The sequence below is a fragment of the Lytechinus pictus genome, chromosome 3 (genome assembly GCF_037042905.1).
Source record: "Lytechinus pictus isolate F3 Inbred chromosome 3, Lp3.0, whole genome shotgun sequence".
Taxonomy (NCBI): Eukaryota; Metazoa; Echinodermata; class Echinoidea; order Temnopleuroida; family Toxopneustidae; genus Lytechinus; species Lytechinus pictus.
This window is the reverse complement of record NC_087247.1, coordinates 17551054-17695232: the sequence shown is the minus strand read 5'-3', so window position 1 is coordinate 17695232 and position 144179 is coordinate 17551054. Positions and strand designations below refer to the sequence as shown.

Genomic DNA, 144179 nt, shown 5'->3' with positions numbered 1-144179 from the left:
CTCCTACTACTCCTACTACTACTACTACTACTACTAATACTACTACTACTACTACTACTACTACTACTACTATACTACTACTACTAGTCCTACTACTCCTACTACTCCTACTACTACTCCTACTATTACTATTACTACTATAGTACTACTACTACTCCTACTACTCCTACTACTACTCCTACTATTACTATTACTACTATAGTACTACTACTACTACTACTGCCACTACTGCCACTACTACCACTACTACCACTACTTCTACTACTACTACTACTACTACTACTACTACTACTACTACTACTACTACTACTATTACTACTATTACTATTACTACTACTACCACTACTACTACTACTTCTACTACTACACTACTACTACTAATTTATGTTATGTCATCCTTTTGCAATGTTTTGTATCCGCGTTGCGCAGCTATCCACGTACTCGAAGCACCAAAATGCCAACCTTTGCTACCGGGGCAACCACTTGCAGAGCTTAAATCCCCTCGTTTCTCATTCATGGCGCAGTCACATTTCCCCTAAAGCGGGTCGTACTGCCAGTCTAAAAACAGCCGTTTAAAGGAGAAGTCCACTCCAACAAAAAGTTGATTTGAATAAAAAGAGAAAAATCCAACAAACATAACACTGAAAATTTCATCAAAATCGGATGTAACATAAGAAAGTTATGACATTTTAAAGTTTCGCTTAATTTCACAAAACAGTTATATGCACATCCTGGTCTGTATGCAAATGAGGAGACTGATGACGTCATCCACTCACTATTTATTTTGTATTTTATTATATGAAACATTTTAATTTTCTCCCCATTGCAAAGTGAAACAACGATTAATTCCTCCCTGAACATGTGGAATTAGCATTGTTTAATACTATATGGTTTAGTCAAGTTGGTCCTTACTGTCAAATTTGTAAAAAAGGAAATATTGTATAATTCAAACAATAAAAAACAAAAGAAATAGTGAGTGAGGGACATCATCGACTATCTCATTTGCATGTAACTCAGTTGTGCATATCACTGTTTTGTGAAAAATAATCGAAACTTTAAAATATCATAACTTTCTTATTTTACATCCGATTTTGATGAAATTTTCAGTGTTGTGCTTGTTTGATTTTTGTCTATTTATTCAAGTCAGCATTTTCCTGGGGTGGACTTGACCTTTAAACATTTTTTTACCAGTTACGTATAGGTGGTTTGAATAAAAATGAATATAACGGCTGTTTTCGACTCGCCGCGCGGCCGTCGTAAAGGAAATGTGACTGCAGCATTAGCTCGTTAATGACGGTGACGTTTATCATTTTTGACTTTGTGATTCGAATCCCATCACTTCCAGATGAGTCTGTGATTTCACCATCGCGGAACAACGCGTCTTCCATGTGGGTATCCAGATTAGATTATTCATTCTAAAAGTTTCTCTGTACACGGATTTTATTGCTACCGATCCCCTCAAAAGATCACTCACAAATGACCACACTCTGTGACTCTGTATAGGATAAGGTCATGGACCTTTCAGCTACAAGATATTGAGGCCGTTTCGAACATCTACCCCATTCAAATGCGTGTTCAATGTGCGAGGTGATTATTTTGTACAAATTGCCTTCGAATGAATGAGTAGCGGACCACAGACTCACCTTTCATCATGTTCATTGTATCTGCATGTAAAGGCATTACGTAACTGCGGACAGACTCTGGAGTTGGCATATGCAGTCTGATAGCATGCTGGACAGCTCTGTAGGCGGCTAATATGAAGTAAGGATGTTAAATAGCAATTCTTCATCTTTCTTATTGATAATGATATTTCATTTGTACCACTGACCATGCATGATTGAATTGATTGATTTTTAATTCAGATCCTGTCCAGATTCCATTTCCCCCCAATTTTGGGTGAAGTAAATGGAAACTGATCAGTCAAGGAGGAACTGCAACTTTTTCAGCTTTGCATTCATTAGCAGATCGAGCCTACAACATTAATTGCTATTCGAAGTGATCCTGACGTTGACTTGATGCAGCTGAGGCATCAGTGCAAGTTTCACCCCAGAGTCATGAGTGTTGTAAGAGTTACCAGTAGGGTATCAATAAAAAGCTGAGGAGTAGTGCTCTTTCACACTAGTAAATTTAATATGTTATAGGCCTATTCACTGAATATTAGCCCCCGAAAGTTTGATTAGTTTTTTCTCCTATTACTTATGGAGGGAGAGATGTATTGGAATTACACAGTAAAAAAAATAAAATAAAAATAGCACGTTGTTTAAGCCTTTCACTCTAACAAAAAGTTGTTTAAATTTTATTGTAATTGTGTAAACTTTTTAAACAACTTATTTAAAAACAGTTGTGACGGGCGCAAACAACGTGCTTAAAATTTTAAACAGCCCTTTTTGCAGTGAAGGGATAAAGAAAGGCTGAGAAGATGTCACATCTCCATCCATTTATCTATAGATCTTAAGTGTATTTTCATAACGTGCTTTTATTTTTGCGCGGAATAGCTTTTTTGAGGCAAGTCATATCGAAATCTGATTTAAAGAGTCAAAATAAAGAATATTTTCAGTTTCCATAAAGAATTGACACCAATGAAGTTTTTGATCAAATCACCATACTTTACAATGAAGCAGTTACACCTGTTTACGGATGAATAAAAGAGATCATGCCCGGCCCCCTCACTCCGGGGTCGGAAGGACCGCATGCGTGTTCCCAAAATGTCCGGTAAAGGGGTACTTTTTCGCAGGACAAGTCCGGCCCGCGAATTGTAAAAATGGGGGGTGTATTTGTATTTTCACCCGGAGATTTCTTTAAGAAGGGGGTGTTTTTTATCTCTATCTTTTGACTCTTGAGAAATTTTAAAAGGGGGTTATAAAATATTTTGAATAACATAGAAAAATTGATCAAATCCCGGGATCAAATTCCTGAAATTCCTGCTAGTTTTGAAAGCTTATTCGAATGAGCCTGAATAATCCTGAATTCAGGATTATTTCATTTTGAAAAGTAAAGTACGGACCTTTTGTTGGAATGAGAGCTCACCTGAGATAGGGGGTACATTGAGCAGTGTTCCGGATTTAGGGGGGTCTCTAAGGCAGAAAAAGCCAGCGAAAAGCCCATGAAAGGAGGGTTCAGAAATTTTGGTATACCTTCGATAGGGGGTGCTTTCAAAGGGAGGGAACGAGCATAGGCGTACCCTAAATAACACTGAGTGGGGGGGGGGGCAGGAGATCATGCAAGGATTTACATTTTTTTTAAAGGTTAAATGAAGCTAGGTATTAAAACTTTTTGAACAATTTCGCAATGATAATGTTTTCAAGATTATCATATCAACTCTTGGAAATATTTCCTAGGTGAAAAAAATTAAATACCAGTGCCCCTCTTTTTCCATGTTTTCCGGCTTTTGTGACCCAAATATGTCAGCAATATCGATTGTTACAATGTTGAGAGTGCTGGGAGTTAAGATTAATTGGGTTTAAGAGCTATCCTTTCATACCTTGACCAAACTGGCATTTTCCGATCTTGAAATTTCCCTCTGCATCACAATTAAAAAAAAAATCATGAGGTTTTTTGTCTATCATCCTAGAAAAAGTTCCACTTTATTTACAATGCATATCCTCTTCCAGTAAAATTTATAGTCTTTCATAAAATTATATGCAAATCGGATTCCAAGTATTGTGTGTGATGTTTTATTTATATGTACGATGTTACTGGAACGCTTGCTATTTTAAATCCCTGAATCTATTTGAGTAGCCTACAAGTGCCATTCATAATGTATGGCATGCACTGGTGGCGTAGTGAGCTAAAAAAAAAAATAAGGGAGGGGGGCTACATATGGCTGATGGAACAAAGTTCTGTAGAGATGCGAGTGTTGTCTAGTGGTTAAGACTCTCATCTATCAAGTAGAGGGACGCGGGTTAGAATCCAAGCCTGGCGTGTTTTCCTTAAGCAAGAAATTTACCCTTTATTGTGCTGCACTCAACCCAAGTGAGGTAAATGGGTACCCAGCAGGATTAATTCCTTGAATTCACCAAGAGTCTTAGCAGCTGGGGCTGAAGCCGGGGTATTATATAGTGTGTCATTGAATAGGCAACTAGCTAACCGGCGCCTCATAAATGCTATACATTATTTCTACAAAAAACTTGTGTATGGTTAGAAGACTTTTATATTACAAAAAAAAAACTTGGGGGTCATGGCTCCAAAGCCCCCCCCCCCCCCCCCCCCATCTGTATATAAGCCAGTGGCATGCATCGCATCAAAGGCAAGAAAGACGTTTGCCGATATTGTGAGAAGTATTTGGTGCGGAATTTTGAATATCTGAACTGAAGCAGGTGATATGCAAACGTAGCTTATGGTTCAGGAATGCAGCGAGCATGGCGAGTGGCAACGGGGTCCGACAACTTGTCAGCCTGGACCATGCATGGCCAGACACAGTCGTTTTTGCAAGGTACGCTTCAAATCACAAAGACGTACACCAACTCAAAAGTGGAGACATCTCTGACAAGAAAATTTCACTATCTGAAAGGTTTTCATATTTCTGAAACATTAAGGCTTCTTTATAACACTGTATAAAAAGAAACAAGTGTTTATTGATTCCAACAAGTCCGGCAAAGGACACATTATTGAACATGAAGATTGGAGACCATGCGGCAGAGAACTGAGAGAAGTCAGTCATCAGGTGAGCGGTATTTTTTCATCACATTTACGTTCTTCTTTGTTTTTGTAATCATGCGAATGAATATTTTCATGGGGGCGTAAAGACGGAGGCCTAAATACCAACAAGCTTATAATTATGATGAAACAAAATATAAAGGCGCGTGATTAAAAAAAAAAATTAATCAAGATTGAATGGTCTTGTGCGTACTTTGGGTATGACTTCACAAAAATACACCATATAAAGAGGGTTTGGAAATAAACTTATATATTCACCTCGAGTATTGTGATTGGATCAAAATAATGTTGAGTCTGTTTTTTAATTTATATTTTGATATAGCTGATTGGCAAAGTGCATGAATATGATTGTCCATCTAACACTGATTCTCTTTTGGATAACTACTGAACTTCCATTTCCCAAATTGGGAAGATTATCACCAACTTTGGAACTATATTTGACTCTCGGAAGAATAAGGGATATTTTACTGTTTCAGGTGGTGAATTTGTTCCCTCAGGTGATGTCTATAAATGCCGATTTATTTTTAAAATGAGCCTGTGGAGTGACCCTTTTCTGGTCAGATATGGATTGTCAGATATATATCCTACCCACAGGTAGTAAACATTATTTTGACCCCCGAATTTCATCCTTATTTTTTGGGGTTTTTTTAAGTGCCACTTTAACACACGAGTCTATGCGAAATTATTTAGGCCTGTGATACCTGGAGTGGTGTTGGGTCGATCAAACAGAAATAATTTGAGGCGAAATAAGAGAGAGAAGGAAGGGGCTGTATGTTGGGGGTGCAGAGGGGGGAGGGGAAGAGAACGTGATTTGAATTAGATGGAAAGAGAGAGGGTGTGATGTGGAGATCACAACAGTTAGATCATACGGGGCGTTAATGAACACTTTTTTCTTCGAACTATAGAAAGTGACATGAAAACACAAAAGAGTTACTTGGTTTTGATTTGTTTTGTTTAAATGATCAGAATCTATTAAACTTGATGTCATTCTTCATCACGGTTGTAGAATATATAATTCATTTTCAGTTTTAAAAAAAATTAATATGAAAATTCAAAAAATGATTTATAGCGATTATTTCTTTATTTCCCCCTTTCATTTCTTCCCTTGTCCTTTTTCCTTTGCTTAAACCTAAAGGCGTTAGGTTGCTTTGGAAGAATTAGGGATACACCACCCCCCCCCCCAAAAAAAAAGACTGTGTACAGCCCAAGTTGCCCAACTCCCGTCATAACCAAAAGTCTGTCGTATAGATAGATAAACAGAAAAAAAAGTATTTAAACAGATATTAGATTGAAAGATAGACAAACAGACATACATATTCAAACAGATACATATAAGAAGATATTTATATATATAAATGGATGGATGAATGAATGGATGGAGTGATGGATGGAGAGATAAATGATAAGTGGTTAAATTGATAAAACATAGATAGACAGACATACATATAGATAGATAGATAGATAGATAGAGAGAGAGAGAGACAGGCAGATATATTGATATAGAAAGATAGACATATTCAAACAGATAGATATATATATTAGAGAAATAGATAGATAGATAGCAAGACAGACATACATATAGATAGATAGATAGATAGATAGATAGATAGATAGATAGATAGATAGATAGATAGAGACGGGCAGATATATTGATAGATAGATAGACATATTTAAACAGATAGATATATATATATTAGACAGGGAGAGAGAGAGAGATAGATAGAAAGATAGATATACAATGTAGGTAGATAGACAGACTGACAGACATATGGATAGATAGATAGATAGAGTGAGAGAGAGAGAGAGAGACATATTCAAACAGATAGATATATATTAGACAGAGAGATAGATAGATAGATATGTCATGTATTGATATGACATTATTCATAATTGTGATATGCGCTATACAAGAACTGTATATTATTATTATTATTATTATGTAGGTAGATAGATATACAGACAGATAGATATATAGATAGATAGATTTATAACATAGATAGCGGATAGATAGACGGATATGATTAGATAGATATAATATGAAAAAAGTAATCATAATCTGTTTTATTTTGCAATATTTCAACTATTATTTATTAGAATTCTTATAATTGATCGTGCGCAAGATAGGAACAAAAATTAATATAAAAAAAAATCATCATTTTCACCCGCGGACTCGAACCCCTGCCCGCATGATTGAATGAGATGCAAGTCTGACGCCTAACCGATTGAGCTATAATATTTCCCATAGACTTTACACGTATGCAAAATACGAGAATCTCAAATCCAATTTTGCAAGTGAAATTCGGGCATGATCCCGGCATCTGATTGGAAAATGAAGGCAACACTCCCGAAAGCTTAGAATCTCAGCTACGACATACTAAAATCTCAGGGATAACTGACAAGAAAAAATTGACATATAGCTCACGAAATAGAGGAATGTAGAATCTAGTTCTGACAAAAAGCCATGTCCCAGAGATTACACGCAAAATGAGTAAAAATGACATGCCGTTATTATTTGCAATTTTTAAGGATGATCCGTTTATCAAAATGAAAAAAAAGGCAATAATTCAGAAATTGTCAGACCTGAGCTACAACATATCCAAAATTGGGCGAAAATTGACCAATATTCACGGAGTTAGAGCCAAATTTGCATAATTGTAATGACGTCATAACACGCAAAACGGATAGTTTGACTTCCGACGCCATTTTGATGACGTCATAATATACGTTAGGGTCCAATGAGACATGAAATCATATGTATGATTCATATTCTATCGAAATATGAAAAAAAAATTGGGGGTCCCCGCTCGTTCTGAAGAGCTACAGTGAATTTTTAATAGGCATGTTTTTGCCCATATAGAGCCTATGGAAAGAGCTCGCGCGCACGCGTGCTGCAAACTTTAATGGGTGCTCATTTCCTCATTAACGATCGTAGAGAGCTGATCGAGGTATCAACTTGATCAGAATTATATCAATAATAGATATGCATAGAAAAAACAGCGAATTTATGCTGCGTAACGCCGTTACACGCGCGCAAAATATTGAAATGCTTAAAATGACCTGAAACGTACCAAAAAAAACTTATAGGCCATTTTGATAATTTTTTTAACCTTTGACGCGCGCGTCATGACCTTTACATGACATTGACAGACGACATTTGACCTAAAGTTTATTAGATGTAAATATGATTGATTATTGATGATCCGTTATGTTGATATGATCAAATTAAGAATTTTACAAAATGGCGCGTAGATGACGTCATCATGATTAGATGACCTTGAAAAGCTTAGTATGCCGTCTCTATGATAGACTCTATTTATGACAGAAAAATCAGCCAAATTGATTCAGCCAATTCGGAGAAAAGTTGGCGACAAAAATAGGTGCTAAAAATAAATAAATAAAGAAAATTCTGACGAAATTAAGAGGTGATCTGTTATAGACGGACCACCTAATAATAACAATAGGGTCCCATGCGAGACCAACTTTATGTTGAATGAGCACCCTGGTAAAATATTTGAATGAATAAATACTTATTCCAACAACAACATTTCTCAAAAAAGGATATCAGCGTCATGGGGAGCGTATCATGACGGGGATTATCAGACATTTTATCCGACAAGTCCTGCTTTATCAGACAGTTACCATAGTAACAGTGTCTCACACCCAATCAGAATCAAGGAAATTCGTCAGATCTGACATCTTGTCGGACGAAAATGTCATGAAACCGTCCCCAGGTTCTAATTCGCTCACACTTCAACCTCTATCCTGCGATTTATGTTTGCCGCCCTCTGTGTTCACACCTATGGTTTACGCCCATACGCACACACGGTCCTTGGAATATTTCACAAGCTTAGACGGCGATTTGCGGTTTAGGTGCAATATGCAGTTTATTAGGGCCCTAACACATGCCCCGTCAAAACCATCCTCTTGCACCACCGGCGCATGGCACCCGATTCTCTCAAAAAAACACTAAGTTACATCGATCAGGACAACACTCGGCCTCAAACGGGACGGACATGCAAAGCTTGATTCTGAAATATCACCCATTTCCACCCCCCCCCCTCATGCCCACCGCCCACCTCTAATGAAATTGAATTAAAGAAGAAAATTAAAGAAAAAGTATCAAAGAAAGTGAAGGGGAAAGTTACACCTTTTTTATAAGTAGGGCACACAACAATTTAAGAGTTGTAAATAAAAAATCTACCTAGACCGACCTAATGAAGAGGGCGCTGTGCATCAATTTAATTGGCATATCTTGTGTAGACATTTTGGAGGGAAAAGTAATCCCATTATTTTTAATAACAAGCGTCCATGCCTTAATAATAAGACCTTTATTTATGTTGAATTATTTCAGAAAGGTATAGTTAAGGTCTCGGATATAATAGTTGGGAGGTAAATTAAGACCAGTTTCATACTGGTATAATCTGAAATTTTCATCTGAAAACTTGCTCAAAGTTCAAAAGATATTTTCAGTAATAACAGAAGAGTGGATACAAAATGATTTTATGTAAATGGATACAGACATTTTTGAAATTCAATTGATGATATGTGGGCATGTTCAGAAATTATGTGATATAAAATCTAGACGAATATATGACCACTTCATTGAAAATTTTCAAATTGATTATGTATTTCATGTTACAGATGGGCAATCCGAATATGATTTGGGAATGGGGGAACTGAAAGAAGTATTTTTGAGACTGAAATGTGCAATGCTATGCAATAAACACAGAGAATTTCAATACAAACAATTACAAGGGGCTGTGTAACCAAAAAGGGAACTTTTTAAATTCGGTTTTGAGACAGATAATTTATGTTCCTTTTGTAGAAAAAAGTTGAGTCTTACCAACATTTATTTTGTTATTGTCCTGAAGTTAAGAGATTATGGGAAGAGATGAGTAAAATATTTCAACTGAATGAACTTGGCAGTGACGTTTGGAAAACAATTTTCATGGGGATATCTGGAAATACTACAAGAGTAGCTTTAATAAACTGTATTATATTCTTAATTAAGTATATCATTTTTAGTTCAAGAAAACAGGGAATATTGCCAACCGTACAGAAAGTGACACATTTGGTTAAAGAGTATAGAGATACGGAATATCAAATAGCGTTTAAAAAGGGGAAGCTAGGGGTGCACTTAAGGAAATGGGAACAAATCAATGCATACCTTTCTTAATACTATGGATGTATTGGTTGCTTCATTTTGTTTCTGTTTTGTTTATTTGTTCAAATACAGATAGTTGTACCAGAGCAGGATGCATTGTGTGTGGGTGTACGTGTGTAGATGGATGTGTGAGTTTTGTGACGGGGAAGAGGGGGGGGGGGAGCTGTGAGTGGTGGTGAGTTGAAGTGAGCTTGTGTGAGTGTCTGGGGAGAGAGATGAGGGGGGAGGGGGTATGGGGGTAAGGTGAGTGTGTAGGGACGTTTTAGGATAACCTTCCTCTAATTAACCTTTAAAATAATCTTTTATCCTTTTTTTATTTCTTGTACAATTAATATGTGCAAAAGAGATTATTTCTATTCTATTCAGGGAAAAAGTAATTTTTTACAAAGTACATTTTTTTTTTGTCGATTGATACGGGTTTTTCCCCTCTGCTTTCACATTGTTATAGAAGATAAATTTGGCAGTTTAATTTCATTTGTAATCATTTAAAAAATATTCGTAATCTCATTGATATTGATATATTTATTTGTTTGATTGTTTATTGATTGTATACATACAAATAATCTTTATTTATATGAATTGTGATTGTAAACTTATTGATTTGAAAGAGGAAGAAAATGAAATATTATTCAAAACAAACAAAAAATATTGTACTTGGTAATTTGGCACTATCGACTGAAAAGGTAACATTGTGCTTTGGAGCAGAATTCCCCCCTCCCCCATTGCAGCGTTTTACGAAAACAAGCGCTATAGATCATGAGTAAAAATCTCGGGAAACTAAACTCAAAATAATTTTGTCCAACAGTATCTTGTTATCATTGCTTATGTAAAGAGGTTTACGATATAGTTTGAGAAGTGTTCATAGAAAATGCTGTCTGGTTCTGGCGGTCCAACATTATTTTCAAATAATGTGTGTGATTTGCTACAAGTCTTTGGCAAATAGCTGATGAGTTTTGTGCCACAGGTACTTTCCTTATTTTGTTAGCTGTCATAGTAATATTGCACCATTTGTTGTAATTGTCCAACATCTTCCGGAATACGACGAGATCCTTGTAAAAGTTTGGCCCAATATCCTTTATCTTTTTCCACAGAGTTCTATTGAAATGGTCATACAAAATCATATCTGCTTTATTCCACTGCTTAATCTTCTCTTTTAGGTCTTCACTTATCAATCCACTTGAATTTGAAGGACGTTGATTCATCTTAACGTACAACAAGTCCTCGAACTCCCAACACAGGAGACGTTTAAGCAGAATCAGCGACTCATCAACGTAGTCGGTGATTAGCACTAAATGTAACTTTTTATCAAGTTCTTTGATTAATTCTCCAACATGAGTCATATTTTCGTTGATGTCCCGTGAACTTCCAATTATATCAACCCACTGACCATTTCGATGTATGCTCTTGAACTTTTTTCCCCAATATGTGACTGGTTTCTTGAAAAAGTTATTGACATATTGAGATGCGTTTTTTCCAGGTATTTTCATTGATTTATATCCTCTGAAGAAAAAGAATGCTGACTCCCATTGTCTGACTGGATTCCGAAGAATAGTGAAAAATCGTGGTTCTGGACTCATTACCTGTTTTAATTTCTCCTCATTTGGTAGGAAAAATATATGGAAAGTCATCAAGTTGTAGTTCTTGTAGTTTACAAAATCATTAATGGCGACCCCTAAGGGCGGCACTATCGTCTTGTTTTTTACCTGAATAGTGCGGAAATGTCCTCTTGTAGGATCCCGTTTGTTAGCAAGAAAGGATAAGTTGTGCCTCTCACCATATCTGTTTAAAACAGTGCTGATGGTAGTGCTCCCTGTTTTATGAGTTTTAATGAACACCGCGCTTCTAACAGGATTGCACTTTCTTTGAAGAACGGGTTGAGGTTGTAGAACGGTTCTTCGGTGTTCTATGGTCGTTCCCACTTCCTGAATTATGGCACGTCTGTATGTATCCACCAAGAAAAAAATATATACCAAGCCAATTAAAAGTACCAGAAATGCCTGTGGAGGGGATGAGAATAATCAAAAGAAACATCCATTAGAGAGCGAAAGGATTAGAAGATCTGGGAATATTTCATCAGGGGACTTGTTTGGTTTTTTTATTGCTTCAATAAAACAACATATGTACAATATTCATCGTGTACACAAGATACATCAATATTCATCGTAATGAAGATAAAGTTGCTTGTTACGATCGTATGCGTTCGCGGAGCGGGGATGGCCGCACCCTTTCGATAAAACCGGGGGAGCCTTTCTCCAAAGGGCAGGTTGAGGGAGGGGAGACAAATCAACGCACACCCCCCCCCCCTCCCGAGATAACCAGGGGAGCCCCTCACGAAAGGCAGTGCTTAGTAGTCTCTTGTACCAGTTGTTTATCTGTGTAAATTTGTGTGAGGGTAAGGAGGCCGCATATGAGGTGAAGTTGTGTGTGGGTGCATGTGTGTCATCTTTGGAACACTTCGACGGACATTTGCATTAAAAAAGGAAGGAAAGAAGGAAAAAACACAAATTTTGTGCATTTTCATGTTTATAGGCTTAATATTTATTTTCGATATAGTCTCGGCGGCGCACGCGTCGACCGTGTTCTACCGTACATGGAAAATATTATATTTGTACTAGCTAGCAGCTTGCGAAGGAAAGCCAGTTTCAAAGTAATTGCTTCAGTGGTGCACAGATGGGGGGGCCTCGGGCGTTTGCCCCCTCCCCCTCCCCAACCAAAAAAAAAACACGACCAAGAAAAAAAGAAAGGGAAAGAGAGAAGAGTGAAGTATACTTTTTTAAATGAATATTATGCCATACATAATTTGATTTTTTCAAAGATAAAAATGCCTAAATTTCTGCTCGCTCACATTTTTTTTTTAATATAATTTTTGCCCAATACGCAACATCCAGCCCCCTCGAATTCCTTGGCTCATTATGCCACTGCATGTTTCATTACAATTCTATGCAAATGCTAATTTATTCAGAATAAAATACGCTATTTCTCCTAATAATTCCATTGTTTTATATGGCTTTATGGAATTGTTGAGGTCGAGAATTACTTCATTAATATGCAATTTTACTCAAAATCTCAAGAAGTTCTCTTAATTATCAGTGGCGTAATGAGCCCAAAATTTTGAGGGGCCAGACATGTCGTAGTTGTGAGCGAGCAAGAAAAATATTTGTACCAGATTTGACATAAACATATTCAGAAAATTATATCATATTCCACCTTTCCCTCATAAATTTGAAAGTTTATGGATCTGACTCATGAAAATTTGACATAAGAGTAATCAAGTACCACTGAAGATCCTATGCGAGTTTCAGGTCACATGATCAAGGTCAAAGGTCATGTAAGGTCAATGAACTTAGGCCATGTATCTAGATCATAAAACGTGGACATAAGAGTAACCAATTATCACTGAACATCTTGTGCGAGTCTTAGGTCACATGACCAAGGTCAAAGGTCAATGGATATTGGCCATGTTGGGGGTATTTGTTGAATTACCATCATAACTCTGTAAATATATTGGTCTAGTTCATAAAACTTGGACATAAGAGTTGTCAAGTATCACTGAATATCTCATGCGAGTTTCAGGTCACATGACCAAAGTCAAAGGTCATTTAAGGTCATTGAACTTTGGCCATTTTAGAGGTAATTATTAAATTGCTGTCATAACTTTCAAAGTTTATAGATATAGTGTATAAAATGTGGATATAGGGGTAATCAAGTATCACTGACAAGTTTTAGGTCACATTATCAAGGTCAAATGTCAATGAACGTAGTATTGTATCATATGAATGGTGTTTTTTGTGAATAATTATTAAAAGGTTGTTTTCCAAAGTCAGCACTGCTGCTATATTGAATCGCGTGATGCAGGTGAGACCGCCAGAGGCATTCCACTTGTTATTGTTTTCTTGTCGTGAATCTAAGAAACTGATTTTTACATTACGAAAGGATTCTTGAATATAATAAGACTTCAAATAATTATGGATTTCAACAATAATTATAATCAACCATACAAAAATGTTAATATCTTAAAATTGATAATCGAGAAATTTGCATTCAAAGAAGAACTTGTAGAGTAGTAGAAAATATGGAGAATTTTGGGGCTCTGTCTGCTGGCAAAGTTACAGTAACCTACTTTCGTATTATACGGCCTAGCTTCCAAAAATGTGTGGGATATCATTATTTTTATATTGATATACTTTAGTTGGCGACCACCATCCATAAAGTTCGATTAAACAAACTATAAAAATAGATACGAAAAAATATCGAATGGATTATGAGTTGTTTCATTACCATGGACCCGTTACACAACGATTAGCAATTAATCGTACACTTGATTTTCATTAAAACCCCTTTCACAATTGACGTACGACCATTTTGCGATATTTTGGTCGCGCAACAGGCATCAATCGCTATTCATCTCATAAGATCGCACGAAGGCTTTCACAAATGTAACAGCTGTCGAACAACAAAAGCAACCCGTAAACCCCGTGCACGAGTAAGTCGCATATGCTCTAGCCTCTTGTCGAGGCCCTGGCGGCGGCTTCCCGAGCGAAGCGAGGGATTTCCTAATTTGTGAAGCGAATTAGGCCTGGCGCTAGCCAGGGCCTCTTGACAGCTGAGCTGAATTATATATTAATGAGGAACGTCTTCCTAATGAATATACATGAGTCATGATATCACCGGTCACCTAGTAAACCAATGAAATGTCAAAGCTGTTTCGACCGGGGATCGGAATACTATAGTAGTCCACTATTCTGCAGGGGATTCATTTAATTGCGGGACACTACAGGGGATATAACCAGCAAAATGCTACAAGTAGTGTTACTACTGCTACTACTAGTACTGGCCGTAACATGCCGACCCATCACCGCCCCGAAACTTCCCGGGAGATACTGGTCAGCCGCTGGTCAGACTCGAGTCAAGGGGAAGCTCTACTCCAGCATTCCCTCACTGCACAGCGGAGATCGATAATCGACGCATAGTGGAATCGCATGAAATATTACATTTTTTCCATATCCTGTGGGTAGATTAACAAAAACATCTCGTCCTTTCAGTGCAGATTTATTTTCATCGACTTGCAAATCCTTAAATCTGTCAATATTCAGCATTTTAGAGGCATATTCAATGCTCTTTGATATTTCGTCGTCACTCTTCGCCAAGAATCCACGGGTCGCCATTCAAGATGAGCTCATGAATATTCAATATGACGTCATAGCGGCCTGCGCTCTCATTGGATGATTTTCACCGACCAGTTCTTGGTCGGAATATTGGTAAAAACAATAAAAAACAAAAAGTCGGTGAAATTTGGCTCAGATGTCAAGAGGCCCTGTCTCGCGGCGCTCTGCTTCGCTCTCTCCCTTGCTTAGCCATGTTCGCTCGGAAAGCAGCCGACAGGGCCTCGACAAGAGGCTACATATGCTCGTATTGTGCTCGTGCGAGTGGTCGTGTGATCACATGCGAGTGGTTTCATATCAGTCTCAATAGTTGCACGACTGATTGCATAGTCGTGAGAGTCGACGTGAATGCGATTGCTAGTCCGTTTGAATGAAACCAGTGTGAGTGTTCGTGTGATTGATGTGAGGTATAGACCAATTCGAACTCAGAGCAATGTAATATAGCAGCCATAGCTTGGGGCTTCCAATGGGCTGTCAGCCAATCTGCAATGAGATACGTGCGCGTATGTACACATTCTTTTGTTTGAATGAGCTAATAAATTAAACCTGCACCATTACAGATTTATGTAACAATTAGCTATCCATAATTAAATCACAAACTTAGAAGAGTTTAATTGAAACCCGAATTCAGTATACGGGCCTATTTGTTGAGGGGGGATGCCCTTTACCCTATTTTCTCTAGGTTTTATTTCGGAAAAGTCTGATTTGTGTTTTAAAAGACAAAAATATAAACTTATCTTGCCCTTTTAATTTCGTGCAGTTTATATTACAATTTTTTTTAATATTTGCTGCCCTCTCTTTTATTTATTCTTAACTCCTATTTTGTAACACCGAGGAACGGTCGCGTACATGCGAATGCAACGGTAGTGCAATTTTGTAAGCCGTGTTGCGATCGGTCTCTATAGGTCGCTAGCACATGTGCAAGTGTTGTACGATCTCCACTCGACTACTAAAGCCCCTTTCACAATTGACGTACGACCATTTGCGACCTTTTGGTGGTGCGACAGGCTGCAACAGGCATCAATCGCTAGTCATCTCATAAGATCGCACAGAGGCTTTCACAGTTGCAACAGCTGTCGTACAACAAAAACAACCAGTAAACCCCGTTGCACGAGTAAGTCGCATATGCTCTTATTGTGCTCGTGCGATCACATGCGAGTGTTGCACGAGGGATTGCGAGTGGAACGGTCGCATACATGCGAATGAAACGGTAGTGCAAGGTTGTAAGCCGTGGCGATCGGTCTTGCAACATTCTTATGGTCCATATTATTATCGCAACCAGTCGCAAGACAGGTCTCTGTACATGTAGGTCGCTTGCACATGTGCAAGTGTTGTACGACATCCAGTCAAGTAAATGCGACTACTTAGTTGTGCCACCTCTCGCACCAAGTCGTACAACGTTGAACAACACTCGCACGACCCTGGGTACGGCCTGATGCGAGTGAATCGATCGTATTTGATCACGTTCGGATTTTGAACATGTTCAAAGTTCAGATGTGACCAGCCACGACCACCTCGAGTTCGTGCGACCGTCTACAACGACTGCAAGTGCTCGCAAGACACCAAGAGATCGATCGTGCAACAACAAGAAAAAAACTGTTGCAGGCGGTCGTAAACTGGTCGGACGTCAATTGTGAAAGGGGCTGAACGGTCGCATACAAGCGAATGCAACGGTAGTGGAATGTTGTAAGCCGTAATTTCGATCGATATTGCAACAGTCTTATATTATCGCACCCAGTCGCAAGACTGGTCTCTGTAGGTCTCCAGCACATGTGCAAGTGTTGTACGACCTCCAGTCGACTAAATGCGACTATACTTAGTTGTGCCACCTCTCGCACCAAGTCGTACAACGTTGAACAACACTAACACGATGGTCGCCCGACCGATGGTACGACCTGTTGCGAGTGAATCAATCGTATTTGATCGCGTTTGGATTTTGAACATGTTCAAAGTTCAGATGCGACCATGCAGTCACGATCACCTCCGACCACCTCGAGTTTGTGCGATCGTCTACAACGACTGCGAGTGCTCGCAAGACACCAAGGGATCGATCGTGCAACAACAAGAAAAAATTGTTGCAGGTGGTCGTAAACAGGTCGTACGTCAATTGTGAAAGGGGCTTAGTTGTGCCACCTCTCGCATCAAGTCGTACAACGTTGATGATCGCCCGACCGATGGTACGATCTGATGCGAGTGAATCGATCGTATTTGATCGCGTTTGGATTTTGAACATGTTCAAAGTTCAGATGCGACCAGTCACGACCACCTCGAGTTCGTGCGATCGTTTACAACGACTGCGAGTGCTCGCAAGACACCAAGAGATCGATTGTGCAACATCAAGAAAAAAACTGTTGCAGGCGGTCGTAAACTGGTCGTACGTCAATTGTGAAAGGGGCTTTAGTCAATGCAATCAATCGTAGAAAAATGTTCTACGATCATTGCTAAGTTTTGTGTTACAGGCCCCATATTATACAACCCAAATTTTTTTTTTTACTCATTACATCACTTTGGGGGTGAGCAAGAACCTGACATATTCCTCCTATAAACTTTGTAAGTCAGCTCTAAATTATTATTTTGTTTTGGCGTATAGTTCATGTTTTCGTATTACCAATGATTTACGTTTATGTGTTGCCAGGTGTACACTAATTTTACAAACACTTTGTATAGGCACACGTCTCACCTATAAAGTGCGCTAAACAAATTACAATAATCATTATTGTTGATACTATTTTTATTACTATATGGGAACAGGATCATAATAATAGGCTAGTCATAATCATGATAATGTGCATATTTTCGTTGAATTCGTGTACATTACTGCAGGTGTAGACTGAGGTGCTACATGTTTACCTTCTTTTGTATATTTATGTAGGTCTGAAATCGATATTATTATAATACAAAAGGCTCAATAGTCATAAAGTTCATGTTTTCTCTTTTTGCTTTTATGTTGCCAAGTCATGCTATATGTCTGCATTTGAACGACAAATAAATATAAACTCGTTCCACCCTCTTGACAAACACTCAGCCTACTTTCAAAGGGCGATAAACGATAGTTTTATATTTAATTGAATTTTTTATTAATCATTTATGTGATGCGCAGTTGTGAGATATGATGTTTCCGTTCTTTGATCATATTTTGCTATAGGTGTGTGCTAAATTACTGTTGGCTGTTTGTATGATAATTTTGTAAGCACTATATAATAAACTAGCCTATTTCTAAAAAGCCTACTTCTAATAAGATCAACAAACAGATATTTCATTAGATCAACAATGTGGATTAATACATGTTTAGATTAAAAAAAAATGCTTGTATTGAGACATGGAATATCTACTTTTTTTATTACTGCGTAATATCCTAAATCATCATACGAATACCAAATCTGTGACTATGCTATTATCCTTGTTAGAATAAAGGCGAATCTGATATTTACTCGTTATGATGTCATAGCAATCGTACGATTGGCTAGGATTTGAAACTACACGTACTTTGGCCTTTGTTCCAAATAAAGGATTGCAATCATAAAAAATAATAAATAAATATTGGTGATAGTTTGATTAAAATCCATTAAAGATTAAGAAAGTTATTAGAATTCAAAGTTTTGGATTTGTGACGTCTTAAACGATCAGCTGTCCCATAATATGTTGTGTAATATAAAATGCATACATTTCAATTGTTTTTAATTTTTGTTTTCTTTTTAAAAACGGGTGTGAAATAATTGGTATACTGAAGGTACGTAAAAGCTATTTTAAATTTTCAAAGAAAATAACATTTCATTGATTTTTTACCATACGATATGTAGGAAAGCTGCTGGCATATATTTTATCATTTTTAATGCTATTTTACGGGTTACATTCGTTATTACAAAGGTTCGTTTATTACGAAGGTTCGTTATTCCGAATTTTCGTTATTCCGAAGGTTCGTTAGTCCGAAAATGAAATAAGGTTCGTTAATCTGAAAATGAAATAAGGTTCGTTAATCCGAAAATGAAATAATCTGTGGCGAAAAAACGGAAAGGGCAAGCGTGGTGGAGGAGGAGGGGGGGGGGTTAGAAACGCAGTTGCTGTCCTATGCTTAGCCACAGATTATTTCATTTATCGGATTAACGAACCTTCGGAATTACGAAACTTATTTCAATTTCGGATTAACGAACCTTCGGAATAACGAACCTCATTTCGTTTTCGGACTAACGAACCTTATTTGTTTTCGGACTAACGAACCTTCGGAATAACGAACCCTATTTTGTTTTCGGATTAACTTTTTGTCAGTGTGAACTTCCCCTTTAAGTCTTGTTTAGGTAGTTAATACAGACATATATTAGTTATATGCATCTAATTGCGATTATTGCATTATTTTAAGAAGAATGGTAAATCAAGAGTTTCTCATATTACTTGGTAGATTGTTCCATAATTGTATAAGAAAAAAGAAAAATGAAAGAAGGGAAAGAAAGAAAAAAGAAAAGAAAGGAGGAAAGAAAGAAAGAAATAAAGAAAAAAAAGAAAGAAAGAGAGAAAGAAAGAAAGGGGCAAAGAGAAAGAGGAAAACAACATGAACATAAAAGGACAACAAATAGGAGAAAACTCAAGAGAGAGAAGGGGACAGAGTAGACGAGGGTTTGATTAGGTAACTAAAGATGAGGAGTCTGAGATGCTGGAAAAATGCTGGGAAAGAAACAAACTGTCGGGTCACGAAAGACTGCTCTAACTGCTCAAAAATTGTTCTTGCTCGGTCTTTATCGTTAAATTGTATCAAAAGCTGTCAGCTTCTCTACCGACAGTGATTATAATGTCCCGGTTTAAGGTCTAAATCTAAAAATAAAATTTCAGCTCTCGCTTCGCGCTCGCATCATAATGAGTGAGATCGATATCCTCTCCACAATTTTCCTTCATATTGGAAAGTGCTTAATATCTCCCTTTCTGATCAGTATGTAAAAAAAAATCAGCTCGCATTCTTGGATCGGTATGATATGTATTCTATTCATGGATCATTGCGAACTGTCTTTAACATGTCTTTTTGCAGGCCATTATATTAAAAATTTCAGCTCGCGCATGGATCCTCTAATTAGATACGCGTCTAGTTCATGATTACAAAAGCTCTTCAAAATGTTCAATTTTTAGGTCTAAAACATCCAAAGATATGAACTTCGCGCTCGCTTGGTATTTTTTTTAAATATTCAGGTCACATGAAATACCTTATCTTGTTTCTAAGAATGAATATTTAGTTTTGACTAACCCCTCAAAAAAAAAATCAGATTTGGGCGGCCGCGACGGGGAAAATGTGAATGAACATATTTTCGCCCCTCCCCATATTGATTAAAGCTGGAACTGCACCTGAGTACGAGTATGACGAAAAAATATGTGACTAGGAGAATGATGAACTCTAGCATGACGTCGGTAATCGGTACCGATATTTGTCGGTAATCAGGACCTCCACCCCCCCCCCCCTGCATGGAAAAGTCCTAGCGACGCCCCTGCACACACGCACACCCATTCATATATAATAGGGGTGTTGTACATTGTTTATAGTGTGAATAAAAGAGACCTTAGAGCAAGTTACCCTGTATTAATACAGAAAATCTAAGAATAAAAACAATAGAAGTTTGCGAACAATTGGACAAACAATTAAGTTATGAGCGTTTGAATTTCAAAACCACTAACTATGGAGATCCTCCTATTGAGTCAAAGATTCGCGACGTCACACAACTGCCACTCTACCCTTTGTACACAGAAAATATTTGACCAAACCATCTTTTTAGCATATCCTAACGATAGTACAAACCCTTTGCCCATGATGAAACCTCTTTTACATTGTCATATCCTCCCATGACACGAAAGAAAGTAAAGTAATACTCTATGGAAAGACTTGATAAAAGTAGGTCCATAATAAAAGTGACAACTTAACTAAATAATGTGGAACAGTAATTGGGGAGTTGTGACATGACGCATGTTGGTCGCATTGCCAATGGGAGGGGTGTCCACCTAATTAGTGATCTGAATATTCAAATACTCTAGTCTTTCTTATTTGTTCATTTTTCTCAAACTTTCATTATTTGTTTCTTTGATTTTTTTTTTTCACACAGGAAAACTTGTTCCCATGGTTCCCATTTTCCTTTAAAGTTTGTGATACATGCATGGATGGGGTTTGTGGTATGTCGTAATAATGGGGTATAATGAGACGATTAATTACGTTACACGGTATTCTGGGAATAATGCCATGTCAGTTGAAGTAAATGATTATGCATAACATTTACATTTACAAGAAAATGAGCTGAACTAATTGTTTCTGAACCATAAATATGTCAAAACATATCTTGTACATAACAGCTCTTGGACCCGAGTTCCTATACAAAGTCATGTCGAGTGTTACGTAAATGATCTGTATTGGTGGAATTTTAGGGGAATAAAATAGGTAGATTAGATAGATAGATAGATAGATAGATAGATACATACATACATACATACACACATACATACATACATACATACACACACGCATACATACATACATACATACATACACACATAGACAGACAGATAGATATATACACTGTTGGTCATAAAGGTGGAATAAAATATTTTTGAATAAAAATCGACAGTTTTGTTGGTATTTGAAAGGCTACGCGTAGACAAAATGGTAATTGAGTGATTACATAATGTTTCCCCATTACACAGGTGACATTATAACATGAGAAATTTGGATTACGTAATAAATTATTTTGTTGTAGACTATAAAAGCCTATGCATATGATATTCTGTCCCTTTCCCTGATTTAGCACTGTGTATAAGAAGGTTGCATTTTTTCGAGTTCCTTGTACCGTTTGAAAAAAAAATCGGTAGAGACGTTCCCTGGACTATGCCTGGTCCAACGGCAACAGCAACACGCGAGAGAGTGGTAGCACTGCGACAGGAGGGTTACAAGCAGACTGATATCGCAGAAGTCCTAGTGATATCACAGAGTGCAGTCTCTAAGATCCTGAAACGTCAACGTGAGGCGGGGAATGTGCGGCCACGGAAATCTCCAGGACGTCCCAGATTGACCACAAGAAGAGATGATCGCCAACTGTTGAATTTCAGCCGCAGAAACCGGAAATTGCCCACGAGCTGTCTTCGTCGCTTGTGGAGGAGATATCATGGGATCAACGTTTCCCGGTCAACCGTTAATTGCAGATTGCTCCAACATGGTTACCTAGCACGACGGTTGACCAAATGTCCACGCCTGTCTGTTCGCCACAGAGTAGCTCGTCTTCTTTGGGCTAGGGAGCACAGAAGGCTTCATCCAGGACATTGGCAACATGTGGTCTTCACGGACGAGAGCCGGTTCATCCTTGACCGAAAGGATGGGAGACAACGAGTTCGTCGATTAACCGTGGAAAACCTTCGCGATGAATGTATCCACGAGACGACTCAAGGCGGAGGCGGCTCAGTGATGATATGGGCCGGCATCCATTATGGAGGGAAAACGCCACTGGTGGTTCCGGACGGAAACGTCAACGTCGCCGCCTACAGGGATATATTGGAGTTCCACTGTCTTCCATATGCAAGACGAATGTATGGCCACAATTTCCGACTGCAGGATGACAACGCTAGACCGCACAGGGCCGCTGCAGTAAGGGAATTCCTGGAGGCAGAGGGCGTCGTACAGTTGCCATGGCCAGCTTGTTCGCCGGCTATGAAGCCCATAGAGCATGCATGAGATGCCCTAGGCCGAGCCATCAACGACAGAGAGGTCATTCCTCAAAATCTGCAGGAGTTGGCAGATGCTCTAAGGGAAGAATGGGACGCTATGCCTGTTGACGTCATCAACAAGCTAGTGGACAGCATGCCACGACGTCTGCATGCACTGGTTCGTGCCAGGGGTGGACATACTCGATACTAGTGACTGAGTAAGAACAATGACTCAAGTTTGATGCAAATTTGTCCATGAAATCACAAAAAGAAGTCATCTGGAAAACTGAGAGAGATTGAAAATAAATATCTCATGATCCTTTAATTTACTGTATATTGTCGTCATTGTTGTTCTATGCTCATGACATCCATCGCTTAGGACATAAACTTGTAAAATATCACTGTCAAACGTGTGTAAAAGGCAGAATAATAAAGTAAAGTGGTTATCATGCACCATAAATGCCATATTCAAATCATGTTGTAATAATTACGCTGTGAAAATTTGGTTAAAAAAAATATTCCACCTTTATGACCAACAGTGTAGATATACAGATAGATAGATGGATATATAGATAGAAAAATGTTTATCAAAAATTATCATAGTGGACAGGCCGAATTATTATCAATGTTTAAAAATCCTTCAATCACAAATACAGTTAATTAATCAATAACAAATCAAAAAATTATAATGTCATTGTGGGATGATGGATAGAAATATTAGCGAAAAAAATATCAGACGTCAGGAGATGGTTTATGGGTTTGCTATTGTAGGGCATAATTATGATCATGTATAGATAAAACGGTACTATTCTCGTTTGACGGATTTTTTTTACATGTAGTCTTTTTTTTGGACGAAAATGTAAAAAAGATAAACAAAGGTGATACAAGTACTTGGCATGTCCAGACAGGCCTATCCCACAAAAATAAAACGTAAAAGATTTAAAGGTGTAGATGAGGTGCTGATAAAATGCCGAAAATATATGTGGTACATCTTCATCCAGTTCACTGTTCCTTTGTTATCTTTTTTGTAAATTATTAATTTCAAATAATTTGATTACGATAACATTTGGTTAACCCAGGAAGTCTGAAAAGACGCTTATCGCCTCCGTCATCGAAGGGATTTATATCCTTCGATTTATCAGTGGAATTTAAAGGATTTTAAAGATAAAAATGGGACATGTAGTACAAAGTATTAATTTTCAAGATGTGAATAAATAATAAAAGTTCAAAGCCTCTTGAAATAAATCTCCAAAATGAAAACACGCATGAATATCCATTGTGTGTGTGTGTGTGCGTGTGCGAGAGGGTTGGATGTGTGTGTCATTCCAATGTAACCTCTTCAAAATTGGCCTATTATTTCTTGTTATGGATTGGATGATGATTGCTAATTATAAATAAGTAAGAAAAGAAATGTTTTCACACAGTCATTGTTTTTTTTTTCATTCATATGGATATAAACAAAAAAACTATTAAAAATACTTAAGAAGATTTTACTCGGATAAAAGAATTTGAAAACTATATATGGATAAGAAAGTTATACTCATTGAATTAATTCAGCTTCTTGATTTACTGTGCGATCATATTCCTTTATGCCAGAACTGAGTGATTCTAAAAGAATGGGCATCCCTTCCAATTATATATTACACATTTTTCGGGAAAAAACACATTAAACTTAATTTTTTGCACATTGCCCCTACAGTACGTGTTCCAACAGCAGGGAACATGTTGTCTGTAGAGAATGAAATGTTGTTCCCGTTTTATAGCATTTGGATTGAAACCAGCTGGGCAAGCTGACTATTTCGATATTGAAAAAACAAAACTATCTTGGAAAATCGACATTTGTGACAAGTGCTAAAATTACGCCCCTTCCAACTCTACATCGGACTCCTTGGCGAGTGACATAATTGTACCCTTCTTTTTGGTTGAACATCAGATGAATATTTTAGCCTATTCTCCTTTTTCCCACATTTTATCATTTTTCAGCTTGTTTGAGTCCCTTGAAATTTCACTTCCAGGTGATACGTCGCGTGCCTAGCTCCTAATACGCACCTTTAGAGAATGTAAAGCTAAAGATCCACCACACGTCTCTTGTTGTTAGAAGCCATTATTTATGAAAATGTGAATATGTGTTATTGTTTTGATTCTTCACTGATTTACAATGAAATATGATAATCATGATTTTTGTCGCACCTGCGAGGCAGAGTGAGACTATAGGCGCCGCTTTTCCGACGGCGGCGTCGACACCAAATCTTATCCGAAGGTTAAGTTTTTGAAATGACAGGATAACTTAGCAAGTATATGGACCTAGTTCATGAAACTTGGACATAAGAGTAATCAAGTATAACTGAACATCTTGTGCGAGATTAAGGTCACATGATAAAGGTCAAAGGTCATTTAAGGCCAACGAACTTTGGCCAAGTTGGGGGTATTTGTTAAATTACCATCATAACTTTGAAAGTTTGTGGATCTTATTCATGAAACTTGGACAAGGGAGTAATCAAATATCACTGAACATCCTGTGTGAGTTTCAGGTCACATGACCAGGGTCAAAGGTCAATAAACTTTGGCCATGTTGGGGGTATGTGTTGAATTACCATCATAACTTTAAATGTTTATGGATCTGAATCATGAAACTTGGACATAAAAGTAATCAAGTATCACTAAACATCCTGTGCGAGTTTCATGTCACATGACTGAGGTCAAGGGTCATTTAAGGTCAATAAACTTTGGCCGTGTTGGGGGTATTTGTTGAATTACCATCATAATTCTGTAAATGTATTGGTCTAGTTCATAAAACTTGGACATAAAAGTAACCAAGTATCACTGAACGTCCTGTGCGAGTTTAAGGTCAAAGTGGCGAACTTTGGCCAAGTTGGGGGTATTTGTTGAATTACCATCATAACTTTGAAAGTTTGTGGATCGAATTCATGAAACTTGGACATAGGAATCAAGTATCACTGAACATCCTGTGTGAGTTTCAGGTCACATGACCAAGGTCAAAGGTCAATGAACTCTGGCCATGTTGGGGGTATCTGTTGAATTACCATCATAACTTTGAATGTTCATGGATCTGAATCATGAAACTTGGACATAAAAGTAATCAAGTATCACTAAACATCCTGTGCGAGTTTAAGGTCACATGACTCTAGGTCAAGGGTCATTTAAGGTTAATAAACTTTGGCCATGTTGGGGGTATCTGTTGAATTACCATCATAACTCTGTAAGTGTATTGGTCTAGTTCTTAAAACTTGGACATAAGAGTAATCAGGTATCACTGAACATCCTGTGTGAGTTTCAGGCCACATGACCAAGGTCAATAGACTTTGGCCATGTTGGGAGTATTTGTTGAATAATCATTATAACTCTGAAAGTGTATGGATCTAGTTCATAAAACTTGGACATAAGAGTAACCAAGTATCACTGAACATCCTGTGCGAGTTTCAGGTCACATGACGAAGGTCAATAGTCTTTGGCCATGTTGGGGGTATTTGTTGAATAATCATCATCACTCTGAAAGTGTATGAATCTAGTTCATAAAACTTGGACATAAGAGTAATCAAGTATCACTGAACATCCTATGCGAGTTTCACGTCACATGACCAAGGTCAATAGTCTCTGGCCATGTTGGGGGGTATTTGTTGAATAATTATCATAACTCGGAAAGCGTATGGAACTAGTTCATAAAACTTGGACATAAGAGTAATCAAGTATCACTTAACATCTCATGCGAGTTTCAGGTCACATGACCAAAGTCAAAGGTCATTTAAGGTCATTGAACTATGGCCATTTTGGAGGTAATTTTTAGTTTATAGATATAGTTTATAAAATGTGGATATAGGGGTAATCAAGTATCACTGACAAGTCTTAGGTTGCATGATCATGGTCAAATGTCATTTCTTGTCAATGAACGTAATATTGTTTCATTATATGAATGGTGATTTTTGTGAATAATTATTTTATAGTAGTTTTCAAAGTCAGCACTGCTGCTATATTGAATCGCGCGATGCAGGTGACACTGCCAGAGGCGCTCCACTTGTTCATGTTTTTTAGGAATCAAACCAAGTTTCTTATCAAGAAAACTTAAATTGTATTTGAAGTTATAAAATACAAAAAGATAGTGATTGTAAGACAAATTTGGCTCCTTCATTTGCACACTTCTCACGATGTACATAATAACTGCCTTGTCAGCTTGTGTTGTGAAAATAAGCAAAAAAAAATAGATTATCAAGTTCTTCTGATATTTGCCATTTGATATTTCAGCGATCTACACGTACTTGATTGATAATTCTCCTTTTATTCAGGAGTTTTGTTTGAACTTGACCTTTGAATAATAGTATAATGTCCATCTTACATGTCTTATGCAAGATTTCTAGTATGCAAAAATGTTTCCAAGGGTCAGTAAACAAATCATACGCAGAAAGTAAACATCTGTAGCAGACCTGGGGCCCGTCTCACAAAGAGCTACGATTGATCCAATCAAGTGTAACTCTATGGAAATCCATCAGTGTCATAAATTTTTCTACAGGAAATTTGCACAATGTCTTTTGTAAACAAAGAGAAGTTCAGTGATTTTTAAAGAAAACAATGCATGAATATACATCATAGCTAGAAAATATTTTGAACAAACATGCATAATACATGTTGACGTTGCTGGCTGTCCATAGTTGCGATTGATCAGATCAATCGCAACTCTTTGTGAGACGGGGCCCCAGATCTAACATATAAATACCTTTTGGGCCATTGTCAAAGTCCAATCAACGCTCACTGATTCTGGCCAATAATTATCAGTCTAATAGCCTTAACTTCTTCAAAATGTTCCTCTTGGTTTCAGGGATATCCCCCGTTGTGCATTGCAGTGCGTGTCTGAATAACTGAGAAAGGAAAATGTAAACACTGATGTGAAAAAACAAAACAAACTAGAACTTTAATTCGTCATGAGGACGAATTAGGTGATCTGTCTCTGATTCTCATGATCACGTATACAATTACCATGTTTATTGAGATCAATACGATGATCATATTGAAAACTGAACTTTTATTACGAAAAAACATGTTGAATACTCTTGAAAAGAGAGAAATGAAAAGCTTTGGGAAATAGGTGTAGGTGATACACATGGTACATGTACATGTTATATTAAAAGGGATTTTAAACTATTTTATTGTGCAATATTTTAATTTATATACCTTGTAATGGTCATAAAGGACCATTTGTGAAATGTTGAAAAGAAACAAAAGAGAATTATTTTTATCATGTTCACCCCTGGGCTCGAACCCTGGACCCTAAGGACACAAGTCTGATGCCTTATCAACTGAGCTACACTATTTCCCATAGACATTACACATAAGCACTATTTCCCATAGACTTTACACATACATTGTAAGCACTATTTCCCATAAACTTTACACATAAGCAAATTGAGAGGATCTCAAATCCAATTTTGCAAGAGAAATACGGGCATGATCCCGGCATCTGATCGGAAAATGAAGACCACATTTGCGATAGCGTAGAATCTCAGCTACAACATACTCCAAGCTCAGAGAAAACCAACAACAAAAAATGGAGATATGGCTCGCGAAATAGAGGAATGTAAAATCCAGTTTTGAGAAAAAGTCATTTCCAATAGAGATTGCACACAAAATGAGCGAAAATGACATGCCTCTATAACTTGCCGTTTTTCAGGATGATCCTTTTTTTTTTAAAGTAAATAAAGCCATCAAATTAGAAAGAATATGTCCTAAGCTACAACATATTGAAAACTGAGCGAAAATTGACCAATATTTACAGAGTTAGCGTCAAATTTGCATAATTATGATGACGGCATAAGTAACAATATGGGAATTTTGAGTTCCGACGCCATTTTCATGACGTCATGATAAAATTTCGGGTCAAATGGGACATGAAATTATATCTCCCATCCATACTCTATTCGAATATGAAAAAAAAATTGGGGGTCAACGGACTTCCTGAAGAGCTATAATGAATTTTGTATAGGCATGTTTTTGCACATATATTGTCTATGGTTAGTGCGCGCGCGCGCGCGTGCTGTAAACTTTGATGGAGGCTAATTCCATTATTACTTGTTGTAAAAGGTTGATCAAGGTATCAAATTGTTCAGAATTATATTATCGGTGCATTGATATTTAAAAAATGGCAATCCTATGCTGTATAGTGCCGTTACGCGCGAGATCTCGCGCGTAACCGTGCGCGCGCGCAAATTTTTGAAATGCTTAAAATGGCCTGATTCATACTCTACTTAAGTCAAAAAGTTATTTTGAGCATTTTAAAATTTTGACGCGCGCGTACGCGCGCGTCGTGACCTTTACATGACCTTTGATGACGTGGACAGTTGACCCTTGACCTGAAGTTGATGTGATGTAAATATTGTTAATTTTTGATAATTGATAATTAAGATATCATTGATTATGTGATTTTACAAAATGGCGTCTAGATGACGTCATGATGACCTTTTGACCTTGAACTTGTTTCATACAGATGACATGATAAGTCCCCATGACTGATGATATTTTGAAAAAAAATTGATGTTGTAGATTTTGAGATTTTACGCTAACAAGAAAAGGGTGGGAAAATAAAAATTAAGAAATAAAGAAAAAAGAAAATTCGTACGAAATTAATAGTTGATCTGTCGATTGACAGATCACCTAATAATACATATTTTGCCATTACCTAAATCTAAATAAGTTTTATGATGTGATAATGATAATCATTTAAGAGACCCAGACCGGACCCAAAATGTATAGACCTAGCATTGTTTGTTGTTGTCTTTTATAATCTTTTCCCTGTTATATAATTTTATTTTGGGGTCCGGTCGGGGTCTTTAACATGGAATAAAACACATAAAGGAGAAAATAAAATGTAATTCAATTCAATGTTTTGTTCATAATTGATCTTTGTCTTGTGAAAGATCCTCTAACGACTGTTTACCCTAAACAAGATTTATATGTAATTATTTTAATGTTATTTATTTATTCATTCATTAATTCATTTATCTATAAAGGGCGCCGCCATATAATATGTTGCCTGGTATTTTGTCTTGCTCTGTGTTTCTGAGCGGTTTTTAAAAATCTCTTTTGTGATGTTTTGCTTGAATGCGTCATTTTTCACATCACTTATCCTTTTAATTTTGGTTTGCTTTACTGCAATATTTTACCAGTTATTTTAGTGTTTGCCTTCCAAAAGTAATACACCAACGGCGGCCGTATGGCGAGTCGAAAACAGCCGTTTTATTCATTATTATTCTAACCACCAGTATCTGGTACAAACAAATGTAAGAACGGCTGTTTTCGACTCACCGTACGGCCGGCGTAGGGGAAATGTGACTGAGGTATTAGTGTCCTCATGGCGCCGTCATACTTGAATGAGGAAATTAGCTGTGGCTGTTGTTGCAACGTTTTCATTAACATTCATAATGTCATAATTATGCTGGGTAATTATGACAATGGCACCCTTGTGCGAACATTCTCTAATCATGCTAAACACGAACTACTGGAATTACATGAACATAATTCTGGCAAAGTTAAGTATTCTAGTCGGAAATGGGGGTTCCCGTTACTATCAGAGAACAAATTTTAATCAATTTTTTGGTATTGCCTGAAGTGTCTATTTAATGAATCTTGATGGTCCCTTTGCCAATGCGTGTCCCATGGGGTTCCAAATCGGCCATTTTGGCGACATTCTAGAATTTTTTCATGAAAATCAATAATTGTCATACTTTCTACCCAGATGACGGGAAAATCTTAGGTGAATATGTTTTTCACTATGATTTTGATAGTAGAAATTGATTGCAATCGTTTTATGGACAGTCCGGGTGGTATAGTATTTGGGGAAAATGAGAATTTGTGCCCAAAGTGCCTTGTTTTTAGTCAATATTTTACACGTGCATTTTTATATACCTATTTTAATAAAAACCTCGGCAACTGATGCATAATGTTAGCGATCGACACAATAGAGGATATATTACCGAATATATTTGTGAATTGATACATGAAAATGGGAGGATGGCCCTACTCAGCTGCATCAATCATGGTGCTGCTGGTCTACCAAGGGGTCCTCATATAGCATAGAAGAAAATTGCACAAATATAAATTATACACAATGTAATATAAAAATAACATACCAAAACAATAAGAAATAAAACTAATCGGTCATAACATCTAGCCCCCACCCCCCCCCCTACGTTAACACACCCTACATTTCAATGCATAGGAATTGAGCGACAGAGAATAATGTACAGTCAGACCCAATTTAAGATGTGGTTATTAAACTACGTTATCAAATGAACTATAAGAAACAGAACATTTAGCATCACGTGGCAATTCATTAAAATATGTCGTACCCCTGTATGAAAACATTCTTCTACAGTATTCAGTCCGTGGTTTCGGGAGAAAAAGATTTTTATCAGAACGAAGAGAATATTTCTGAGTTGAAAACTGAAATATATTATTCAAGTAAGGCGCACTAAGACCATTCAGACTCTTATAAACCATTGAAAGAGTATGCTTAATACGCCTTGATTTTAATGACTCCCAGTTTAAGAGTTGATGAACAGTATGGATAGATATATATTTATACGGATTAATTTTGAGTATTATTCTACAAGCTCTATTTTTTTTTTTTTGCAATTGTTGGGTACATTTCAAATTTGATGAATCAAAGACTACATCAGCATAATCAAACAATGGCAAAACTACTGAATGGTAAATTAATTTCAGACTATCCTCATATAAAAATGAACGAAGCCGACCAAGGAAATTTACTGGTTTTAGCACAAAGTTTATCAATGTGGCAATTCTATTTTAACTCAGGATCGATAAAGACCCCCAAATATTTCACAAAGTCTTTAGACTGAATATATTTTTCTGAAATTCTGACATTAAGAGACTTGTGCACAGACAACATATGACGTGACCCAAATAACATACTTTCAGTTTTGTCGATATTAAATTAATTTACTTAAACACATCCATTCGTATAATCGTTTTAGATCAGCATTTAAATTGCTTTCAATGAGATTTACGTCATTATCAGAAAAATACAAAACAGAATCATCAGCATACACATGGATTTGACAGTGCTTAACTTGTTTAACTATGTCATCTATATATATAGTAAATAAAATAGGGCCCAATATTGAGCCTTGTGGTACTCCATAACTCACAAGCAAAGTATCAGATAACGTAGAGCTAATGAATGTACTGATTTGACGATTTCTCAGATAACTTTCGAACCATATGAGACTATCATTGGATATTCCAATTGATTTAAGTTTCTTCAACAAAGTATGATGTTCGACCGTATCGAACGCCTTTTTCATATCGATAAAAACGGCTCCAGTATATAAACCAGAGTCAGTGGCGCGTAGCCAATCATCCTTAACTCGAATAAGAGACGTTATGGTCGAATGTTTTTTCCTAAAACCAGACTGTTCCATTGAAAGTATATTATTAGTTCTTAGATACTTGGTTAACTGCTTTTGTACTACTTTCTCCATAATTTTGGAAACAGGAGAAATTATAGCGATTGGACGATAATTTGAAGGGGATGAAAAGGACGGAGGAAATTGATTATTAAAATATATGAACATAAAGATGGCTACTTGGATCCTATTGATATCAAAGAAGTTTTTGAGTTTATGAAACAATGGGTCAGAGTGAGCCAACTAATGTGACCCTGTGCACATACAAATTGCTTTTTTTGTGGTTTAAAGATAGAATCGAGTTTAAAAGAACCATAATTTGCCCAGACGACATTACAATATGTTATATAAGGGAGGACTATCGAATTGTATAACAAGAATAAAGTTTTGTCAGGAAGTTAGAGTGAATTCTAACTTGGAAATCATCCAAATACCTTTGGAAACGGACATCGTAACATGGTGTATGTGTTGATTCCAAGTCAAAGATTCAAAAGATCTATGGGTCTTGCTTAAAGGAATGCTTTCAATTCATCCATAATACACCTAAAAATTAAGATTGGGTTTTCTGTTCTAGGGGGGTGCCGTCAATAGTAATGTAAATCGGTGTGTTAATGTTATGGGATTGGTGTCTGAAATACATAGAATGTGTCTTCTTTGTATTAAGGGAGAGCTTATTGGCTTTGAACCAGTTTGATATTTTATCAATTTTACAATTTACGATATTGTTTAGTGAATTGAGGCCTCTATGAGAATGAAACAAAAAAATAGAAGAGGATTTGATAATGTCGTTGATATAGAGTAAAAATAAAAGTGGGCCTAAAATGGAATCTTGAGGGACACCACATAGAAGTAAAAGAGAATCAGAGTCGCAACTGTTAAAATTTACATATAGACCAGTTCGTAGTTACTTCATGGACAATTTTGGTCAAATGACCTTTCATTTCTTTCATTATGATATGCAGATTTCAAAGCAAGATATTACGTAAGCTTGCCTTACATAGCAGGATGAAGAAATTGAATAGACCAGGTGACTAGAATAGCACACCAATGAACACTTTATGAAGGTATTTGTTGCATTCCTACTTTGAATGCATATCATAGCATGTTGCACAATGTACTTGGCAAACTGTGAAATACCAGCCGTTCGTGGACGCATTGTTGTTTTTTGTGGATGTAAATGAAAACCACAATTCAAAAGAATATATGAATAATCAAGACATCAAAGTTGGTGCTTATCTCATTATATTTTAAACCACCATGTCACTTGAGTACAAAATGACCTTCCTCTGATCATGCGTAGAATATTTTGATCATGCGCAGAAAGGAACTACGAACTGGCTTATTGCCTTCGATTATTTAAGTAGTCTTTAAAAAAAATGAGAGACATTGACCTCGTATTCCATAATGGTTGAGTTTGGAGAGTAAAATATCATGGTTAAGGGTGTCAAATGCTTTACTAAGATCGCAAAATATGCCAGTTACGTGTTCTTTGTTCGCTATGGCATTTTTTATTCTGTCATAAATTTGAAGTAGTGCTAAGTCTGTTGAATAATTTTTTTATAAGACCATATTGATTACAATTTAGAATATTGTATTTGTTTATGAATTTATTAAGCCTTGTGTAAACTATTTTTTTCTAGAATTCTAGATATTGTTGGAAGTAAGGGAATGGGACGGTAATTACTTATTTCGTGATGGTTGTCTTTTTTAATGATTGGATTAATTTTTGCTATTTTGAATAAATCTGGAAAAACACCTTGAGATAAGGAGTTATTAAATATGTTATTCAGAGGGCTAGCAAGAGGGTGAATTATTTGCTTAAGGAGAGACATGCTGATGCCATCACAACCAGAAGATCTAGAACTATGTAGGGAACGGACAATATTGATTTTGGAGGGGTTTGTTGGAGTTAAAAAAAAAGAGATTCTTGATTTGGATTTGAGAGGTAATCTGTAAAATGTGCGTTGGGACTATTAATTTTGTTTGCAAGCTCGGGCCCAATATTGGTAAAAAAAGAATTGAATGAGTTTGCATAATTAGTGGGATTAAGTATTTCAGATCCATTGAGAGTGATTTTATCATTAGGTGTGGGGTGTGTTTTTGTACCCAAGAATATTCCAAGTTGTATTTGTATTTCCATTGGCATCGTTTCTCTTATTAGCAAAGGGAAATTTCGGGATATTCGAACCAATTTTGTTAGTTTATTACGATATATTTTATATGTTTTTAAAGAATCATGAGTTGGATTGCGTATTAAGTGATGTTTATATAGGCGATTACGTGTCTGTATTGACTTAAGTAAACCTTATGTTATCCAAGGATTTTCGGGTTTATTGCGTTGGCTTTTACTTTACCTTAGGGATATTCTTTTCATAATAATGTTTTGATATATTATTAAAGTTATTGCATGCAATATTGGGATTTACTTCATTATAAACATCCTATTCTCCCAAAACTAGGTCTTGCTTCAGTAATTCTATATTTTGTTTAGATTTTTTTGCGATAAGTATATTCTTTATTTGATTAAAGGTAAAAGAGTTTACATTCACAAGTTTAAAAAATGGGCAGGTGGTTCGAAACATTAGAACATAAAATCCCTCCTATGGCTTTGTTATTATGAACATTCGAAAATATGCTATCAATCTGAGTTGATGAATTCAATTTAATCATTGTGGGTTTATTAATAATAGAAAGAAAGTCAAACAAGCATATCAATTTCATGAAATTGGATGAATTATTATTGTGAGATGAGGGCGAGAAGTTAATATTAAAATCGCCGACCATAAAAGATGTTTGTTTTCCCTACCTTCATTCATTCCCTACCTTGAGGCCTCCATGTGCACCAGTTATTTCAAGCTCCAAGCTTAAGATGACGGTCTCCAACATTTCAATTTACGATATTATATGTATTTTACGGAGGTTTATAAACATATTTCAACATTTTTTTCAAAGAGAAAATTTTCCAGGTATAATATATAATTTATATTTGACTTAGAACATTACTATGTAAATCATGTTATTACATATGTTTGTCTCTTTTTGAAATGCCGAAAGATGATTATACTTGTAAATAGTTTGTTATTGAAATGTAGCAATGAAATAAAATAAAATATAATATAATATATCATATATGAAAAATAATAATGATAATAATAACAATAATAGATGCTTATATACATTCGACCTAATCTCAAACATTACAAATTAGCCGTTGCAATCATTTTATTCAAAATATGCAGATGGGTTTCACGAAAAAAAAAATACAGACTGGTACAGAAATCCCGTGTACCATCAGCGAACATCTTTTTTTTTAAATTTATTTAATGAATCTTGATGGTCCCGTTGCCACATCGTGTCCTAATGGGGTTCAAAATTGGCAATCTTGGCAGCCATCTTGGAATTTTCATGAAAATAAATTATTTTTTATATTTTTCCCCAGATCAAGGGAAAATCTTAAGTGAATATGCTTTCACTATGACTTTGATAGTAGAAATTGATTGCAATCGTTTTCTGGACAGTCCGGGTAATATATTATTTTTATTAAATGAGAATTTAGGCCAAAATTTTCATATTTTGGGTCAAAAATCTGTTTTATCATAAAAATTAGCAACTAATGCAAAATGACAGCATTTGACACGAAATATGATATTTTAACGAGAAAATTGATATGCTTCATGTCTTTGCTTAGATAACGGGCAAATACTTCCGAATTTGTAATCGATATTGCTATAAAATGAGGTCAAAAACCATGCCATATGGATATGCATGAAGTGATAGAGCGAGCACAGACGGAATTTTAAAAATACTTAATCGTTTAATTATATATTAAGAGCTCTTTTGTATTTATTCATTTTTTTTACTAGATCATTGACGAGATATTTAAAACATACGCAATTGAGACGAATAAGGTAAAATGCAGAGTTGTGCAAGATTAAAACGACGCTATAACACATAAATTATTGAAATATTGACTTATGTTTTTGTTATTTCAGTATTTCAGTAAAAATGTAATACTCACTTTTAGATGGTGTTTGACAGTGTCAAATTAAAAGAAGTATATCGGCAGCTTTTGGTTTGTCACAACTATAAGGACGACTGACGTCGTAATGATGCTTGGTCATAGAAATGTATCGCTATGTGCTTTGCGCATGCGCAAATTATTCGTGGCGGGATGATTTTCATCATCGATATAAAAAAAAAAAAAACAGAGCTCGTTTTATGCTGCCGCACACATGACATTGAAGCTACAAGAAAAGTACTCCGTGACACAGTTAATAGCCATTACCATCGAAAGAAGCAACAAACAAGCCGTGAGAAGCCCCCCCCCCCCCTCCCCCCTTAATGGCGGAGCACGTAGAGGGCTCACTTCCATGGCAATACAGCCCGAATTCGTGTATACAATATACATTGAAACAACACGCACACGCAAGAGAAAAGAAGCATGGAAATTAGTGCGCGCTGGACCTTTCTGAGTAACTTGAGGTGTCACGCGCGTAAAACATTCCCTAGACTTGTGTGTTAAAATGGCATTTAGAAAAATTCATAAAAAATAGATGTGAAATTAAAGGGTCGAATGTTTACTACCTTTGGATAGGATATATATCTGACATTCCATATCTGACCAGAGAAGGGTTTCGTAGCCAGCTCATTTTAAAAATAAATCGCCATTTATGAAGATAAGTATGATGGGATCAAATTCATCAACTGAAACAGTAAAATAGCCCCAATTCTTCCGCCAGTCAAAAAATAGATCCAAATCATTGATATATCTTCCCAATTTGGGCAAAGGAAGTTCAGTAGTTACCATTTCTAGAATCAGTGTTAGATTTTGAATCATATTCATACACTTTTGTCAATCAGCAATATCAAATTGAAAAAATTCGAATGGGTTGGGTCGAACGAATATCTTTAGCCCTCCTGATGTAATTAGGCTCATGGCACCTATTTTAAATGACCTATGAATTTTATTTTTTTTAATAGCTACTTTGCTATTCTTTTATATCTGTACACTCACACTAGCACAAAGAAATGCATTGAAAATGCCTATTTTCTATGCAATGACCCATTTTAATGTGTTACTCATATATGTTATATTCACTATAATGGATGTCTACATATCCTACCTGCATATAGCCCAACAGTGAATGCAATGGCAATATATAAAGGCCCCTATTCTCCTTGTAATATAAAGGTGTATGTAAAGTTTGTGTAGATATCAGGATACCAGAACTGCCCCAAACATAATTACCAGATAAACATGAGATTGAATGAGGAAACAATAAAAGAATGAGAACATATTACTTTAGTACATTTGCATTTGACCTATTATATCAAAATCTTCCTAGGGCTATTGCCTATCAGATGTAAGAAGGAAGAGATACGTGAATAGATAGAAAGAGAGAGAGAAAGAAAGAAAGAAAGATAATTGTATAGATGACATAGCTTATAAAGAGGGGGGGGGACTAGACTAAGATTGGAGCACACAGCCACCCCCTTCCTCCTTAGTTGAGCACTATTAGATATATACCTTACCTTACTCTGTGCTTTTTTCTAAATACCTTCTTGAAGGTACCACTCTAGCTCTCTTCAGTAAAGTTCACAAAGTTCTATCTCCTCTCTACCCCAGTCCAAAGAACAATTTTAACATGAGCAATTTGTAAAGGTCTTTCTAACATAAAGTAGGTGATCATACACTAGCACAAACCAATGATGAATCAGAACATAAAGAGGCCTAGACTCTCATTGACCAGTCTATATGCATTCCTAGGCTTACATGTATTTTATTTATTTATTTATTTATTTATTTTGTTTTATTTATTTTATACTGCAGGGTAGGCCTGTTCAGTTCTTAAAACTGCTTTACAAAGGCGCCCTGCAGTTTAAAATACATGTCAAGATAACTATGAACAACAACAAACAACATCAAAAATACATAATACAAAATATCTAACATCAGAAACAATTAACACCAAAATATAGAGTGGGAAGTGACAATTTAAACATACATAGCATTGTAAATCAATGGAATATCATTTCGCTCTTTATCAATTCGTATGAAAGGCTTTGCATATTTTTTTAAAAACTAACAAGGAGGTACAAACTTGTAAATTTGAAGGAAGTGCATTAAATAATTTGGGTCCGACATATGCGAAAGATTTTTTTTTATGTTCAATTCTAGCTTTGGGAAGCTGAAGGGGGCATCGTAAAGAAAACCGTGTCCTGTATTTTACGGGCCGTTTACATACTAAAGGTTTTAAATAATTTGGAACTAAATCATTCATTATTTTATATACAAGAACACAATACTGATATTTTATACGCTGATCTACTGATTGCCACTCAGTGACTGCAACAAAGAAATTTGTGATGTATTATAATCTTTTTTCAAAAGCATTCTGGCATATTTATTTTGAAGTTTTTGTATCTTATCTAAATGTATTTTTGCACTGCTTCCCCAAGATGTAATATAGTAATCAATGTAAGGTAAAATCATAGAAAAGTACAGCTTCTTCATGATATCAAAGGACAGTAAGTGCTTAATCCGCCTTACACAACCTATTGCCCGAGATATTTTACAAACGATATTAGTAATATGTTCGCACCAAGTCAAGCCCGGATCGAGCATGACACCTAAGTATTTAATCTTTTTTACATTTTCTAATTGTATGTTCCTGAATTTCACTGACAAATGAGCACCCCTCAATTTTTTCTTTTGACCAAATACCATGGCTTTTGTTTTTTGCGGGTGTAAAAGCATATTATTTAAGTCTAGCCATTTACTTATTGAATCAAAATCATCTTGCAAATACTTTTGTACCTCCTTAATTGATTCACCGTGATTAAAAATGGCGGTATCATCAGCATAAAGAGACATTTTAGAATGTACATGCAATTTCAAATTACACATGTCATTAATAAAAATACAAAATATCAATGGACCCAGTATAGATCCTTGTGGGACACCTGATTTTATCTTCAAAAATTCACTGCGACAACTGTTAATCATTACAAATTGCCTTCTGTCTGTTAAATACGATTCCATCCAGTTGTATTCATTGCCAGTAATACCATAGTACTTAAGTTTTGCAAGTATAAAATTGTGAGGAATAACATCAAAAGCTTTGCGTAAGTCCAAGAAAATACCACCAGTAACATGTTTTCGGACCATTTTATCATACAAAAAGTCTGTAATCTCAGTTAGACAAGTGGCAGTAGAATAAGACGGTCTGAAGCCAGACTGACAATTTGCAAGTAGATCATTTACATTTAAGTACTTTTACAATTGATCATGTATTGCTCTCTCTAGTATTTTGGACAGGACTGGAAGCACAGAAATTGGTCTATAATTGTCAATATCAAATGATCCTCCCTTATGTACAGGAGTAATTCTTGCTGTTTTGAAATCTTCTGGAATAACACTAGTTTGTAAAGTTGCATTAAATAAATGGGTTAAAGGGCTAGCTATACTCTCTGCTGCCAGCTTAAGAAACTTAGGGTGAATGCCATCTACTCCGACCGCTTTCGAACAATCAATATGTAATAGTTCTTTCAAAACATACTCCTTTTTTATTGCATAAAATTTAAATTCACAATCTGGAATAAACAGAGTTTGTAAATTGTTTAATAAATCTTTCGAGAAATTACCAAAAGCGGCTTGCAACCTTGAGCCGACTTCATTAAAGGCTTTGTTTAGAACGTGAGCTATTTCATTGTTAGGTATTTGATCATTATCAATTGTTAATTTAACATCATGACTCGTGGTTTTATTTTTCTTAGTTATAAGCTTCGATAAAAAGTTCCAGTTCTTTTTTTATGTCATTTTCGCAGTCCTTAACTTTGTCCTGATAATACTTCTTTTTCAAATTTTTAATCAAGTTATTAGCTCTGTTACGGGAAAACTGAAATTGTATTACACATACCTACTAACTTACCTGATATACATGTATAGCCTTGCTAAGCCATTAAATCCATTTTTTTGCACCACTTGATGACTAAACATATTGATATCAGTTAGAAATTGTTTGCTACTGAGGAGTTTTGGCAGGTATTCCATCCACTATAGGGAATTCGCCTGTATTACTTATAGGTGTCACGCGCGTAAAACATTCCCCATAGACTTGTGTGTTAAAATGGCACTTTAGAAAAATTCATAAAAAATAAATGTGAAATTAAAGGGTCGAATGTTTACTACCTTTGGATAGGATATATATCTGACATTCCATATCTGACCAGAGAAGGGTATCGTAGCCAGCTCATTTTAAAAATAAATCGCCATTTATGAAGATAAGTATGATGGGATCAAATTCATCGACTGAAACAGTAAAATAGCCCCAATTCTTTGCACGTAATGTACGTGTATATAATATTTGCTATCTAAAGGAACTGTTGCTGGCCTACCGCCATGAGCGTCTCTGGACGGTGTGCGCGCTATATAAAATATCACTATTATTATTATTATTATTATTATTATTCCGCCAGTCAAAAAATAGTTCCAAATCATTGATATATCTTCCCAATTTGGGCAAAGGAAGTTCAGTAGTTACCATTTCTAGAATCAGTGTTAGATTTTGAATCATATTCATACACTTTTGTCAATCAGCAATATCAAATTGAAAAGATTCGAATGGGTTGGGTCGAACGAATATCTTTAGCCCTCCTGATGTAATTAGGCTCATGGCACCTATATTATATGACCTATGAATTTTATTTTTTTTAATAGCTACTTTGCTATTCTTTTATATCTGTACACTCACACTAGCACAAAGAAATGCATTGAAAATGCCTATTTTCTATGCAATGACCCATTTTAATGTGTTACTCATATATGTTATATTCACTATTATGGATGTCTACATATCCTACCTGCATATAGCCCAACAGTGAATGCAATGACAATATATAAAGGCCCCTATTCTCCTTGTAATATAAAGGTGTATGTAGATTTTGTGTAGATATCAGGATACCAGAACTGCCCCAAACATAATTACCAGATATACATGAGATTGAATGAGGAAACAAAAAAGAATGAGAACATATTACTTTAGTACATTTGCATTTGACCTATTATATCAAAATCTTCCTAGGGCTATTGCCTATCAGATCTAAGAAGGAAGAGATACATAAATAGATAGAAAGAGAGAGAGAAAGAAAGAAAGATAATTGTATAGATGACATGGCTTATAAAGAGGGGGGGGGACTAGACTAAGATTGGAGCACACAGCCACCCCCTTCCTCCTTAGTTGAGCACTATTAGATACCTTACCTTACTCTGTGCCTTTTTCTAAATACCTTCTTGAAGGTACCACTCTAGTTCTCTTCAGTAAAGTTCACAAAGTTCTATCTCCCCTCTACCCCAGTCCAAAGAACAATTTTAACAAGAGCAATTTGTAAATGTCTTTCTAACATAAAGTAGGTGATCATACACTAGCACAAACCAATGATGAATCAGAACATAAAGAGGCCTAGACTCTCATTGACCAGTCTATATGCATTCCTAGGCTTATATGTATTACACATACCTACTAACTTACCTGATATATAGCCTTGCTAAGCCATTAAATCCATTTTGTTGCACCACTTGATGACTAAACATATTGATATCAGTTAGAAATTGTTTGCTACTGAGGAGTTTGGGCAGGTATTCCATCCACTATAGCAGTATAGGGAATTCGCCTGTATTACTTATAGGTGTCACGCGCGTAAAACATTCCCCATAGACTTGTGTGTTAAAATGGTACTTAAGAAAAATTCATAAAAAATAAATGTGAAATTAAAGGGTCGAATGTTTACTACCTTTGGATAGGATATATATTTCTGACACTCCATATCTGACCAGAGAAGGGTATTGTAGCCAGCTCGTTTTAAAAATAAATCGCCATTATTTTATGAAGATAAGTATGATGGGATCAAATTCATCAACTGAAACAGTAAAATAGCCCCAATTCTTCCGCCAGTCAAAAAATAGATCCAAATCATTGATATATCTTCCCAATTTGGGCAAAGGAAGTTCAGTAGTTACCATTTCTAGAATCAGTGTTAGATTTTGATTCATATTCATACACTTTTGTCAATCAGCAATATCAAATTGAAAAAATTTGAATGGGTTGGGTCGAACGAATATCTTTAGCCCTCCTGATGTAATTAGGCTCATGGCACCTTGATGATTGTGTTTCCGGTGGCATCAAAAGAGCGCGTTGATACTCTGTTTATATACATATATATATATATATATATATATATATATATATATATATATATATATATATATATATATAGTGTGAAAGAAATGGATGAAGAGAACAATGGTAGGCGTAGCTTAAATCAAGGTTCCCCAGAGCTATCTACCCTTTTTGGAAAAATTGGTGATGCCGAAAAAATGTCCCTGCCGGGAATCGAACCCGGGCCCCCAGCTTTGAACGCCGGTGCCTTAACCACTAGACCACAGAGACGGGTTAGTGGCTAGGGCGACCCCGATCCAATTGACCGTCAGATAGACAGATTTTCGACACCATACCAATTATAATTTCCTTTGTCGGGTGAAGGTGGGTTTTGAACAATGACAAGCCGCCATGCCTCAGCTGGATCAAAGCTATTGCTTTGATACAGTACACGTATGGGAGAAAGTATACAAATGTGTGAAGTTGCCAAAGCTGTAGTACATGTATAACTTCACACACACATATATATATATATATATATATATATATATATATATATGATCCAGCTGAGGCATGGCGGCTTGTCATTGTTCAAAACCCATCTTCACCCGACAAAGGAAATTATAATTGGTATAGTGTCGAAAATCTGTCTATCTGACGGTCAATCGGATCGGGGTCGCCCAAGCCACTAACCCGTCTCTGTGGTCTAGTGGTTAAGGCACCGGCGTTCAAAGCTGGGGGCCCGGGTTCGATTCCCGGCAGAGACATTTTTTCGGCATCACCAATTTTTCCAAAGGGTAGATAGCTCTGGGGAACCTTGATTTAAGCTACGTACGCCTACCATTGTTCTCTTCATCCATTTCTTTCACACAATATTTAAATAAAAGAGTTGCCAAAGCTGTTGTACATGTATAACTTCACACACTTGTATACTTTCTCGCATACGTGTACTGTATGAAAGCAATAGCTTTGATCCAGCTGAGGCATGGCGGCTTGTCATTGTTCAAAACCCATCTTCACCCGACAAAGGAAATGATAATTGGTAAAGTGTCGAAAATCTGTCTATCTGACGGTCAATCGGATCGGGATCGCCCTAGCCACTAACCCGTCTCTGTGGTCTAGTGGTTAAGGCACCGGCGTTCAAAGCTGGGGGCCCGGGTTCGATTCCCGACAGAGACATTTTTCGGCATCACCAATTTTTCCAAAGGGTAGATAGCTCTGGGGAACCTTGATTTAACTTCACACATTTATATATATATATATATCAAAATACAAGGTGAATAAAACAACCGTAGAGAGAAAAATTTGATCAAATTTTCGCCCAGAGGGCTTCATCAGGAAAATAATTTTCCCGATGAAGCCCTATGGGCGAAATTTGATCTAATTTTGCTTTATACTACCACAACCGACGCAAGACCTTCATTTAGATATATCATATATATGTATGGATGTATATCATCCATTATTTTCGTCATCTCCGGTTCGATTTGCTGATATGGTCGCAGATGGCGTTATCTATTAATCGCTTCCCAACTTGTTTCGCAAGCCCCTAATTATTATTTATCCATATTGTTTCAAAATAACTCTATTTTTTAATTGGTCGACGACCCTATATCCTTCATAATCTAAGATTTGAAAAAAATGTCTCTCATGGTTTTGGTTATTCTTCTCAGTACGGGGGGAGGGATTTCAGGATCCCTTTTATAGGGAGGGGCTCCAAATTGTGTCTGTGCATGCGAGAGCGGAGTGCGAACTGAAAACTTTTTGGTATATTAAGTTGTACAGGTTTGTTCATAAACCCCCGGGGGGCACGTACATTGACGAGTGGATACCATGTGCGACCAAAATAAAACACGTAGAAGGATGTCTTTTTCAAGATGGGGCACGTTACGTACGTAACGTAATAAGGGTGTCAAAAACACTAAAATGATGAAAAAAGGGTAGATCCAGATCTATTTTTTTTGCTAGGAAAGCTACGTGTTTAGGGTCAAATTTGCGAGGGTAAAAAGACTAAAATGTTTTTATAAAGAATGTACTTTTCCCCCACAGTCAACACTACGTGTTTAGAGTCCGATTTGCGCGAGGTGTGGGAGGTGCATATGCATGGGGCCGTACGGTACGACTAACACCAATGATGTAGGTAAAGGTAAAACCGACGTCCGTCACGGATGTCCGTGACATTTATATATTTTATAACATATCGCTGTACTTGTTTAGGGGTTCAATTCAGGGAATACTTGCCGAGGGTACGTTTTGTTTCCAATTCTTGTTAAGGGTAGGGTTTTACACGCTAATACTTGTTAAGGGGTGCATTTTCTGAATATTGAAAATACTTGTTTGGTGTGCTTTTCGAGACCCCATGGTCGCGCATGGTATCCAGTGGAGTAACTACGGGGGGGCATGGGGGGGCACGTGCCCCCCCCCCCCCCCATCGGCTGGCCCAAAAAAAAGGAGAAAAAGAGGGAGAAAGGGGAAGAAACGTAGTGAGAAAGAAGAAATCATTGTTTATTATAATATATAATATTATATTACAATTATGTTATACATGAAAAAAAAATCGTAACTTTAAGAAACATAATTTGATCAGGGCCTATGTCTTCATTGTTCCTGGCGCTCGCATTGTCTGTTTAACAAGATATATAATCCTGTTGTACTAAACCTCCCGTTTTCAAGTCAATATACACCAAATATATTTCCTCGCACTTCGATTTATTATTGTTTTACGTAGTGACATATGCTTCTTTTTCATGACTGCTTAACCCTAACCCCATTTTAAGGTCTTAATATGAAACATTTCCTGTCCGTGCTTACGTTCGCATTAGTGGATTGGTGAGATATGTCTGCTCTTCATGAATTCCTAAAATCAGTCCTTAAAATGTCCCTTTTTCTGATCTTAAAATAAAAAATTTTCAGTTTGTGCTTCGCGCTCGCGTCATTTGGTTAGTAAAATACGCATAGTCTTCGTGAATTCCTACAAACAAGCCTTAGAATGCCCCTCCTCAGGTCTGAATTTCCAAAATTTCAGCTCGCGCTTCGCGCTCGCAATATTTGATTAGTGAGATGCGTATGATAATTACGATTACAATTACTACAAAAAGTACTTTATGTGTTTAGATGCAATTCTAACACAAACATCATGCGCTTGGCACTCGCAGTAGATGACTATGGTGAGATATGTGTAGTCTTTAATGGATTCCTTAAAAAAATAGTCCTTAAGGCGTCCCTGTTTGGGGTCAATATTTACACAAATTTCAGCTCGCGCTTCGCGCTCGCACTGTTTGTTTAGCAAGAAAGGTACGTATCATGATTACAAAAATTTGCTTATAATGTCCCTTTTTAGGTCTGAATATCAAAAAATTTCAGCTTTCGCTCGCATTACGTGATCAGTGAGATACATATCCATTTAATGGCACTGTTCTTAAACTGTCTCTATTAGGTCAGTTTAAGTCAGTATACCTGGCAACTGAGCGCGCTTCGCGCGCTCACTAAGTGACTCAAATTTTTCGGGTGCCCCCCCCCCAATGCCGTGACCCACGGTACGCCACTGATGGTATACACTCTTCAATGGAAGTGCCCCCCCCCCCGGGTCATAAACATAATGTATTGCAGCACAATGTGCGAGAGCGTATCTTTTTTCTTATATTGAGACCTGAAACGAGAAAATTGTAACACATTCTTGTAATAATGTACAGGATACGTATCTCACAAAAATAATTAAAGTGTGGAGCGCGAATGGAAATGTTTCCTTCCATGTATATGTTGAGTTGAACTTCACATTTCGGCAGGGCGACAAAGAGAACACTTCGGGAGTGTCACACTGCCGAAACTTTATCTATCCCCATTTACAGCTAGTTAGTGCTAGTGTAAAGAAGCACGCAGAAACCAGTAAGCGAAAATTAAGAAGAAAAAAAACTAAATTATTGTGAAAATTTGAAAATCTGTTTATTATAGAGCATTACAAATCAGATGAATCTCTTTAAGCAGAACATGAGTATAAGTCCGTTCCACTTCAAAATGACCACGAGTTTAAAAGTATCTTTTGTTTGAATGCAACTCGAAAATTATTTTAAAGCAACGTGAGGATAAACAAATACAACTTGGAAAATTATCAAAGAAGTTTTAGGTACAAAAACACAACTTTATCCAACAAGTTATGCAAACGCATTCAATTCTTTACAAACATTTGGCCCGAGCTTGCAAACAAAATTAATTATCCCAACGCACATTTCACATATTACCTCTCAAATCCAAGTCAAGAATATATTGTTTAACCCTCACAAACCCCTCTGAAATAATTAATATTGTCCGTTCCCTTCATAATTCTAGATCTTCTGGTTGTGATCGCATCAGTATGTCTCTTCTTTAGCAAATAATTCACACTCTTGCTAGCCCTCTGACTCACATATTTAATAACTCTTTATCTAAAGTGTTTTCCCAGATTTATTCAAAATAGCCAAAGTCAATCCAATCGTTGAAAAAGGCAACCCTTACGAAATAAGTAATTACTGTCCAATTTCCTTACTTCCAACAATATCTAAAATTCTAGAAAAAAATTGTTCACACAAGACTTTATAAATTAATCAACAAATGCAATATTCAAAATTCTAATCAATATGGTTTCGGAAAAATTATTCAACAGACTTAACACGTAGTATATATGCATTTTTTGCGATGACACCCTTATCCACGATATTTTACTCTCCAAATTCAACCATTACGGAATACGAGGTCAATCTCTCTAATGTTTGTAATACCCCTTTCATAAACCCAATTATGCGGCTAATAGCAGCATAATTTGGTCGTAAAATCGGAGGAGGACCAGAGTTATCCGCATTATTTTGATGCTGCAATTATCCGCACAATAGCAGCATCGGGACAAGATTTTGAGTTTATGAACGTATTTCCAAATAATGCGGATAATTGCCATGGTGCGGTCACAAGGTCACCCTTTTCCAACACAACCGCATCGGAGGGGGCGTGTCCAGTTGTCATGACGATTATCCGCCTTTTTCAGGACGGGCGCTCGTAAAAATAATGCGGATAATTTTCGGAGTTTGTGAACGCAATTTTTATTGAATTATCCGCATTACTATTAGGCGGCTAATTGGAGGATAGTTTTATGAAAGGGGTATAAGACTGCTTCAGTAATTGAAGGCAATATATCAATTTTAATAGTTGCTACTCTGATTCTCTTTAAGTTCGGTGTGGTGTCCCTCAAGTTTCAATTTTAGGTCCACTCTTATTTGTGATATATGTTAACGACATTATTAACACCTCTATTTTGTCCTTCGTTTTATTTGCCGATTATACCAATATATTTTACTTTAATAAAGACCTTAATTCATTAAACAATATCGTAAATCGTGAAATGAATAAAGTATCAAACTGGTTTAAAGCCAATAAACTTTCCCGAAAAACAAAAAGACACATTTTATGTATTTCACACACCATTCCCCTAACATTAATAAACTGATTTACATTAACGGCACCCCCCTCTAGAACAGAAAAATCATTCTAAATTATTAAGTGTAACTATACATGTAGATGAATCTTTGACTTGGAATCAACACATGTACAATGTAATGTGCGTCTCAGAAAGTATTGGGATAATTTCCAAGTTAAATTCATTCTTCCGTATAAAACTTTATTCTTATTATACAATATTAGTTAGTCCTCCCTCATATAACATAATGTCGTCTGGGCATATTGTGGTTCTTTAAGACTCAATTCTATCTGTCTTTTTTTAAAATGTTATTTCCTTTGTATATCTTATGTTGCATATTCATCATGAATGCAGAAATAAAAATAAAATAAAACACTATTTTAATTCATCTCATTTATTTTTTTCGAAAATCACTTTAGTTTATTTGTTTGACTACATTTTCTCAAAAATATTCACTTTTGTTTACTTCCAATCACAGAATATGCCTTATTTTGTATGAGTATGAATGCAGAAGGAAATATAGCAAACATGTAGGCATACAAACATAGCTCTCATCATGTGATTTCCTAGGGGAGAAGATAGAATAAAGGGTTCCATGACATTTGCTCCGGCGACAATTGCTCCGCTCTAAATTCCACACTCACTAATCGAATGATTAACTTCAACCTGGGTTTAACACTTATACCCTACCCTAACCCTCACATAAAAACAAATTGCACCCCTAACCCTACATCTTAGACAAAATTAAGTCCGGAGAAATTGTCGCAGGAACAATTGCCGTGTCACCGAATAAAGAGGGCAGTATCTCATCTCAAGTATCAGAGCCATTATGAGTAGAGCATAGAGATATATCTCTATGGAGTAGAGTTCGTCCAACCCAGTTTCAACGGGTTCATAACATGGTGCAATTTCTTTTGAATAGGGCATGCTAATAAAGCATTATGCACCATATTGGTAACCAAGTGAAACCGGTTGGCCAAACTTTCTCAATTAACACGATTAATAGCTCTGAGTATGGTGACGCTGATGACTTGTTCAATCAGTTGAGTATAGGGGAAGGGGTATATATTGTAAATGAATTTCAATGCAGTGCACAAACTTTATAGAAAAAAATATTTTTCGCCACCATATTATGTAATGTACTAGTATTCTAGTATTGGTTATAGAGGAAGAAATATTACATTAAGGATGCTATAGTGGTCACCCATTGGTCAGGGTGTTACTGTGTCAATAAAATCACAAGAGAATACTACAAATATAACTCGTAACTCTAAACAAAATGGTTGTAGCGTTTAAGTGATTTCATTTTTCTATGTGTGATATCAGTGGCGAAACTGGCGAAGGGGGAGGGGGCAGGCTAACCTCGTGGCGGATTTCACCGGGAAAAATATAGCGGAATAAGATGAAAGAAAGAAAGAAAGAAAGAAAGAAAGAAAGAAAGAAAGAAAGAAAGAAAGAAAGAAAGAAAGAAAGAAAGAAAGAAAGAAAGAAAGAAAGAAAGAAAGAAAGAAAGAAAGAAAGAAAGAAAGAAAGAAAGAAAGAAAGAAAGAAAGAAAGAAAGAAAGAAAGAAAGAAAGAAAGAAAGGGAAAGGGAGGGAAAGGAGGAAATGGAAAGGTAAAAGTGAACAAGAGACTATCAAAGAAAACAAAAAAAGGGAAAACGGAAGGAATGAAGCGGGAGAAAGAAGGAAAGAGGAACTTTGTGAGAAAGAACAAATCATCCCGAAATACTAATACATTAGCATGAATAGTAAGAAAGGGAAATAAATTGAAAGAACTGACAAAATAGCAAACAAAAGCGGGAAATGAAGGTAAAATGGAATGAGACAAAAGCTAAATTGGAAAATGAAGAAAGGGGGGGGGAACTTAATAACACGACCGGGCTCAGGCAATCTGGAAAAAAAAATCCATAGCCAAAGGCTAGACATTTCCCCCTATATGTCCCTATCAAAGTAAAACTTTACGCTGGCAAAAGTTACCGTAAAAAGCTTCTTAATGTTTACTTTGGCTAAATCTCCAATGCGGAGGCTCTGCCCAAGACACTGTGTAACCTTCAAAGGGCTTTATAACGGGTCTCTGTATGGAACCTTCCTGCGTTAAGCTTTACGTTGAAGCACTGGCGTACGGGGTGGTAGTTCCACACCCAAGGGAAAATAACATAAAATAAAGGAGGTAAAGAAATGAAATGATTGGAAAACAATGAAATATGATATGTTATTTGCTGAATATAATGTGAAAAATCTAATTACAATTTCCTTTCAAAAGGCCAATTTTTTCTGGCCCGCTTCGCTCGACTTTTTACAAATTTTCCAACATTTGCTATCTTGTGCCCCCTCAAATTATTTGGCTTAGTACGCAACTGCGTTTATTTGTGTAAAAGCTATCAAATGATACATTAGTTGCATCTTGATAACAAGTTTGCATTCATTTTCCCAAGCACATGGTATTTCCTATGAAATGATTACCTATGTTATTTTAGGTTTGTTGTGGAATAGTAATTTTTGTGATGAAATAATTATCCTAATTTTCAATTACGGAATCAGACTGTTTTTACATGATATTTAATTTCCTATCATTATTTAACAACCATGTCTGAAAATACTTTGACATTTTAAGTAATGACCCCCAAACTTTACTTTCAGTGATACAGGGGCGGTGGAGCGAAGTTGAAATGGCGGCACAAAGAAAAAAGGACTCCTTTTCTTTTGAAAAGTGCACTATCTTTAAACAAAGGAAAAAAAATCTACCCCATTCACTAGACTCATGAATGGGGGGGGGGGGGTAATGATCTAAGCCTAAGGAATCCTAAAGCGATGAGAAATCTAAACAAATTTACCGTACTCTGCATTTTTTTTCCTTTGGTTTCTTTTTTTTTTAATGTTGGTCTATCAAAATTGTACGAGTTAAGACACCATCGGGCCTGAAAACCATCATGATAAATACCAATGTAAGGTGCAAGAAATGATATCATTTCTGAATATGGTAATTCCCAATTATTTCATGAAGTACTGCTTTTTTGCATTTGTTCTAAAACATTGATGATAGAAAACAATGACTAACTACCCAAATCGCCTAAAGAATTTGAACGAATTCACTTTATATTGGTAAACAGATCTCCTCAATATCAGTAGCATTCAACATGCTTACGTTTTCCTCTTCGCAGCGTTTTGCTTCGGATAGCAACAGCCTTGTATTCCTCGATATGTGAAATCCATCAATTTAAAATGTGTTTTTCCAGAATCATATAAAATAAAAAAACTTTTCCAACGGAAAGGGACGCCATTAGAACATTAACATTTTGAACAATCTAGAAAAGAAAAGGGGCATTTATCAAAAATTAATAAGGGCATATCAAAATAGGGCATTTAATTAGAGGTTAAAAAGGATGAAATTCATTATTAAAAGAAAAAGAAGTAGCGAAAGGGACAAATCATATTTTGAAACGGATAAGGCGATTAAAGGATGCACTTGCAGAAGGAAGCAGAACGCTAAATAAAGAAACCGGGCGCTCGTCGGGCACGAAAAAAGTGGTTTTTAAGGAAAACTTATCTGATATGAAGAAAAGACACCTATGAAAAGGCCAAGGGGCACTCGTGAACACATAAAACGGATCCTTCTCCGGTGATTGGGGCACAGAACACGCTCATGAGGGGCATTTTCTTGGGTAAAAAGGGGCACTGATTCAAGAGGGCACTAACAAGAAGGTAATGGGGCACTTTCTCATACAAAAAACTGGTCCTTCTCAGGTGAAGGGGACACAGTACACGTTCGTGAGGTGGGGGGGGGGGCTTGCTGCGTAAAAAGGACATATTTCCAGTGCTTCAATAAGTAGGGGCACTGTGCCCCCCCCCCCTCGGATTGCCGACCCTGCAGTGATATATACTGATAAAGCTGTACTCCGAAAACGTATTACTGTTTAACTTGTGCCCACAATTCAATAAAATACATGACAGAACGCTCTTCAATATTAGAGCAAAATAAACAAACTTAATGCCATTGAAAAATTTAATTTTTATTTGATTTCTTTTCATAAACGTTCAATAATCTCATTATTCAAGGGCCATCGACAGAAATAAATACCGGTTAGCTTTGGTATTTTCAGAGTGAACTAATATTTAATACGAACCTAGAAATTGAAGAACAAACATCCCCGGTATAGTAAGGGAGTTGGTCGTGCACGCCATCAGCGTGATCAGTCGAATGGGTACCGTGGAAGACATTTTATTGGCTATTATTTTTGAAATCAAAAAGAATTTTTTTTTATATCATTTTTGCTCTACATTCTTTCTTTCTTTCATTTTTTAGAGTTTATAAAATTAAGATCCAATTTCCCATTGGTATCTTTTCGGGAAAGGAGAGGGGTTTTGTCCTCGCATCTCTGTATATCGGATACACAATTGGGTTACAGTTCGCCAATTCGCTTTGTAGTAATTTGTAGAGTATAATAACTGTTATCGGGTGGGTGTTTCATAATGCTGTTCGGAAAGTTACGCACGACTTTACGCACAACTGGAACATGTTCTTGGGTCATAAATCAATTACATATGGATACCACATAGCACAAGAAAGGATCACCAGTCGTGCGTAAAGTCATTCGTATCTTACGAACAGCTTTATGAAACACCCACCTGGACTGAAGAAAAGGCGATTGGTGGCCGAAGTTTGTGAATGGTAGAATATCGCCAAAAGCGGTAAAGTTGGCAAATAATTTTCGTCACATTATTCCATATTTGGTGTAAGAGTATAGGCTAACATACATCATGTACATGACGCTTTTGTGCAATGACCGCGGAAACTCTTCCAGTCTTTGCGTCAAGCTACACCACCCTGCTACTATAAGATAAATTAGAATTTTGATATCTATAATAATTTACCAGACGATAATATATGGTTCTGACTTCTGATATGAGGGAAGATCGCGGGAACCTGTTATCATGAGGTCCACTTTGCAGCAGTGAAGTGATTATGCTGTGGGCAGAGACAGCACAAAATGAGGGGCTGAACATGTCCGTACACAGATTATTTCCGTGGGAGGGGGCAAGACGCATTAAACTGTTCGAAGAAACCCAAAAGCGTGGGTACAAAGCGACCGAGATTGTCATAGGGGCTTTTTGCATTTTCTAAAGTGAAATTGAAAGATTAGTGCACACTTTTGGTGAATTTTGTGGAAACATTCAGTAAAAAATTGTAGGTTTCAAACTGCCCCCCCCTGCTGCGTTCGACATGGGCAGTTGGACCCCCCCCCCCCCCCGAATTTTTTTTTAATAAAGGAAGAAAAATGTATACATTAGGCCTAAGCAAATATTGTTTTACACACATTTAATTAGTTCTTATTCGATTTGCCCCCCTGGGGCTAGGAACACGGATATAGGGTGGACACTATGCTCGCCCAAAGATTTAAATATGGACCCTAACCAGTAATCAGCCTTCGATTTTAATTTACCATTATGCCTACTAGTATTTTGTCATGTTTCCCCACCCTAAATACCGTGAAAACCTCATAATACGCCCTTTTGTGTACGAGCATGGTTTCTACCTTGCAATAGCAGTGGCCCCGGGGTAACAAACCTACGCCCTTGGGGCTACCAACTGTGTACGAATACAAAGAAAATTATATTTGTGGGACTTACCGTATAACGAATCTGCTCAAAAGATAAAGACGGTCCGACAGCGAAAATGCCTACAGCAACACTGAAAGAAATCCACTTTAATTAATGTTTGAACCTTTATTGAAATTGATAGGTCAGAGGGGACTAAATGATAAAACTAACAAAGGACTGCCCAAACAGCACACGTAATAATTGCTACTCTTAAAAGAACTGAAAGGAGTTACGTAAACATGCATTACTTACCTCATTCGTTAATCATTATCTATGTTGTCTGCAGGACGTGTGTGGAAATGTCCATAATGCACCGTTTTGTAGAATCAATGCAATTTTACCCATCTTATATGTTGTGGTAATACCGATCATCCGAGCCGATTATTATACCCCTTCTCCACTGAACGTACTCACACCACCTTTTTATCGTTTCTCTCTCTCTCTCTCCCTTTCATTTTTTCTCCGTCTCTTCATCTCCCCGTTTCTGTCTCTATTTCTCTTTCTCCCCCCCCCCTCTCTCCCTCTCCCCTCTCCCCTACTACTCTCCTCTGCCACTGTCACCATCCCTGCACTGAATCATTTACCTGCCCCCCCCCTCCATACACATTTCCTACTTTCACTTCACCAATAGTTCCCCCATCCCCTCACCCTCCTTCTTTTGGATCTTTCTCGTTCTCCCGGGGGGGCCACTTCCATTCACGAGTGGATACCATGCGCGACCATGGGGTCTCGAAAAGCACCCTAAACACGTAATTTCCATATTCTGAAAATGCGCCCCTTAACAAGTATTGGCGTGTGAAACCCTACCCTTAACAAGTATTGGTAACAAAACGATACTCTTGGCAAATGTTCCCTGAAATGAACCCCTAAACAAGTACAGGAATGTTTTATTGTTACGGGTCCTTCGGTCGTCGGCTTTACCTTATTTGGTTTAGTACGACTCCACCTTCTACACCTCGTGCAAATCGGACTCTAAACACGAAGTGTTGGGGCAAAAAGGATATCCTTTATAAAACATTTTAATTTTGTTTTATCATCCCCGCGAATTCGACCCTAAACACGTAATTTTCCTAGCGAAATAGATACCCTTTTTTCATAATTTTTGTGTTTTTGACACCCTTATCACGTTACGTACGTAACGTGCCCTATCGTGAAAAAGACATCCTTTTTACGTGTTTTTTTGGTCGCGCATGGTATCCACTCGTCAATGTAAGTGGCCCCCCCGGGCTCGTTCTCCACCTCCCTCAGTCTCTTTTTTTTTCTCTGTGCATTAAGACGCAATAATGTAAAGGGTGATTCCATATACGTGTCGTACGGGACATTTAGAGAACATTTGACAGTTTTTTTACAAGAAAAACATAAAATATTCCAGTAACTAAAGGTGATCATCAAGTACTACCAGAGTGTTAGGGAAACCAAGACTTAACATGACTCGAATTCACATCCTGTATAATACAAATTTAAAATAGTAATGTGTCGTACGGACGCAGAAAAAGTGGCCTTTTTTTAAATCTCAAGTTTGTACTCTAAAGTCTGTGAGTTGAACTCAAATGTAATAACTTTAGGGTAAAATAATGACGTATTGGTATGAAAGAAACACAATTTTTAATTCGTATTTATTGTATAAACAAAATTTCATGCATTTATCTGTTTATGATATTGCAGAGCAAAACAAAACGGTACATACACATACATGTATAGTTCTCACACTTAAGGTCAAGTTCGCCATGTTTCTAGAATTTGAATTCCCTTCACTGGCATTTTAATTATTTTATAAATTATATAAAAGCAAAACCACACTCTTGTTTGATTATGAATATGTAGATATAGAAAATAAATTTATATATAATTCATATTAACTACCACACACTGAAACCATTTACATTGTTATTATTAAAGCACTTGCTGCCCTATGCTTTACTTTTTAAGCAATGGAAAGTATATCTAATATATCTCTAATAGAAAGGAATACAATATTGTATATTTCGCCTTTCACGAAATATTTTGATTTGATTTGGTTCTATTTTATTTACACATTTTAATGCAAACTATATACAAGCATTATACAGTGCGTCCCACAAAAAACGAAACCGAGATTTATCGATGATTTATCATAACTTAATCACAAATACAATAGACAAATGACCTACCATTGTAAAGCTTAGAATCTCCTCTTTCATCTGAAATTACTTAGATTATTTCTCATTCACGCATGAGTGAGCAAAAACAATTTGAAGAGGGGATACCAAAAAGTCATTTGACGGGCTGTATCTGGGTTTCAAAAAGAAAACCACATTTTTAAAAAGTTCAATATCTGCTCTTAAATTTGATACCTCAATTACAGAAAATGGTCAAGAAATAACAAAGTTCTGGTTATTTGAAATAAGGCTTGAATTTCAATAATTTCATAAAATGAAGAGGTTTTACAGGCTAGCGTTCAAACTCACTTGACACTCAGTTTTGTTGACGATCAGCCATGCATTAAGTCTTTTGTTAACCGTGCGATAAGCTTCTGTGAGAAACCGGTGATAACACGTTTATTTAATGAAATTATGGAAATGCAAGCATTGTTTCGAGGGAACATAACTTGTTTACTTCTTGACCATTTTTTGTGATTAAGGTATCAAATAAAAGAGCAGATATTGAACTTTTTAGGCATGTGATTTTCTTTTTGAAATTCAGATACCCCCCCCCCCCCCGCCAAATGAGTTTTTGGTATCCTTTCTTCAAATTGTTTTTGCTCACTCATGCGTGAATGAGGAATGATTTAAATAATATCAGATGAAAGAGGAGATTCTAAGCTTTACAATCGTAGGTCATTTGTCTATTGTACTTATGAGTAAGTTTTGATAAATCATTGCTAAATCTCGGTTTCGTTTTTTGTGGGACGCACTGTATATCAAACATAATGATAACATAATGATCATCTGAGTATTGTTCTGAGTCAAATATAAATCATATCGTTGAAATGTTGAAAAATGTATACAACCTCAAAAATACATAAATACATTACATGTATATCGTAAATATCGGATACCGCCATTTTAAGCTTGGAGCTTGAAATTGATGGAGGCCTCGAACACTGTAAAAAAAATATATTGGGTACAATTTTTACCAACACGAGGGTAATTATGTGTCCAACCAATTTGGGCCAGGATTTTATCCAATGCAGGAAGCATATTGTCCAGTAAATAAAAAATAAGCAGCAATTCATTTGGAATGGGCAAAATTATCATCACACTGGATAAATAAATATGCCCAAAAGAAATGCCCAATGTTGGTTGGACACATAATTACCCTCATGGAGCACATTTACCCTATATTTCTTAGAGTGAAAGTGAAGAGAAAACCAGATTATACAATGCCAAAATATACAATGCAAAAAATATATATTTACAGTATTGTTAAATAATGATTGGTATAAGCATGCGATATAAAAAAAAACATATAAAAACACATTTTTTAACTAGAAGTATCTTATTTCAGTTGGCAAGCATTATTTTGAACGAATCAATCACGCGTCACAAGGTCGGCTCTCGACAGGGTGCCAGTGCCTGGTGAAAACCCCCATAAAACAATCAACAAAAAATATAAAAACATTAACAAAGCTTCGGAGGAAAACCTGCATTGCAACTTTTGTTGGTATAATTTCGTCAGAGCAGTACCGTCATGAGGCCATTGTAAAATAGGCCCGAATTCTGCACTCGGGTTTCATTCAAACTCTGGTTTATCAAATTTGGTTTAACTGTGCATAGCCACTTATGACTGGTATCTATAACAGTATACAAGTTCAGTTTGTCAGCTCATTTAACACTCAAATCATTCAAAACTGACAAGACATTATTATCAAAATAGTTCTCTTCATTATCAGAACATGAGGAAAGGGTTAATAAAATAGGAAACATAATAATGTAAATGCGATTGGGAACTTTTTTTGCCTTCCCAAGTTCCCATAACACATTGGATAAGTTAACTCAAACTTCAGAATACGGGCCATAATTATTTTCATTATAAGTTCATATTCAAAGTATGGAACACGTATGCTGAACCATGTCTGGATTTTCAACATCATGTACCTTGGCACTTCTTGATCTACGCTGAATACCTCTAGCGTATTTCTTGGGTACAAATGGCGCTTTGCCCATCAGCCTTCTGGCGTCTGGTGCCGTCGTTGGTCGTGATTGGCTTATTCCACTGTCCACGTGATCAGCTGCTGTTGGTGGGCGTGTAACTGCGTAATCCGCGTCCGGAAATTGAATGTGATAGGCAGCTTCATGTGGTCTCAAGAACCAAATAAGTTCCGCATCTCCTACACCCTCTCCGACCGTATCACGCAGAGCAACAGGTGAAAACTGTGGAGATACCCGCGAAGAAAAATACAATGAAACCCCCAATTGCAGAAATAGGCCGAACTGGCATAAAATTTTAATTTATTGTATGTAAAGACAACCTCAAGGTAATGATTTTTTTTTCTATCGAACTATATATATCATAAAGTTGCCCCTACACCCACCCCTGTACCTACATGTACGTACTTGAGTACAATACATTTCATATCTACTCTAGATGTAAATTTCTACGGAAGATTTTTAACAATTTCAAGAAAAATGAATATTTAAAACTCGGTTTGATCAGCATTCATTCTTCAAATCGGTAACATTATTTTTTAACACTGCATTTTCCAATGTAGATTGTTAATTCGATTCTGTTAATTTATTCAATTATTATTTTCATCTAATAAACCATGTCCATAAGCGGATTTTTTTCCGGGGGTACGACTCGTAAAAAATTTCAAAGAAAATCGAAAGTGAGGGATTAGGGGGTTTTCCATTTTCGAAAGTGAAATTTGAAGGATTTTGTGTACACCTTTGGTGAAGTTTTCACTGAAATTTATGTTGGGTAACTAACCCCTCCCCACCCACTGCGTAAACCATGGCAAGACGTCTTACCTCCTTTTTATACCCAACCTTCTGAAAGAGTCTTTCAGCTTCATCTAGAGCATTCTGTTGATGAAGGAAAGTAAACTTGAGAGGGTGAGAAAAATGGCAATTATTTCACTAGTGATTTAGGTAGGTTTCGATCCCGTATAACTTATTCATAATTGTCCGTCTTTGTCTTCAGTCTTCAGTATTGGATTAAATTGCTCTAAAAGAATGAATCTAACATCAACTTCAAACCATTTATAGTTCATGATATTGTTATGGATTAGGTGTATGCTATAGGAAATAAATAAACATAAAATTTAATTCATGGTATCATTAATTTACCATAGTTTTAGATAAGCTTGATAGAAATGATGTTATTTATGTAAATAATGATTTTGTAAATAAGAATTATTATGGTTGTCATTATTATCATAATTACTATAGCTATTGATTGTTAGAATTATCAATAAACCTGTCTCGAACTTTGGTAAGGGGTTTATAACGCGAACTACATACGTATTGGTGTAGTAACCCTTTATCTTTTTTTTCACCCGTAGATTTGTTGTGAAAATTTGAAAGTGACTTTTTCATAATAGCACACTTTCTTGGTGATTATTCTTCCATAAGTGCATTTTGAGCACTTATCTTACAAATTAACACTGTAAAAATATTGGGTTAACTTTTAACCAGCACGAGGGTAATTATGTGTCCAACCAATTTGGGGCAGTATTTTACCCAATGCGGAAGCATATTGTCCAGTAAGGTTAAGAAAAATAAGCAGCAATTACTTTAGAATGGGCAAACTTTTTATCACACTGGATAAATAAAAATGCCCAATGTTGATTGGACACATAATGGACCATTTTACCCAGTATTTTTTTTTTTAAAGTGATTTGATTTGGTACCATAAGGTTACAGACAAAGTTTGTATCATTAAACGTTCAATTCATTCTACGCTCGGAAAGAGGTTTTTATATCAAAAGGTTAGGAATATACGACAACTTATCCGCAGGATTAACATTAAGATAACGTGAACTTTGCGAGTTTGCACTCAATAGGGTAATCTAAAGCCTTAATATTGCTAAAATATGAGACTATGCGGCGTGTAATCCAAGCTTTGTGAGGAAGTTACAAATTGATGCAGAGGTTCGAGCCCTGGTTGCGTCTTTCGGATGGTGACGTTAAATGGCGGTCCCAGACGTAAATAATCCTATCTGATTGATTGACGTCTGAACAAAAACTCAAGTACACACACACACACACACACACACACACACACACACATTGTTCATATCATAAGGGTTTTTTACCTGGAATGCATCTGTTTGAAGGGTTTGCCTTCCATTAATGAAATGAGAAGGAGGGACAATAAAACTCCCTTGGCTGAATACAGCATCGTGAAGGCTCTCCGTGCGATGTGATATCGTACCGGACTCCTCGGCACCAACATACGTCCAACTACCACTCACGGGATCACAGGTGTACTGTGGGTATAAGATCATAGTTAGTAGAATAAGGGTGTAAGTGCCATGGTTTACGTGCCAGGATATCTAGGATGGCGAAAGTATACTGTGTCAATTAGTATTTGACACTTAGGAACAAAGTTTGAGGTTAGAAACCTTTTCTTTCCGCCCACAGACCTGGCAGAGATGACAAATTAAAATGTCTCCACTTCTCCCAATCATTCTTTTTTTTCTTTTTACCTAAGTTTATACACTTTTATTTTTTATCATTAATCTATATCTTTTGTAAAACATCCTAGAAATAAAAGGTGACAAGCAATCTAAATTTGATGCATTCAAATTATTTATAAGAGATGACTTAATTCATCCAAAAATGATATTGATGTAATCCATAGTTACTTTTCGCTGCCTCTGGTTGGATATTATGAGCAGACACACTGCTCACTTTTACGGGGGACATCAAATATATTTTTTTTATTGAAATTGATTTGAAATTACTCGACAGGGCGCAACTATGACATATAACATCAAAAATGGGTGTATTCCCTGAAAATAATCTTAGCGATTTTATAATGAGGAAGTGTGTGGAAATTTGTAAAATCTTGATATAAAAATTCTGTGGACTTTTCACATTTTGAAACAGTCATCATACAATATTTCGCCCAATTTCAAGAGATAACGCTTTGAGACATATTTCGTCATGTATTTAAAGGAGAATGAAACCTTTGGAACATGATAGCTTGTGTGAAAACAGAAAAATCAAAGAAACAGATCAACGAAAGTTTGAGAAAAATCGGACAAATAATGAGAAAGTTATGAGCATTTGAATATTGCGATCACTAATGCTATGGAGATCCTCAAATTGGCAATGCGACAAAGATGTGTGATGTCACTTGTGAACAACTCTCCCCATTACTTTAGTACATATTTCACTTAAATTGCTTCTTTTAGCACATTTATCAGTAGATCATGTGTTCTTTCTATAGGAGGGCATGTAATACAAATTTTTGAAAAATACATCATGGATAAAGAGTTTGTATCACCATAATAAAAAGGAGACATTTTGAGGGTATTTTATATTCCATCAAAGGGAAAGTTGTTCACATGTATTTCTTTAGAAATCAAAGCTACATGAATTAATTTGCATTTCGTTGTCACTCAATCCCTTTTACCTCCATGCTTTGATTATAATTCTCATAATGAGTTTTACCCATAAATATTTACGAAGAGGTTGTTGTCGTTGCAAATAGAACGATGAAAGCTTAAGAATAGCGCATCAAGTAATATCCCAATACATGCAATTACTTGTCTTATCAAACAAATACAAGTATATAGCATACAAATAAAATTGTAAATTAAGAAGGGTTGATGATTTAAACTCTACCAATCATGACCAATAGTAATCTGTTTGCTAAACTGACCTGAGAGAGCATCTTCCATCCATGTTTGCCGATTGTATCAACCGCTTCAAGAACATATTCCACAACGTCTTCAGAAAAGAAATAGGGAAGGTTGAGACGTATAAACCCAGGCCTGCAGTGAAAATAAATCAATTTTATACGGCAACTTGAAGATAACTACTATTGTTAATATTCATCTTACTCATTTGTTATACCTGTTCTACTTTATACTGATATTAATGCATCTTCTTTTCTTCTTATTCTCTTTTCATCTTCTTCTTATCCTTCTTCTACTTCTACTCTAAACAGCCAAAATCCGTTTGTTTTGAGGAGTCTTTAATTTGTTTGATTTTTTTCTGAATTATATATTACATTAACAATTTACCAAGACGGGAAATAAGCGAATTACACACTCGTTCCTCGTTCTCTCTGCCGCTCTCTCTCTCTCTCTCTCTCTCCCTCTTTCTTTATAAGACTTAGACTGAAAGACAGATGAGGTTGTGAACCCACCCACCACTGAGTCAAAGAATTAATGATTAATGAGATTATATAGATCTATAAAACACTTCACTACTCAAAAGTTTTATTCCACTTACTTCATAATTTCTAGTGGTGCTGTTGTTTTCTTAAGCTTCTCAATGAATTGTTTGGATCCCATCTTCTTCAACTCACTGTAGATAAGAACGAGATGAAATCATTTTTAGAATTCCATTCAAGCGGTTGCACTAATAATAATCTAGCTTTACTGTAATGATTGGACATGAGAGCTGAGTGGGGTTTTTTTAGCATACATTCCGTTGTTTGTGTGATTTGGTATCCTGTTTATTCTTGCGTCTTGTTTGAAAAATAATCCATAAAATATTTTTCGCTCAGTGTTAAAGATTATGATTGTGATCCCAAGCACAGTTCAAAAGTATTGAAATTGAAATTAAAAACAATTAAATGGCATGTTATAATAGATTAACTAACAATAAACTGATCATGAAACATAAACATTTTTAAGTTTTCAAGATAGGTTGAGGGTGGCAATGCTTACCTATCATCCTTTAAGAAATATACAAACTGAGCAGCAAGGTCCTCGTTGATGCCTAATAGATCCTGTTGTAAATAAGAAAATGAAATAATTACAATACATCCAGTAATCAAAATGACATATACTGGGGAAGTAAGTATAGTGTTTGATCTATGAATAAATACATTTGGTCATATTTTAAAAATTTCTTACATAATGTTTTCATGGACTTCAAATCACCCCAGAATAATAAATACATAAAAACGAGGAAATCTGAGAGGATCTGTCCGAGTATTTATGATTAAATAAAGAGATAAGAGTCAATCAAAAGAAATTACATTTTAAGAATGCAAATTCTATCCGTAATTGCAAAGTGACCAATCCAGGAATTCATTCATCATGGAAGGCGAGTGCAGAAAAAAATGATTTTGTTATAATGAATTGTTTTGAGAAACAAAAAAATTGTTTTCAGTCGGGAGAAATTAACTAAACGTCGCCGGAAAAGTAAGAGACAAATCTAAAGGAATGATCGCGTAATTCTCTAGTCCAAAAGTCTAGTCTAAATCAATGTACATGTACGTCATACGGGTAATTCTATATGGAGCCAAACAACCTCAAGGTAACGTGTTTTTGTTTTATTATAGCGATATTATAGTTGATCCAACCCTCCCGTTCCTACGTTCCTGAGAAAATTTCATTTTCATATCTACTCTAGATGTAGATTTCTACAGAAGATATTTCACCTATTTAAGAAAATGAATATTTGAAACTCAGTTTGATCAGCATTCATTCTTTAAATTGGCAACACTATGTTTATTACTGCATTTCCCATGTAGATTGTTTCATCGGTTTTATTCATTAATAATCATATTCGATTGTTATTTTCATCTACAAACATAAACAAAGTGGGTTAGAAATCGCGAGCCTGTTGAAATATTTTTTGTATAGATTTTAAAATTTTATGGTAATTTACACTCATCGAATTTTAGGAATAATGAGGGAATTTACCTGGGAATAAGGTCCTGCGCATGCACACCCTCCTCTAGCCTGTATACCGTAGAGGTCGTTCAGGAGGACAGCGATGAAGTTATGATGAAGCATCTTTCCAGTCTTTGGATGAATGATAAGGAAGGAGAATATTGGCAGTCGATCGGTCTTTGTGCTTCCAAGAAAGATAATGTTTCCATTTTTCTTCCATCTTGAGAAGGCAATTCTAGACGAAAATGATATGAACGAATCCTGATGTGATCACATTCATCATAAATGTCAGAGATAACGAGTATGCATTTACAAGAAATGATATTAGAGATCTTTCATCCAATGACCCTGGCAAGAGTTAGTGACAAATGGATTATGTTTAAGGAACTTGAAAACTTAAAAATAAAAAAGCATTCGTAAACAGGTTCCACACTTATTATATTCCCAGGCACCACTCCTCCTGTCCGGATGCCATAAATACAAAAGTGAATATAAAAATGAAGTATGGTTGAGTTGGAATCTTATTACTTTTGAAATTACATAATGAGAAAACATTTAGTTTTTTAGTGGGTTTTTTTTTAAGATTGAAGAGCGAAGATTAACCATATTTTCACTACATGTTTTGCTCTCCAGTATATAACATCACTGACAACGAGATCTTTTTGTAGTAGGAGTAATATTTCTTGGCTTTCCAGCCAGGCTATGAATCTTTGTCATGAATGAAATAAAATAAGTTACGGCTTACGAAGTAAGTTCTCTTTCTCTTTCTCCTATGATGTCCGTCCCGATGCTGTTCTTTAGTTTAAAGGTTAATCCCGCTCGAATGGACTCTACAATAGCTGGTGTTCCTCCCTCCTCACGATCTTCAATATTTTCAAGATAGTGGTGTGTTTCTCGTGTTACCTGCAACGTAACAATTGTGACACTACTCAGTATTCAGTTGTTGATACTTTCTTGATAGTGGTATGCGTCTCATGCTACCTGCAACTTAACAATTGTGACACTACTGAATATTCAGTCCTTATACTTTCAAGATAGTGGGGTCTCGTCTCTCGTGTTAACCTATATCATTACGGTGCTACTACTTTATAATGACTGTCTTTGAAATTTTCAAGATGGTAATATGTGTCTTGTATGACCTGTAACACAATGGCTTTGATACTACTGAAAACCCAAGGTGTTTGATATTTTCATGATAGTGATGTGTGTATCATGTTACGTTTAAATTAACCAATTGCCTACTGGAACAGGGCGATCCCTGTACAAAGCCTATGGTAATATCAGAATTCAGTAGTCAGCGGGTTAAAAGTCGGTCGTGACAAAACTGAATATCCAAGGTCTGTAATACTTTCCAAATGAGTGATGCTGTCTCAAGTTCATTGTAACTTTAAAATCATCACGTTTGTGTATTCAGAGTCTTTAATATTGCCAGGTTAGGAATGTGTTACGACAATGTCACAGCTGTGACGCTACTGAATATTCATGGCCCTTGATATTGTCAGAGTAGATATGAGTTATCTCTAACATAACGGTAGTGCTCCTACTAAATATCCGTGGTCTTTGATCTCGTGAAGAAAGTGTTGTCTGTATATCATGACAATGAAAACTATTCACAAACTAATGCTATAGTTATTCCCGCGTCTTCTCTTTAACTAAATGATTCGGACACTGTTTGATATTCCACGCTTCTAATTGCCATGAAGATAGCATCGCATTTGCCCAGAATAACATTGCCATGGTACAACTATAAAACAATGTTGCTTTGTTAAGCAAGTAGAAATACGTCACAAATGTGAGTTTACCGATTTCCATGTATTTTTGTTTCTTACATATAAAACTGTGCCACCGCCGACTGAATGAGGTACTGTATTGAGAAACAGCTTCTTCTTCGCGATCAAAATCCCTATGAAAATACAGAGAAAGAATATTTTAAAAGTGTGATGTGACTATTTTATGTAATTACAAAATAGAGTTAAGTATAAAATCAAATCACTTGTTAATGATTTGCATTTATTGCATACCTAAGTAAACAAAATGAAGTTAAACATAACGGTCACTTATTAATCAAATCTACTCTCAGCATGACGAATTATTTTGTGTTCTTTTTACTTTGTGCATTAATAAATGAAAACAAAGAGGTCTAATAAAATCGAAATGAAAATGTTTCATAATTCGATGGATTTATATAGGATGTTTGATTTTTACCTGGTGTGCCAACTCCACCAACAAACTTGTGAGGAGATAGATAGACGGCGTCTTTTCTGCAGTCACCCGTGATCCTATTTTAGTAAAGATATTACATAATAGATTAACGAATTAATCATGATGTGAATGGTAAATAAATAAATTGATTAATAATTAATCAATGAATAAATAAATAAAAAAATCAATAGATAAATTCAATAAAATCATTTAGTTCAAATTGACGTTTTTCCATAATTAATCAATGAATTAATTAAAAAAAAATTAAATAGATAAATTCAATAAAATCATTTAGTTCAAATTGACGATTTCCATGTAGATATAATATTATCCTCGTATAATGATTCAGGGTAGCGGGGGTTGTATCATTCGGAAAATGCAAAGGAATTTGAAAAAAAATTATCTTTCTCAGTTAATTTTGGATTTGTGCCTGGGTGGGTGCATTACTGGTGCTATGGTGCTTGCTATTCAATCACTTATAAATGGACCTTTTTTTGTTGGTGTCCAATACGAGACTGCGGATTATATTTCAGAATTATTATTATTATTTATATATGTTTTAAAATATTTGGTAGGCCTATACTTCTTTGGTATTTGTTCTTTGTTAATTTATTTCATGCACGTAAATTGAGCAATGTATATAAAATTACTAATAATCGAATCCCGGATTTTCATGGTGCAGTCCGGTGCCTTAGGCCCCGTGATTTCCTTTCCCGATACCGTAACGAATTCTTTGGGATACATATTGACATTTAACTTATCAAAACCATTACTTACCCTGTGTTTGATGGATTCATGTCAATCTTAAGATAAGGACCTGAAAGGATTAAATTCCAAGGAATGGTCATAAGTTTAGTTTAATGAAATTGGCCCGTATTCTGAAGTCGGGTTTAACTTAAACTCAGGTTTAAAGTTGTGGTTTAAGTATGGGCAGCCAATTGTTACATAATCACTAACAGTAGAGATATCACACTTCAGCTCAATCGGCTCTCAAATCATTCATAATTGTGTAGGAAGTATACATAGATGATTGTCTTCACCATTGATGAATCAGGAAAGAGCACAGTAAACATAAGAAACATACAACTTAATAAAAAAAAATTGATACTTTTGGCTTCCCATACTTAAACCACAACTTTAAACCTGAGTTTAAGTTAAACCCGACTTCAGAATACGGGCCATTTAGTTTTAAGTATAAATGCTAAACCAAGATGAATACTGGATAATCCAACTGAATTATTTATAACACTGATAGCGAACATAAACAAATTATCGTCAACTTAAAGTATGAATTATGTCTTAATCTGAACAATATTGTTTTAGGCCTATTAGAAATTTTATCAATCTGCAAGAAAACGTGGGGGCAATGTTATACATTTAGGGATTAGATGTGTTGAACGAACGTGATGCATCGCCGACGTGCGTTGTACATGGATTTAGTGTCGTTAGATTACAATTTTAGTCAGGACTTTGGAAAAAAATGGGTGTAAACAAAATTAAAGGAAAATTTTAGAAGAAACCCATACAGCAGGCCATTAGTGAGACAAAGGGAAGATTTTGAAAAGGATGAGGAGGCATGTGGATGGGTGGGGTATACGTGTTTGTGAGGTGTGAGAGGATGTGTGGAAGTGTGTGAATGAGCGAGTGTGCGAGTGTTATTTTGGTTGATGATTGATTTTGTACTATTTCTTTTCAATTTCCCATTTCCTTGTGTCAATCTGATTTGCAGATGCTTAATATAAAAGGATTAGGGAACAATGATTATTTTGTTCTGCAAATCATTCAATATTAATTTCATGTATTGGTAGGTTACATCGAGGGTCGGGGCTAAGCTCAGTTTTTTATGTTAGTTCAAAATGTATTTTTTCAAGGTATTTCATTCAATCCTTATTTGCTTCAGGGGGGTTTTTGTAAATATTTTTGCATTTTCATGTTGATGTAAAATGAAGATTTGTCAATTTTGTTGTATTTATCATGAATTTATGTGAATGAAATCCTTAATAAAACCTGTTGAAAGAAGTGGGTGTGTGCCTAAGGGGTGCGTGAGTGTGGGTTTCTGTGTGGGAGCTTGTTGATTGATGTTTTAGGGCTAATGGCGCTACCCCATCGATATCTCCAATGATTTACGCAAAACTGCATAAGCATTTGATATTATCAGCACGATTGAAAGGTCTACGAATAAGTGATTCGTAACGCAGTGGTTACTTTTGATTGCGTGATTTATTATTCTATATAGGAAATAACCGCAAGCCCGTTGGCTTATATTTGGATTAAACTTCAACATCTCTACCAACTTGTAATAAAATGAATGCGATCAAAATAATGATTGCTTACCAGCTGTAGCATAATCCCAAAACGATAAGGCGCCATATTTGTGCAAGAGCGCCACCACAGGGTCAGTCTTGCAGATGATCCCTGTGACGTTAGACGCTGCTGAGAAACAACCAATCAGAAGCCGTCCTTTCCTTTGATGGGTCTTTAAATAAAAACGATTGACATTATAATCTGTAATCAGTAGATTTTAATGGTTTTCGAAACATGACCCTCCCCCTATATATTATTTGTAAGATAATAGCATGTCGACGTAGTATTACTGCGTGGTATTCTATAGTAATTTCTGGTTTGAATATGCGCCGGTCACCCCATGCTTGCTAATCATTTGAAGTTTAACTTGATAACCTTTCAGGAACGTTTCAGCGAGAGCTGGGTTTCACTGGAAAAACTGGGGCACCACCTCGGTCTTAAAAGCAAAAAATAACCAAATAATCTTTCATGAATTACAATAAGCAAGTGAACCATCGATTGCCCCCTGGATGTAGTAGGTCTAGGTCATTTTTGTCAATAACTTATATTATACTTAACTTATTATACTTTACATACAAAGAAAATATATAGTCATGGGTGATCAGACAAGATTTGTGATAGAAAAGGTGCCATGCGGCGTTCGTGACGTACCGCTTCAGTTAATATTAGAATACACCCTTGTTTGCCGCGACGCATCGCAGCAAACAAAAGTGTTTATTCTAATTCTCCGCGGGAAGCGTTTGGAAATGAATTTGACTAACCGAAAAAATCTTGATAGAACGATATCAATCATTTTGACATGTTTTTAACTGTATTGTTAACAGAATCAAATAGCGTCATGAGTCGATAGGTCTAATACCGCGATGAAACCAGTTGGTCTTAAAAACACAATCAAATGAGTAACAATTAGTGCCGTTTCATTGACTTTTACCTACATCTCAAATAAAGCAACGAACAACTATACTTAAAGGCACCATGATATATGTGCTTGCATTCCAAATTTGATGTAAATTTGCGATGGCGATCTCCTCGTCTCACGGTGGCAGTCTTCTGCATTATTTTAATATATAATTTTGTTTAATGAGTAAAACATTTTTTCAAAAATATATTATTGATCCAATGCTTATACTGTAACTATTGTTACATATGTTGTACATTACCTTGCAAACTTATATCTGATTGCATATTGAATGCAGAAATAAAAGCAATCAACCCAATCAATCAAAAATACTATTATTTGCGTTTTTAGGACTCTTTGTTTAAAACAAGAATAGGTTTGATCTTATTCGAGGTTTTTTTTAGTAATACGAAACTCACTTTCAGTGATTCTTCCAGTGACTTCAAATTCACCATTCCATGCTCGTCATCACGAATTCGTACGATCTGCAAACATAGTATAGGGGTAAACATTCATGTGTTTCAGTTCCGTTTCAGAACCGCTTTTAGCCATCAGCCATCTGACCACTAAGAAGATAAAACGCTTCTTGGTCTACTTTTCGTTTGGTGTCAACTAATATGGGATTATCCTAATACGTTTACTAACCGTTTTTGGTCTAATTTGCCCCCTCCAACCATTTGCAATTTTTTGCTCTAGTTTGCAGTTAGGTATTTCAGTTGTACCAATTTTGTGTAATATCCACTTCTCTAATACAGGCTGGGGAGCATTCATCAACATTTTGGTCTGACAAGTTGTCAAATCTGACATCTTTAATAGATTTTGATTGGCTGAGAGGCGCTGTTACTATGGTAACTGTTGGATAAAATGGGATTTGTCGGATAAAACGTCCGACAAGTCCTTTCATAAAATGCTCCCCTGGTCTATATAAAGAGATAAATCATTTATGAACCAATTTTGCATATCGAAAAGTGCGAAAGACCAAGTAGATTAATTGAAATTAGACCTTTGATGTGCATAAGAATAAATTAGAGTGAGCTCAAGTGAATATACATTTTGTTTTTAAACAAATGCACACCTAGTTACCAAGGATGAGTTCAGCATTTTCATTTATTTGAATGCCTGGATAAAAGAGCATTGTCGATTAAATGCCTTGCTCACGGGTATAGGTACAGCGGACGGGATTCGAAACCCCGGACTAGACCACTCGGCCACGGCACCTCGTAAGTGATTATTGAACCAATTAGTGATGATTTGACCAATTGGCAATTGGACTAAATTAATAGTAGACCAAGGAGCTTTATCCATTATGGTGTTTGATAATCTGATTATAAGGCCAGCGTTGTTCTGTGTTGCGTTGTAGCTCAAAGGTTGTGCGCCCGCCTCATAAACGGGAGGTCGAGGGTTCACTCCCCGGCGGATTCATACCAAAGACTTCTAAAATGGGACCTTTTGCCTCCTTGCTATAGGCGCTCATCATTTATATCGGAGAAGGGTAATAATAACATATTATTATGGAGGGCTATTTCCTAACTGAAGTGGCTACCCTGGGTAAAGAAAACATTATTATTATTATTATTATTATCATCATCATTATCATTAATTAATAAGCAGAATTATGGGCAGAGAGGTGGCATAAAATAATTCAAGTTCTATACACCACATCTCTATATTTGGAACAAGGCTTTAAATAGAATGTGTTCTTTCTTGGGTTTTGACAATATTGTTCACTGTGGACGGTGCGTTGCTATGTAACTAGGTTCCATGGCTATACCACCTTCCGCTGATCACTGTAACCCTTCATTTAATTATGGATAAATTTTTCATAATTCGAATTTCACTTATGAATAACGCCATTGTAGAAGTCAAGTACTGTGTAAGAATTATAACGTGAGCCCTCCAAGAACTGTATAGAAAGCGTCGGCAGGCATTCTGAATAAAAACCCTTCTACAAGGTAATTTTCAAGATACCCAATTCTAATTATAAAAATGTATAAATGATCATCCTTATTTTTGATGATGATGATTTACCCAGGTATTCAATTCAGCTCTTATAGCTTATCTTCAAGAGGGCCCTGTATTAATTCCTCATTCTTCGCCTGGTAACGCGTGGTAAGAAGGCAAAAGGGTCTCATTTTCATGATGATTTGTTATATAAGTCTACATGACATAGACCTATATGACTCAGATCGAAGCCACAACCTGCGTTCATGAGGAGGACCCACCAAACATTGACACATCCCTCCATTACTTCTTCCTCTCGACCATCACTCCTTCCACTTCTAGCATGTTTCTTCCTCCCCCTCCTTCTCACCCTCACTCCTTCTTATGGTGGCTCTGAAGTACGGTCGATCACACAATGATCATAAGACTTCAGTCGTGCAGTTCGCGAACTTCGTCGCAAACTTTGCAATTTTTGTCGTAAAGTTTACGGATTTAGTTACAAACTTAGCGACGAAAATCGCGAACTTCACGACTGAAATTGCAAATTTGCAACGAAAATTGCAAAGTTTGCAACGAAAGTCGCGAACTTCACGACTGTCCATGTCTGATTGACCGTACTCTAGAGCCACCAAACCTTCGATCTAAGCGCATTCTTCCTCCTCCTCCTCACTGCTCATCATCTTTCCACTTTTAACACTTCTCTTCTTCCTCATCCTCCTCCTTCACCCTAGCCGCACTCCTTCTTCTTTCTTCTCCTCCTCATCCCTCCAAAACTCCACTTCTTATACTTTTCTTCACCTCCCACCCAACCCACCCCCTTCTCCTCTTCCGTATTCTTCTCGTTATCTTTGTCCTTCTATTCTTCCCGTCATTGATATTCCTAGTTTTCTTATTCTTCTCTTCTTCTCTTCTTCCTCCCCTCTTCCCCACCTCTCTTCAGACCTGTAATATTCACCTTGGCACCAGATTCCTTCCAAGGTAGAATGTTGGAGTGATGTTCGTATGGCCCAATAAACACTACCTGCAATCAAAATGCGAAGAGATGCGCAATCAGTGTACAAATAACTCTATTAACATACCAATTTGTGTATTGAGTTGTTTGGATTGGAAATAGTACATGACTTGTGTAGGACTACTCATAGGCATTTTTTTGGGGGGGATAATCATTTTAATATATTTTCAAAGCATGATTTCAATTGAGTCCCATTTAATATCTTGCTTATGACCTCCCTATGCGCCAAAGTCCTTACAAAACCAACCATTATCATAATGATTGATTGATTGTTCGGCTCTCTCGCTTCGCCATTTCGCAATTGTTTTGAAGCAATGTAACATACCCAAATCTCATCCTGCTCGATAACTTACATGCTCGATAAATTGTATGGACCTCATAACAACAATGTACATGCAGAATTATACAAAAAAAATGGTCGGGTATCTATTAAGCTATTTTGAGACGCGTACATACCCTTAACGAGTGCACGCGCGGCCCGCGTCCAAAACTGAAAAAAAAAACCTTTAAACGCGTTTTTTTTTGGTCACGCATGTGTACAGCAATTTGACTCCCCCCTTCCCAGGCCATGGGAACGATTTTTTTACAAGGGGTGCTGAAGTAAATTTGACAAGCAAAAAAGGGGAGAGTTTCACTGTTTCTATACAAAATTTATATTCATTTCGGTTACATTTCTCCATTTTCTCACACCTACCAGAATTCAAGGGGTTGCTGCCTATGGAGAATGATACACGCAGCACCCCCAAGAAAAATCTTGGAAGTGCTTCAGTACCCATATAGCACCACCGCTTCCCAGGGCCATGGTCCAGGGTAATTTGAAAGGTGCCGGACAAGGCGAAAGATTGGTAAGTTTAAAAAAGGGGTTTTATAAATATATAATACATAGAAGAAGAGCAACCAAACTCTTTCCCATACTTTTCTGTTTCCTCTTCATTTTTTTCATTTGTCTCTTTATCCCTTTCACAATCACCTAAACATCTATAGGGTTACCCCCTGTTGCGCAGCGCCTTAGATGCACATGATATTGTCAAATACTTTATTATTTAATAATTATTGTCATTATTCAAGGTAATATTTGCCAAAATATTAGATCCAGATGATTAGACTTGGAAAATGGGGCCATTCTTTGTGCGTGCAACATCCGAAAATCTCTCTGCATTTCACCGAGTCGTTTACTAATACATTTTGACATCCACTGTCACGCTACCTTTTATGAACATTGGTTCTATTAACCACACTGTACCCGCACCCCGCCCTCCCATGACCCCAGCCCTCCTTATAATCCAACCAACCATAACCAAGAAAAGAAAGAAAATAATAGTAGGCCTAACGAGTTGGCGGTAATAGTCATATATGACTGGTCGCCATTAATATCCAACAAACAACAAACAACAACAACCAAAAATCAATAAAGGCAAGGCGACAGGGGGTAGCTGAATATGGGTCACCACAGTAGCGTACCGTGACCCGGAGGAGACAAAGCATTGGGGGGGCACTGCATTGTCCGTGAACAATGCTGTGCCCCCCCCCCCCCCCAATGCTTTGTCTCCTCCGGGTCACGGTCCGCCACTGGGTCACCAACAAACTACGAACATAGATTACACCACTGGTGTCGATCCGTGACGCCATACTACTCAAGGTGAGGGACGACGCAATAGATCATCCTCCTTGAACAATAGATTCACAACTCAGTCGACACCCATGGATTCACCCTCAGTCATCATGGTCATGTCAGCATTAAGCAGTTTCTATCCCAACGGAGTTCTGAAATGAACTCTCTTTCGTACTTTTACCAGCTTCAAGATGGTGGACACTCCCAAATCCAACTGAAACGGTAATTGAACCACAACATTCCCATCATTATTCCCAGTGCAGTTTATTGATGATCATGATTATACTACTTTCGTGTAACCAAAACAATCATTACAAATGTCATTGATATTTTTATTCAGAAATAGGGGGACTTACCGCCTTTTTTGCTCTTTCACCTGTAAGCATAAGGGCGGAGACCAGTTTATTGACAGCCCCAGTGGTCCCGCTACCAGTAAAGATGAGCGCATCATCATCCGTGGCGTTCACACACGTCTTGATAATGTCCCTACCAAAAAGAAAGGATGTAGTTTCTAGAATATTCACTTGTAAATTACAACAAATAAATATTTCTATCCCCCTGGTAATTTTTGAGAATCATACAGCTAGTTTTCATACTGAAATAGCTAAATCCTTTAAAATTGCCAGGATGCATAGGGGGATTAGAGCAAATTCCACGGTAGAAAAATCAGCTATTTTCACAACACTTTCCACCGGGGGAGGGGGGGGGGGCAGTCAAATATATTGCTGTACACACGCGTGACCAAAAAACACGCGTTTAAAAGGGTGGGGTTTTTTTCAGTTTTAGACGCGGGCCGCGCGTGCACTCTTAAGGGTGTAAAAAACACCGATTTTCAAAAAAGGGTAGTTTTGAAAAACTGGTCAATGGTGAATGGCAGGGTCAAATGTATTTAGGGTATGTTTTGTTTCCAAAGCTTTTTTTATAAGACTAGCCAAACGTATTTAGGGTGTGTTTTTGTGTTTTTTCCCAAGCTTTTTCTCCGGGGTCATCATCTTGCAATAACTTGTTTAGGGGCCAAAATGTGTAAATAGAGCCCGCGAAAAACTTGTTTAGGGGTTATTTTGCACACAGAGAAAAACTCGTTTAAAGGGTGTTTGGAAATAATTTCGCCACGCGTGTGTACAGCAATACATTTGACTGCCCCCCCCCCCCTCCCCGGGCACTTTTCAACCTGCTGTCCAAACAAACGAGAGGAACTTCAGTTTGTTAGGTTGTAATATTAAAGTACTACTGGGTAGTCATATGAAATAATGACAACCATCAAAAATATGTTTTCCATTGATGAATTAGGGGTGAAAATGTGTCGTACGGGACATTTCAGAGTCCCGTACGACACACAACGTTTTCACCTTAAATTCACCCGTACTCGAACATTTTTTGTTGGTTGTCAGTTTTACACACTACTACCCGCTTTAGCTTTACCATTGACACACACAAAAAAAGTTTTATTGCGCAAGCGTTCGGCTAAGAGACTGTAAATTGTTGTCAAAATGTCCCGTACGACACGTATGGAATCGCCCTATATATTCCACGACTTGCCCAAGGATCTCTTGTTTAGAACCATTTTTTACGCCATAAGATTAGTTACTGTATTCACATGAGTATAAGAATAGGCCTACAACAATAAAATATATTTGGTGACTGAAATAAATTATTACTTCTCAAACTTCCAGCAAATCTGAATAAAATTACATGCCCCGCCCACCTTCCCGACCCCTTGCCTACCTTGCTTCTTTTCTGAATCGTGTGGTTTGTCTTGCCATGATACCAGTAGTAGTGTGGGTATTGGCATAAAGTGGTTGAACATGTTTCGTAATATAATCTTCTAGAAACGAAAGAGGCCTGAAGTGAAAAAGAACATGAAATCAAGCTTACATTGAATGTCTGTGAAAGATAACTTTCTGAAATTAAAACAAAAAATAACGACAAATACTAGTGCAATGCGCTTATACAGTTGAAATGTATTTTTATTATAATGCATATCTTTTAAATTTATTCTCCAAGGGGCTTGACAGAGCATTCATAGATCATTACATTAAGTTACTATACGAATGGCTAGATTGTGTACAGTTGGATTGAATTCCATCATTGTGGCACTACAATGGATGTTAAACAGTCAAAATCTGCATGCACATTTCATGTTTACCACATAAATGAAAAAGTAATGATAAAATAGAAATTATTCTTACCTGCCCGAGGCAGTGTAATCACAATACACAACTGTCAGGGTAAGAAAAAAGAATATGAAATTATATTTCGTGGCTTTAAACCACACTAGTTAACTATGAAATATATAGACCAAACACATTTACATAACGCCCCGAGTTTCCAAAGATGCCAAGTGTCAGAAACTTTTTGATCCCCGGCCCCATTGATGTCCCTATTTGGTCCCGTGAAAAAAAAAATGGTTTAAAGATTATATTTTAGCCCATCCTCCAGGCCTCGGGTAGAATAAAATGAAGTTTATTAGAAAACGGTCTATAACATCGATACTTTCTTCAGCATTGACATCGTTTCGAATTATTTTTAATTAGATTCAACTTCATTATGATTTCATTTATAAATAACCCCTCTTTGTACCAATACGCTCTTTTCATTGTCATTCTTGTGAGCTATATGAACACCGAACAAAACATTCATTATTGTAATGGTATGGATTCACCTTGCTTGTGACAAAAGTTAATACGACATTCAATATTGATATTTTGATCACATATCTCTTACATTTTGGGGGTTATTTGAAAAGCGATCAATCATTTTGGAATAGGAAATTGGAGTATCATCAACGTTGATCACACTTTTCATTGGGATCGGAACAAATTTGATTTCAGAGAAAATATGACAAAGAACTGGCTTTATGCACTAATTGGTATTTGCGCGTAGACATTTTGGTCTCAATATCTGAAGATGACGTCACAGAAGTACATTCACCTATAAACCTCTGCAGAGTGGATTTAGTGTGGGAGTGGGTTTGCTGTGCGTGATGAGGTACTGCTGTCCGAATCGACTTTAACATGGGGGGTGCGCATAATTTTTATCCAATTCGGTATGATATTGGCAACACCTTTTTGGTGGCGGTTTTAGCTTTTTACCTGGAAAAAAATATTTCGAAAAAATGTCCCACCCATCCCCGCCCCCGCGATGAAGTTATGCAAAATAGGGATTGTGTGAAAATGAGTGAATGGATGACGTCTCAATATTCTTGCGTTTTATCAAATTAAATAAGAAATCTTATAATTTGTTCTTATATCATGTCTAAATTCGATTAGATACAATATGGTTAATAACATGATTTGTCTTGCATTAAAAAAGAATGAAATGAGCATTTTAAAAGTCTCAAATATAAAAATACAATTGCAATTAAAATATTCATATATAGTTATGCAAAATCTAGATGGTATGTAAACGGGAGAAGGAATGAAATCACACAGAAAATCGTTTAGAAAAATAATGAATAACAAATAATGCATTGATAAAACTATTCATGATAGAGTCTCTTGAAAAGTTCATAGGGTTTCAAAACACAAACAATAAAAAATAGAAATATGTAGATTAAAACATTACAGAAATGTTAAGAAAATAGTTGAGAAGACTTGAGAAGACAGTCTGTTCGTCTTGCATTTAAATGAAATGACCAAAATATCAGGGTTTTTTTCTTTTCTGGATAAAAAGAATTGTAAATCCTAACCCTACCAATGCATCATCATCATTATTCAAAACTTTTTTTTTTCTCCTTATTTGGCATACTCTTTTTTACAAACTTTCCAAATCACTTATCTGTCTGTTATCATGGTTTGGTAAGGCCTGTCGTAGAGAGAAATGCACAATACTGCTTTCGGGAAATCAGCCATAAGTATTGTAAAATTTAAATTATTTTTATGTTGTTTTTAAGCCATCTTTAAAGATATTTCAATCGGATATCACTCTACTGATATCCGTTTCAGTTACCTATTCATGTGCCTCTTCCTATTTTGCTTACTATGAACATTATTGAACCACATGCAGCTAACACGGACAAAGTTGGAAAGCCGTACAGAAAAATTTGTCATTATTACTATATTAGTATAACCATAAGCTTTAAATATCACCGAAATACTAAGAAAGCACTAGAATTGAAACAAAATTGTATTTCAATCGACGAATATCTTTCGATTGCTACCCAAAGACAATGTCGCAGTTTGAGAATGCACTTCAAATGCTGTTTGATTGTAACCAACTTCAATTCACCTCAAATTCTGAGCATGTTTATTTTTTTCACAGAAATGCACTTTGGACGTTGCAAATATCTACGATTTAAAGCCTACCCGAGCAGGGATATGTGCACAGAGTTAACATTCATAAATTTGATTTCAACAGATTTATGGGCATAAGTTTGGAACCGGAAATGCATTAAAAATATAGTAAGGAGGCACATTGAACATGACTTGTTGAATATTCATGATTTGTTTCGTGTATCACAAAGAATTTACAAGGACACTGAGGATTTTGGACACGAAATGTATTCTGAAAGCAGTCTGAATTCATTATGAATACTTTTCGAGTTCATATTTATGTTGTAGGCCTACAATTGACGTTTTAGGATTGAGTTCACGATGGTGGGACGGTATATTGGAATGCACTACCACGCTAATGTATTTCAATTACATGATTCGTGTTCATATATTGATAAATATGGCAAACGATGAATTATGGGGTATATGTCTTCAGAATTTGTCTTATACAACTCCATTTTTAACATCGACCTGACACCGTTGGGCTATTTTTTGTAATCGATACGCATTCCTAATCAATAAGACGGGCTGATGTGGAAGGAGGTAAGCCAATTTTAAGACAATGTTGATCAATAACCTCCACTTTACCGTGAAATGCTTGATCCGACACCAATTTTTATTCGATTGTAGGAAAATCAGGCGTAAAGGCGGAAAAAAAACACAGCGACTCCCAATAGAAAACATTTCAAGAGTATAATCAATGAAAGACAACCCACCGGGTTATTGACACAGCGAATTGGATAACAGAGGATTTCCATTTCTTCTTATCTTTGAAGAAGCTAAAAATGGCTTTTAGATGAAATCAAGAGGAGGACTTAAAGAAAAGGTATAAGTCCCTTTGGGTTAATCTCACAACAAAAGAATACCAGACGGGTCTGAATTTAGACATCAAACCTGTCAAATCGAAATGTCGAATTGTCGATTTGATTTTAGCAAGGCGCAACCATAGCTCTATGGCGCAACCATTGTGAACTGGAGCAGAAAAGTTAAGTCAATAGACCAGTTTAGTTACATCAGGGACAATTTTGGTCAAATGACCTTTCATTTATTTCATTATGATAGGCAGATTTCAAAGCAGGATATAACATATGCATGCCTTACATAGCAGGATGAAGAAATTGAATTATACCAGGTGACTAGAATAGCACACCATTGAAGACTCCATGAAGGTATTTGTTGCATTTCTACTTTGAATGCATATTATAGCATGTTGTACAATGTACTTGGCAAACTGCAGTGAAATACCAGTCGTGGACGCATTTTTGTTCTTTGTGGATGCAAATGAAAAACACAATTGGAAAGAATATATGAATAATCAAGACACCAAAGTTGGTGCTTATCTCATTAGATTTTAAACCACCATGCCATTTTAGTACAAATGACCTTTCTCTGATCATGCGCAGAATGGAACTACGAACTGGCTTAATGGTCAGTCGCTTTCCAAGGCTCTGTCCTCTAATTCTGTCGTGGTACTTGATCCACCCCCTCCCAGTGGCGTAACTACGTGCCCCCCCCCCCCAATCGACTGGCAAAAAAAGAACAGTGGAGGAGAAGAAAACAGGAGAAAGAAGGAGAAACGTTGAGGGGAAAAAGAAGACATTATTGTACATTACATTATATTATATTATATTATTTATATGTATTATATTATGTTACATAAGAAATATTTCTTTCATAACTTTATGAAATATAATTTTCTTAGGGCCTTCGTGTTCAACACTCCTGGTGCTCACATTGTCTGTTTAATGAGGTAAATGATATTGTTCAAGGGAATCATATACACCAAATATACTTCCTCGCTTTTCGAGTTTTTATTATTTTCATGTAGTGTAGTATGCTTCTGTTTCATGACTACTAAATGTAATTACCCTCTTTTAAGGTCTGAATATAACAAATTTCCAGTCCTTGGTTACGTTTGCATTAGTGGATTGTTGAGATCTGTCTGCTCTTTATGAATTCCTAAAAACAGTCCTTAAAATTTCCCTTTTTTCTGGTCTGAATATAAAAAACTTTATGCTCGCGCTTCGCGCTTGCATCTTTTTGGTTAGTGAAATACGTATTGTCTCAATGAATTCCTATAAAAAAAACTTAGAATGCCCCTCTTTTTAGGGCTGAATATAAAAAAATTTCAGCTCGCGCTTCGTGCTCACAATATTTGTATAGTGAGATACGTATCATATTTGTAAAAACAATTACTACAAAAAGTACTTCATATGTATTTTTGTGTACTTCTTAAAAAACAGCACGCGCTTGGTTCTCGCATTATATAGACAACTATGGTGAGATATATAGGTTCTTCATGAATTCCTTTAAAAAAATAGCCCTTAAAATGTCCCTGTTTGGGGCTCAATATACAAAAGTTCAGCTCGCGCTCGCATTGTGTAGTGAGACAGGAACGTATCATGATTGCAAAAAATTACTTACAATGTCCCTTTTTTTTAGGTCTGAATATCAAAAATTTTCAGCTCGTGCTTCTCACTCGCTTTATTTGATCATTGAGATACATATATCATTTTAATGACACAGTCCTTAAAATGTCTCTATTAGGTCAGTATACAATTGGTTAAATTGAGCGCGCTTCGCGTGCTCACTAGGTGACTAAAACTTTTGCCGATGCCCCCCATGCCGTGATCCACGGTACGCCACTGACCCCCCCCCCCTCCAGTTTCCAATATAGACATGACCCAAAATATTAACCCCAAACCCATCATAAAGGGAGTGAGAAATGTTCAACGTTTAAGCACGTTGCTCACTGAATAAGCCGTTTCGTAGTTCCATTCTGCGTATGATCAGAAGATTGGTCATTAGTACAAAAGTGACACGGTGGTTTAATAATTTATGAGATAAGCAACAACTTTGATGTCTTGATTATTCAAATATTCTTTTGAATTGTGTTTTTAATTAGGTCTTCAAAAAGTACGTCCACTAGTGATTGGTATTTCACAGTTGGCCAAGTACAATGTTATAACAACTTGCTGATGCACTCAAAGTAGAAATGCAACAAATACCGCGTTCATCATGTTCATTATTGGTATGCTATTCTATAGTCACTAGTCACCTGGGCTATCCAATATCTTCATTCTGCTATTGTAAGGCATGCTTACATAATATTATGCTTTAAAATCTGCATATCATAATGAAAGAAATGAAAGGTAATTTGAGCAAAATTGCCCATGAAGTAACTACGAACTGGCAGGGACTCACTATCATTTTGTATTTCTGTCTGAAATGGATTTGCGTCTTTCTTTTACTCTTTCTTCTTCCTGTTCCTCTACTTCTCCTCATCATGTTTCCTTTCTTCTCGTTCTCCCTCGTCTTCTTCTTCTTTTTCTTCTTCTTCTCCTTCTTCTTCTATTTCCTTTTCTCTTTATTCTTCTCGTTCTCCTTCATCTACTCCTCTTTCTCCTTATCATTCTTCTTCTTCTATTTCTCTCTATTTTTCTTCTCCTCTTTTTTTCTCTTTTACTCCTTCCCCTCCTACTTATTATCCTTCTCTGTCCTATTATACTTCTTCTGGCGTGTTTCTCTTTTTCCATCTCTCTTTTTCGGTTTCCCTTCATGATTCTACATAATCTCCTGATAATTATATTAATTATAGAAAAGTCAATTACAATATGAATTACAAAATTGCTAAAGGCATCTTGACTTACTTTGTCTTTCACCGAATGGTCCTGCTGCCCACGTATCTCTTCCAACCACGTGGTCCTCTACATATTTAAGCAGTGATTTTCTTTCTTCATAGTCGACTTCGTGCACGCTTTCACTCCCGGAGCTCATGCCAGAGTCCGAAGCGCCCACGCTACGTTGTCCAAACGATCTCCTCTTCACTCGTCGATCACGACCCACGGAGCGGGGTTCGGACTTTGTACCTTCGATTGCCTCATCGAGATCGCGAAGGAGCTCATCAGCGGCCCCGATGTGGATCTCAACATCAGTTATTGTATTATTTGACATAATGTTTTTTTTCCTTCATATAACGCTCTATAAACAGATTTTTGTATTCCTTTCCAAAGACGGCAATTTATTATTTTAATAACGATTATACTGGTGGTCCATGTACTTCACTTAAATCGACTGCATCGAAAAGCTGATAGGAAAAGTGTAATCGTTCAATATCTGTTATATCCTCATGGGGGAATCTGCAACAACAACAACATCAACTACACGAGGTTAATAAAACAAAAATGATTTCCACACAAAAAACAAAATATCTATTCCTGGAGCAAATTCCCCATGTCAATAATAGTTGCACAAAACTTTATTTGATTTCGAGTTTAAATGCAGAAAGAAAAAATAACGATGGATGGTAGGCCTATCTGAAATGAACCTCTTATCTGATGCACTGTAACGATTCTTAATTTTTGTTTCAAAAATGTGTTCTCGCTTTTTTTATATAAGAATTTGCAATAAACCCAATGAAAATGCAAGATAAAGGAAATCCGGTTTTGAATTCTTTGAAGTACAGAATATTCAAATTGCTCGTTGAAAAATGAGACACAATTTCAACAATATGCAAGCATCATCTTATGGCTAACATTGTTTCTTTATCATTCTGGAGATTATTACCCCAATAAATGATAATGCAGTTTGGCTTCTTGTTCTACTTATTCACCTAAGATCAACAAATATCTCACAGAACAAGTTTGGTCGGATATGATTAGATTAGTCAAAGACTTCAAAAGTAAAACCAATAACTAAATAACAAAGGGTATCCTGTGATTGATATGTAAACATACATATTCAAAGAAGTACGTTTCGTTTCTGACAATAAAAAACAACAAAAATTAATTATTGAAGATCTAACCCGGATTTTGTGATCTAACGCCAAGTATGACTTTGTTTTATCGTTTAAAGGAGATGTCATCCTCATCGCACAGTAAATTTCCTGCCATGGACTCAGTCATGTGCTTTAACGGTCTTAGTATATACATATAGACCTTTTCTTGGGGCAGATGAGAATAATTGTTATAAAATATTTATTTTATACATTTGTAGTTTTATTTATACAGGGTGGCATTGTCAGTTTTAAAACTGCTTTCCACAACGACCCTGTCATAAAATACAATTTGCTATAATTAATATAATTGAATCAGTAATATTTACATAATCAATAGCACAAATCAAATATTAATTTATATACATATCTATATAAAATATGGAACCCAAAAGAATTGAAAACAGTGAAGAAACAAAATTGAAAAAGTGAACAAACACAAAAAATATACATTAAAATCTAAACAATGAATCAATTAGTTTCAAAATAAACGAACCCCCCCCAAAAAAAAAAAATAATAATAATAAATAAATAAACGATTTTGAAAAAAAAGTAAACAAATCATTTGAAGTTCGTCCTAATCCAATAATTATAATATCTTACTTTCATACATTTTTGTTAAACCAGGCTTAAAATTACAATTTTCCTCATATATAATCAAATACAATTTTCACCTGAAAAATAATCCATCCTCATTAGTGAACGTCTCTGGGAATCATATAATCTCCTAGGGATGAAACAAATTCACCATGGTATATCATTTGGCGAGGAATATGGCCCATACCGATTTTAATATGCGTTTTCATTTTACGACAGTCGGGTTTTCATTTAAAAATCAAAACTCTTCTCATTTTTGTAATTGGTGTTACTTCCAGACAAAGACTCCCAGTGGAATGTTTTTAAATAAATCCAACTCCTCCACAGGTGTGGAGTCTTAAACCCAATTCAGGGGTATAGGGATTTACTTTTTAAATGTTACCTATATTAGGGGTAGTTGGGATCTCTTCACATACATCTAAAGTGACATTAAGCCGTCTAAGTGGGGACTCCATCCATAACGAGCTTAGGATCTCAATGGGAAGGGTCTAGGAGTTATATCAGATGTTACTTTCAAGTGTCAGTGTTTGATATTATTTACATGTAATTGTACTTATTCATATTAACCTGATGTTGAGATGGTTTTGGCCGTTTATCATTTTGTTTTGTTTATGTATGTATTTATTTATCATTTCATTTATTCATTTTATTTAAACAGGGAATAGCCCTGGTCAGTAATCAAAGTATTGTTAACCAGGGGGAATTGTATATCAATTATATATTTCAATTAATATCTTTGAACAATATCGGCGAAATAGAAAAGATAATTACATAACATAACAAATCGTTTAAAAGAGTGTAGAAAATTACCAAATTCCAATAAAAATGATAATAGGACAAATGAATGACGAATTAACAAATTAAGGATTCGGGAATCAACATGATAAACATTGAAATTGATACATTTCAAAAGATTTGTTTGTTGTTGCTATTGTTTTTTAAAATAAATTAATAGCTGCATCTTACACGTCATACAGGAAGCTATAAACAATAACCGTCAACAAATATGAGTCTATAGTGCAGTTGATCACTCTATATTAATTTTATCCTCATTGATAAAGGATTTGAAAGTATTCGGTGAACTTTTTTATAGAATCGGATATGTCGCACGTAATGTATAAAAATACTACTTTCATAACAAGAAAACTGTTGATTTCTGTCAGGCATTCATTAACACTGACCCCCGTATTTATGGTTTATTTCCAATTCGTCTAATGCCAATTCGTCAAATTGCCAACTCGTCTACTATCATTTGGTCTAACATCAGTTCGTCCACTCACCACATGTTCTACTTTCATTTAGTCTAATGCCATTCCGTCTAATAACCAGTTGGTCTAATAGCCATTTAGTCCATTTACCATTTGGTCTAATTGGACTAAGTGTTAAATTGTGCAAAATGAATGAAAAGAAGATGGGTATTAGGCCAACTGGTGATTAGACGAAATGTTGATGGACGGAATGGCATTAGATTAAATGAAGGTAGACCATGTGGTAAGTGGACGAGTTGGCAATTTACCGTTTTTATATGGTATACTGAGCCTACAATCCAAAGATGTCATCCAACATAAAACTTGTATAACTTAAAATATTTCTCGTAATTCGGGATTTAATCTTGTCCAACTCCCAATTGAGTTATTCTCCACCAAATATTTTGATATTCCTAACATACTAATCACTTATCATTTCACTTCATTTCTTTTAATTTCATTGGAATGTTTTTATAATTTGATTTCATCTACTGTTTTTGAGTATTTTTAATTCGTTACCAATGCAGATTTGGGGTGTTTCTGTAAGCGACGGAAAGAAGACAAAAAATGTCTAATATTTTTTTGCATAGGCTAAAGAATTAATTCTTGTCAACAAACATTTTTCATCCAAAATACATTTCAGCTGTTATTTGGTCAATTTGCAGGCACAACTTAGATAAAATCGATTCAATTCAATTAAATCTATTTGGCAAAATAAAACAATCAAGAAGTTACAAAGTAAACAAATACATATGAATGAGCCAGGGCCTCTGAAAAAGCATCCTGTGCTTATATTAGATTAACGAAGATGAAATGAAATATAATCAAGTATGTAAAAACGGAATTATGTTAATTTATTTTTGGCGTCGTATGTGGCGCTCCACACTTGGTTGTTCGGAGAGCCATGCACCATCCATCTTACAACTATCTTTATGGAACACCATTCGATCTGATTAAATAATTACTAACATTTTCAGAGAGCTTCTAAGACAAAATGACGATGGCAGGAATAAATGATGTAACCCAAAATAGTCTCTCCATTCTATAATAGATCCCTACAATCAATAAGATGTGCATTATATATACTTGACTGGGTGATCATAAACAAACTACCGTAGAATGAGACAATATGTAAACAATAAACCCTAAACATTGATGTTATCTCGTTGACAAATCGAATGTAAATCTCTTATCCGTAGTATCGAGCCATCTAAGATGTGAATTTAGTTACTCCAAACAGATCGATTTTTAAATTATCATCGATCTACTACTACAAACTATATCGTTTATATCGAAAGACAGGCATTGTATAAAGTTGATGGAGGTAGGTTTGTTGATAAATAGATTACTCTTTGTTGGGAAACATTTTCTATTTAATCGATGCTAAGAGAAAGAGACTACCTTTCACGGTATACATGGTATAAGACGCATGTTTGCCCTCATATTGATTACATAAGAGAACTTTGAAACGAAAAGGGGGTTATTGGTTATTGGAGTTATGTTGTAATCACATTTTTTATTCTGTGGATATTCGATTTAATGTTTCGTTTTGATGCATATTATATATTTTTAATTTCGTGATCCTTGAAAAAATCTTTTCCCTAAATATCTGGTAAACTCATTTTTCACATCGTAATCTAAAACTTCTGTTTCATATTCAATTATTCATGAAACAGCAATATAATCCGGGACTTAACGCATAAGGTCTGTGTCCGATATCATCATTTTGATTGATGTAGCCCCCCCCCCCCCCCCAAGGCCGTACGCAGATTTTTTTTTCCCTCGAAACTCGAAAGCGAGGAGCGAAGCGACCGAGCTTGTCATTGGTACGCTTTTGCATTTTTTATAAGTGAAATTGAAGGATTTTTTCTCTTTTGGAGAATTTGTGAAAATAATCGGTAAAATGGTTTTCGAAATTCCTAGGGGGGCAACTGCTCTGCCCCTGCTGCGGACGGTCATGGCCCCCTATTATGTTTAATAAGCAATACAGTTTTAATTATAAAGGAATGCTCTTTTTTCTGAGATAAATCATTTTTCTTTATGATTTATTTGCTTTCTCATTCATTTGTCATCACACATGCTTAGTTTATGTACTTATTCATTAAAATTCTTTGCTTTCTTATTTTTATTTCTTGTATAAAGTTATCATCTAACATGTTAAGTTTTTGCATTCGTTCTTTTAATTCTGTGTTTATTATCCAATTGTCCATTTTTCATGCATCTGCCTCCTAAATATCTGTTCTCCCATGTACAAATTTATTAACCAAACAATTCTTCAAACCAGTTTTTAGGAATTGCAACTAAATTCTATGTATTTTTAGACATGACTCTTACTTTAGCCCCCCCCCCCCCCCCCCCCCCCTACAGACCGATGAAACGTTGTGTTTACAAAATGAAATGTGATCTAAGATGTAAAATTATGTTATTAGCATCCGTTATCGTTACACTAGAATCATGAAAATGGCATGTTATATTATACTGAATTCATTTAATACAAGGGAATTTGAATACCCAGACCAGAGCTAACAGTAAACTAACAATAAACAACTGTTCGGGTTTCGATTCTTGTTCTTAAATATAAAATTCAACATCGTTTGAGGGTGAAAAATATTACGAAACATTAAATAAACGAGAAAAGTTAACAATTAATTTTTGAAAACTAGTACTCCAAATGATGAGGTCATACAAATACATCACTCTCAAACTGGGAAATACGTTGTTGTCTCTTTGACCTAACAGATGTTTATTTATATCAATATCTATGCTACCGTTTGAAAGAAAAATGGCTCAAGCTATTCAATAAATATAATTCCCATAATATAATCACGAATAATAATCAAGAAGAATTACATATTTACTTGTTAAACTTTGTATACTTAAAGTTGTTGCATACCAGAATGTCGTCAATAAAAAAACGACATTTATAATGATTATCTTTCAAAGACTATTTATACTTACTTATCTCTTTCTGTGTCATTTCAATTTTGGATTATTTTCACCGAAGCAGGTCCAAAAATAATAATACCATTTGTTACAAGAGAACGTCTCGTACTGGCAATCAAATTGTTTCCATTTGCGAGAATGAGTTTTTCATCGACCTTTTATGAATAGCCATGGAGCCCTCTGAAGCGCACTTCCTCCCATCTAAACATGTCAGTGATGCCTTTCATTGGTTCAATATTTTGAGGCCTGGACGGGGCAAAGCGCCGTTAAGAGAGTCATAAAAGAAATAAAGGTAGCGTTTCAACCTTATGTCGATATCAGGGGCGTAGCTACGGGGGACCGGGGGTACGTGCCCCCTGATATTTGATATGCCCCCAGGTGCCCCCTGAGCAAAAAAAAAGGAGAGAAAGAAAGAAAAAAAAGAAGGGAAAATATAGAAGGAAAAAAAAGAAGAGGAAAATATGAGGAGGAAGATGAGTGAATAAAATAAGGTGAGGAGAAAACTTGCGAAAAAAATATTTCATGTCACTATATGAAATTTTCGCTCGCGCTTCGCGCTTGCATTGCCTGATCGATGAGATTCATATCTTGCTCAATAGGCTGATATGGAGTTTAATATTCAAGTTTTAAAGTCAATATACAAAACATATTTCAGCTCGGACATCGAGCATTCATTATGTTTTTTATTTACAAATTGGTGCTCTGTAGGTCTAAATATCAACATTTTCAGCTCACGCTGCGCGGTCGCATTATTTAATTTGCCAAGTTCCTATTGTCTTTGTGTATTCCTTAAAATTATCAAAATATCCCTTTTCAGGTGTGATTGTCAAAATGTAGGCTATTCAGCTAGCGCTGCGCGCTCGCATTTTGATTGGTGAGATATGTATATACCTCTATATCAATTCTATAACAAGCTACCTATATCAAATTCCATTTTCATTAGAATTAATGAAGAAAAATCGGCTTGCGATTTGTGCTCGCATTATTGTTAAAAATGTATCGACCCATGCGTCCTATTCATGATTACAAAATGCTTAAAGAATCCATTTTTCAAGCCTTAATATCAACAATTCCACGCTCTCATTAAGCATATTCATCTCGCGCTTAAGAATAATAGGAAGATAGTCGTCATTTTCGTATGATAACCAAATGTCCTTATAATGTCCCGGTCCTCTACGTCAAAATAGTGATTAAAAAATATCAGCTCGCGCTTCGCGCTTGCATCATTTATTAAGTGTGATCCACATGCACTTCACAATTTTCCTACACAGTGCTTGAAATAGTGCTTAAAATTACCCTTTTTGCAGATCGGAATATAAATGTTTTCAGCTCGCGCTTCGAGCTGGCATTATTGATCGTCATGATTAAAAAAAATGTATACCGAATGCCCAGATTCAGGTCTAGATTAACAACAGGCGCACGCATGTTTATTGATATGGGCAGCATGTTCTTTATTTAAAACGTGCTTTAATTATCCAGTTTTAGATCAGAATATCAATAATTTTCTGCTCGCAATTCACGCTCGCATTATTAATGTAGAAAGATACCCAATTTTCCATTATATTCATGATTTACAAAACATGAATATAGTGTCCCGTTTTAAGGTCTAAAATCTCAATTGTCTTCCGCTCGCGCTTCGCGCTCGCATCAATTGTTAAGTTACATACCTATCCCTTTCATGATTGCAAAAAGTGCTCAGAATTACAATTTCTTTTTAGGTCGGAATGTCAAAAATTTTCAGCTCGCGCTTGGCGTTCGCGGTAATTATCTAGTTACATACGCATCTTATTCAGGATCACAAACATTGCCAAGAATGTTAAATTTTTAGGACAAAATACATGAAAGTTCAAAGAAAAAAAATTGCTCGCGCTTCGCGCTCGCACATTTTATATAGGGCTTATGAGATTTTTTCATATTCATATTGTTTTATAAGAATAAAACAAAGAAGTGACTGTGAGGACTACCCCCCTTCAAACAAACAAAAATCAACTTTGAGCGGCCGATCGGGGGAAATAATGTTGGGCCCCACCCCCATTGGAGAAAGGCGTATCCGCCCCTGTGACACATACACACAGAGAAAAAATTCTTACCCCCCATGAAAAAGCAAGGACCCCCAGTGCACCCCCAGGAAAAAATCTTTGCTACGCCACTGGTCGATATGTTGGCCTTTGTATAATTAATATGTTTTAACAATGGATCGGGCACATTCTAATCGAAACAAAGCAAACAAAATAATCCCTATTCTGTATGAAAGTTTTGGTTTTATCTGCCATTTTTTTTATAATCCTTTAATCATTTTATCCCCTGCTGAAGTACTTTCATTGCTGAATTATTGACATCCTGCCCTATTGAGTATTGCCTCATTCTAAACATTAATAGGAGAAAATGACTTTATCCAACTGGAGAAAGGGGATTTCCGATACTCTGCAGATTCTTAAACACTTGAAAATGTTTATCTTGCTCTTGCTATTGTGACACAGTCAGAATGTGTCTATAAATGTCTTAGGTATTTAACCTGCATAGCTGGCACAATAAAATGTTATCAATGCTTCATAGATTTTTTTTTTCTTTTCATAAGTTCTCTTCGACCACCCCCCCCCCCCCCGCTCTATCTCCCTCACTTTCTCTCTCTGTTTTCGATCGCAACCCCTTCTCTCTCTCCTCCTTATCCTCTCTTTCGAGCTCATCTGTATCCGGTTCTTTTCTTTTCAATACCTCTCTCTCCCTCTTTATGTATCTTTATACAGTGCACACTGGAAGTATTTGTAGTATTGTACACTGTACATTAAAAAACACATGTAAAATGGATGAACTATGCTGGGATTCAAAAACTTGAAACCTTGCTTTCATAAAATTTAATGATGAAAGTATGGCCATTGTTTTTTCAGTTTTTCACCTAGTTGCAAAATGTTATCAGTCATACATGAATGATTATAATTCATCAAGTTTGATAGTGCATATTTTATACCTTTCTGTGATCATTGAAGTGTAACTCGCACATCTTCAATGCTCAGAACTTATTTCTTTTTTTTTTCTGAAAAATGAGATGATAATTATGCTTCCATTTCATATAAAATTCAGATCCTTTTCATCTGTTTTATTTATTTTGACAGGAATGAAATGAAAGAAGAATCTAATTACGCCCCTGTACAAAAGTCAATGAGGCAACAGCAGTCAGACATCCATTTGTATAAGATCATTCGCGAAATCCGTAATACCTACTGAAATATAAGGAATTGGATATCAAATGAAAGCATATATCATCTCATCTCTCAGGAAAAATATGAAAGAAGTCATGATCAGTGAAGCGTTGCGTGCTACGCTTCAATAACCATAAAAAGGCCTTAAAAATGCACTGTCGCACTTTTTTTTACTAGGTGCAAAACAAAGGCCATACTTTCTTTTTTCCTATTTTACTATTCATTTTGACAGAAAATGAAATATGTAAAATTAATGTATTTGCACTCCATTACAAAAGGCAACAGCAGTCGGATATGGTTCGTCTGTAATCGTTTGCAAAATACGTAATACCGATTGAAATACTTCAGAGCTGCATATCAATTGAAAGCATAATCATCTCTTTGTTTGGGGGGGGGGGGGAATAAGTAATGATCATTGAAGCATTGCGTGCTGTGCTTCAATGATCACAAGGTCTGAAAATATGCATTATTGCATATTATGATGATTTATAATCATTAATGCGTGACTGATCAAAATTTACAACTAGGTACAAAACAAAGGCTATACCTCCTTCTTCCATATAATATAAGATTTATTATATTTTCTAATAGCCAAGGTAGGATTTTTTTTTCCACTGTAGTTCATCTTGTCATTTTTCAATTTTGTATGTAGTGTACAAATAATTCTTGGAAACACTGTATACATAGTTCTTGTCTTTCCTGCATGCCCTCTCGAATACTACTCCAAGCTGTTTATGCCGTCTATCATTCATTTCCCCATCACTTTATCCGAAGAAGTCACCTTGTAAAAAGTGGGGTCTACTTCAGCTTTAGCCCTGGCGTTTTGTAGTGGGGTTTTTTTTCGTTGAAATGGGCGAGAAAAAAAATGAGTCGCCCATAGTGCACTTTTTTATAGATACGCCAGAGTGTTCATATGGTTTATCAAAAAAAAATTACGTATGGAGTGATTAGTAGGAGACTGTTAGAATGACTTTACATCCAAGTTATGTTCTAAAAAAGATCTGGGGTTAACATTTTCTTAACATCATTAATCATTGAAGGGTTACATTCTTTGTTTCATTTGAGTTTATTCACTTTGAATGAATAAAGAAACCCGAGGAAAAACCCACAATGACCTAATGACAAAATGCCAGTTTGAAAACGAATTAACCCAAAAATTTAAAAATCAAAATTTGAAAATGCAAATTTTTTTACAGCACTTCTGAAAACTTGAAATATTTCAAGACATGGCCACAAGTAGTGTGTGTAAAATGTGAATCTCAAGTTATAGAATGCTTTTCTTCTCGGTTATAATACAAACACACACACACACCCACTATTACCCTCCCGCATGCACAATCGACTCCGATACACCTATACATTCTTGCATGCTCAGGTTTACATGCACACGCACCCTAGTCACAAGCAAACACACGCAGTGGCGGCACCAAGGGGGGGGGGGCATTAGTCCCCACCCCTAGCCTGGATCGCTGCTCAACTTCTTGCCCCCCCCCCCCGAAATTTTGAAAGCTGAAAAAAAAATGTATAGTAAATGCTGTCATAAGAATCCTCCCCAATGTGTTAGTGCTCAAAAACAGCATTTTTCACTCGTCAAAGTTTTAAGAATTTCTCATCCACCATGTCCAGTCACTGTCAGTTTCCAACAATAGTCAATAATATCAATTTAAAGGTCATTATATAGGATTCCAAATTTCGCTCACAGTGGCTGTTGATTGATATAAATAAATGATCTGTTCAATAGGGTAACATGGGGCTTAAATCCAGTGTTCAAGTCAATGAGCACAATTTATTCTCCTCGTGATTCGATTTGTCATTATTAGTATTTGTTTTAGCATGCGCATCCATACGCATGTTCATAATTACGAAAAAGTGCTGAATATCAACATTTTTAACACGCATTATTTATTTGGTGATATATCATCTTCACGAGTCACTGCAAACAGTCCCTAACAGGATCTTTGTCAAGTTAGTAGGGTTTTTATATTTAAAAAAATACCTCACGCTTCGCGCTCGATTTTTGAAACAGTAAAAAAAAATTGTGTTCGCCTTTGCCCTATAAAAAATATCCCTCTGTCCCCCATTTGCCCCCCACCCCCAGTTTAAAGATCCTGGTGCCGCCACTTTGCACACGTACGTATATCCTAACCAATAATGTACACATACATATATAGTGGACATTCACCAACCATGAATGTGTGGTATACATATACATGACAATAGTAGGTCAAAATGTGTTTTTGTTTATATCTTTCTTCCAAAGATTTTCTGCATTCAGGCTTAGCTCGCGACAAGATCATCAAACTTGACTGCGAGAATAAACGTAGAAAATATCCGAATACGACTAAACTGCTTTTAAACAAAAAAACCTGAATTACGCAGTCTTTATAAAATTCATTAAAACAACAATGAGGATTTAGTGAATACTTATAGACTCATAACAAAAACGGAAGTTGTTGAAATAAAAACATCTAAATTCATATCCTTTAATTTCATGACCAAAATATTCATAGACCATTCCATAGACAAAACATTATTTACATCTATTATTAAAATTGAATTATTTCACAAAATATAAACATGACATACAGTTAAACCACAGCATGAAATTTCATAGAAAAATATAATTCGGGATAATGTATTTCATGGCCACATTGCAGCACCTTCAACGAATTATTATGATGTATGATAAAGTCAGTAACTAGGTTAAATAACATTTCGTTCATGATTGAGTAAGGTAATAACAACAATAAAAAGTATTTGTTTTGCATGTGCTGTGTAGTATAAGCAGTTGATTTGTGTAATCCATTAAAAAGTAAAGTACTACCAGGATGAAATCAGAAGTATAATGAACGTGAGATCTCATGTTATCTATAATTGCTTCTATATAATTATCCACTAAAAAATATCGGTTTGTCCATTTTAGTTATGCCCCGAGACTGTTTTCTTTTAAAACCCTTCTTACAGCATTCTCATACAGACGGGGGTGTGATTTTGGCCAACGACCATGCGATCGCGGCGCAAAATTGATACACAAGTCGCCCTTGGCATAATCTATGGAACTGCAAGTTCATTTTCGAGAAAAATAAATTGAGTGATTTCATTGATTATGCTAAAACAAAAATTGGTGAAATCAGAATGCTCCATATTAGGACATAATGTTGGAAATTATAATAATGTAGAGAGTCGAGTAGAAGAAATAACCAATTGTCTCATGATGTATCAAACGTAGTTTGATACATTTGATACATCATGAGACAACTGGTTATTTCTTCTACCTAAACCACGATGAACCTCTGCCACATCAATGTAGAGAGTCCTTATACTCTTAGCACGTACTACGAACATTTTTATATCACAATGTGATTATTGTATCTGATGGTTTTTCCTTTTTCTACTTTATTGTTTCTTTTTTTTTAATGAAAGATTTAATAAGAAACATGAAATTAATGATTTTAATCAGTAGTTGTGCGGGACATGAAAGAAAAAAGTCGGGAAAACACCAGAGGAAACGTCGAGGCGAAATCTTTTCGCGACATGGACTGATCGCATGAAGCGTCGAGGGGCCTGGTATGCCCTGTCTAGTTAGGGTTAAGCTTTAAAAGCAATCTGTATTAATTCTACATCAATATTGATTAACTATCTAAATTTAAGAAGCATATTTCAGGTTTCAATTGAATACATATATAAATTTCTATTAAAAATTAAATAAGCCTACAATATTGTGACAGATCAAAGAACATTGAGCAATAATAATTCAATTATTTTTGTCCGGATTAAAGTGTCTACAAAAACCCCGTAAATGTAAATAATTGCAGAAGTATAACGATATACACACATGAACATTCTGCCAACGAAACTCAAATGGTCTGCGTTTTTGTAATATAAAAACCTAGTAATTATAATAATGACAAATTGAACGTCCCTAAAACGCTTGTACGGGCTTGCATTGTCTTAACTATATACTTCTTTACAGATTAGCATATATGTCCCTGCTTGACGGTAAACTTTCAAATCATAAAGAAAGGGCAAGTTGCTTTTGCAATCGTTAATATTCGCTGCCTGCGGTCTGGTGACATATGATCGGTACACAAGGCTCAGTTTTCCACAAGCAATCAATCTGAAGAGAGTTAAAATCTGGATTTATGAGTGATTATATTCTAATCTCGTCAACAAAAGAAATAATATACAGGAACACAAGATAGCTGTATTTTGTAAATTTGAGTCAAGAGTTAGATTAAGACTTTTCTTTAAGATCACTTTTCTAACCCATTTAGAAGTGTTCAACTTACAAGCATTCATTATGAAAATAATCAAAGCATGAAATGAGTGAAGGAACAGTAACGGGATAATCACAGAAATATCACTAACCATTACACATTTTCATCATATCGAGAATAAAAATATACATATTACATATTTATAACCTATTTATGGCCTACTGTCGACTTATCTCCTCGTCTGACAACATATGTATTGACCTATACTGTCTTGAGCCATTTCGATATTTAGAATGTTAACACATTATTTATTTCCAAATATATAGAACCTCCCAAATATTCAGCGATGAATATATTTTAAAAGGGCCCATTTATTTTCAGTAAAAATTAGTAGGGGCTACTTGCAAAGGAAAGACATAAAGTTAGTTATATAGACAAGATAGTACTTTTAATCACATCCTATAAAGGGTGATCATATGCCTACATTATTTTGGTAATCATCAATATTCTTTTTATCCGGCAAGCTTTCAGAAAAAAAAGATATAAGAATATACATGGGATGATAACAAATACATATGATTTTTTTAATGTACAAAAGATCGATCCATTTATTTATTCAACATGATGTATTTTGGGTTATTTTAGGGTTTGGAGAACTATTGTACATGTTGAGCTCCAAATTCCCATAATTCAATTATTTGTAAAACATTCCTAGGCACTGTCTGACTCGGTCAGATTAAATGCAAATCAATGTGCAAGTGAAGACCCCATATAATATATCTTTCTATATCATTAAAATAAAGGATAAGTAATAGTCTGCTTAAAAAAATAAAAGTATCATGGCATAAAAAGTACCCTCAAATGTATTTGAATATCAGGATTCGAAATCAAGTCATGTGATAGTCACATGCCAAATAACACAATCAGAGTAGTCTAAGTGAAAGTGGTAACTAAATTACTTCACATAATCGAACATTTGCCAGCGGAATCTTTCTTATGCTTCCCTTTCTGTTGAGGTTTCTTAAATGAGAACCGTCGTGACAAACTCCTCTTGGTGTAACGCCTTGGTTTGAAAGGAGCGCGCGTAAGCTTCGAGCGCGGATCAGAAGTGATGGTTCCGTTTGCCGCTCCTGTCGAACCGTCTCCTTCGGTAAGGTTTGGAATGGGGTCCAAGGGATCAGCCTCGGGGAACCGGATATGGTAGACGGCTTCGAAGGGACGCATAAACCAGATCAGATCCGGGTCACCTATGCATGGTCCAACGGTATCTGTCATTACTTCAGGAGGGAACTGGGTAAAAAAATAAATAGAGTGACACACAAAAAAATTATGGTTTCAGATAATGAAATTTTGTTGTTGTTTACTTTTCATGATAAATCTATTTTAAAAAATAAATAAAATGAAATAATCTCATGTTGATATTGATTCTCAAAAGGTATAACGTCAAAACATAAAAAAATGAGGAAAACAGACTTTGATTCTTTCTTTAAAAATGAATCAAACACTAAAAACAAATCTTGGAAATGAAATATTCTTATTCTCCATGAATTTTAATCTAATTTCAGAGAGGGGGAGGCCATAACAGTGCAGTGTCTAAGGCCAGATAATTATACCCCAATTAAAGGGCTGGTCCCACTGGCCGATGAACATCAAATGTATGCATAAAGAATACAGCGAACTAGCAACATTTCGGGGGTAACTCCATCCGTTATTATCCTCTCCAGAAATAGACAAAAGTGGCGAAAATTTGCGAAAACAGAGAGGTAAAAGTGACGTGGGTAGTATGTAGCGGGGATGTTACATGGATGTTTATCGGAAGCCTATAGAGGTTGGGGTTACCAGGGGTGTGAATACTTTATATACGAGATGCATACGCTTACATCCTTTCTATTTCCGTGCTACTAACGATGTATAAACGTTCCATATACCTCATCTTTCCTCCCTCTTTACGTTTTCAGCTGCAGTGGATGTGGGTTGCGAGGATGTAATGCCCAGATGTAGCAAACAGGAAAAAGCGGATGTGTAACGGATGATAACTGACAGAACGTGTGTTTCTCGTGTATACGTCGAGGATTTACATCTTACACGGCGGGAAGTTCATGCTTTCTGAAAGTTTTGTGCAGCTCAAAACTTTTTGCGCTGATGAATTCACAGTGGGTGGATGCTCGATGGATAGGGCGTACGAAACACTTTTGCAATCAGTACGAACGGATTCATAACGTTTTCCAACGGATGGCAATATTTTTTTACGTTTTACATCATATTTGCATCAGTAAGTGCAGTGGGATCGGGCCTTAAGGTGCTATTTTCAGGAGATGCAAAATCCATCGACGGTACAGGAGCGCCATTCTCGTACGAGATTGGATGCTTTGATCAGTATGGGAAGATGGAGGGGGCACAATTTCAGCGCTTTCATCGGGCGATTTGATCCCCATAACTTTATATCTTTGTCTACTTTTCGAGTGAATCACGCAAACCTACTAAAACTGAGACGTTACATGTTGATGTTACTACTGTTTCTTTTTACTAAACCTATTTGAAAGGCATCTCATTATTTAGAATATTAACATTTGTGATATACTAACCTGACATTGATGGCCTGCCTCTCTCATCAGTTTATTACTTTGCTGAAGGTACGTCTGAAAAGAAACAGGGAAGGGATTTCAATATTTTAATTAGCTACATTTTGATATCGCCTTTTAGTTATCATTATTATTATTATTTGTTTGGCGTCACCTGTGCCTGGGAGGCGAAAAGCGAACTGAATCACTATGACCCGCAGGTTTGAAACAACTGTAGAGGTTTTTTTTATAAGAAATGTGATCTACATGTGCTTTCACAAATATTTCAAATGATTTTAAATGCTCATTTCACAGTTCTTTTGTAATAAAAACTTTTCACTTAAAGGGGAATCCAGCCTTGGCCATAAACTGTTGTGTTGGGAAGGAGAAAAATAAATTAAACAGAATGGTGAAAGTTTGAAAGAAATCGGACAAGCAATAAAAAAGTTATAGCTGCTTTAAAATTGAGATCACTAATACTATGTAGATTTCAAATTGGCAACTGGGTAAGTAAATTATGACAAGGGGCAAGGACAACTTTCCCATAGGCCATGTACTTTATTATCATGGATTTGTGGTTTTCTCTTAAGTACCCATTCCCCCGGGAAGTAATCTAAATATAACCCAGGTAGAATATTGTTTTTATGTCCTCATGAAAGAAAAATATAATTTGAAATAAAACTTTTGGGAAAAATGACATTTTAGCCAAAATATGTATTGGAGTATATGGAAGAGTAGTCCTTGCCTTACATCACTATGACACCCCATATGCGGCCAATTTGAAGTCTCCATGGGTATAGTGATTACCAATATTTACAACTTAAAAAAAATCATAACTTTCTTGTTGTTTTTCCAATATTGTTCAAACTTTCACCTATCAACTTGTCTGATTTTTCTTTTTCTTATAAAAACAGGTTTTTATATGGGTTTGATTCCCCTTTAATTAAAAAAGAATTACTAATTTAAAAATGCGTATTTACAAAATATCTCTTTTTCACAATTTTTCATCCACTGATGCAAATATTAGGCTGAAAGATTATGGGAACAATACCAAGGCATCGACAAATGCATAGATGGCTATTTCATAGTATCAACTGCTGTATTCTGGAATCTCAGTGTATTTGACCGGGTGCAGATTCAGGGGCATACACATAACTGACATTGAGAATATTTTTTTGCAAGGGATAGCCTTTCTTTTTGCCTTAAAATTGCAACCAAAATGGCTACACTTTCTGTACCACACCGCCCTAATCATGAAATAATTGGTCTGTTCCCGACCAGGACTGTACAAAATTCAACTACATTTAGTATATCAAGAACGAACATTAGTTTTAATAACATATTAACAAACTATAAGTTTATTTTAAATGATAGATATTATCACCTCTTTGCCTGGAATAGGACAGAGTAGGAGCAGGTGGTACCCGTTGCAAAGATTAATCTAAATTTATCCACGTGGTTTTTCAACAGAAGTGTTGAATTAATCAACAAATTTCAGGTAATGATATTTTGCTTCTGTAATAACAGGGAATCGAATTGACAAATCACTATAGATATTTGGAAAAAAAAAACAATTTTCTGGTATTTACTCACCGTGTACTGTGACCCATGTTCCTTCTTCATCTTGTGGCTCACATAGGGGCTGGGAGGGGCGTTGAACTTGCCCTCGATAAAGGTAGCTTTTAACAAGCTATCCCCCGCGGCTGGTATACTGGGTTTGGATTCATCCTTCACAGTGCCGACATACTGCCACTCTGATGTAAAAGGGTCTACTTTGTACTGAGAAATAAAGTTACAAAATCAGAGTGAGGGTAGCGGTGTCTACACACCAAATAATACAAAAAGCACTTAGATTCCAATTTCATGATAAGCGTCGGACTTCCTTGTCAAATAGTTAATAGGTTTAATTAAAGTAGTTCGAATCGTTTACCACTTTTATTGATTTCCAAATCTTTGTAAAAAATAGTTTACAACAAAACTTGCATTTCAAAACTGTAGTCAAAATTAATTGGAAGCGGTTCCACCACCTCTTTCCACTTCCCCTTTCCCTCTTCCTCCTTTCTCTTTTTCTTCCTCTTCTTCTCCTCTTCCTTCGCTTCCTCTTCTTTTTCTTTTTTCTTACCGTCACCTACCTTTTCTTTCTTTCTTTCTTTCTTTCTTTCTTTCTTTCTTTCTTTCTTTCTTTCTTTCTTTCTTTCTTTCTTTCTTTCTTTCTTTCTTTCTTTCTTTCTTTCTTTCTTTCTTTCTTTCTTTCTTTCTTTCTTTCTTTCTTTCTTTCTTTCTTTCTTTCTTTCTTTCTTTCTTTCTTTCTTTCTTTCTTTCTTTCTTTCTTTCTTTCTTTCATCCTTCCTTCCTTCCTTCCTTTCTTTCTTCCTTCCTTTCTTTCTTTCTTTCTTTCTTTCTTTCTTTCTTTCTTTCTTTCTTTCTTTCTTTCTTTCTTTCTTTCTTTCTTTCTTTCTTTCTTTCTTTCTTTCTTTCTTTCTTTCTTTCTTTCTTTCTTTCTTTCTTTCTTTCTTTCTTTCTTTCTTTCTTTCTTTCTTTCATCCTTCCTTCCTTCCTTCCTTCCTTCCTTCCTTCCTTCCTTCCTTTCTTTCTTTCTTTGTTTCCTATACTTACTCTTTCAATTGAATGTGAATACAGTATTACACAATAAGAAAATACCTTTGTGTAAGCCTACCTGAGATAGCATTTTCCAGCCATTCGTTCCGATGTCATCGACTGCTTCAAGAACATAACTGATAACGTTATCAGAAAAGAAGAATGGAAGATTCAGCCTGACAAATCCAGGTCTATTTGGAAAGGAAAAAAAATATAAGCGCAAGTCATTGAGAAAGTGTATATACTGACCTGACCATTCATATAGATTGTTATTTACCAATACAGAACGTTTACCGTTACCCGAATTCGATATTCATAACGGGTAGTGATATTTTCTTAATGATGGCAACACATTTATTCTGTTATGATATCGTATTTGTTTATTCGCTTACACTCTGATATAAGTTGATAATCACAGGGAAACAGACGCTTGGATAGAACTAATCAAAATAAACTTAATGAACACAAATAAAGAAAAGGCTTTCGAGATTTCAAAATCCACCATTGATTTTTAATGGAAATTTGTAAACTATAAATGGGAAATAACAAAAAAGAAGTATGATTAAAAAAACTATGGTCAAGATTTATTCTTACTTCATGATTTCTAGTGGTGCTTTTGTCTTCTTCATCTTCCTGTATGCAGCTGTAGTATCTTTGCCTCTCTTCTGATTTCTCCGTCCCTTGTTTTCGTTAATTTCTTTGCTGTTAAAATGAAGAATACATGAATAAATCAAATTATTCAGTGAACGGCTTTCCAGTATACAATGCGGCAAACCATATTCCTTTCTTTGCATATTTGACTTCTTCTTTGTAAATGTTACTTACCAAAGAATAAACACTCTTAAAAGTTCAACTTAGCACATTGAGCATTGCTACCTTTCTGGTCTGAAGAAGCGCGTTCCAAGATCAAAAGTATACAAAGTTGAACCATCAAAGGTGCTCCCAGTGCGGCATTGGGATGGAAATTTTTGTTGTTCTGTTTGCTTGATTGTTTCTTTTATGGTTATTTTTTGTTTGTTTATTTGCATGTATGTTTGTTCCTTTGTCCGCCATTTTATTGTGCAAATTGATATTGCCATGAAAGTGCAGTTATACTCTACGTCAACATAAGTGAAAGTAACCATTGTAAAATAATTCTTATTCATTGTTTTAGAAGCACTTTTATTTGTGTTTTGAAAATACAAATACCCTAATTTCTATGTTGGATTATCACTGCTTACTCTCTAAAAAATGATAAAAAGACATTCTATTCCGCGAACATTAAGCTGATATTTGAACAAAGGTCAAAGGATAACAATATTCGTTATTGATTTATATGAAATTACAGGCCTTTTGAGATAATAGTCTGGACTATAATCACAAACCTTTCATCTGTCAAAAAGAAGACAAATCTCTCTGCGAGTTCTTCATTAATTCCAAGTAAGTCCTGAAATAAAAAAAAATACATGTTTACTTATGGGACTAATGAGTAAAATATAACTACATGAAAGGAACAAACACTCGGAACACATAGTTTGTTAGCAGAAGGATATGGATTTAAATGTTTACAATGAAAATCTGCAAAGATCATCCACTAGCTCATTATGCAGTCAATACTGCAAATAGACATCAGGGGCAGATCCGGGATTTACAAAAACGGAACCTTTTTGGTGAGCTAATTTTGACCAAGAATAACTGTCTTTACTTCCAATTGAAGGTTGTTTATGTCATGAAAAAGAGACCCCTTCAACCCAGCGGGTTCGGCCCTCACTTCTTTCAAAAGAAGTGTACAAAAACGTACAAGTGCTATCTTGTTATGATTTGGGTAAGATCACCACCACCCCCCCCCCCCCCGGACAAATTTAAAAACCATTCCGAGACCCCTGGTCGCTTATATTCTAAAACATTTAAAAAAAAAAATTGGGAGTGGGAATGCAGTAATGGTCCAGAATGCGAAAAGGGTGTATTGGATGATGTCCATTGTGCCCTGAAGGTACAGTCTCCAAAAACAGTAAGATACCTAACACCAACATCGCACCACCCCTAACGCCGCATTACCACCACCCATCCCAACCCCTAACCGATAGCAGGAACCCTCCTTAATTCCAGAGATAATTTCCTACCTGTGCATAGGGACCAGCACACGCACAGCCACCTCTCGCCTGGATACCATAGAGATCATTCAAGAGAACAGCCACAAAGTTATGATGGAGCATTTTACCAGTCTTGGGATGAACAACCATGAAGGAGAAGATTGGAAGACGATTGGCCCGACTACTCCCCAGGAACAACAGGTTCGGATTCTTTTTCCATCTGGCAAAGGCTAGCCTAGTCGGGATAGAACCAGACGTTTTGTTCATTTTTTTTACATTTTGATGTAATTCCTAACTGAGCAAATGCGGTCAAGTAAATCAATTTCAATACTTTTCGGTTTATTATGAAAACATTATTGAATAGGCACAATTGCTACAAAAAAGGTTGCCAACATTTATGCATAAATCGGCCTATGAATATGAAATCAATATAAAAAGTACATTTACCATAAGAACTTTGTGATTCCTATAAATAGTGAGATAGTGAGGCCCAATTAAAAAAAAACTTTTATCAGTATGTAAACTACTCAAAAAGTGATTATTCAACATGCGGTATTAAATTGGAGTTACACAGGAGTTATACAAGGGTGGATCAATGTCTTCATAATGGGGGTTGGGGGTACAGAAAGCGAGGACACAACTGGGGATGTTCGATTATAAGCTCAAATTTACAAACTTAGGCAAAAGGGTGCATGTAAACTGTAAAATTCAATGTCACGGACGTCTTAGTACAAATGTTAGTCGATTTAGTTTATTTTGATAGGAATTGTGCTTCTCGGCCAATCAAAATTTTAAAAAAATTGTCAGATCAGATAACTTATGGACGAAAATGTTGATGAAACAGTCTTGAAAGAACTCAATCATTGCACTGAAATGTACTCACTTGGTCAGTTCTTCCTCTCTCCTTTCTATGTATCCTGTGCTCACTGACTGCCAAGAATGACAAACACAAAATGAATTTTAGGTTTCATTATCAACATAGTATACATAAGGTCAAATAGAGATTTTCCAGATGATCACGACCATGGCCAGCTGAAGAAAACGAGAATGTCAAATTGGGATATCAAAACACTTTCAGGTTTCGGTTATGAATTCAAAAATTCAGATGTTATCCATAAATAAGGCAGTTTCAAGTTCATTTCACAACTACTAAATTCATGGACGTAAATAACTATTCGCAAAATAATTTTTTTTTACAGTAACAAAAAATAAGTATTAAAGTTTTTACAATGATTCCATGCATTTTGTCTGTTTACCTTGTCTGGTTATTTGTGCATTTTAAACACTCACCTCCTTGAGTCTGAATGTAAGTCCAGCTCTGATAGATTCGACAATAGCGGGCGTCCCTCCTTCCTCTCTTTCTTCGATATTGTGGATATAGTGATGAGTTTCATTGGTCACCTGTTAAAAAAATGATAAACTTCTAAAAGATCCTTATCAAAACAATTACAATGGAACGAATGTAATCAAAACCCTTTCAATTTATTTTTGTACTTCCGAAAAGTAGTCATAGGCAAGTCTTTATTTTTTTTCAAGTTGTGACATCATTTTCATGACACCCCCCCCCCCTCCTCTCTCTCTCTCTCTCTCTCTCTCACTCACATTCACATACACAGACTCTTTGACCCAAAAACTCTATTGCTTCATAACAAGCAAATACAAAGTTGTTCTACATGTATGTGGAAAATAAAATACATCAGTACACAAGACAAGAGGTGCTATATTTGACTTCAAAAAAGCAATCAATGTATTCCAACATTGTCTGTGAAAAAAAATATATGACTCACATAAAGGACAGTTCCACCGCCCACAGAATGGGGTACTTTGTTCAGAAAGAGTTTTTTCTTTGCAATGAGGATTCCTGTGATAGAGATGCAGAAATAAACAAAAAAACAATAGATTAATTTCAATTGCAGAATAATATCACCAATACTATCATCAACAACATCACTATTATCATCATCGTCATCACCAACTTCATGACAATCACCAAAATCTTGTAAATCCCTTTATCGACAACACCGCCGTCATCATCATTTTCATCATCATCACCATCATCACCACCATCGTCATCACCATCATCCTCCTCATCATCATCACCGACATCATCAACATCACCACCATCATCATCACAATCATCATCATCATCGTCACCATAACCGCCATCATCATCACTACCAAAATATTATCATCACCATCATCATATTCATCACCACAATCACCAATATCATAATCATTGTCATTATCATCATCACCATCATCATTACCTGGTGTTCCAACACCGCCAACAAACTTATGAGGGGATAGATACACGGCATCTTTGCTGAAATCATCATCCGATCTATTATAAATATGTCATAAGAAATAATAGTTACAAGTAATTCTAATAAGGACCATCAGATGCGACAAAAGTTTAATATTCCAATCGCTTTAATCTCCACCAAACAACAAAAAGACAAAGAAGAAACAAAGAACTTGCATCATGCATGCACATTTTTTGGTAATCTAAACAAGGTCACATAGATGATAAAGGTGGGAAATCTATTTAATAGAATATGAATGCCTAAGTTATCCTAGGCATATCTCAATCAGGTATTGAAATACTGAGGTTACAGTACAATCAGATGATTACAAAATAGTCGATTGAAGATATAATTTTACAAATTTTACCAATAATGTAGTATAAATGAAACAAATTGGAAATCAGTCTTACCCATTCGAATTTGGATTCATATCAATGGCAAGATATGGACCTGGAAAGAAAGAAATAAAAAATCAATATAGGGTGTATCTAGGAATAACAGCGCCCAGAGCAACAACAACCCCCCCCAAAAAAAAAAAAAAAAAAACGTAGGCCGACATAATTGATCATCGAATCTTTATGACGTCAGGGGATAGTTTTAAAATCGCCCCCCCCCCCTTTCCAAAGTCTGATGTTTCGTTAAAAATCTCGCCTCTTCCAGTTTTGTTCGGCGCTTCTTTTGTTGCTCATGACATCAGACTTTATCACTATACTAGTATTTGTTCTTCCTTTTTATTGGTCTTTAATATTGCCTTTCTGAACAAGTTTATTTCACAATGCCTCTCCCTAGATAGGCCTACGCAATAGCCTACATCACAGATAATAATCACTTGATGTTTTCATCATTTGTAAGGAATAAAAATAAATAAAAAATCATAGCCGAAACATTTTTTTAACTATATAACATGAACTGAACAATTAACTCAATATAACATAATATTTGGCACTTTATGTGTTTTGCCCCACCCCCCTTCGGAAAAAAACATGCCTTTTTTTTTTATCATGAATTTTCTTTACCTGCAGTAGCATAGTCCCAGAAAGACAAGGCACCATACTTGTGCAAGAGCGCCGCCACTTGGTGAGTATCGGAAATAATACCCGTCACATTGGACGCTGCTGAAAAGCAACCAATGAGAAAGCGATTTTTCTTCTGATACCTCTGTAGAAAAAAAATATATATAAGGAGAGAAAGAATTATTCACACCTATGTTCGAAGGAAATTCAATGTGAATTAAAATGTATTAAAAATCGCTATTACGATTGATCATTTGAAGTCGGGACATTATAGAATTTCTAAATGTATGATATCTTTAATATTTATACAACATTTTCTTGTTTTGCAGCCATCGTTTTTACTCAGAACTTGCATGAAAAATGGAACTGATCGAATCTTTTCTTGAATTTATACTCTCTAGAAAACAAGGTCATATCATATTCTTACCTCCAAACTCTCTTCCAGAGCAACCATATCAATCAGACCTCTACTGTTGTCACGTATTCTTATAACCTTGAAAAAATAGACAAATAACATAAGCATGGATGGAAACTGATTACTGAAGCAAAACAATAATTGTCGAAGAAAAGGGATATTGATGTTGCTACAATTGCGAATAAATTGTTTCAATCTGGAAAAGCCAGTTATACGATCCCCTTCGAAGGTATAAAGTAATTATAACAAATTTAAAAAAACACGGGACCTCGCCCATCGTTCGACACCCCCCCCCCCCCCCCCTCTTACATACAGTTGGCTCCCCTTATGATAAGACATTATTACATTATAATTATTATTAACATTGTTATAATAATAATAAAATTGATAACAATGATGATAATAATGGAGATGATGAAGATGATGATGATGATGATGATGATGATGATGATGAGAGTCACAGAAGAAGAAACATAAAAACAAAACTAAACAGGAAAATACCTTTGCTCCGGTTTCCTTCCAAGGCAATAGGTTTGAATGATGTTCATATGGTCCCACGAAAACAACCTATCATGGAGAAAAAGTAGAGATGTGTGGAATAGCGAAATGACAGCATCAGCAACAAAGAAATCCATATATTTATTTCGAGCTCACATATCTTACATATAATTCTAAGTATTATACAAACTAAAAAAACGTACATGTAAATATCATTTTGGTTTTGATTTTACAATTCGGCTTAGTTTGATAACCACTCATAATACTGAAGTATGTGAATATAAGTTATATACCAACTTTGATATGAACCGGCTGGAATAACGGTTACATTAATATCTGTAATGACCATTTTAGGTATACATTAAATGGAGTTATACGTAACATGGTTGCAGAAAGAAGGGAACTGAAGCCCCCCCCCCCCCCCCTCCCTCCAAATCACCTTAATTCGGCAGAGAAGAACTTTTTTTTCTTTCTTTGTCAAAATTTTCTTGACCAAAATCAACTCCATTCGGGAGTGCAGACCACCCTCCACCCTTTTTTTTGGCTGGACATTTTTTTTTGGGGGGGGCTCGTCATTTCTTTTTTTTTTGCAAATCACCACCCCCTCTCAGAGAATCACTCTCACGCCCCTGAGATGTAAAGGATATTTATACCAGACACTGCATGCGTCTGCAGAAAGGCGGTAGTATAGTAAATGGTTTACTTATTCATTCATGTTTAGCACAATTTATTTCATGTTTGCTACAATAGTCACACCCATCCGGCTTCTGGATTATTTTCTTCTGCAAAATCCGATGATTACCTTTAATCATTGTGACAAAACAAATAATAATAATTACCTCCGAAGGTATGATCATTTTTCTATTAAAGGGAAAGTTCACCCTGACGATATGACGATAAGTTTGTAGAAAACATACAAGAAAAAATAATTGAAAATATTAGGGAGTTTGAGGAAAATTCATAGAATACCAAGAGAGTAATTACAATTTAAAGTTTTTTATTTTTGACGAGCAGCTGCCCTATGTTATATAAATGCATATTCAACTTTTTAATACATGATTACTTATTTTTTCTTTCTGTAGTGGGTGAGAAATTATTTGTCTATTGATATACTAAAAGTACAATAAAAAAAACATTGTCATTCTTCTTGAGAAAATGAAATTTCATTAATATTTTGACTACACGATATATAAGGAAACTGATCGCATATGACGTTACTAAACACTGAAATTCTAATAACTTGTGTATATAATATTTTATGGGTTTCCCTCAACTTCATAGCTTCTCTCGTTTTTTAACAATTTCTCACATAATATTATTTGAATCGAATCCTAAAATCAAATATAAAAATGGGATTCTTAATATGCAACAGAAGGAATCACCCTATCCCCCCCCCCCCTCGTTTCAAAGAAGACAGGTGCTTGGACCAATCGGCAACGTCACCTCCAAAGGCCTATAGTCATTGCCCCTCCCCCATATTGGATTCCTGCGGTAACATGGCGTGGACCAAGGAGGGGGTAGCAGTGTACAAAAAAATCTGCTAAGTAAAGACAATTATTTTTTTTAAATAAGGAAAATCGGTCTGAGGATACCACCATTGAGGAAATTATCAAGAAATTGGGAGGGGTCCAGGGAACAACTTGTCCGCTTGGTCCCCACCCCGAGGATCCATCCGTGGGTCAAATCCCCCCAGGAAACGGACACTGTATTTATATCTACACAGACAAAGCATATCGTTGAGCTACTGTGAATGATATTACATAGATATATGAGACATCTCACTGTTTTCTTGGCCCGTTCTCCTTTCAGCAAGAGAGCCGATACCAATTTATTGACAGCCCCAGTGGTTCCGCTACCAGTAAAGATGAGCGCATCATCATCCGTGGCGTTCACACACTTCTTGATGATGTCCCTGTATTCAAAGAACAAGATCAATAAAACCATGGAATTCTAATGACACATTATACCAAATCGAATTTTTTTTAAAGAGCCCTTGAGTTGATAATAGTATATAAAGGCTCTATTTATCTCGTTTTTTTTTCTTTAACAATGTTTGCAGATCAAGCCTACTGTCTCTGAACATAATGACCGGCCAATGCAAACATCTCTCTCTCGAATTACTCACACGAAAACACTGTACCTTTTAAGAGAAAATTAAATTTTGACACCTCCCATTGCATTCGCTATGATCAATTATCACGTGTACTCGAACGTCTCGAAGTCTTCGAAAGACATGCAACCTCAATACTGTGATTTATTATTTATGAAATTATATTCTTGGTCATTACGCAAAGCTCATTCTATATACTTAGCAACCAGGCTCGACATCAGGGGCCGCACAAACGGGGAGGCTGGTTGGGCTGCAGTCCCCCCCCCCCCCCACTTTTTCCAAAACCGTGTACAAAAACGTACAAATTACCATCTAATTGTGATTTTTGTATGGTCAGCGCCCCCCTTCAAAACCGTTCCACGGCCCCTGTACGATATAAAATTCAATTTTCTATTTCAATTCATTTGCTTATAAACATCCAGACAAAAACACATTCACACAAAAAAGCCAAACACTAAACATTGGATTGAATATGAGAGGGACAGCAAGAAAGGAACAAACCTTGTGATAAGCTGACCCTAAACCATAGAGCTCCATGCTATAACATAATAAAGACTTCAGTAACAGCGATAGAAAAATCACTGAACTACAGCGTAAGGGGGGGTGCCTAAGAAGTCCAGTCATTTGGCATGCCTGGGGCAATTTCGTTGGTATCAGAATAGGGGAATATAATTCAAAGAGCGATTTAAAAGTAAAGTGTAATTTGAATTATATATAAGATATGATTCACATATACAATATGATTATCAAATTATGATTTAATAAGAAGAGGGTTCACTTTATGCAAAAAAGGTAAACTGACTTAGATGTTAAAATAGAAAGCATAACTTCCCAATAAATCGGAGAAGGAATAATAAAGTTTTGACTGTTAAAAATCTCAAATTGGCAATTCAGTGGGTGGATTGTGGCAGGTGATAGGTTCACTCTCCTACTTGCCATCAAGAATTTGTGGTTGTCTCCTCGTCACCATTTTGAAAATTATTTATTGCATATTAATTGCCCTATAAGAGAAAATATTCTGAGTTAAACATGTTAACTATGAAAGATGGACATTCAGAAATGGAGGCAAAGCAGATTCCATCGAGGTTTGATTTAATAAACCTCTATATGAATTGCAGTGGCTTGAAACAAAAACAAATGTGGTCCATAGTATTTGGACAGGGGTATTATTAACGGTTACAGCCCGATAGACCGCGGGTCCGATAGTCCGCGGGTCCGATAGACCGCGGGTCCGATAGACCGCGGGTCCGATAGTCCGCGGTGTGTGTAAAATTATGATCAGGATATAGTGAGATCTAATGTCATCAAGAGGTCAAACGGTCAATGATACGAGTCCATGGGGTTCTGGAAAATATGGAAAATATTATCCCCATATTTTCATAGTCGGGGACTGTTACCCCCCCCCCCCCCGGAAATTTACCCTCTAGACGCCAATTACCCCTAGTACGGAGCCTTTCAAATGACATTGACTTGACGACATGGCGAGATACTTTATCTTGCCATGTCGACTAAATAAGCTTATTATGTCCGCATGGCGAGATACGTTATCCTGCCAAGTCCACATATATAAAGTTATACGTCAACATGGTGAGATATTTTATCTTGCCAAGTCGACTTGTAACAAGTTATATGTCAACATGGCGATATATCGGGATTCTCGCCGGGACTTGTACACTTCAGATCTCGCCATGTCGACATATTGACTTGACAAGATAGAATATATCGCCAAGTCGAAATAATAAGCTTATTAATTATACATGGCAAGATAAAGTATCACGCCATGTCGTCACGCCGATGGCATTTTAAAGGCTCCGTACTAAGGGTGATTATCCGGGGTAATTGTCTCGAGGGTAAATTTCTGGGGGTAACAGCTAGTCCCCGGCGGTAAAAATATGGGGATCATATTTTCCTTGAAGTAGTTGTCAGGGGATGATTGCCCTAATTTGGTAATTGTTATAGAACCCAGGCTCGGATCCAGGATTTCGTGAGAAGGGGGGCCCAAATTTGACCTGATTCTTGGCGCCCATGCGTACTTTTCCAAAAATTGCGCCCACTCCCTCCCAGCTAACTTAAGTGCCTTAAATGGATTTTGAATTATCTTATAATCACATTAAAAAAAGGCAATTAAAGACCACCCTTTTAATGTGTTCTTAAAAAATCCATGAATATAATAATGAAATATCAATGGGAGCGCGAAGCGCGAGCGATTTTTGGGGGTTTCAATTTGGTTTAACTTCTCACCAGAGTAGGCCCTACTAGAATATTGTGTGTAAACGGGAGCTGTAGTTTCTTTACTGGTTGTTTTAGAATAGCCTTCAATAATATTAATGATAGCTTCTTGGGAATAATGCAATTTCGAAGAAATCGACTCATTCTCCTCATTAGTGGCGTATGTATTCAGCATGGGTACACTGGGGGTGGGGGGTCTTGTTGAACTTTTGTAGAGGGCACCAAGATAACACATTGAGGTATTTCACAAGGCCTAAAAAAATAATGAGAACGCGAAGCGTGATCTGATTTTTTTTTTTTCATGTATTTTATCCTGAAAGCCTAATTCCGGGGCGGACCCAGCTTCCGCAAATAAGGAGGGGGGCGAATTTTTCACCCATATTTTCCCCGATCGGCCGCTCAATGTTGATTTTTTTGTTTGGTTTCTTTGAAGGGGTTGTTTCAGTGGCGTAATGAGCAAACAATTTTGAGGGGGCTCGATATGGCGTATCGCATAAAATTAATAAGAAGTTTCCAGTGAGCGAAGCGAGCAAGCAAATATGCTGACATTTTTATGACAAAAATACAAGGTTGTGATAGATTTTGACATAATATTTGGAAAATAATATATTTCATCCTAATCCCTTTACTTTTCTCTCTTTTTTTTCTTGGTCGTGCTTCTTTTTTCTTTTATTTATTTAATTTTTCTTGGGGGGGGGCAAAACGCCCATGTCCTAACATTCATTTCCTAGCTTTACTTTATAAACAACATAAAATAATGTGTAATAATCTCATAAGCCCTATGCAACCAAAAAAAAAATGAAATTTCATGTATTTTGTCCTGAAATTTGAAAATTCTGGGCAATGTTTGTGAACCTGAACAGAACGCGTTATGTAACTAGATAATTACCATGAGCGCGAAGCGCGATCAGAAGTGTTAAAGGACAAGTCCACCCCAACAAAAAGTTGCTTTGAATAGAAAGTGAAAAATTAAACAAACATAACACTAAAAATTTCATCAAAATCGAATGTAAAATAAGAAAGTTATAACATTTTTAATTTTTGCTTAATTTTTCAAAACATTTATATGCACATCCTGGTCGGTATGCAAATGAGGGGACCGATGACATCACCCACTCACTATTTCTTTTGTATTTTATTATGTGAAATATGAAATGTTTTGATTTTCTCGTCATTGTCATGTGAAACAACGTTTCATTCCTCCCTGAACACATGTAATTCAATTATTTTAACATTTTGTGGTTCAAGCAAGGGGGTCCTAATTGTCGAATTCATAAAAATTGAAATATTGTATTATTCAAACAATAAAAAACAAAAGAAATAGTGAGTGAGTGACATCATCGACTCTCTCATTTGCATATCACTGAGTCGAGCATAGAACTTTTTTTTTTTTGAAAAATAAGCGAAACTTTAAAATGTCATAACTTATTTTACAACCGATTTTGATGAAGTTTTCAGCGTTATTCATGTTTGATTTTTCTCTATTTATTCAAATCAACATTTTTTGGGTGGACTTGACCTTTAAATATGCATTCTGGCCTAGTCGAAAAGGCACCTGTTAAGGACGTTTTGCAGTTAGCCATTAAGACGATACATATTTCAAGAATTAAATAAAGTGTGCGCGAAGCGCGAGCTGAACATTTTTGATATTCCAACCTAAAAAGAAGAGATTTCAAACCCCCCAACGGACACTCGAGTCATGTTTTGTCAATCATCAAAAAGGATGGGTAATTTTTGGTGTCTTCATAAAGCAAGCGCAAAGCGCGAGCAGAAAATTTTTGATATTCTGATCTGAAACTGGATAATTTTAGTACGTTTTGAATAAGATCAAGCTGCGTATCTAAAAAAACATGCGTGCGCGTGTTTTAGAGTTAGACAGAATCTGCTTCTGAATACATTTCATTTTTCATCATGAAAATCAATAATGCGAGCGCAGAGCGCGAGTTGAAAATAATATTTGAAATTCTGATATGAAATGAGTCAATTTGAGCACTATTTACAGCACTGTGTATATAGGGAAATTGTGACGTCGATGTGGATAGCACTAAATAAATGATGCGAGCGCGAAGCGTGAGCTGATATTGTATTATTATTTTAACCTAGGATCGAGACATTTTAGGCCTAAGAATATTTTGTCATCATATAAGAATGATGGCTATCTTCTATTTCTTTTCCTAAAACGTGTCGATATTTATTTATGAAAAAGGGACAATTTAGTTATTATGAATTCATAAAAATTTTATTTCATATTTATTAATTTAATAAGCCTAATGAGTGTGTGAAATTTGTTGACTGTATATGAGGCCTGAAAACTGGAAATTTTAAGTATTTTCATAATCATGAATAGGATTCATTGGTTGATATATTTTTAGCAAATAACGCGAGCGCAAATCGCGATCCGAAATTTTTAAATGGGGGGAATTTAAGTAGTTTGTTATAGAATTAATATATAGGTGTACATAACTCACCAAAATGCGAGAGCACAGCGTTAGCATAGGCTTTCATTTTTTTTTTTAAATCGAGACACCTGAAAAGGAATATTTAGATAATCTTATATGAAATACAAAAAGGCAATAGGTAGGCCTACATAGCAAATAATGCGAGCGCACAAAATGATGCAAATGTTGATTCACACCATAAAACGGACATTTTCCAGAGAACTTAAAAAAATAAATTGGCAAAAAAAAAAAAATGAAAGATCGATGTCCGAGCTGAATTATGTTTTGTATATTGACTTCAAAACTTGATATTTTGAACTATATATCAGCCTATATTGACCGAGATATGTATTTCATCGAACAGGCAATGCGAGCGTGATGCACGAGCAAAATTTTAATATAGTGACATTAAATATTTTCAAAAATTATTTTCCAAGTCTTCTCCTGACCTTATTTTATTCACTCGTCTTCCTCCTTTTATGTTTCGTCTTCTTTTTTTCTCCTATCTTTTCCCTTCTTTTTTTCTTTCTTTTCCCGTTTTTCCCAATTTATTTGCTCCGTCAATAGGGGGAGGGGCCCTCGGGCCCCCTGGATTCGCCTTTGTTAGTAGTTGTAATGATGAACACGATGCATATCTATTAAGAAAATGCGAGCGCGAAGCGCTAGCTGAAAATTTTTATAATGATGAAATGAAAAGTACATTTTCAGTTGTCAGGTTAGAATATCAAATATTTTCAGCTTGCGCTTCTCGTTCGCATAAAAAAACTGTGAGGTCGGGATGCGTATATAACTAAACAATTTATTGATGCCAGCGCGAAGCGCGAGCTCAATTTTTTTATATACTGACTTAAGAAGGACTAAGGTATAATTCCTATTCTAATTGCTTGTCCTTTTTCTCTTCTTTTTTCTGTTTCTTACCCCATTTTTGCGCCACCATGAGGGGGGGGGGCAAAATCTTTGCCCCTTGAATCGGCCTATATGTTGACTTGAAAAACACTAACACTTACATGTAGGATTGATGCATACCTCATTGATGAAATATTGCGAGCGCGTAGCGCGAGCTGAATTTGATAATAACCCTTTTTGTGACCCTGAACAGGATATCTATCTCGCTAAACAAACTTAAAACTCGAAAACATTGTTTTGTCTATTATCGTAAAAACGGGATATTTTAATTCACCCGCATTAATTTAAGCTTTTTGGGCAGGACATATATTTCACTATAAACAGGCAATTCGAGCAATGTTGCGCCCCCGGTCAAAAATGAATTTGCATGAACATTAACTTGGCGCCCCCATGTGAAATAATACTTTGCCCCCCCCCCCCCCCCCCCCTCTGAAACATGTATTTGTCGCATTATGGTCAAAATTCAAATTGGCGCTCCCCTGGTTCAAACATCAATTTGGTGCCCCGCTAGATCGAACCTCAATTCGGCGCTCCCACAGTTCGAACATCAATTTGGCGCCCCCCTCCCCGTTCAAACATCAGTTCGGCACCCCATAGTTCGAATGTCATTTTGGCGCCGCCTAGTTCGACTATCAAATCGGCGTCCGGGTCAACATCTCTCTCTTTCGTTTCCCTTTTCCTTTTTTTCTTTTTTTTTTCTTTCTCTTATCCTCATTCCCCTTCCTTTCTCTTTCTTTCTCTCTTTCTTTCCTCCTCTTCCTCTCCCATTTTCTTCTTCTCTTCTTTTCCTTCCTCCTCTCTCTCTCTTTTAAGCTTCTCTTTATTTTCACCTTTTCTTCTCTTTTTTCTTGTCTTCCTTTCTCCCTTTTCTTCTCTTTCCCCCATCTTTTCTTTCCCACTTTTCTTCTCTTTTTTCCCGTCTTTTCTTTCTCTCTTTTCCTCTCTCTTTTCTCTTTTTCCTTCTCTTCCTTCCCCCTTACTCTCTCTTTTTTCTTCTCTTTTCCTCTATTCCCCTCTCTCTCTCTTTTCTTATCTTTCTTCCCATCTTCCTCTCTTTTCAAATATTATTCTCTTCCTTCCCCTTTTTTTTCTCATTTCTTTTCCCTCTTCCTCTTTTTTATCTCTCCCCCATTTTCTTTTTCTTTCCTTTCCCCCTTTTTCTCTTTTCATTTTTTTTTCTTCTCTCCCTCTCCTTCCCCCTCTCTCTTTTTCTTCTCTTCTTTTCCCTTCTTCCTCTCTCTCTCTCTCTTTTGTTCTTATCTTTCTTCCCATCTTCCTCTCTATTTAAATATTCTTCTCTTCCTTCTTCTTTTTTTTCTTCTTCTTTTTCCTCCTTTTCCTTTCTCCTTTCTTTTCTTCTCTTCATTTTCCCTCCTCTCTTTTTTTCTCTTCTCTTTCCCCCTTTTCTTCTCCCTTTTTCTTTGTCTTTCCTTTCCCCCTTTTTCTTCTCTTTTTTTCTTCTCTTCCTTTCTCCCTCTTACTCTCTTTTCTATTCTCTTTTTTCCCATCTTCCTCTCTCTCTTTTTATCCTCTCCCTTTTCCCCTCTTCCCCCCTCTTTTTTTGAGCTGGGGGTGGGGGTGAGGCAGTTCCCCCTCGGCCCCCCATGGATCCGCACCTGATAGAACCCCATGGTCTCGTATCATTTGATCTTTGGACCTCTCGATGACATTTGATATATCTGATCATAATTTTACACACACTGCGGACTATCGGACCCGCGGTCTATCGGACCCGCGGTCTATCGGACCCGCGGACTATCGGACCCGCGGTCTATCGGACCCGCGGTCTATCGGGATGTCCCCTTATTAACATCTACCTAGACCAGCCATTCTCAATTACTTTTTTTGAAGCGCCACATTTCATGTTGAGAATCTGTAATGCTCCACTGTCCATTGCGCAAACCAGCAATGTATCAGCGGAGGGGTTCAGAGGCCCCTGGTGGGGGTCGAGGGGGCAGAGCCCCCAGACGTTTTGGAATATGAGGCCTTTTAAATTGCCCAGAGGGGCTCTAATTAATATCAACAGAAGAAATACAAATGCCAACAAACTACACAATATCAATATCAAAAGAAAAATGACCAGTGACTTTTTCACAACATACCAATGATATCACTAGTTCAGACTGTTCTTCCCCAGATATATTGGCTGAAGCAAGTGGCGTAATGAGTAAAAAAAAAAATGAGGGGGCTAGATATGGCAGCTGAAGCAAAAATATTGAACTTTGCAATACAAATATCTATATTTTGACATAATATTAAGAAAATAATACAATATTCCACTCTTTCCCTTTCCTTTTCTTTTCTTTCCCTTTCTTTTTTTTTCTTGGCCATGAAACACTTGGGCCCCCCAATCGCCACCCCCATCTGTACGCCAGTGGTTGAAGCTACGTTCCCCGATTTTGCAAGGGCTGAAAATTAGGCGTTGCACTAGCTGCACTAACGCCCCAACTGCCCCTCTCTCTCTATAACTCACGTGCAGTATCGTTCATTCAGTTCATGTTAAGCAAGAGTGCATGCAGGCAATCACGGCAGACAATGCATCTGAGCATACATTTATTTCACTTTTACATCGGATTTTAATCGGCTTCAGAAACAATGTTTCTGCTTGTTATGTCCCAAATTCATAATCTTTTATGATCAGGATGTTCTTTGAATATCATATCATTTGATGTTTAACTCTTAACCAAAACGTATACTCTGGAAATGCAAAATTTCTCGCCGTTGAAATAGAAATCCTACAAACGGGGTTTTCAAATCACTTGTGCGGCACAAAAACTTTGTACAGCGTAGAATAAATAAAAAGGAGAACACCATCGATCCTCCATATTAGGGGTTATCGAGTGCTAAATTGGACAAAATTTGAGGAAATCAATTAGCAATTAAGTGTCAAGTAAAGAGTTTTTGTTTTCTCTTTGTATTAAAATGATCACCAAAACCTTATTGCCAGGTTACTGGTAGATAAATTTTTTCTCCCATATTTTTCCTTTATTTTTTATACCGGCTCCCAAGCGCCACTCCGCAAGGCTCGGTGCGCCACAAGTGGCGCGCGCGCCACCTATTGAGAACCCCTGACCTAGACAGAAGCTCTGGTACATAACCAAGACCTCTTTGCCATGCCACTTTATCTTGTTTTTCCTGTTTTTTCTCTCTTATACCACTCACTACAATGGGCGTTCATCCATCCTTGCCTCCTGCCTGAACAGTACAATACTACATTCAAGAAGAATAATGGGACCTGTGGTTTCCAAATTTAAAAGCTCAAGCGATTTCTGAATCAATGCACATCGTCAATCGGTTAATCTTTTATTGTGTTGATACTCCCTAATTTACAACAACCAGTTTACGATCTGCCGAACTGGTGCCTTTGATAAAGATTGAGAATGCAGTGGAAAGGCAGGAATATCAAACAAAAAATAAACATGATACAATATAATACATTACTGGTATCTGTAAAAGCCAATTATTTTCGCGTACAGATATTCTCAAGATTTCGGATCAGCAATGTCCCGAGCTGTTGTTTTCACGATTTGGTCACGATCGCCAAAATTTAAGTATATTCAGTACTCGATATTTCCCTAATTCAAATATACTAATAAGGATATCAATATTTTGTGAAAATATGTGGAAGTTCGGAATGCTGTTATCATAACTTTATTTGATTTTACATCCGATTTATTAGTATTCAGTTATGCCCGTTTCATCCGTGTATTCAACTAAAATTTGTGTAGGTTTTAGTGTTTGTTTCTGCTTATGATAACTCCCGTAGGAACTCGGCAGGACAGCTTTTTGCTGGTAAACGCTAAGCTGGTATATATCCAATTACCTATAGGAAACAATAATTTATGTCTAGGTTAATCAGTCATAGTGGCTGACCTTATACATGTACTAGACGACAGATATTACTATCGGGCCTTTTTATCAAATTGGAGACAATGGCAGAGTGGGGATTCGAACTCACAACCTTGCGATTATGAGTCCAATGCTCCATCCACTGGACCACTCAACCCGTTTTTAATATAAAAAAAATACGTAGTTTTAATATCAAATACATATGCTGGATTTGTGAAGGGCACAGTTTGCAGGGCTCGAACTATATATACAACAATAATTATCATCATGATCATTGAGATTAAAAAAAACATTGTAACATCACTATGTAGTGCATTACCATACTCATTAAAAAAAACATGGCATATGCTACGATTTCATACCGTTGCAATTTTCCATTCTAAAATCTAATTTCAGAACCAGTAAATAGGCCCTACCTTGCTTCTTTCCTGAATTTGGTTGTCTGTCTAGCCATTAGGCCAGTAGTTGTGTGGGTGTTGGCATACAGGGGCTGGACATGTTCCGTGATGTAGTCTTCGATGAATTTGACTGCCCTGAAAAAGAATGTGAAAGAAATAGGTCTATTCTATAATAACGAAGCAACCATTCCGAATTTTTTCGATAGCAGTTATTTGGTAATAAGTTTGTCGATTTTAGAGACGATAATTTTCATAATCCGCCAGATCATTAAAAATTATATGAGAAGTAAATTATACATATGAAATAATTACCCCTAGAGCAAAAACATGTTTACAGTGAGTTACATGAAATATATCAATTGAAAATCATTTCACATGAAACTTGCCAGCTTGTCCATCGAGAAAGGGACATATTTCATGTGCATTACTTTGTTCCCCCCCCCAAAAAAAAAAAAAAATTTACTGCTCCTTTTTTTCTATAAACGGATTCACCGGGAAAATAAATATCGATCACTGCAACAAGCCCTCTTACAAATTTACTTCTGGATTTTAATCAAGAAGCGAACTGTCCAACACTCTGCATGGTCTATCATTGACTGTGTCTTATGAAAAATAAGTCTTAGAATATAACTCTTTGAACTATAACTATCAATAATACAGAAATAATAGAGAAACTAAAATATTCGGAGAGGAAAAAAACTATTTCTGAGATATGAATGTATCAGGTAGTGAGTGAATCAGTGTTTCATCATTCACATGATTCAAGAGGGCCTATTTTGAAAGACTACACTGCTCAGAGTTGCATTATGGGTTATGAATTTGGTCGACTATGGATAGTTGAGGACTTGGGATGGTGCTATTGGGGCTGCTGGTTCATATTCCAACATAATCATTATGCAGTGGAGAATAAAAATGGGAAGATTGCAAAGTAGATCAGGCTGAACTTGCGCGAGAACGAAGCTTACTTACAACCAGAACGTCATTATATGACCGCCACAACATTTCTAACGTACTTGTTGTTTTTTAATACGTTTTATTCCAATGATTTTTATGATTTCATGTCGGAACGGGCGGAACTTTGGCAACCAATGTTTACTTTTCAATTGAAAATGATAAACCAGAGCACAGTCTTGCCGGATATAAGGTCGTTTCTGGGTAACCTAGCCGAGCACTGTTAACCCAAGACCAAAGATTATTTTTAAGGAATTCCACACAGTAGACCGTGTTGTGAAGTATACCGGGCGTGTGCTAGACAAAGATATACAATACTAAGAAAGAGAAATACAAATAGAATTGAGTAATGGGGGTTTAATCCGGTCACTATTTAAATAGCGGGCCATATAAGAGCACAAAAGTGTACGTTGCCCTAGCAGCATGCAGGGATCTTGAAAGTAAGTTGTGCATTGATCAACTAGGAACTTATTACAAAATAAACTATTTTTTGACTAACTAAAACAAATTCACGACAGAGAAATTACTTTATAAGCAAATAATATGTTCGAAGGTGCTTTATACGGTATTTGCTATCAGTTAAAATGGAATTTGTGAATATAAAATCAGGTTAATTGTACAGTACAGAGGCATGACTTAGTTTTAGATTAAATCAAGAGCTAGAGGCACTTATTTTGCATTACGTCTCAAGTCATGCTTACAAAGATTTATAGAGGAACATTTTTAAAGTTTCCAATTTCAGAGCCGGCCTGCGTTTTCTAATTTATAAAGTGCGTCTTGGTACCATTTTACTTCAAGATTTACGAAAACTTGAATAAACCTATTTATAATCTATAAATTGCCGATAAAATAATGAGAGCTTTGTGTTCATTCATGACATCATTACTTATAATAATATATACTAAGTATAATAATTCAATGTCCAACTTTCAAATTGAAAGCTGAAATTCATTATTATTATTATCATTATTATTAATTATTGTCAATAACATTCCTTTTAACACCTTAAAAAAACTATGTTCTTGTTAATGATTGGTTTTGAACAAAATCTTTCTTTGAAAGAAATAATTCGACAGTCTGTACTTTGGATATGCCTTGTTAATAATAAAATTAATACGGGGTTATCGCTTTAACGACGAATGACGTCTTCGAGAACATGGAAAATTAGTTGTCAATTGCCTTTCATGACAAAGGACAAACAAGAAGCCTTTGTTGAAATTTGGTGAATCAAAACAACAGTTTCGTCCTGAATCCTGGATGATTAAAAAAAAACATATTTGCAATTTTTCGTCAGCTCCGAAACTTAGGACGAAACTGCTGTTCTTGTTTACCAATATTCGACAAAAGAAATACCAGCAGTTCATTGTCATGTGACGGACATTTTTAATAGATTTACTGTGTTCTTGAATCCGTCTCCGTTGCAGTTACGAAAACTCCCATAGTGAGTGACTTAATATAATAAACAGCTCAGCCGACGTGGACATGTTGATCGTGTATAATAAGAGGCATTGCGGATTTCAGGATGGGTGCGTATATCCTAATTCTAATCCGCTTGGAAAAATAAATCAATGATTTTAAAAAATATATTTTTCTTTATTGGAGAAATTACATACCTTCCCGAAGCCGTATAGTCGCAGTAGACAACTGTTAAAAGGAAGGGGAAAAGAGAAAGAATATAGAAAGTGATTATAATGACGTATAACAGATAAAGCATCTCTACGCTTTACCACACATTCACGTTATCATAAAAGTAACGTCAACAGCTAATTGCCCACATAATAATGTAATTAATAAAAAAATATATAATCATTTAATTCGAACATGATATCATTGATTCAATTTCTTTTTGTATGTAGAGGAATAATAAGACAAAAATTTGAATTTGTTGTCGATCTAACACAAAAAAGACATTGCAAGAAAACAATTAAAGAACATACTTTTTTGTGACTTCTTGGTGGAGGATCAGATGTCCTCCCCTTTCCCTATTGGCGTAATGAGTTTTAAAAAGGGGGGTCAGAAGTGGCGTATTGGACAATCTTTTAAAAGGTGCAAGAGAGCGAAGCGAGCTGGCAAAATGTTAATCAGTTTGATACAAAACATATTTTGTGATAGATTTATAATATTCAGGAAATCATAATCACATATTTATTATACCCCTTTTCCTGTACTTTTCGTCCATTTTCCTTTTTTTTTATTAGTTGTGAAATTTTGGGGATCTGTGCCCACAAGCCCCCCCCCCCCCCCCCCCCCATCTGTACGCCAGTGCTTCCCCTAATACACCAACATCCGGAAATAGAATGGAATCACCAATGGATAGCGAAAGGACAGGGGATCCGGAATGAACTGATTTGAAAGCCATGACATAGACATGGAGATGGGTCAAGTTTTGAATAGTAGTGTAAAGGTGGCCGTACATAGATTAACACTTAAATTTACATTCACTGATTATCTATTAACAAAGTTTGCATTGAAACATCTGCCTTAAATACAAACACTTTACGATTTAGATCCGAAGTAAAGTCACGCGAACATGATCTAGTAAATTTGAAGGGGAAAAAGTGATCGCACCGGCTCTATTCATATATCCAAACACATTCGTACAAAGGAGCCATTTCTCTTATTTATGTCGATGTCATTGAAAATAACAACTAAAACGTACCGTATATCATTTTCATGTCAGTACCGGTCTGTGCATCGCTTACTAATGGAAATTTACTCTCAGTAAATACTAAAAAATAGTTCTGGATTGTCTGAATTTCAGATTGGTAGCATATTCTTATAAATTGCGTTTAGTCAGTTTTACTCCCAAATTAACCTTTTCACCTAAGATTCATGTATTCCTGTACTGTAGCATCGAGAGTTCATATCAAGTATTGATAACATCGACCTCACGACATTCATCATGTTCATATCGGTATTCTCCGGAAAAAATTGGAGGTCTTCGGAAGTGATCAATCCGTTGAAGTTGTGAAGTGAGTTGATGATGTTTCTCTCAAAGTGATTGATTTACACACACTTTGCAGAAATACATAGCGATAAGGTAATAGTGAAACAACGATTTAATGAAATTGTTTGTAAAAAAATCAAGCGAACGCGCCGTAATTTAAGAATTTGCGAAAAGGTAATCATAAGGGGTTGTTAGAGCACTGGTGGTGTGAACAAGGGCGGGTATTAGGATTTTATTTTCCATAGGGGCACAGAAAGTTATATCCAAATCCAAAGAGAAAGACTCAAGCACTCCGGTCGATCTTGGCGAAATTTCATATTTTGCATCCCTTCAAAATGTGCCGGGACCACTGTCATTCATAAGGGGGAAATCTTTTACTTCTATATACAATTTTGGCGAAAAGTGTGCATCTGCCACATGTACACGCCCCAACCATCCACACTTCACTTGTATCAGTGCAACTGGTTACAAAAGAAGGGTAAATAATGATATATGGTCAGGTGAGGTCACTCAACTGCCATGATATATCAGTCGGTATAACTCCCAATAATGTCTTTAGATATTTAACATTTCCATGAATATTGTGTTATCGCATATTATTACAACCATCGTACATAATAACAAGACTGTGTCAGTATGAACTCTCCAGGCCCACACATTACCTTGTTCCAATTTTCTTTGTCATAGTAACAAAGAGGTATATTTTTTCTTAAAGGATGGAATGCAAGCACGTACAGTCGGTAAATAAATAATTATATGGAAGTTTACACTCCATAAGTTTATTTGAACTTGGAAGAGAAAAGCAAGCATATTCTGACAATCTCAAGTCAATGACAAGACAAGAAGTGGTTTATGATCATTTATCTGTGTTTTTGTCACGTTGAAGAGGTTATTATCAATTTGGCAAATGGGGGGGGGGGGGTAATGAACTGAAATTCATATAAACCGTATTGCAAATTAGAGCCACAAGAAGGAGAATTGTAAAGAATGGGAGACGATTTTGACTCTTGAGAGAGCAATGTGAAAGAGAATATAGCTAGAGAGGCAGTGGGAGATAGAAAATGTGAAGAGAGAATGCGCGTAAAGAAAATAATCAAGCGTACAAAATAGTTTCACTGTATACAGCCATGGATAATAACACCATGGTACAACAACTGAAATTAATACGAAACAGATAACTGAACTTTATTACGGTACTAACAAGGAGTCTGCATGGTCTGCATAAAAACTTCATGCTCCATGGATACAGCCTTGGACGTACCATGGAAGATATAAATTTATATCATGCTAAGTTTATGCCTTTTCTGACCAGCTTGGAGCGCGGGGTCAAGAATGTATAACCCCGGGTACATATTCTGTTTCAGACTTATCATCAAGATGAGAATGCGAGTCGGAGAGGGGAGAGTAGGGTGGAGAAGAGGTGGACCAAACATCTATATGGTAAGGTTAACTTCATATGGCACGCAGGCAAACACGAGTAAGAGTACATTCATTTGTTTGCGAACAATGATCTGAATAAAACATAATAACTGAAGTGATTATTGGGATACAATGACTAACTATTCCAATCGCAATCACGTTCACTGAAGAAAAAGCACTGATCAGAATAGTGTACAGATCAGTGACCGACCTTTAACGTCACCATCCGAAAGACGTGACCAGGGTTCGAACCTCGAACCTCTGCATCAATTTGTAACTTCCCCCACATAGCTTAAATTACAGGCGCACGCCACAACGCCCAGTTGTGGGCGTGTGTAATATTCATTACACACCCTGTGTAACCTGTGTAATATTCATTGGTATACAGCCTAGTCTATACTCCAGACCCAATTATTGAGAAAAACTTCAAAGCTACCACCTATATCCTGCACTTGATATAAAACTACAAAACAATAACTGAGTCTGGAGTACAGACTAGGCTGCATACAAATGAATATTACACAGGGTCTTAGTTTTGTAGTTGGTTGGGTCTTAGTTTTGTCTCGAATACATGGGATAGAGGTGGTAGGTTTGAAGTCGGTGTTTCTCAATAAAAGGGTCTGGAGTACAGACTAGGCTGCATACAAATGAATATTACACAGGGTCTTAGTTTTGTAGTTGGTTGAGTCTAGTCTGCTATGCAGACTCTGAATGGCTCGTGAAGTGGGATCTGCAGCTGGTTTGCGAAGCAAACCAGCCTGAAAGGGCGAGCGAAGCGAGCCATTTCAGATCTGCAGCTCCAGTAGACCTAGTCTGCTATGCAGACTCCTTGAATCAGCTGTGATACACACACTGCAGATGTGGGCCTACAATTGTAGACTAGGTTGGGTCTTAGTTTTGTAGTACATAGGATATAGGTTGTAGGTTTGAAGTATTTCTCAATAATTGAGTCTGGAGTACAGACTAGGCTGCATACAAATGAATATTACACAGGGTCTTAGTTTTGTAGTTGGTTGGGTCTTAGTTTTGTAGTATATATATGGGGTCTTGGGTCTTAGGTCTTAGGTCTTCGTTTTGTAGACACCCTGTTTGGGTGTAGAGCTAAAAAAAAAAATAAACCTGATGCAAAATCACAAAGGTTAGAACTTCATCTGAAAAAACTGACTGTAAACAGAGATAATACTAGTACTCTATTATCTATACCAGAAAAGACTGAAAAAACTGAAAAAATCTTACTGTAAACAGAGATAATACTAGTACTCTATTATCTATACCAGAAAAGAGACGGGCTAGCTTCATTACCCGGCTTCATTAGCAGTTGAATATAGTTGAAAAGCTTCACAAGGAAGAATTGGATAGAAATTAGCAAAGCAAACTAAAGGGGAGAGAAGATGCTTGGATAAAGGGAGGGGAGGAGATATAAAGAGGGGGGGGGGTTCCAAGACGCTTCGGCTTTGCGGCGCATAACCCAATCCAATTCACGTTATCAATGACTAGACAACTCAAGTTTGAGGTTAAGAGGCTAAATTAATCCTTCTTGATAATCAGCGTCCCGTTAAAACTACTGAAAGGGATGGTCCGGGCTGAAAGTATGTATAGCTTAATAAATAGAGTAGAATTCACTGAGCAAAATGCTGAAAATTTCATCAAAATCGGATAACAAATAACAAAGTTATTGAATTTTAAAGTTTAGCAATATTTTGTGAAAACAGTCGTCATGAATATTCATTAGGTGGGCTGATGATGTCACATCTCCACTTGTTCTTTTGTATTTTATTATATGAAATTAGGTTTATTCAAATTTTTTCCTCCAAGAACTAGAAAAATTGGATTGACAACTGATTTAGTGCATTAGATATTCATTGCTGCAACTTATTTCATTATAAGGGAGATATATTATTCACACAAGTATGAAATAATGAAAAAATTATGATTTTATGTAATAACATAAGAAAACGGAAAGTGGAGATGCGACATCATCAGATCACCTAATGAATATTCATGACGACTGTTTTCACAAAATATTGCTAAATTTTAAACTTAAATAACTTTATTATTTGTTATCCGATTTCAATGATATTTTCGGCATTTTGCTCAGTAAATTCTACTCTATGTATTAATATATAAATATTTTCAGCCCGGACCATCCCTTTAATTCTATTATTCCTGTACATTTTGTACAAAGTCATAGAAGTTTGAAGAGGAAAAGATTAGGTGACCTTTGCACAGAAAGGGATAATAGATTAAGGGAGGGTGGTAAATCGATCGGCTTACGTTGATCAGAACCGGATACATCATGATCGATACACTTTTATTAGGCGTATAATTTTCACCTCCGGCACTTACATAATGAAATGGTCGGATTTTTTTCCAATATCATCTTGATAACTTTTGCCAGAAATCAAATAATGTTTGTTTAATTTATTCCCATTATCCCATATTAAATATACACTCAAATCATACAAGTTCAAAATTAACAGATCATATATAAAATGTGGAGGAGAACAGAACCCCCAGCGCCAAACAATAAAACTGCGACTGTTCTTCCATGGAGCTATTTAAACACATGCATTGAACAACGCATATATTACATAAAGCAAAAGTACATCATTATAATATGACACACAACTATACTTATTCGCATACATTAAAACCCTGACGTGACAATTAATTACCACCACAAAAATAACAGAGATAGGGCCTAGTGAGCTACAAGTAGTCCGCATGATATCTAAACAAAAAAATATAGCTGCAAACTCACTCTCTCTGTTTCCATAAGGGCCATCGAACACCGTTTCGTTTCCGACCACGTTCTCTTCTACATGCTTAGCGATGGCGGCGTGTTCGTCGAAAGTCTCATCGTCGACGTCCAGTTCGCCTTCTTCCTCGATGTCGTTGCCGGCCCCTTGGCTTGAGTTGGCTACCGATACCTTACGGGCGTGCGACAAAGAACTTTGCCGGACCGAGCGACGAATACTGCCGAAAACGTATCGGTCGACGGCATCGTAGTTGTCGGCTGCAGGGGGGATTACTTCATCTGCTTTGGCAAACGACACCTTGTTGTTCTCATTACTATCCATCGAAGAAATGGTTTGTGGCACAGCAGACAAATGGAAACGAATTGGAAGAAACCATAAAAGAGCATACATTCAATAAAAAAACTCGCTATGTCGTCTGCTTTTTATTTGATGAATTCGTTTACATCCAATGCGTGCTGTACAAGCTCATGTTCGACCATAATTATGGTCGCTAATAATAATGTTCCTCATCCAGAAACCAAACATACAACATCGAAGCGCATGTATTCGTCCACAATAGAAGCTGAAGTGCTTTTGAGTACCGGTTTTAGGCTGTTATTGTTGATCTTTCAAACGCACCACGCTTATATTATTCCGAAAGCAAGGGCCGACTCCTGTTCAACTTGGGTGACTCTCCACTAATATATGTTTTTGTTGTAGAGCAACCCTTATACAAAGTTCGACGTGTACACCCACGCGCGACGCAGAATAAACTTTTCTGTTTATTGCCCATGCCAGTAGTTCAGTATAGTGGGCCAGTGGGGTAGTGGTATGCGGAATTGGAGGCATACATTCTGAACTTCTGACTTAAGTCTCGACAAACCACTTCTCAGGTTTCAACTATATGTAATCGGAAACAAAACATTTGTCTTCCAAAAGAGTTAAGGAAATTCCTGTCGCAGACGCTTTTCATGGCGTTCACATGCTTTGTATGTATTGGGACTCACCCTAAAACCCTCCCCCAATAAAAAAAAAACTAGACATATTTGAAAAAAAGGAAGAAGATATTTGCGTTCAAGAATAGTTTTCAACGATTTTCCTGCCTCTTGCGCTAATTTCCAGTATTTGGGCATATGGGAACTGGAAGGTTTATATTGAAAAGTTATTTGAGCTGTCAATTTTATTTTTTGTTATAACTTATGAATGATCTGAATACACTCACTGTACCACCCCCTTCGGATTCTCTTTCTATCTCTCTCTCTCTCTTTCTCTCCTTTTCCCAGTCTCTCTCAGTCAAAATCAAATACACACTCCATAATACACTCTCTCTTATCCCAACATGCCCATTTTCGGCAGAATAATCACTTGAAATTATACGTGGACATTCAACGCGGCGTTAGTCATCTCAGAATAGAAGGATATCCCCTTCGGCATATTATTTGTGGTTGATGTGGTGTAAGAATTCTGATGACCAAACTGGTTGGGAATGCCAACATGAATTTCCAATAAACTGTTATTATCCTCATCGCTATCTCTTTCTATAATACAACTCAACTTTAAATTTGAATCAATAAACTTTCATTGATTAGTATACACGGAGACAATATTCACAGGCCACAACTCCAATACTGTTCATGCTTTTAAACTGGTTTGTCGGGGGTGCCTTCTTTTTTTTGTATCTGCTATGTCTTTGAATTTTCCCATAACTTATAAGAAAGTTAATTTTCAATGGTGACGTGCTAGGAGAAGCATAAAAACTTATAGTATTATAATATTTTCTTTAGTAATCGTAATTCAAGGCTAGGGCTTAATTCACCGGATATCAAGAGCGGTTTAGTTCTCTTCAAAACCGGCGATGACTTGAAAACCTTTTGCTCCTTAATGTATGTGTTCTTACTTTTACAGGCTAACCATAATATTCATAAGGATATGAACATACAATTTTCTACCAAGTAAAGCGTCTTGTTTTACCATTCACCGGAATACACGGGCACACATAACCCAAGATTCAACTTCATAAATGATGGCTTAAATTTCGGTGTTTGTATTCTTATTATCTATTTTTTTCTTTTTTTCCCTTCTTTTTGATTGTTTATGTCGAATTGTTTTCAATTTTATGTACATTATGATGATTGTTGATTCAATAAAAACATTTAAAAAAGTACGTGACTGGATAGGCGTTTCACATGCTCACATTTTGCGTCACTCGAATGATCATTCGAGTAGGTATAATAGGAAAATAAATTCAAGATCATATTGACGTCATCATCAACTGAGACTTGGAATTTACTTCGACCACAAGGCTTGCAGCAAAACAGAATTATGTTGTAAGTATTCTACCGCTATGCCGAACTTTAAATAAAGTAATTCTACTTCTTGCAACATTCATATGCAAAATGAAATTTGTTTTCGTAGTCGGATGGTGTAGTTTGAGGCGGGCTATAACAGGTATATTCTCGGGGCTGAAAATAATCATATTTAATAAAGAGGGTAAAATTCACCCAGAAAAACGTTGAAAATTTGTTAAAAATCTGATAAAAGATAACGAACTTTGAATTGTTAAAGTTTAGCACTAATTTGGGTAAACAGTCATATGCATGCCGCATGAATATTTATAGGTGAGCTGATGATCGTCATGCCCCCACTTTCATTATTCGTAACATTAAATCATAATTATTTCATATTTATATGTCTCACTCGTACCAAAATACGTTGCAGCAATGAACATTCCATGCATTAAAACAGTCGTCAATCAAAATTATTATTAATAGTAGTAGAATTAGTAGTAATAGTAGTAGTAGTAGTAGTAGTAGTAGTAGTAGTAGTAGTAGTAGTAGTAGTAGTAGTAGTAGTAAAAGTAGTAGTACTACTACTAGTAGTAGCAGTGGTTAGCAGTAGTAGCAGTAGTCGCAGTAGTCGCAGTAGTAGTAGTAGTAGTAGTAGTAGTAGTAGTAGTAGTAGTAGTAGTAGTAGTAGTAGTAGAAGTAGAAGTAGTAGTAGTAGTAGTAGAAGTAGTAGTAGTAGTAGTAGTAGTAGTAGTAGTAGTAGTAGTAGTAGTAGTAGTAGGAGTAGTAGTATTGGTATTGGTATTAGTAGTAGTAGAAGTAGTAGTAGTAGTAGTAGTAGTAGTAGTAGTAGTAGTAGTAGTAGTAGTAGTAGTAGTAGTAGTAGTAGTAGTATAGTAGTATAGTAGTAGTGTTGGTGGTGGTGTTGGTGGAAAAATAATGAATAAATATGATATATGGGGGATATGACATAATCACCTTGCTCATTGCATATTCATTCCTAGTAGTAGGAGTAGTAGTATTGGTATTGGTATTAGTAGTAGTAGAAGTAGTAGTAGTAGTAGTAGTAGTAGTAGTAGTAGTAGTAGTAGTAGTAGTAGTATAGTAGTATAGTAGTAGTGTTGGTGGTGGTGTTGGTGGAAAAATAATGAATAAATATGATATATGGGGGATATGACATAATCACCTTGCTCATTGCATATTCATTGACATGCAAAAAGCTGTTTCATAGAAATGCAAAGTTTGAAAAATGTCATAATTTATTTCCTGTCCGAGTTTGATGAAATTTTCAATATTTTGTCAAAATGTATTCTATTTGTTCGAGTTATATTATTTTCAGCCTGGAGTACCCCTTTAATATAGAAGGATCCAGGGGGCAAGAGCCCCCCCCCCCCCCCCCTATTGGCGGAGCAAAAGAAAAAGAAAAAAAGGGGAAAGAAAGAGAAAAAAGAAGGGAAAAGAGAGGAAAAAAAAGAAGAGGAAAAAAAGGAAGACGAGTAAATAAAATGAATGGGGGGAAAACTTGGAAAATAATTTTTAAAAATCTTTCATGTCACTATTTAAAAATTTTCGCTCGCGCTTCGCGCTTGCATTGCTTGGTAGGTGATTTACATATCTTGCTCAATATGGAGCTTAAAATATCAAGTTTTGAAGTCAATATACAAAACGTATTTCAGCTGGGAAATCGAACTTTCATTATTTTGTTTGATTTACAAATTGAATTTTAAAAAGTGCTCTGTAAAAATGTCAGTTTTATGGTCCGAATAGTAACATTTTCAGCTCGCACTGCGCGTTCTCAAAATTTGATTTTCAGGTACATATTATTTTCGTGTATTCCATAAAGTTTTTAAAATATCCATTTCAGGTCTATTTGTCAAAACATATCAGCTAGCGCTGTACGCTCGCATTTTGATTGGTGAGTTCATGACGGTTTTTCAAAAAATTCGGCTCGCAATTTGCGGTCGCATTAATTGTTAAAAATATAGTAACTCATGCATCATATTCATAATTACAAAAGTGCTTGTAATGTCCAGTTTTCTGGCAATAATGTTAACAGATTCCGCGGTCTCATTAGGCTTATTAGAAATATTGATTTAATATTTAGATTGTCCCTTTTTTCAGAATGAAATATCGACAAGTTTTATCTCGCGCTTAGGAAGAGGAATAGGAAGATAGCCATCATTTCCAAATGATGACAAAATGTCCTTAGAATGCCCCGGTTCTATATCAAAACTCAAAGTAATGATAATGAAAAATATTAGCTCTTTGTGAAATTTTGCGAAATTCTTTTTCTACTAAAAAGAAGCCACATGTGTTTGACACATTTGAATGCCTTGAGGTAACTGCAAGCTCTAGAAAGATGAGTAGCCAGAGAAGTCTCTCTTTGTTTGTAATCTATAGACCACCATCGTGCTTGCGTGGTCAATCATTTGGACATTTTCTGATTGAGTTCTCAAAACTTCTTGAATCGGCCAACTTGCTTCTGAATCAAGTGGTTATCTTGGGTGATTTCAATATACATGTTGACAGTGACACAAATGCAGACGCAAAGAACTTTAAAGATCTACTGGAATCAGCGGGTTTGAGTCAGCGTATATCCCAACCTACTCATATTAAAGGACACACTCTTGATTTGGTAATTATGAGGGATAATGATCACTCAATTAGGGACATTGTGGTAACCCAGACTTTGCCATCAGATCATTCTGCAATCATCTTTTCACTCCCCTTCGTGAGACCATCGCCAACATCTAATGTCATTCATGCCCGTATGTTACGTGAACTTGACATTGATCAATTCAAGTTAGATATCATCGAGTCCTTCGAAGCAGTTACAAACCTAGAGGAAATGGAAATTGACCAGAAGGTACATGTTTTCAATGACTCTCTTGCTTCTAATCTAGATCGTCATGCACCAATCAAGAAAAGGAAAGTGAGAGTGCGTCCTTATGCTCCATGGTACAACGACGCAATCCGCAAGGCCAAACAAGACCTTCGTGCAAGGGAAAGGAGATGGAGAAAGACCAAGCGTTCATCTAGAACAGTTGTATCTGATGACATGAAGGAAGCAACGAGAGAATATTACCAACTTGTCAATAACTTTAAGCGTCAGCATCTTCAAGAACTTATATCCACTAGCAACAGCAAACAACTGTTTCATGTGATTGACAAGATGATTGCTGAAAAGCCTGATAAATCATTGCCATCACATCAGTCAAGTGCTGAGATTGCCCAGAAGTTCTCAAAGTTTTTTTGACAGTAAAATTGAACAACTGAGATCTTCATTTTCTTCCTCTTCTGTTGTTGTGGAGGGGGAAACCTGTGATCGTCGTCTTGAGAAGTTTGCGCCAGTTTCCCAAGCAGATGTACTAAAGATTATCAGGTCACATAAAATAAAATCATGTGACCTAGATCCTCTTCCAGCGCTAATTCTTAGCCAGTGTCTCGAGCTCCTGGTACCGGCCATCACGGACATTACCAACGATTCACTAGAATGCGGAGTCTTCCCTTCGGCGCTCAAATCTGCTTTGGTCATTCCCACCCTAAAGAGACCGTCACTGGATGCAGAAAGTTTAAGGAACTACAGACCAATTTCAAATTTACCTTTTTTGGGTAAGGTAATAGAACGAGTTGTCTCAAATCAATTTACTGAATACCTTACTGCAAACTCCCTTCTCGCATCCCGACAGTCTGCATATCGAAAAGATCATAGTGTGGAAACGGCGCTACTTCGTGTTCAAGATGATATTCTACAAGCTTTGGATACCGGAGATGATGCTATTCTCATACTTTTGGACCTAACATCAGCCTTCGACACAGTTGATCACGATGTTCTTCTTTCCAGGCTGAAAACACGATTTGGTGTCTCTGGGACTGTAGCAAAGTGGTTTGACTCTTACATCACTGGACGATATCAACAGGTGATCATTGATGGCTCACGATCTGAACCAACTCTACTTAAATGGGGGGTGCCGCAAGGTTCGGTTATCGGGCCTGTACTCTTTACATGCTACACGACACCGTTGGAAGATCTTATTCATTCCTATGGATTCTCGTCTATGATATATGCTGATGACACACAATTATATATCTCATTCAAGTCTGGACAAGCTCTCCGAATGTTGCAGAAACTGGAAGATTGTCTTGGTGCCATTCGTTCCTGGATGACTGTGAACTATCTACTCCTTAATGACAACAAGATGGAAGTTCTGCATATCTCTTCCCATCGTAGACATACCCCTGAGCTACCTCCAATTCAAATTGCAAATGTTCATATACATCCCTCTAAAACGGTTACTAACTTAGGTGTTTTGTTTGATAAAAACTTTTCAATGCGTCCCCATGTCAACAGCATCTGTCGTAAAGCATCCTTCGCCCTAAGAAAAATTGGTAAAATTCGAAAATATCTCTCAAAGTCATCCACTGAAGTCCTCATTCATGCATTTATTAGCTCACTTCTTGACAGTTGCAATAGCCTGCTCCTTGGAATTCCAGAAAAGGATATTTCTAAGCTGCAGAGAATTCAAAACTCTGCAGCCCGTCTAGTTTCCCTCACAAAAAAACATGACCATGTAACCCCTACTCTTAAACAATTGCACTGGCTCCCCATTAAATTCCGTATACAATTCAAAATTCTACTCCTAACATTCAAATCTCTTCATGGACATGCTCCAAAATATCTCTCCGAATTAATCCAGGCATATACTCCCAGTAGATCCCTTCGCTCTGCAAATCAAAATTTCTTAACAGTCAAAAAAGCAAAAACTAAACTTTTTGGTGATAGGTCCTTTTCAAGCTCTGCCCCACGTCTTTGGAACACTCTTCCAGCTTCCCTCCGTTGTATCCCAAATATCACTTCATTTCATTCTAATTTAAAGACATACCTCATGAAGAAAGCATTTTCAACATAGCTCCATTTACAGTGTCCTTTTTCCTCTCTTAGTTATATGATTTCTAATTTCACTTTTGTTAATATATTTTGTATGTTCTACATTGTAAAGCGCTTTGATATGATTTCATGAAAAGCGCTATATAAGTTTAAGTTATTATTATTATTATTATTTGTTAAGTGCGATCCATATACACCTCACAAATTTCCTACAAAGTGCATTGACCCTTTTTCAGATGAGATTATCAAATATTTTAAGCTCGCACGTCGTGCTCGCTTTATTGATTTTCATGAGAAAATGTGTATTTAGAATGCCCAGATTTTAGGTCTGGATTTGAAACACGGGCGCGCATGTTTATTCAGATACGCAGCTAAAATCACTATCCAGTTTCAGATACATATATATTAAAAAAAAACATTCTGCTCGCGCTTTGCGCTCGCATTATGAATGTAGGAATATCCCCAATTACTCATCCTTTTCATGACTTACAAAACATGAATAGAGTGTCCCGTGTTTAGATAAAAAACTCGAAGTTTCCGCTCGCGCTTCGCGCTCGCATCAATTGTTTAGTTATAGGCCTGTTGGCGATCACAGCGATCACAAAAATTGCTTAGAATTTCCATTCTTTAGGTAGAAATGTCAAAATTTTTCGGCTCGCGCTTCGCGCTCACACTATTTGATAGTTGAAATATGTAACGTCTTCATGGCTGATTGCAAGCAGTCCTTAAGAGGTCCATTTTTTATCAGATCTTATTAAAAATTTCTGCTCACGCTTTGCGCTCGCATTATCATTTAGTTGCATATACATCTTGTTCAGGATCACAAACATTGCCCTGAATGTTCAAATTTTAGGATAAAATACATAAAATTTCAACAACAAAAAATTCACTCGCGCTTCGCACTATCTAAATAAGGCTTATGAGATTATAATATATTTATCTTGATTTATGAGAATAAAGCTAAGAAGTGACTATTAGAACTACCCCTTCAAAAGCACAAACAAAAATCAATTTCGAGCGGCCAATCGGGGAAAAATAATTCCGCCCCCCCCCCCCCCTATTGGCGAAGGCTGGATCCGTCCCTGCTTTAAGAAACCCTACAATCATCCCCACGTCAGCCCAGGTCTGCTGATATCATATACCAATAAAGTACAAGGATTTACAATCATTAATGTTTCAGTGACCTTGGTTTTAATTAATAGTGCACAGGAAAAAAAACAGGGAGAAATGTCCTTGAAGGGTAGAGTATTTCTTGCCTACCGACATGCTTCATGTGCATATTGAACTGAAAAATTAAGCGAAATCTAAAAACTTCATAACTTCTCTATTTTTTTTCAATTTAACACCTGATATTAATAAAATTTTCGGCGTTATGCTAATTTCGTGTTTCTCTCCTTCAAATCAACTATTTGATGGGGTAGACTTGTCATTTAAGTTTACAAAGAAAAAAAAAAGTTTTGTCACAATCACATCTCAATAAGATGATAGCCAATAAAAATGGTAAAACCAGCGTGGGATGATGGATACTCTCCTCCGGGACTTGCATTTCTCCTCAGACGTCATCTGATACCACTGACTCAAAGGAGTGGGCGGGGGTTCCCCTAAACGTGACCAACAACTCAACTCAAAGGTATTCGTGAGTCACAGTTGATGGGGTTGATTGCTGTACATTTATATATATTTCGTTCGCGTCAGTATGATGATTTGTTTTTTAATTAACCACAATAGTTAAAAATATTGTATTTAAATGATGAAAAGTGACGATATACAATAAAATTTGGGATGACAATTACTTTTATTTCCGCGAAATGTGTTCAGCAACTAGTCTCTGCTACAACATTCGTGGTCCATAATACCCGTGAAGTTTTCTTCTCGTTGCAACGTTAAATGGCTAAGCACTCTGAATGTTTGAAGGTAGCGTCAATTATCTTCATTTCTTTGAAACTTATGCACAACTCAATGACATACAAATGAGAGAGTCGATGATGTCCCTCACTCACTATAGTTTCTTTTGTGGACCGTATAATATCACTCCTTGTTATGAAAAAATAGACACTGACACACGTTACACCCCTTTAATTGTCTTATATTGATTTAGGGAATTATTTTGCCATAGCATCCATCTAAAAGCAGTTGAAAGGCCGGTGGAGCTAGGCATAAGCGGCGGAAGCGGGGGGAACCTACATTTGTTGTTGAGAACTTTTTTTTTTTTGCTTGTAAAAAAAATTTGGTGGTCCCTCCTAAAATGTTTGTTGATAACCTTTTTTTTTTTTTTTTTGTTACATTTTTTACCTGTGTCCGTCCCAAAATTTCAGGTGGACCACCCCTAACTTTTTGCCTTCCGCCGCCAATGGAGCTAGGGGCAGAGGTAGCAAATTGCTCTGGGATAGTTATAATCCAATAACATATCAATGTCATTGTGCAGTTGTGGTTCACCTTTTCTCTCTCTCTCTCTTTGTTTAGAAGGATGATTGGAGATTGCCCTTTGCTTTCATATTTCGTCAAAGTTTATCTACGGATTCTCTTTTTCCGTGAACAAGTCCATCCACGTGATACTTTCTGTGTGTTTGTGGAATTTAGCTGCCCTAAGACCTTGACTGTAGGGAAGGTCAAATAACGATCTACAGTTGTCATGACAATTTGTGACTTGGCCATATAGTTTGAAAATACTGCGACTTAAAGGGTTTCATGCAGACGATTGATAGAGAGAAAGAAGTGAACAAAGATAACGTATAGCTCATGCAGCCTTTCGAGAAATATTGGAACATATCCTGTTTTCTTAAAGGACAAGTCCACCCCAACAAAAAGTTGATTTGAATAAAAAGACAAAACTCCAACGAGCATAACACTGAAAATTTCATCAAAATCGGATGTAAAGTATATTATAAGAAAGTTATGACTTTTTTAAATTTTGCTTAATTTCACAAAACAGTTATATGCACATCCTGGTCGTTATGCAAATGAGGAGACTGATTATGTCATCCACTCACTATTTCTTTTGTATTTTATTATATGAAATATGAAATATTCTAATTTTCTCCTCATTGTCAAGTGAAACAACGATTAATTCCTCCCTGAACATGTGGAATTAGCATTGTTTAATACTATATGGTTCACCAAGTTGGTCCTTATTGTAAAAAATGAAATATTGTATAATTCAAACAATAAAAAACAAAAGAAATAGCGAGTGAGGGACATCATACGACTGCTTCATTTGCATGTCACTGACATGTGCACATCCCTGTTTTGTGAAAAATAAGAAAAACTTTAAAATGTCATAACTTTCTTATTTTACATTCGATTTTGATGAGATTTTTAGCGTTATGCGAGTTTGATTTTCTCTATTTATTCATATCAACATTTTTCTGGGGTGGATTTGACCTTTAAGAGTTCTGGAAGGACATATGGCCGTGGATGGCCACGCCCTCCTGCTCAAATTTCGAACATGACCCCCCCCCCCCCCCTCTCTCTCCACATGGCATGCTGAGCATTCTCCCCATCCGTGTCAAACAACTTTAAAAATGCATCATAATAATCGGGATTACTAAATTCGCAACCTCAAATGGCGTGACAAGTGAGAAATGGCTATATCTTAGGCGATTTCTGGCAAATAAGTACTGGAAACCTTGTCGCCTTTCTAAACAAAAAGGTCCAATATCAGGCACCCACGCGTCGACGCTAAATTGGGTGCCTGATATTGCAGCCTTTTTCGAGGCTGGCGCCATTTGGAATATCCTCCCATCTCCTTATGTGAACATCGAAAAACTTGTTCTGCTATAAAAGCAATGGAGGGTCGGGGTAGATGGAAGGGGGCGTCAACACTCTTAATTAGTTACAAAAAATCTGGATTGAATAAGTTACAAATTTTCCATGTGTTCATGCAGGAATCAAACCTGTTTTAAATTGTATTAAGAAAGAATTCAAATATTTCATATATTTCATTGATTAACGTGATTAAGGAGGCCACGTTCAACATCATTCTTGTTAAATTTCTCTTATTACTCAAGTCAACGTTTTGTTAGAGTGGACTTGACGTGGACTTAGCATGGTTGTATTTAATGCTTAAATGAACTCTCAATTTCATTTATCTTAAAACAATTGGGGGTGGTTAACTGACAGTATTTCCTTTTGTGACTTGCCCAGATGCCCAGTGAGACAATTCTTCAATCATTCATGGAACAAATAAATGATACACAATATTTTTATGTTCAGACGTATATTAGCATAAATATAAAAATGTCATGGAGAAGTTTTTGATCACTCATATGACATTTTGTACCAGAGAAAATATAGAAAAAAGAAAAGATCAACTACAATAAATCTGATTTTATAGTCACATATTCAAGTTCGACTGAGCATGAAATAGCATTATTGCTTTTGTTTACTATTGAAGCAAATACGCAATCATAATACACAAAGCATGATATTCAAAATGGCCCTGCGAACCGGGGATGCAGCTAAACCACCCCCATGATTTTCCGGGGGGGGGGGGAGGGGGTGCTGTGTGTATTATTTTCAATAGGCAGCATCCCTTGGAATTCTGGTAGGTGTGACAAAATGGATAATGTAATGTAATCAAAATAACCTTCATTTAGTACTGCAATTTTTTTTTTCTAGGGACCAAATGACCTTCATTTTTTTGTAGTGAAACTTTTTTTGCTTGTAAAATTTACATTAGCACCCACTTCCGAGGACCCTGGTATTCACACACCTTGTTACAATAATGTTCACAAATGAAGCAGGTCTTAATCAATATTGTATTCATTCATGCAATGGTCAATTCAGGATTTTGAAATGGAAGGGGGTGCAAGCGGCGAGGGAGCAAAATGACCAAGTCGGGGGTGTGGAAAAGGGTATTACCCCTCCCACGATGAGGACTTTGTATTGTATTAAAAACTTGTATTTTTGGGACACTTTTAGATGGAAAACCCATTAAAGGCCAGGATTTACTTGCATCACTTTAAATGATAGTAAAAAGTTACCCACCTCTTATTTTGCATTGCAAAAACTCCGGTGTTGATTTAATACCAGCCCGGAATCTATATCTGTCCACACCAGAGAAGTATTGAAATAAGACCAGTTTGGAATCAAACCGATGCTGTTTTAATACTAATTGGTGTTGTATAAACACATATCTGGTGTTAGACCAAAACCAAACTGGTGTTGTTAAACACTCCTCTGGTGTGGACATATTATATAGATTCCGGGCTGGTGTTAAATCAACACCGGAGTTTTTGCAGTGTGAGTGACAACATAAATAATTATGATGCTGTGCAAATTCGGCATTTACAATTTTTTTTTAAACATGAGTGGATACATATTTATTAAACAAATTAAAGGGGCATGCACTCCACGCGCCCAAGCCTAGATCCGCCACTGATTCAGTCATATTTCAGGACATTTTTTCATAATAGTATGAGCCTTTCTCTTGTAGATTTAAGAAATCTGTGAGAGTGCCGGGGAGGCACATCTCTGCATACATCTACCAGTAGAAATAATGAATCATGTTTTCATGTCTCATTTGATGTGATTTACAGCTCATTTTGAAACAAATTATCAGGTAGTGTTTCTCTCCGATAGCTGTCAAAACAAGAGCTCTATTACACATGTTTGTATAATTAAATGTAAGTCATAAAACAGGAATAGGAAGGAAACTGACTTTTATACATGTATCAGTGAATTCCAACTTTCCTACATGCATTACGCTCAATCAGTGCCCCATTATTGCATACAAGTTGGCATTAGGGTAACTTTGTCATGCAATGGCAACTGGCATGGAATCCTGGATTGTGATTGGCTATTGATCAGTGTTACCATGGTAGTTACCATTGGATGGCAAAAAAGCTACCATTATAGTAACTTTCATGCAACGGGGTACGGGTGGAACAATCAAATAACATTCTCCTAAAATTTAAATCTAAAGAGGAATGTCCTGGAAGGATGATAATCACACAGATATAATGACCTGCATGTTTTATTGACAGTCTCCATACATATACCTTTCAAAAATAAAATTTACATTAGCATTATTTTATGTGACTTCTGGGCCCCATTTCATAACAAGTTTTTGTGATTGCAACTCTTTCTGGAATGTCAACTACCATGACAACAGGGGCCCGTTTCATAAAGGACTTGCAACTGTTGTAACTTTGCCATAATGGCAACTGCCATGGTAACAGGGCTCAGCAGCCAATCGGAATAAAGGTTACCATGGTAGTTGTCATAATGGCAAAGTTACAACAGTTGCAAGTCCTTGAAACGGGGCCCCAGGGGCATTCTGCTTTCTGATTGGCTCGTCCATTGAAAGTTGGCATTCCAGCAAGAGCTGCTATAATAACGTTTTATGAAAAAGGGCCCTGGTAAAAACTAATAATTGCAATTTTACACCAAGTATCGAAAGACAAGAATATTGGGAAGCAACTGTAATCCTAATAAAAGGGGTTTTCACTTTAAAAATGCCATTTGAAATTTTAAGCATACTGTTTAAGCCTGTCACAGACCCAGTTATTTAAACTTTTAAACAAGCTGTTTAAACTTTTAAGAGGTTGTTTCAAAAAGAAAAGAATTATTTAGGAGTTTAAACAGTTGATGAGTGCTGGGCTTAATCAATGTGTTTGAAATGTTAAACAACATGTTTAAAGTATGTTCTGTAGACTACAGTTCCTTTTTATTAAGTACTAACAATTTCTTACAAAATATTAACAAGAGTTCTTTTCAGGACTATCACGGTGGCACACAATAAACCCTTCTATTATTTTTCCACCATGAAAAAAAATCAGAGATCATCCAACTGTAAAACTATTGTTCCTTGGCAAATATTGTGATATGAATGTTGAAATGTCATACAAAAGCTTAACATTCAACTGGGAATCTATTACAAGAATGTACATAATCAAAATGTTTCGGTCTGCAAATAGAAAAGGGGACTTTTGACTATTGCAGACTGATGCACTTTGACTTCAGTTTAAGTGGCACATATTATATTGTGAGGTATATCCGCATTACTGTTAAAGAACATCAAAATATATGCTACCTGAAATAGTCGAATAAAGACAAAGACAAGTTTCAAAACTTTGTATACTATTCCAGACAATACACCTTACTGAAAAAATAGAAGTTTTAAATGATATCTTGATTTTTGTATTAATTGAAGAGACTGTCAAGATATGTTTCACAGCTATGCAACTGATGTGAGTTAAGTGTTTGGAATATCATAAGCATATGCCATATTAAATAACCAAAGTATGCCGTGATTACTTCAAACTCCAATTAATCAGTTCCTTGATAATCTAAACATCTAAAAATTGTTTGTCATTTCATGGAATTCTTTCCAAATATTTTTTCATCATTTTAGCCAACAATAATTATGATCTTATCATGTTAAATCTAAAAGTTCAATTCAGATATAAGCAGAGCAAGCCTATGAAATCCCTGTATAAATGCAGCATGACGAGCCAAAGGTTGAATACTAGGCACCGTGCCTACTCAAGTAGGTAATTAAAACATACATGTATATTTTGAGTGTGTAAACCCAGACGTCTACATTTGAAGAGAGAAATGCGATCATGCTCCACATGCATGATCAGTGGTAGCTCTACTTGATCAGCCATTATTGAAAAAGGTGTTTAATTCTCTAGGTCTCCGGCGCTTGGCACTTATCAGCAGGCTGAACACTGGGCTAACCAGCGGGGAAATCAAGAATCATAAAAGGAAGGAAGAAAATGCTATTTACTTAGTTGGGATTTCCCCCAAGAGGTTTTAAAAGTTTCTCCCAAAATGCAAGCCCTTGCCAACTTGACAGAAATTAGGCAGAGGTAGACTTTGGGCAATATGTGTACTAGCACAGGGTATTGCCTGAGAATCCGGGGGGGGGGGGCATTTCCATTGACGAGTGGATACCATGCGCGACCATGAGATCTCAAAAAGCACCCTAAACACGTATTTTCCATATTCTGAAAATGCACCCCTTAACAAGTATTGGCGTGGGAAACCCTACCCTTAACAAGTATTGGAAACAAAACGATACTATTGGCAAGTATTCCCTGAATTGAACCCCTAAACAAGTACAGCGATATGTTATAAAATATATAAATGTCACGGACGTCCGTGACGGACGTCGGTTTTACCTTTACCTACATCATTGGGTTGAATACAGCCCCACTCGCGCAAATCGTACTCTAAACACGTAGTCACGGTGTTGACTCTTGGGGCAAAAAATACATCCTTTATAAAACATTTGTCTTGATTTTTTATACCCTTGCAAATTTGATCCTAAACACGTAGAATTCCTATCGAAAATAGATACCCTTTTTTCATTATTTTAGTGTTTTTGACACCCTTATTACGTTACGTACGTAACGTGCCCTATCTTGAAAAAGACATCCTTTTTACGTGTTTTTTTGGTCGCGCATGGTATCAACTCGTCAATGTAAGTGCCCCCCCCCCCCCCGGTGAGAATCATACCATGTATCATTATTCCACACAATATTGTCATTCACAATGAAGTATTAACACTGTAAATATCCCTTCTTTATTTGAAAATGACAATTTAGTCTTATCAAAAGCACATTCATGCCACTAACATCTCCAACACAATACATGATTCACCTGTAACCAGATTATGCATTTTTCATTATGAAATCTAAAACAATTTAAATCATCTAAAGTGGGATATGAACCACACAGGAGTGGTGATATTTGAAATTCAATTTAACAATCCTTAACTTGAATGAAAATTTGTTAAGAATTGTAGTGGATGGCACAACTGCGATAGCATCACAATGATTAGGGAACGTCAGGAGATTCTTATTAAAGGAGAATGAAACTCTTGGAGCAAGTTAGCTTTTGTGAAAGCAGAAAAATAAAAGAATAAGATCAACAAAATTTTGAGTAAAATAGGACTAGCAATAGAAGAGTTATGAGCATTTGAATGTCGAGATCACTAATGCTATGGAGATCCTCCCATTGGCAATGCGACCAAGATCTATGATGTCACAGATGAACAACTCTCCCCTATTGGACACTGAAAATATACCCCAAAACGTCTCTTTTTGCTCATTCTAATCATATGACAAACGATTCATCAATGATATAATGTTGTGAAACCTCTGTACTTGTCCTCTCATAAAGAGAACACCTCACCTTGTGATAGACTCTATAAAAGTAAGAATATACGTGAAATAAGTACTAAAGTAATGAGGGAGTTGTACATGTGTGACATCACAGATCTTGGTCGCATTGCCAATGGGAGGATCTACATGGCATTAGTGATCTCAATATTCAAATGCTCATAACTTTTTTATTATTCATTCAATCTTCCTCAAACTTTCAACAATATGTTTCTTTGATTTTTCTCTTTGATATGGATTCAGCTGGTTTCAAGGGTTTCATTCTCCTTTAAGTACTTCAAATTGTTTTCTCCAATTGGATTACTGATGGACTGTGTGGTGTACAAGAACCCTTTATTTTAATGCAACATTTTGTAATTTTGTTTGACATTTTGTGAAATGCAGAAGATGATTTCAGGTTTGCTGTTGACTTTTTGTCGTTAGTGGTGTACTTTTTTTTTTACATCATAACTGCACCAATCTTAAAAGGAAGCTGGTCCTGGAGCAGGGCCCTGTTTCATAAATCTTTTAGATTCAAATTTGCAATAACAGTTTAAGGCTACTGAAATCATTTAATTTATTAGAGAAATTGTGCATTTCTAACAACAACAAGTCTTCATGAAACGCGCCCCTGATCTTACAGTGTTGTCCTATTAATAGCAATTACAAAACTTGAAATCACAAACTGCAGCCATTTAATGACTTAGTTTAATCTGTATTTGATTTATATTGGTTTGTATTTGAGTGAAAATTAAATAAAAGAATCAAATTGAACTGAGTTCCAAAATATATTGACTTGTTTGGTTTATTTATTTCACATGTAAAAATAATATCAACATTGAGAGCATAAATAGTGTTACATTTGCACATGAAAATATATTTAGGAGTTCAGCATTAGAAAAAAAAATATCCTTTGAATATATTCACAAAATTTTTCCAAAAAATTCAACTTTTACATTCTTCAAGTTTGATTTGCTTCCAGAATTTCCCACCATACAAAATGATAACATTAAAGATAAATACCAGTTCTGGTAACGATCACAAAATGAGTTCGAACAGAATCCCCAAAAAATGATAACCAAAGTGTTCATATGTATAAACCAAAAATATGTGCCAAATCGCTCTGGTAAAAAAAATGTAATTGCTGAGAAATGAGCAAAATAAGCACGGGATTCCATAAAGGTCTGGTATTTTTCCAAACAATATTAATAAACTGTCCCACATATGCCTTTTTGTGTTAGTGATCATCAGAATTATCGGTTTTCAGCTAAGATTTCACGATTTCACAACGATAAGTTAAATATCATTGTATCAGATCTAGATTAATCATGGCATTTAACCTTGCTTTTATAGACTTTCTCATGAAATAACTGCTTGCTGTAACTACTTTCATTTACCTTACAACAATGCTCATTCCTACAAACACTCTAATGAAGAATGGCTAATAAAATACCACATAGCAGCCAAAAATCATTATCTTATCTTCTAGCAGCAATGATATCAACATAATTATCTATTTGGATTTGAAACTTTTTTTTTAAAAGTTATTCACTACTGATAAAGAAATTTATCAAATCTTTGCTATAGTTGAATATACAACAAATGTTCATAAAAAAATAATGTTCTTTTGAGTTTGAATTGCTTCCAGAATTTCCCACCATCAGGAACCTAGTAAAAATCAATGGAAGGATGTACATTTCCTGCTAAAACACTTATAAAGGTTCTCATAAAATGTCAGGAGATGTTATCTTATACAAAATCTTGAAGTTTCCATTGTGTCAATCCAAACAAAGTTTTAAAGTTATTTTCACTTCATGGTAAAGTCCAATCTTTAATAACAAAGCAACATATTTTCAAAAGTATCCCCCTCCTTTTCTACCTCTCTCTGTCTTGTCCTCTTTCCTTCTGTACCATCTAATATTCTGATATGGTCAAATCAATCATAATCAACAGGTCTCACAAAGTCAGTTTTGAATACGTTGGTTGAGATGTAATTAATGCAATATCTAACCATTAATTACGAATGATGTACATTCCTAAGAAGTCTGATAATAAATGTGTGGTTTGTCACAGGACACTCCCCTGAATTCATGCTTGAGAATTAATGAGCCCATGTGCAATTTTTAATTGATGTGTCCACTGTTAGTGTAACTATAACTACACAAAACGTTTTCTCAAAT

At 36.2% G+C, this 144179-nt stretch overlaps 4 protein-coding genes across 5 annotated transcripts; all 4 read right to left on the bottom strand.

Annotated features, from left to right (window-relative positions):
* Positions 1-8764: 8764 nt before the first annotated feature.
* On the bottom strand, positions 8765-14181 carry LOC129255832 (galactosylceramide sulfotransferase-like). Its single transcript, XM_054894161.2, has 2 exons — positions 14176-14181; positions 8765-11817 (listed from the first exon to the last, which is right to left on the bottom strand). The coding sequence occupies exons 1-2, from the start codon at positions 14179-14181 to the stop codon at positions 10657-10659; spliced, it is 1167 nt and encodes a 388-aa protein (XP_054750136.2). The 3' UTR covers positions 8765-10656.
* A 41933-nt stretch (positions 14182-56114) lies between these two features.
* On the bottom strand, positions 56115-87005 carry LOC129257705 (probable cysteine desulfurase). Of its 2 annotated transcripts, XM_064097854.1 has the most exons (19): positions 86873-87005; positions 80947-81435; positions 75215-75245; positions 74751-74867; positions 73382-73511; positions 71357-71422; positions 68880-68945; positions 67593-67734; positions 66036-66075; positions 65262-65335; positions 64886-64959; positions 63802-63959; positions 63087-63291; positions 62103-62164; positions 61663-61737; positions 61088-61199; positions 59514-59687; positions 58228-58281; positions 56115-57630 (listed from the first exon to the last, which is right to left on the bottom strand). In XM_064097854.1, the coding sequence occupies exons 2-19, from the start codon at positions 81248-81250 to the stop codon at positions 57301-57303; spliced, it is 2214 nt and encodes a 737-aa protein (XP_063953924.1). In that variant the 5' UTR covers positions 81251-81435; positions 86873-87005; the 3' UTR covers positions 56115-57300. The 2 variants fall into 2 exon arrangements, with proteins under 2 accessions (XP_063953924.1, XP_054752069.2); XM_054896094.2 differs by lacking the exon at positions 86873-87005 and having other exon boundaries at positions 80947-81449.
* Positions 87006-92526: 5521 nt separating this feature from the next.
* On the bottom strand, positions 92527-108381 carry LOC129257706 (probable cysteine desulfurase). Its single transcript, XM_064097958.1, has 17 exons — positions 108346-108381; positions 107517-107684; positions 105738-105803; positions 105249-105314; positions 104825-104966; positions 104219-104258; positions 103773-103846; positions 103293-103366; positions 102796-102906; positions 102389-102435; positions 101536-101740; positions 100798-100859; positions 100028-100135; positions 99513-99624; positions 98429-98614; positions 96860-96913; positions 92527-95564 (listed from the first exon to the last, which is right to left on the bottom strand). Exons 1-17 carry the CDS (start codon positions 108379-108381, stop codon positions 95235-95237), a joined length of 1881 nt encoding a protein of 626 aa, XP_063954028.1. The 3' UTR covers positions 92527-95234.
* Positions 108382-115742: 7361 nt separating this feature from the next.
* LOC135153544 (uncharacterized) lies at positions 115743-126453 on the bottom strand. Its single transcript, XM_064096539.1, has 3 exons — positions 125743-126453; positions 120229-120259; positions 115743-117799 (listed from the first exon to the last, which is right to left on the bottom strand). Exons 1-3 carry the CDS (start codon positions 126128-126130, stop codon positions 117679-117681), a joined length of 540 nt encoding a protein of 179 aa, XP_063952609.1. The 5' UTR covers positions 126131-126453; the 3' UTR covers positions 115743-117678.
* Positions 126454-144179: the final 17726 nt, after the last annotated feature.

Coding starts and splice junctions, on each gene's coding strand:
- LOC129257706 (XM_064097958.1), bottom strand. CDS start 108,381: ATGGAGCTCTATGGTTTAGGGTCAGCTTATCACAAG. Junction 100,860..101,535: donor GTGCTGGTCCCTATGCACAG/GTAGGAAATTAT, acceptor TTTTTATTTCAG/GACTTACTTGGAATTAATGA. Junction 96,914..98,428: donor AACATGGGTCACAGTACACG/GTGAGTAAATAC, acceptor GTTTCTTTTCAG/ACGTACCTTCAGCAAAGTAA.
- LOC135153544 (XM_064096539.1), bottom strand. CDS start 126,130: ATGTATGCTCTTTTATGGTTTCTTCCAATTCGTTTCCATTTGTCTGCT. Junction 120,260..125,742: donor CCCTTATGGAAACAGAGAGA/GTGAGTTTGCAG, acceptor TCCTTTTAACAG/TTGTCTACTGCGACTATACG. Junction 117,800..120,228: donor GACTATACGGCTTCGGGAAG/GTATGTAATTTC, acceptor ATTCTTTTTCAG/GGCAGTCAAATTCATCGAAG.
- LOC129257705 (XM_064097854.1), bottom strand. CDS start 81,250: ATGTCAAATAATACAATAACTGATGTTGAGATCCACATCGGGGCCGCT. Junction 63,292..63,801: donor AGAGAAAGAGAACTTACTTC/GTAAGCCGTAAC, acceptor ATTTTCGTCTAG/AATTGCCTTCTCAAGATGGA. Junction 61,200..61,662: donor GCACCACTAGAAATTATGAA/GTAAGTGGAATA, acceptor TTTTCACTGCAG/GCCTGGGTTTATACGTCTCA.